We start from the raw sequence: 144,179 nt of genomic DNA on the forward strand, positions 1-144,179 counted from the left end.
ATTATTATTATTATTATTATTATTATTATGCTATTCTGACAGGGTTACCCCAGCCACTCTGAGCAATTTCCAACATATATAGAAACACAACAAAACATTAAATTTTTAAAAATGTTCCCTATACAGGGCTGCCTTCAGATGTCTTCTAAAGGCTGTATAGTTACTTATCTCCTTCACTTGGGGGTCGCATAACTCTATACCAGGCATAGGCAAATTCCAGCCCTCCAGATGTTTCAGGCTACAATTCCCATCGTCCCTGACCACTGGTTCTGTTAGCTATGGATGATGGGAATTGTAGTCCCAAACATCTGGAGGGCTGGAGTTTGCCTATGCCTGCTCTATACCCTCCAACATTTCTCTTATGAAAATAGAGAGATCCTAAGGAAAAGCGAGACATGCGGGGATCAAATCAGAAACCGGGATAACTTCTGTAAGCTCTTCCTGACAGTAAGAGCTGTTCGGCAGTGGAATTTGCTGCCAAGGAGTGTGGTGGAGTCTCCTTCTTTGGAGATCTTTAAGCAGAGGCTTGACAACCATATGTCAGGAGTGCTCTGATGGTGTTTCCTGCTTGGCAGGGGGTTGGACTCGATGGCCCTTGTGGTCTCTTCCAACTCTATGATTCTATGATTCTATGATTCTGTAAATCCAGGATTGTCCCTGGAAGGTAAGGACACTTGGAGGTTCTGCTCCCTCTCTTAGATTGTAAACCATTATTTTATATTGCTAACTGTGATATAAAGGCAGAAAATAAGGAAATACACAACTGCATAATTCACAAGATATCTGGATGGTCACATGCAGCAGCGTAAATAGAACGTTGGCTCCTTTTGAAAATTAGTGTAAAGCAGCGACAGTTAGTGTAGAGTCCTTCAAAAGTTGTGGACTAAAGTTCCCATCCTCCCTGGCTATGGTGGCTGGGGCAATGGGAGTTGTAGTTCAAAACATCAGGCGGGCATCTGGTGTAAAGCTTACTAGTGACCGCTACAAAGCCGGGACTTTATCTCAAACTTCTGATTCTTGCAAGTTGGTCCTAATATGATAGGTAAGGACATGTCGGGCAGAAATTCAACAGGTATAGATTGGCAAGTCTTCCCAGGACAATCTCCCCCTACTCCTGATGAGATATGTCAATCAGAGGCAGAGCTAACTGCTCTGGCACCCAGGGGCAGGGCCAGGGGGGGCGGGGCGAGCGTCCCAGGGTGGTGGCGCCCACAGTGAACATCCCAGGGGGCGAGCTGCCCAGGAGGGGTGGAGCGAGCTTCCCATGGTGGACTGCTTCCTGGGGGGAGGGAGCTGCGCCACATTGCCAGCAGCCATCCTCCCTTCCATCCTCCTTTTAACAGCTTGGGGGAGGCTCCCTCCCAGGAAGCAGCCTGGGAGTGGGGGGCAACGGCGTGCCACCCCCTTGTGACTCCCAAGCCTCCCCTGAGCTGTCAAAACAAAGGGGGAAGGGGGGAAGGCCGCTGGTAAGCTGCACAGCTCCGCCCCTTCCCCTGACGGCTCAGGGTAGGCTTGGGAGTTGCGGATGGACGGCATGCCAAATGTCACCCCCCTCAGTGATGACACCCGGGGCAGACCACCCCCCTGGTCCCCTTCCTCCACCCCTGAGCGGTGCTATTCCAGTCATGCTGCAGACTTGCCCTTGTGGAAGAGAACTTCTTTCTCTTCTCCCCTTCAACTCCCAGGCACTCTGGATCAGATTTTGGGGATGCACAGGGAGAAGAGATACAGTGGTGCCTCGCAAGACGAAAATAATCCGTTCTGTGATTCTCTTCGTCTAGCGGTTTTTTTGTCTTGCGAAGCAAGCCCATTGACGGATTAGCGGATTAGCGCTATTAGTGGCTATTAGCGGCTTTTAGCAGCGTATCAGCTTATCGGATCAGCTGATAAGCGGCTTAGCGGCTTAGAAAAAGGGGGGGAGGAAAAAAACCCCGCAGGAACTCGCAAGACATTTTTGTCTTGCGAAGCAAGCCCATAGGAGATTCGTTTTGCGAAGCACCTCCAAAACGGAAAACTCTTTCGTCTAGCGAGTTTTCCGTCTTGCGAGGCATTCGTCTTGCAGGGCACCACTGTAAAGGGAAAGCCACGTTGTGCAAGCAGAACAACTCTCTCACAGAACAAGATACAGCAGGGGAACTGGGGGTGGCATTCACCTGACCTCCCTGGTGCATAATAGGATGAGGAGGGGGCAAGGCAACAGCATGGTTGTTGCGGTGCAAATGCACTGGCAAGAGCACGGAATTGGTTCCGCTGGTGCTTTTGCACCAACTGACTTTGCTTCTTCCACCACTGATGTCAATTCATTTCACATCCCTTGCTTTTTGACATTAATCTGCTTACCTAATGGGACAGTTTAACAGGGGGCGTTTTGTGTGTTTTTTTGCTACTAGATATTATCATATTATAGGCAGCCACGCACAGCTGGTGACCTGCCAGCTACATATGGCAACCCATCAGGGGCTTGATAACCTCCTGTTTGTGTGGCCTGCCTGGGACTCCCAAAACAGAGGGGTAATGAAGCCCCTGGCAAGCGACACTGCATTTGGCAGGTGTGGTTCAGTCAGCTTGATGGATCACAGGTTGTGTAGGCCTGCTGTAAGACTTCCTAAATATGGATAGACGATGACTGGTTGCATTTCGTGGTGCTGGCTCTTCTTCAGTTATTGAGCTTGAGGTATATATGTGCACACTTGTGCATGGGGCAGAGAAAGTTGCTCTTTTATGGAGTTACACACCTTCCAACATTTCTCCGATGAAAATAGGGAAGTCCTATTCAGTAGTAGTAGGACGCTGGTGGCGCTGTGGTCTAAATCACTGAGCCTAGGAATTGCAGATCAAAAGGTCAGCGGTTCGAATCCCCATGACGGGGTGAGCTGCCGTTGCTCAGTCCCTGCTCCTGCCAACCTAGCAGTTCAAAAGCCCGTCAAAGTGCAAGTAGATAAATAGGTACCACTCCAGCGGGAAGGTAAACGGCATTTCTGTGCGCTGCTCTGGTTCACATGACCCAGAAGCTGTACGCCGGCTCCCTTGGCCAGTAAAGCGAGATGAGCGCCGCAACCCCAGAGTCGTTTGTGACTGGACCTAATGGTCAGGGGTCCCTTTACCTTTTTATTCAATAGTAGGAGTAGTAGGAGTAGTAGTAGTAGTAGTAATTTTACTATTTATACCGTGTCCATCTGACTGGGTTGCCCCAGCCACTCTGGGTGGCTTCCAACATATTTAAACATAACATTGAAAAACTTCCTTATGCAGTGGTACCTTGGTTTTCGAACATCTTGGAAGTCGAACAGTCTTCCGGAACAGATTACGTTCGAAAACCAAGGTACCACTATACAGGGCTGCCTTCAGATGGCTCAGGGGCCGCATCAATCCATACCCTCCAACATTTCTCTGACGAAAATAGGGACGTCCCATTCTACAATGATAATTTTACGATTTACACCCCACACATCTCACTGGACTGCCCCAGCCACTCTGGGCAGCTTCCAACATATATAAAAACATAATTAAACATTAAACATTTTTTTAAAAACCTTCCCTATACAGGATTGCCTTCAGATGGCTCGGGGGCTGGATAACTCCATAGCCTCCAAAATTTCTCCAATGAAAATAGGGACATCCTAAGGAAAAGCGGGACATTCCGGGATCGAATAAGAAACTGGGCTGGCTTCTCTAAATCAGGGATGTCCCTGGAAAAGAGGGACACTTTGGGGGTTTGGGACCAAAAAATGAGCTCCAAAGATTGTTCCTACATTAGAACGATGCCCCCCAATTCTTCTGCCTCCCTTATGGTGCCTATTGTTAAATTCCAGTGGTTTTCTAAATAGCAATTGTAATCTCTCCAAAGGAAAACCTAAAATTGGCTGCTTGTAGAGCATTGGGTTACATTGAAGCCTAGCAGCTGTTCAGTTCACTTGTCTCCTCCTGCATGGCTGAAAAGTTGATCTTGAAGACTGATGTCTAATGGGAAAAAGAATATATTGCTTGCAGTTTCCCAAAACACCGCGGAATTCTCATCTGTCGCTGGTTTCAAATTCTCATTGCAATAAAAGAGAGGGCAGACCTCTCTTCTTACTAATATAGGACTCTTAGGTTGTTGTGTTGCTGGAGATGTCTCTCTCTGTGTGTGTGTGTGTGTGTATACACACACTGCACAGAAATTTTGCAATGTGGAAAGTTTTCAGGGATTCACTCCCTCTCCCCAAACCAGGGAGAAAATACACAGAAAAATGTTGTTTTTTTAAAAAAAGTTTGCTACAAGGTTATATTACAATTCACTAAGAGATGGGTTGTATTTCTCATTCTCTATTTTTTAAAAACAACAAAACAACACTATTCTTACTGTTTTGTTTGTTATTATGTTAAGCACTTTTGTGTGATTATACCACCTTGTGATCCTCGCATGAAGGCCAGTATAAAAATCTAATAGTAATAAAAGAATTCAATGAATTTATTCATGTATGCGACTACAGTGGCAAGAATGTTATTTGTCCAAAAATGGAAAGAAGCAGAAGTCCCAGCAAAGGAAGAATGGATACAAAAACTTATGGAATATGCAGAAATGGTGAAACTTACCGGAAAAATAAGAAATCAAGGCAACAAACTTTTTATTAAAAAATGGAAATAGTTTATTGAATATGTACAAATAAATTGTAAACAGATAAGGACATTGGCAGGATTGTTGCAATAACTCGCAGTTCCATAAGGGTAAATAATTAAAGTAGATGAATAAAAGAATAAGTTAATTTAGAATATGCAGGAAATGATATATATATATATATAAATTTAAGGAACCGCAGAAAGAGGAGGAAGTAAGTCGAGTTTCGAAATGTTAAAATGACTGTGAAACTATTGAAATGTATATAACTGAAAATTGCAAAATTAAAATTAAAATTGAACAACACAAATTAAAATATGACAAGAATGTGCAGTACACATGTCACCCCAGACTGAACTTAGCATGCTACCTGCCCTCAAAGCCTGTTTCTTTCTAAAAGCCTTTTCCTGGCCTAGATATAAGTGATGGCAAAAGCTTTCACTGCTAAATTTCTTTTGTGTTGGCTGATGTTCATGGGTGCAAAGCCAGGGGGCGGGAGCAGAAAATGGCTACCCTACTGTTTTAAAAAAGAACTAATTGTATGTGCCGGCTCGTGAGGCTGGCCACTCCTGCTCTTGCTTTCTCTGTGGAATTTGCATAGGGCTATTTTGTTATAGTCTTGGTGAAAACATCCAGGCCAGTGAGCTACAGCCCGATAATTTATACCTGACACATTAAGCAGCATTCGGCTTTCAGCCTTATTCTAACAATGCTCTCTGAGTGAATAATTGCCCTCTAACTCACACCCTGGAGTATCTTGTTGCTCGTACATCAAGTTCCTATCTAATTGTGGCAGTAAACAGACATGATTTTCTGCACAAGAGAAAATAAGGGACAAACGTATCAAAATACATAATCATAAAATTGTAGAGCTCGAAGGGACCTTGAGGGTCATCTAATTCAATTTCTTGAAACGCGGGGATCTCAACTAAAGCATCCTTGACAGGTGGCTGCTTAAAAACCTACAATGAAGGAGAAACCACCATCTTCTGAAGGAGTCTGTTCGTGTCAGAAAGTTCCTCCTGATGTTTAGTTGGAATCTCCTTTCTTGAAGCCACTGGTTTGGATCCTACCCTCCGGAACAGGAGGAAACAAGCTTGCTCCATCCTCCATGTGACAACCCTTGAGATATTTGAAGATGGCTATCATATCTCCTTTTGAATTATGGTACTAGAGGAGACTCTTGAAAGTCCCATGGACTGCAAGAAGATCAAACCTATCCATTCTGAAGGAAATCAGCCCTGAGTGCTCACTGGAAGGACAGATTCTGAAGCTGAGACTCCAATACTTTGGCCCCCTCATGAGAAGAGAAGACTCCCTGGAAAATACCCTGATGTTGGGAAGGATGGAGGGCACAAGGAGAAGGGGACGACAGAGGACGAGATGGTTGGACAGTGTTCTCGAAGCTACCAGCATGAGTTTGACCAAACTGCGGGAGACAGTGGAAGACAGGAGTGCCTGGCGTGCTCTGGTCCATGGGGTCACGAAGAGTCGGACATGACTAAACGACTAAACAACAACAAATCATACCTCCTCTCAGTCTCCTCTTTTCCAAGCTAAACATATCCAACACCTTCAAGTGTTCCTCATAAGGCTTGGTTTCCAGACCTTTTCTCATCTTGGTCACCCTCCTCAACACACATTCCAGCTTGTCAACATCCTTCTTAAATTGTGGCACCCAGAACTGGACACAGTAATCTAGCTGTGGTTTGACCAATGCAGAACAGAACAGGACTATTCCTGTTTGGTTTGACCCTGCCTTCTACCAACCTTGTCCAGACTGGGGCCGTCCAGATGCTTTGAACTACAACTCCCATCAACCCTGTCCACCTTGCCCAGTGATCAGGGATGGTAAGAGTTGTAGTTCAAAGTATCTTGAGGGCTCCAGAGTGGAAAAGGTTGGTAGAAGGCAGGATCAAACCAAATTTCTCTCCCATGCATTAGGTCTTACTGGCCCCCACTATCTGTAAAAGATGAACCCATTATTATTTTTTAGAGGCTGAAAGTTTGAAGAGCTTTCAGAATCCCACCCCCACCCCTTTTTCTTCATTTTTTGGAAACCTTTTTTTTCTTTTCTTTTTAAGAATTATCTCCTCTCTCCAGTACTCCTCCTGCTAGGAACAAGGACAAAGTTGCCTCCCAATTAAATGCTAATCTTGAGTCTCAGTGATTGATTTTAATGCTTCCGTGAACAACACATGCAGTGCTTCCAAGTCTGGATAAAAAATGGAAAGGGCTATCATTAATCCTCAAGCCTCGGTATGTAATTCAAACGCTATTTAAAATTGATAAATTCCTTTAGCTGCACAGCTTTTCATGGGAAGTTTTATCCAGAGAGCCCTCGCCTGCATGAGTGCCGCCTAGTTTTTATTTATTTCTGAAATATACAAACCGTGGCCAGTTGGGCCTTGACTGGGATTGCTTAACCCACTAGCGGTTCCAGGAAATAAGAAGATGGAAGGTCAGTGTTGGAGCGCAAACCTTGAATGCAAAAGGTCCCAGGTTAAATCACAAGCATCTCCTGGTAGGTCTAGGAATGTTCCCTGCTTGAAAGTCTGCAATGCAGCTGACAATTAGAGACAACTTATTTACTTATTTAGTTCCTGGGTTTGTATAGGTAAAGGACCCCTGGATGGTTAAGTCCCGTCAAAGACGCCTATGGGGTGCAGCGCTCATCTTGCTTTTCAGACCGAGGGAGCCAGCGTTTTCCCACAGAAAGCTTTCCCGGTCATGTGGTCAGCATGACTTAACTGCTTCTGGTGCAACGGAACACCGTGACAGAAACCAGAGCGCATGGAAATGCTGTTTATCTTCCCACTGCAGTGGTACCTATTTATCTATTTGCACTGGCGTGCTTTCGAACTGCTAGGTTGGCAGGAGCTGGGACAGAGCAATGGGAGCTCAACCTGTCAGGGGTATTCGAACCACTGACCTTCTGAGAGGCAAGCCCAAGAGGCTTAGTGGTTTAGACCACAGCGCCCCCGGCGTATATAGACACTTCCTAACCAGAGTCCTCTGGGTGGTTCAAAAAAGAAAGCAACCCCCCCCCCAAAACCCCTATTAACCTACAGCAGGGGTGAGGAACATTTCTCATCTGAGGGCAACAGTCTCTTCTGAAGGTCACAGGCCCATGGATGGCAGAGCTGGGCGATATCTCTTTTCCAACATTGTAATATACCGCTGGCTAAACTTCGCAATATGGTGGTATATTATAAAAGAAGGCAGGGAGGAAGAAAGTAGTTGCTGGCCACTGAGACAATTAGTGTCACTGTGCGCACTTCCTGCCTCTTCCTGTTGAGGCCAAGAGGGCGGCACTACTCTGGGTGGAGTGCATCAGCCAGGGCACTGCATGGCAGGGTACCGTAGAGCTGCTGACCCTGTCCCTGTGAGGCATGGGGTGAAGCTTCCTCCTTCTCCAGCACCTGGCACACAGAGGAAGGAACCACGGCTCTGCTTGGCACAGGGCAAAGCCCCTGCCCCTCCAGCACCTGGCGTTTGGAGGAAGGATCACCAGCTTCCTGATGGTGAAATTGTTCTCTCTCAGGCATACGTTTAGAAATTTGGGGCCATGTATGGGGCACTGATCGGCAGAGGGTAGCACAAATTCCATTTATGCATCCACTTCTAGTCCTCCTGAGTTCAAAGCAGCTGGAGGCTTAAAAATTGGAAATGAAGCATTGTCCAGACCCATTAGATATTATTCAAAGTTTACTTTCAGAACTTTCTTCAAAAAACAAAACAAAAGCATCAACGATACATCCAAAATACCCATGCAATGCCTTGTGCTGTCCAGCAAGGCTCAGTATCTTAGAAAGAAAATAAACTTATAATGACAAACATAGTGCTCTCTCTCTCTCTCTCTCTCTCTCTCTCTCTCTCTCTCTCTCTCTCTCTCTCTCCTCCCCCCCTTTCTCAGGCTCCATTGGCTCCTTCCCAACCCCTTTAGATTGGAGCTGTTTTCCTGGAGAGCTTCATTTACATCCTCCTTCCAGGAAGTTTGGATGGCGAATTTGCAATTCATTACTTCTCACATGATCTAAGGTTAAACACTCATGTGTTAGCTGCTAGAAAACAACCATCTGTTAATTATCAAACAGATAAAACTCAGAGAGAGCTCTCCTTGCTGTTCTTTAGCTTCAGTGGAATCTTCCGTTAAATCTTCATTTCAGTATGAATTAAACCAATTATACTCAACAACTAGCCTATTGACCCTGAGCAGGGATCTGTATCAAGACCTTCCAAGCTGAAGACCAACACTATTAAGAACATAAGAGCTAATCTCACAGTGGCTAACCAGATAACTATAGGAAGCCTATAAGTAGTTCTCAGCACCACACTAATATAAGGGGTTCTGCTGCAGCACACACCAGGATTTGTGGATTTGGCTGGGGAATCTATTTCCAAAGCGCATGATGTTCCCTCCTCATGATCCTTATGAACAGGAGTTGAGAGGTTCTTAGTGTTTCCTGCACTTGTATAAAGGTCATAATTTACTAAGGGAAGCCGCTTGGTTACCCCGCATTATAAACAGAGTGGTTATAAACTAGCCCTGTGGAAAGATTGGTGACTGCACTGTAGCGTTAATGTACGTTCTCATAACAGTGTAGTAAATAACTCATTTCATCACGGCAGCTCGGAGGGCCCACAAAGAGGGGCATTTGAATGTTCCCTAGATTATTCCTAACTCTTGTATATTGGACAATAAAAGAAATTGCTTTCCTGTGTTTCTTCTTCCCGCCCCTTGTGTGTACCTGCTTGCAAAACCATCTCATACATAATGAAGTGCAATAAAACGCAGAGCCTAATGGCTGTTTTGCCTTTACCCCAATGTGTAAATAGCAGCAGAAACCCATTACTCACAATGTAGCCTTCAAACAACAATCTGAGCTCGACAAACTTTAAATAATTTGAAGGGACGCTGGAAACGGATGTTTCCTTGGAGCATCTTTTAGGAGGCTCATCAAACAACTCTCCCCCTGCCCCCCCCCAGCTCAAACACCAAGAGAAATTGATGGTTTCCCTTAAAGGTAAAGCTGCTCTGATTTGAAATGGCATATAAGGAAGCTGTTCTGTGCTTTCTTTTGGAAAACACCCTGTAATTTCACAATTCCCATAGAGGCATTGATTTATTTGCTTGGACCAATTTGTGCTGATCCGTTAAGTGATGCTTAAACGGCAAATGCAATAAATGTTATAGCTGAACCTTGATTGCGTACATTTCCTGGATCATATCCAGATCCCTGTTGCCTTATATAAAAAGTCCCTTGATTTATCAGCATCTAAGCTGGTATCTCGTCTGAAAAGTGAAGTATAAATAGTATGTCTATAGTATGGTATGATTATTGGAATGGTTCTGAATGCCCTCTAAGACATTGAAGGAAGGATACTGGAGAGTTTGAGGTCATTTGTGCAAAAACAGTTCTTCTGGTTTCTAAGTCACCTCCCCCCACCTCCCCAATTTCAAGCATTTATGTGCTCTGCTACCACTGCAAGACCTAAAGCAGTAATAAAAACAATGGACACAAAACAAAACTCAGGTCTTGGTTTCCTTTTTAAAACAGCAACAGATGCTGTTTGCATACATGTGCACAACACTGCAAAACAGCATCAAAGCAGCAGCGTTTGAAAATAAAATTGGCACAAATGATTCCTGACATCAGCTGACTGTGTAAGGTGAAAGTGACCCCACAAAACAGCCTCTATTCCAGCATTGGGTACTTCAACTGAAGCTGCAGTAACTGCAGGGATAAGATCACTCCAAAGTTGAGCATAAGCGATCCCATGCCATGGCACACACACCTCATTTGAATGGCAATGCCCAACAACTTTGGGAGAGCGCGGCTGTTATATCTGACCTACGGAGACTGACACTGGTTCTCCAGGGTTTTATAAAGGTAAAGGGACCCCTGACCATTAAGTCCATTCGTGAACAACTCTGGGATTGCGGCGCTCATCTCGCTTTACTGGCCGAGGGAGCCGGCATTTGTCCACAGAAAGTTTTTTCTGGGTCATGTGGCCAGCATGACTAAGCCGCTTCTGGTGAAACCAGAGCAGTGCACAGAAATGCTATTTACCTTCCCGCTGGAGCGGTATCTATTTATCTACTTGCACTTTGACATGCTATCGAACTGCTAGGTTGGCAGGAGCTGGGACTGAGCAACGGGAGCTCACCCCGTCACGGGGATTCGAACCGCCGACCTTCTGATCGGCAAGCCCACGGCTCAGTGGTTTATTTCACAGCCCTACCAGAAGATGCTGAGCCTGGCTAGCTCAGCTGCTTAGAGCGTAGTGCTAATAATACCAAGGTTGCAGGTTCGATCCCCATATGGGACAGCTGCATATCCCTGCATTGCAAGGGGTTGGACTAGATGATTCTCAGGGTCCCTTTCAACTCTACAATTCTATGATTGCAGGATTCTAAAACTGCACTTGGCTCCTTCTGCATGTGAGCTATGAACTCCACCACTAAGCTACAGCCCTTCTGTAAGTTTGATTCATTTCAGATAAACCAATGAGGAGTATATAGCTTGAGCAGAGATGGAAACTCCTTCCAAAAGCAGCAACAGGAAGCGAAGCAACCAATGCTCTTGCCATGGAGTCAAGAGTGAAAGGCAGTCTACCAATTAAAAGTAAGTGACAAAGGATTAATTGTGTGCTACATTAGCCCCCCTTCGCCAATATTTATAGCATTTCAAATTATTAGCTTTTTAATTAACACTGAAAGATCCGAAAGCACCTAATTGTATTCCACAGTAATTACAGTAACAAATGACGGGCGCAGAAATTAAATTTTAGTTGCTCTAATATTTCTATTTAAGGATGTGCAAACACAGTAGATGGCCTGCTATTAAATGTCCCAACTGTGATGTTTTTCAACTGAATGGGAAGGAGGCATGTTCATGGCATGCCGTTAAGTGTTCGCGCATTCATCTGGGTTTGCGCCGCGAGAGCAGATGGTGTGCCAAAAGCATTACAAAGAGAACACAAGTCCGTTTGCAAAAAAGAGAAGAGGAAAAAAGCAGCTCCCTTCAACACTAATATGTTTACTGAATTATTTAGCACGTACACATTAGACTTTGGTATTGTATTAGGGCTCGAAAGGCAAAGAGCCAAGTTTTCTCTGCTGTTTACGAGAGAAGATAGAAAAGGTGGCCTCATTGCCTTTGAATTCCTGGTGTCACATCTTTGGCGTTCAGACAGCAAAATTCAAGGACACATTTATTCAGCCATTTTGTGCTGGCACCCACACCGCTTTTATCAACATGTGAGCAGCTCTTTTGTTTAACCACAAAAATAAAATGGGAGCAGGGGAACTGAATTGTTAGGAACTGGGAAATGTGGAAATGTTTTGGAACAAGTCAGGCCTGTACAAAAGGGACAGGCTTCACTCAAATCAGGATGGAACCATATCATTGGTGCTTAAAGAAATGGTGGCAGAGCAACTTGTAAACTGACAGGAGCTGAGAACATCCAGTTTGGAACAAATTGTTCCCCAGGGATAAAGGGGAGGGGTGATGTTTAAGACACAATACATTTGCCAAAAGAACGTGGGTTGGAATAACAATGTGGAGGTAGAGATGTCATAATTGTGGTAGAAACCCCCCCCCCAAGGACAGTCAAATCACCTACCCCAGATAAGATATGGGTGGTGCTGTGGTCTAAACCACTGAGCCTCTTGGGCTTGCAATTTCGAAGGTCGGCGCTTCGAATCCCCATGATGAGGTGAGCTCCCATTGCTCTGTCCCAGCTCCTGCCAACCTAGCAGTTCAAAAGCACACCAGTGCAAGTAGATAAATAGGTAACACTGTGGAGGGAAGGTAAACAGCATTTCCATGTGCTCTGGCTTCCATCATATTGTCCTGTTGTGCCAGAAACGGTTTAGTCATGCTGGCCACATGACCCAGAAAGCTGTTTGTGGACAAATGCCAGCTCCCTTGGGCTGAAAGTGAGATGAGTGCCACAACCCCATAGTCACCTTTGACGGGACTTAACCATCCAGGGGTCCTTTACCTTACCTTTACCCAGATAAGTATATCCATGAAGACTATGTGTTAACATGAACATGTGTGAGAGAGTGCTTTGATTTTCTGAACTGTGTTCTAAGTGTGATGTTCTTATATTTTTCCTCCATGTATGAAGCTTGCTAGTTTGTGTTCGAGACTGACATTTGCAAAATAGAAAGACCAACTATGTGCTCTTCAGTCTGGTTGCCCATGTACAGTGGTACCTCGGGTTACATACGCTTCAGGTTACATACACTTTAGGTTACAGACTCCGCTAACCCAGAAATAGTACTGAGGCATCTGATCAAAGCCTGTATTTTAAAATGAGCTTAAAGATATATTTGCAAATGTTTGTATGTTTCATGCCAGGCAGAAACCAGCTGGCTAAGTACTTTGGCAGTTGTTTATCTTTCTGCTCTCCTGGACAAGGGCCCCCTGATTTATAGCAGTAGCAGGAGACAAGTTTCTCAAAGTTGTAAAAGGGAATTACAGGCTGGGAGCAAAGGTTATACTGACCCTACATATTACAGAATACAATCAAGCTGCAAAAACACTAATTAAGAGTTGGTAAATAGTAAGATTTATTGTTTAACAGAAAATAATACCATGTGCCTCCCATCAGATTCTAGCCATATTTTCCCAAGGTTTAAGGTATCCTGAGAAAGTTAAAGGGCAATAAATTTTGGGAAGGGCTAATGGGAAAAGCAGCTGGCTGGGAAAGGAGGGTGTGAACTGAAGAGGCTTCTTTGCAGCTATTTATTTTACTGAGTTCTTTTTTACTTTGCAAAGGCCTTTTCTTCTAAAAAACTATCTATGTTATGTATGAGATTTATTGGCTTAATGTAATTATGCAAAGGATTTAGAAAGTAAGAAATGTTAGGTTCTTATGTTAGATTCTTATTTCATTGATGGTGTGTGAGAATGTGAACCCAAGATCTCTGTTTAGATAGAATTTAATACCATGAGCCATTTGTTTTATCCATTTGTTTTGGAATGCAGGGGCAACAGGGGCAAAAGGTGATCTGGTAATTAAGCTGCCTTGTCGAGGCAAATGTAAGATATATGGCTACTTGTCTGCCATTTATGGATAGAAGGAAATTTAGCTCTTTGTCTCCCATAAAAGGTAATAGGAAATGGGTGTATCTTTTATGATTGGTTCTAGCAAACAGCCAATAGGAATTTCAACCAGGCTGATTGGACAGAGGCAGCCAAAGGAGGAGCAAGGGGGATGGGCTGAGGAAATATAAGTGCTGGCCATCAGGGCTGGAGTGGGCAGAGCTTTAGTAACCATATACCACTGTGCCTATCATTTATTTGTCTGACAAATAAATTATTATTTTAATTTCTCTATTGCTGCGTTGAATATTTCATTCCAGCTAAGCGTTAACCACAAGCAGGGTGCTACAGTACCTCGGGTTAAGAACTTTGCTTCAGGATAAGAACAGAAATCGTGCTCTGGCGGTGCAGCGGCAGCAGGAGGCCCCATTAGCTAAAGTGGTGCTTCAGGTTAAGAACAGTTTCAGGTTAAGAACGGACCTCCGGAACGAATTAAGTACTTAACCCGAGGTACCACTTTACAAACTGTTTTCCAGGGGGACATCATTATATTTTCAATGAGCATGCGAAGTCTTGCTTCCCATGCTATCATCGGTTGCGCAATATTAACAAAGGGCTTCGAGAAATCCCAAACATTCACGATTAAATGTGCTCCAAACCAGTGGTTTACACCTGCTGCTTCCTTTAGCATAGAATAGTCTGCAAAGATCAAGGCACCATTTCTCTGACATTTCCCTGACTGTTAATTTCCACATTATACTCGAGCTTTCACATGACATAAAAGCCACTTCAAGAAAACTAATGGAACGTAGTGCCTGCTCAGCACTCATTTCTAGGTTATTTGATTCCAGAAGAATTCTGTTTCAACCCCCTTAACACAGAAAATTGCAGGGAAAAAGCAGGGATCAGTGCTGCTACACACACATTCTTTATTACAGTCCAAAGATCCACAAAAAACAGTTTCGAAAGCAAATTACAGCAGGAATACAGGGAAAACAATCCAAGGCAATCACTATGCTTTATCCCAGGGGTAGGCAACCTAAGGCCCATGGGCCGGATGCGGCCCAATCACCTTCTCAATCTGGCCCATGGACGGTCCGGGATTCAGCATGTTTTTACATGAGTAGAATGTGCCCTTTTATTTAAAATGCATCTCTGGGTTATTTGTGGGGCATAGGAATTTGTTCATTCCCCCCATATATATATATATAGTCTGGCCCACCACATGGTCTGAGGGATGGTGGACCGGCCCACAGCTGAAAAAGGTTGCTAACCCCTGCTTTATCCAGCGCATGTTGATTTCTAATTCTTATTACCTCTGAGAGAATGTTTGCCACGGCCAGGGCAATATCATTTGTCTTATCTTCGAGAAGATACTTGAGATAGGAGGTTTCAGAATTTCCAGGTAAATAAGGGTTTAATGACTTGATCCCTGGCTTTATGGAGCCCACAGTGTGGTAAGATATGTTTCATACAACCGACAGCCTGAGAACATAAGCAGAGTCTATTTTGATAAGGTATCTGATAAGGCTACTGCTTTGTGAATGGGAAACATACCTCGCTAATCTATCTATAAATTGATTGCATTATTGAAGGCTTTACCCTACTCGCAAGATGCGTTTCCAGAATATGAAGGGGGAAAGATCTATACTCACGGTGTAAACGGCAGGACAGATTTGCCAGCGCTGTAATTATTGTTAGCCTGGAAGCAGGGGTTCATATTGCCATTTTGCAGTAAGGAGGTTTATAGAACCAATGTAATCTGGAGACATTGCATGATGGAAGTGCAGCTTATAAGGAATCAGGTGGGGATATCAATAGAGGTAAAGTGCTCTATTAATATTTCACTACCAAATAATCCATACTGAGATATATAGTCTTAATATATAGAAAGGTTTAAGAATTACATCATGCACAGTATAGCGTTACTTCAGTGCAAAATTCATCTTATTAAGTGCAACCTTTGAGGTGACCCTACACATCCTATAGTTTATTGGTATCGATAAAAACTGCCAGTGGCAACTCCTTTCCCACTGGGACTTCCTCGCAACTAACATACAATGAGCTGGAGGGCAAAAGTTGATCAGCATCTTTTAAGTCAAGTGTGTGTGTGTGCATGTGTGTGTAAAACCAGCAACAGTACAACAACATAAATTTCTACTTCATGGTAAAAACAAAAAAGGGGAGGGAGTGTAAGAGCCAATGGGGTGATGGTGAGAATTTTACTTCCCCTCCACACCTCTTTTTTTATTATAAAATGTTTATTGAATTTTCACAAATTATAAAAACACACACAATACACAATACGAACATACACACACAAAAACAAACAAACATGTATAATTTGAAATCTTTTCCCCCCCCTTAAACCTTATTTCACCGACTTCCCCATACCTCCCCTTTCTGCATTCCAATTTCCAAATTTCTTTCAGCAAATCCTCCCCTTAATTTTATCCAATTATTTTCTTTTCTTTTCTTTTACGTCTCCAAGAGGGTCTACTGTAACAGTTCCCAAATATATTTCGAAAACTTAACAGTCCAGTAATTAAGTATCTTTCAAAAGCTTAACAGTCCAATAATTAAGTATCTTTCACAAAGTCTTAACAAAGTGACAGTTCTCTATCCGGCTTCCCTATTTAGGCAGTCCGTTCCCAGGGCTTTGAAACAGCGGATAAATTTTTTCCAGTAACTCCTTTTCGTGCAGGTATCAAAAGTCCACCTTCCTCCCCCTCTGCTCCTGCATGCAAGAGAGGGATTTCAATTCTAATGTCAAGTTTACTTGTTTTCCGAATAGTACTTCTCAGATAACAGCTTTGCACTTTCTTTGCTTTGAACTTTCTGCAGTCCGGAAAGGCAGACTTCCTTATTTTATGCCTTCCCGTTTCTGGCCAAATCATCTTTAAAGTAACTTTAAATTCCAATAGATCTTTAAGTCCTACTCACGGGTAGTTCTTTTCAGTCCAAATTTCAGGAAGGAATCCCCCTCCACACCTCTTAAGGCATATGAAATGAGAGACGAGAAAAGAGAGACAAGGGAAAGATGTCCCTGTTAATTCTCCTCCACCGCTCAGCAGCTTTAGAGACCATCAAGCATGGTCTCCTAGAGCAACTGTCCAAGCCAGGGGTGGGTGGCACCACTTTGCAGTGCTTCTGGTCCTACTTGGATGGTTGTTCCCAGAAGGTGTTGCTTGGGGAATGCTTTTCAGCCCTGTGGAACCTTCAATGTGGGGTTCCGCAGGACTCAATCCGATTCCCTATGTTGTTTAACATCTACATGAAACTGCTGGGTGGGGTTATCTGGGGGTTTGGAGTATGTTGTCCGCAGTATGCTGATAACACTCAGCTCTATTTCTCCTTTACGTCTGCAGGTGAGGCAGTGGAAGTGCTGCACGAGTGTCTTGCCTCATTAATGGACTCGATGACAGCCAACAAACTGAAGCTTAATCCAGATAAGACAGAGGCTGTTAGTGGGTGGTTCCTTAGACCGGATGGGTAGGAGATCGCCTGGTCTTGATAGGGTTACACTTTCTCTGAAGGAACAGGTCCATAGCTTGAGGGTACTCCTGGATCAGGTGATCTCAGTGGCCCGGAGTGCCTTCTATCAGCTTCGGCTGGTGGCTCAGTTACACCCCTATCTAGACACGAATAGCCTAACTACTGTTGTCTATGCTCTGGTTAGATTACTGCAATGCATTATATATAGTGCTACCTCTGAAGACGGTTCGGAAATTTCAGCTGGTGCAGAATTCAGTGGTCAGCTTGCTGACCAGAGGTTTGACCATATTAGAGCAATCCTGGTCTGACTGCACTGGCTACCACTTAGTTTCTGGGCCCAATTCAAAGTGCTGGTTTTGACCTATCAAGCCTTAAATGGCTCAGGACCGCAATACCTCAAGGACTGCCTCTTTCCATCATGAACCTACCCGGACCCTGAGATCACCTTCTGTGGCCCTCCTTCGTGTGCCTCCTCCACAAGAGGTCTGGAGGTGGCAACACAAGAACAGTCCTTCTCTGCGGTGGCTCCCTGTCTGTGGAATGCTCTCCCCAGGAAAGTTCGCCTGGCGCCTTCATTATACACCTTTAGGTGCCAGGCAAAAAAGTTCCTTTTTAACCAAGCCTTTGATTTGATTGACATCCTATGCCCTTTTAAAATGTGTTCTTTTTGGGGGGGTATTGGTTTGGTTGTTGTTTCATTTTGAATATGTATTTTGTGGTTTTATATTTTGATTTTATTCTGTGAACTGCCCTGAGACCTCCGGGTATAGTTCAGTTTATAAATTCAATAAATAAAATAAATATGAAATGCCCTTTCTTAAGCAAGGAGTTTGATTCGTGAATTATCTGTTTCTCTCCATGTCGTCCTTCTTTTAAAACCTCCCCAAACCCTATTTTGTAATTGATATGCATGCTAATATGAGCTATATAATCCATTGTATTAAGAATCACTATCTGGCAGCATAATTAGATATTCTGATAAAAGCTTGCCAAATTAGCCTCAAATACTTATTAGCTTGGCTGGAGAGTTAGATCCAGTAAAATTATCTATTATTCTCCCATTCCTTCTGCAACTGGGAGAGGGAAAGTTGTCAGGTGATTACGGTAGTCTTTTTTATTATGCTTTCTGATAAGGAATATCATTCAATTGACCCCTTTTCTACGCAAGCTCCATAAATGGCACTTGACATTGCATAAATGGAATTGAAGTCTTTCCTATGCAGGATTTTTTCTTCTTTTTTGAAAAAGCTTATTAATTGGAAAGTGGATTAACACCGTACATACATGTCAAACATATTTCTGCCTATATCTAGAAACTTGACTATAATTATCCTGAAGATCAGGGTGGGGGAGATCAGCTAATTTTCGTCTTAGAAGTTTAGACTTGATGTATTTTAAAAATGTTACCTAAAGCAGTAAAAAGGTAAAGGTAAAGGACCCCTGGATGGTTAAGTCCAGTCAATGGTGACTATGGGGTATAGCGCTCATCTTGCTTTTCAGGCCGAAGGAGCCAGCGTGTGTCCACAGACAGCTTTCCGGGTTATGTGGCCAGCATGACTAAACTGCTTCTGGTGCAATGGGACACTGTGAAGGAAGCCAGAGCACACGGAAATTCTGTTTATCTTACCACTGCAGCAGTACCTATATATCTACTTGCACTGGTGTGCTTTCGAACTGCTAGGTTGTCAGGAGCTGGGACAGAGCAATGGGAGCTCATCATGTCGCTGGGTTTTGAACTGCCTACCTTCTGATCAGCAAGCCCAAGAGGTTCAGTGGTTTAGACCACAGCGCCAGCTGTGTCCCTATAAGCGATAGCAGCGTAACAGGAAGCAATGCCTACCAAAATGCCCTCCAGAACAGCACAGATCTCTGCCAGCCCTGGGCATTACAATGCATGTGGCAGTGGATTTTCCAATAAATCTTTTCTGCTACCCTGGCCCATAAGTTATCATTAGAGTTATTCTGTTAAACATTGGTTACAAGCCAGTCTAAGACAGGCATAGCCTATGAGTTAAGAAATGACTTAAGAGATGGCCGTGAATCCTTGATCACTTCCAGACATCCTTTTCATAGTGAATTTGTGCTCATGCTTGTACCGGGGCATCTATGAGTGATCTGATTTCAATACTGTTTCTCCCTACAAAAGCTTTGGGGTGGGCGTACTGCTTCATTTCCAGTCAGTGCTTGTTCCATGACAGCCCAGTGAAAGTTGTTTTCTATAGTTTTTTTACACCAATAATGTTTGGATGCATGAGGGTTTTCTTGTTTTTTGTTTTCCTTTTTTTTAAAAAAGTATGTAATGGCGTGACCAGGCGGCAACAGCCCCAGCCCCCAGGGATCATAAGGAAGGAATAAAGACTCTGACAACGTTATATGGAATTAAAATTAGGCCACAACTTTATTAAACTTCTGAATGTAGGAAGAACTTGGTTTAGGCCTTGGGCATGTATCCCTCCCAGCCCCCCAGCCAGGGGGAACTGGGGCTCATCAGGGAAAATGGGATATGGGGGTGCTCTGCAAGATGTAAGTGTATCAGGCAGCCAAGTCCATATCCCCGCACGCAGGGTAGTTCACTGATGACCTTTCAGTGTATGGCCAGTGACACCCATAAGAGGGGGACACCTTTAAGAGGGGGACCCTGGATTCACCACCGCAGGAGGGTGAATCACCACTTCAAACCCCACCCCACCCCCATATAGGGAAGGAAAAAACTAAAGGATTCTACTCAAGGCCATAACAGCCACCCGAGACCACGAACTCGCAGTCTTGTCACCAAGACCACCTACATCTGGAAAAGCAGTCAACTTACCTCCAGCCACTCCATCAGGCCATGTCTGATGTCGCACAACATGAGCTCACTCACAGGGTTGGGAAGATGCATGCCATCATGTCTGAAAAGATCAGGCCTTCTAACTTCAATTTCGAGGTGCTTCGGCACACCACCTTTGAGATGCAAAATCGCTACACGGATGGCCCTGTTAATCTTTCTCACTGCATAGTTCAGTCTGGAAGGTTTGAACGCACCACGCCAGTGAAAACGCGAAAGGAGTTCAGACAAGGGGATATATGGATGCACGGCGTGAAGTCATTCCAAATCTGCAATTGCCGATTTTATCAGCACAAAGCCCTTCCGCGCCACCAGGCCAGTCTCTTCCAAGTGAAACAGCACAGCGTCAGGAAGACCTCGCAACGCAAATTCCTGACATAAACTTGGTAACAGGGCATCCCATTACATACCACGGTGGCCAAACCAGGTTATGTGAATCTCTGGCTGTAGTCCCAAGTGTTCGCCCAAATGACTGGTGGAAGCTTGAGCAGCTGCCCAATGCACGAGACTGTGGAAGAAAATCCAAACCCTCTTGGCACCTGTAGAAAACATAATTAAACAGAATTAGTCACAGTTCACTGACCTAGTCGAATGTACCCTTTATATCCCGCAGAACACCATCACCCCACCTCCATAATACGCTCATGGGACAGACCACTCACTGCTGCTGAAGTTGCAGCACCAATGCAAAAAGAATGACTGGCAAACCAAGCCGGATTGCTTCCATATGCCAAAATGGCTTTACACAGCACTCCTGAGAACTGGTGATGAGTCAAAGGGTGGCCGGATGCATGAACAATGAACTGGCCTGGCCCCTCAGGGCAGACTCTCATAAATTTATGTGTTTCAGCCACAGGGCAAAGTCCAGGCTGCGAGGAAGGGGCCAAAAGTAAAGAGGTGCCCTTGCGCAGCTGATCAGTCTTGGACGCACGTACCCTGAGTTGTAAATTGTGATCCAAAAAACTTAAATCTGCAACTGCTAAGCCTTCCACACACTCACCAATCCTGAGCGCCCCAAGAAGGCCAGCGAGAAAGCCACACGAAAATGCTTTGTCTCAAAGCTGGACCAACAAATCTCGGGGGAAATATCCCATAACTGCTGTAAAATTTCTAAGGTCACCAGCTTTCTCAAATCGGGGATAGACGGATGTGATCGACGCCAACCAACAAATAACTTCCATACATGAAAGTTGTCGCAAGGATCAGGGTGCCATAAACAATTACAGAAATAAGAGATCGCAGCTTTATGAAGGCTCATGGTCTTAAGGGCCATGCCCTTTTGTTTTAAATATTTTAATACATCAGATTCCGAAGGGGGACATCTATAACTGGGGCAGAACCTGGATCTAAACCTATTGAAATAAGACAATGCAATAGTATAAGCCTTTAAAGTGTAGGGCGCAAGGGCTCCCAATTCTCCCTTAGTGACTACGCTTGTCCAAGTTCCCACATATCCTCGGGAAGGTCTCTGGTAGTTGGGCCGCTTCAGGAGCCAGGTCGCGAAAACGCTCCATCTGACCATTATTAAGATCTGGTCAACTCAGTGGAAAAGGATATATTACCCTTAAGGCATCCCAGCACAAAAAGCCAGAGCGCACGTATCACCCTTTCTGATTTTTCTGATACATACCAATGATACATACAACTGCCTGATTGTCAGACCAAAAAACAAACCCTTGTGTTCTTGAAACGATGACCCCAGATGCAAAGTGCAACTAAACTGGGAAAAAAATCAAGAAAGGTCAGATCATCGCCAAAGGTGGCACACCAACAACCTGTGAAATAAACACCAAAGCCACAAGGACCAGAGGCATCTGAATGCACCTGTAGCTCATCGCCAGGTTGAAGCACTTCCTGCGATCCGTGCAAGGTGGCTTCTTTCGTGGCTTCTTATTTGAAATATACTCGGAGTCGAGAGTGGATTTCATGCTCTTTATTCAGCTCATAGTGGTGAGGAGGAATGGAAGTTCCCCCACAATATCTGCTTTATATACATTATTTACACAATGGGCTGCACGTGATTGGCTCATTCCGGGATTCTCCTGTAGGCCAATCAGGTTGTGGATTCACTTCCACCTGGAGCTGGATTGGGTGGCTCCTGCAGACCAATCATACTGCTGCATTGTTCTAGGACCAATCAGACTGCTGCATTTTGGATCCTATTGTTCTAGGACCAATCAGACTGCTGCATTTTGGATCCTATTCAACTCAGTACATAACATTATTCATAGTGATGTGAGGCATCTCTGGAACAGATTTCTGGTTAGGGGGGTTGGTAAACGACCAAAAGGGGGCTGGCCCCACCTCCCAGCAAGAAACTTGATTACTGAGGCTGGATGTGAACCTCCAAAAATTAACACTGAGAGGCAAGCCAGCTCCCATTTGCCAGTAAGCTCCCTAGGAACTGTAGCACCATGAATGATCCTGCAAAGGGAACCCACATTATATGTGCACTAAACATGGTGAGGCATAAATAAAAGAGAGAAACAGAACCCGTGCAGAAGGGGAAATAAAGGGGGACAACCCCAAAACTGTATACAAGTTTGCTATTGTACTTCACCAGATCTTAACCTATTACAATATTTGTAAGAATGGATTCCGAATATCATTTGTCCATGGCAAGTCTGAGTTTATATGCAAGTTGTTCATATGCTGCAAGTTTGTATAAATCTTCAATCCAATCACAGAAGGGAGCCATATTTTTATTTTTCCAGTTCATCAGTATCAGTCTTTTTGCTGTGGTGAGGGCAAGGAGAGTCCACTCGTATTGTCCTTTTGTAAGGGTCCATGTGTTGGGTATATAATTCAAGAGGATATTTTGCTCTGTATATGTATAGTTGATCTGTACAGTTCTGTTGATGGTTTCGGTTACCTACTGCTAAAAATCTTTAAAGGTAGGACAATGAAAAAAATTATGTTTTAGAGAAGCATTATCCGTATTGCAACTCCAACAGATATCTTAGATAACCCCTTTCTAAACAAACATAATGGGTAAAGTATATTCTAAATCTAAATATTATATTTTGTTGTATGAGCCTCAATTTAAGGTCCAGAGATGGGTGAGGTTGCTGGGATGGAGGTGTTTTGCTTTTGTTGCACATTCATTTAAGAGTACCTCTTTAGGTTGCAGCAATGCAGTGACACTGGGGAAGAATTTCAGAACGCCTAATAAATCGGGATGATATGTGAATGCTCTGTTATCGATTCACCACTAATGCAATTTTATTGTGTCAATGACATGTTGTAGTATACACCTGAAAAAAAGAGGGGAGGGAATAAAGTCTGGACAGGCCTTTTGCCTCCATCACAAACTCAGCTTTTGTTCTGCACTCTAATGATAATAACTCTGTATCACTCTGCAGGGCTAATGTAAAGATTATTGGGATAATGTAGGCAAGGACCTCAATATTATCCATCTATTTTGTTAAATCACACCCCTCTCCCCTTTTATATTAGTGGTCTAAGAGCACCTGTCTGTAATCATAATTGGTGCTGCTTTTAGGTTCTGCTCTTGAATTTAAAAGGTTGGATAGGGTGAAAAATTTCCACGTTCCCTTTTAAATCTCCAAGAAAGAAAATGTGCTTCCAGATGGGGACTTAATATTGCAAACATTGAGATACCAGGAACTGGTAATTGGCAAGAGGTTGTGTGTGTGTGTGTTTTAACATACTCGGAGGGGTAAATCTATATTAAAAGGTGGGGAGGGGGAATACAGGCTAACATCATGTGGATACTGAGGGGGGGGGGCACTGGCATGCATGGAAAGCATGCATCCGACAATAAATATCATTTTTTAAAATATTTGTTCCTGTTCTCCTGTGCCCATTCGCAAATACGCTGATTTTCTTTGCCTCCCCCTTTTAATTTTGATAATGCTAATTAAGTCATGACTTCAGAAGGAATAAAGAAAGAGGAAGGAGCAAGAGAGCGCTGGCAGACTCTCTCACGTTTCTGCTGCCACCTTGGCATCCAGCGGTAAAGGAAGCTGAGCAGTCTTGGCCTCTGCATGCAATTTGCAGATGGTAACATTAAGACCTGTTTGTTCTCAAGCTGCACGTCAAGCAGGTAATGTGTCTGAGAAATTCTCTTCAGTGTGGCTCAAAAGAAAGAGGGGAAAGGGGCTGTGAATTTATTCTGTCAGCTCTGTTTGTGTATGTTTTCTGGTGCTAAGCTCCTAAGGAGTGAAAGAGAATTTCAAAGAGCAATTCCTGGGTAGTGGTGCTTAGGGAACAACACTGATGTGCAGATGTTTTGCTTAGGCCTGTATACCAGCAACTCACAAGGCTAACCAGGGTAGGGGCAAATAGCCGCGGAAGATGCAGGCAATACTTTCATTTCTGATCTTGGTTCCAGGTCAGGTGAACCTAGATTGAATTGATTGGGTTTATCAATCCCATATTTGCATTCCACTTGAATTCTTCAAGGCTCACAGCTAGCAAGTGTAGAGGTTCCTTATAGCCACGCAATTCTACGATATGAGCACTGAAGCTTCAGTTCTGATTGCAAAAATTTGGAGAAGCATAAGGTGGCTGATAGATCCATACGGTCGACATTTCAGGAGGGCCAATCAGGACCCCACTATCACCATCCTGCTGCCCCCCTCACCTGCTGGCTTGCTGGCACCACCTGTCCACTCACCTGCTAACTGCTGCCATCTGGCTTCCAGAAGTACACCACTGCGGTCCTCCTTGTGCGGGTGTGGCAATGGGCAACAGAAGACTGATCGGCAGGTTCTGGGCAGCAAGAGAAGGTGCAGAGCCAATAGAGTGCAGAAGCAAGAGATGCATGTCTTTAAGTCCCCGTTGGCTGAAATCCCAGGACATCCCAGGATGGGATCAGGAGCCAGGGTGGTTCCTGTAATTCTGGGATGTCCCAGTTAAAACAGGACAGTTGTGCGGTATGTAGATCATAAAGGAAATTAATTGGACATAATACATTGGGAATGTTTCCTGTACATATTTCTCATTGGAGATGATCGTGATGATGATAAATAGCAGACTTTTAATAATAATAGAAAAATTATATGTTTAGTATCCTTTGTGACTTGACCTGCATCTTCCCTTTGTTATTAAGCCTGTGCCTGCTCTATTGTTCACATTTATGAAGTCAGAATCCTGTTTCTCAACAATTCTTCTTCTTCTTCTTCTTCTTCTTCTTCTTCTTCTTCTTCTTCTTCTTCTTCTTCTTCTTCTATTCTTTTACTTCAAGCTCATTTTTTAAAAAGAGCACTGGGAACTGTAGACTTAGACCTCTCTGCGTATAGTGTTTTGTACTTTGACTAGCACACTGTTATTCTGAACGCTCCATTGTCCTGTTCAGTGTTTGCTCGAGTATGCACATACTTTCCAACCATAAAAGTAGATCATCTCTCAAACTTGCCAGGGAGTTAATTTGAACCCGAGTCACCTTGGTGCCAGACCAGTGTTTTCATTTGCTTGCTTACAAATATGGTATCTGCAGTTGCTAAGCTGCTGAATGAGCATCATCCAGCCATGGGTGGCTGATATACTATGATGTCATAATGAGCCTGGGCAGATAGAGATGTCACAGAGGTGCTGAGTAGTCTAGGTGAGTAGTCTAGGATTAGAGAGAAGAGGGGCTGTATCTCAGAAGATGAAGAAGATCCCAGATTCCCAGATTCATTTTCTGTCATCTTCAGGTAAGGCTAAGAAACACCTCTACGTTAAGACACCTCACCCACCAATATTTATCCGATGAAAATAGAGATGTCCCCTCCAACAGTTCTCTGATGAAAATAGGCATGTCCTATTTCAAAGAGTGAAAATTTGTATTTTGTAATTTTGTATCTTTTTCGTTTTTTGTATTTTTCTAAACTTTTCTATTGATAAAACCTAATAAAATATTATAAAAAAAAACCAAGAGTGAAAATTTGTTGCCATATTTCAAAAAGTGAAAAATCCGGACACAAAAGTTGTTGAGCTTTTTTGGGCAAAACTTCAAAAACACAAACAAACATGAAGTTTTGAGTTATTCTTAAGGAAAATCTAGACTTCCCAGACATTTCAGTCAGTGATTTCTGCCTGGACATTGTTTCCAACTGCCATATGTCCAGGAAATTCAGAACATATGCCAGCCCTACCATACCCGCCAACAGTTCTCCAATGAAAATAGGGACATCCTACCTTCCCATCCAACGTTTCTCTGTTGAAAATACGGACGTCCTAAAGAAAAGCTGGGTGGCTTCTGTAAATCCAGGATCATCCATGGAAAATAGGGACACTTGGAGGGCTTGGACACTGTCATCAGTGTAGACAATACTAAGCAAAGATCTGGCTCAGTATGAGGCAGCGTCATGGAGGTTCTTGAGAAGGACCTGGGAGAAGTAGCACCATGAGTACCAAACTCACTGAAATCAGGGCCACACCTAAGTCTGCATACATAGGACTGGATAACTTTTGTGAAGTTATACATTCCCACTTAGAATTATTATTAATAATAATAATACCCCGCCCATCTGGCTGGGATTCCCCAGCCACTCTGGGTGGCTCCCAACAGAATATTAAAAACATAAAACATCACACATTAAAAACTTCCCTAAACAGGTCTGCCTTCAGATGTCTTCTAAAAGTCAGAGAGTTGTTTATTTCCTTGGCATCTGGTGGGAGGGCATTCCACAGGCAGGCACCACTTCCAAGAAGGCCCTCTGCCTGGTTCCCTGTAACCTCACTTCTCGCAGTTAGGGAACTGCCAGAAGGCCTTTGGAGCTGGATACAGGGCTACCTTCAGATTTCTTTTAAAAGTTGTGTAGTTCTTTTTGAATCTGATGGGAGGGTGTTCCACAAGAAGGGTGCCACTACCGAGAAGGCCCTCTGCCTGGTTCCCTGTAGCTTTACTTCACGCAGTGAGGGAACCGCCAGAAGGCCCTCGGAGCTGGACCTCAGTCTCTGGGCTGAATGATGGCAGTGGAGACGCTCCTTCAGGCTATGCTTAGGGTGGTTAGTAGTTGCATTGAGTGGGAGGAGAAAGATGCTGGAGGTACCTTGGAGGTGGTTTGTATACAAGGGAGGTTGCACAAGAGGAAGAGAGAGGCACGGACATGGGGGTGAAGGTGAAAACGGGGTGCAAAGTGGAATTGCCGAATAAAAGACTTCAACTTCAACAATGTCCTTGCTCAAGCCTCACTTCCACAGAATCTGGGACTCTAACCCATAAGCAAAGGGCAATGGCGGGGTAAAGTACATAATACGAATGGGAGACAAGTGATGCATATCCTAAATCATCAAAATGACTCTGGTGAATGTGCTTATACCATATGCTGCAACAGAAAGAAACAGATTGGGCATCCAAACACTGCAGATGAGGGGGCAGAAATGGCCGTTATTGTCCCTTAGAAACTCAGTAAAATGAAGGATATCTGCCACTGATATATAAAAAGTAACTCCTGTAATTACATAGCATGATCCTTGAGGTATCAAAAGCTTTATGGCTGTTTAAAAAGAAGGTCCATTCCAGAGATGTATTGCATGCCCTCAGAAATTTCAGACACTATTAATTCCAACCACTGTAGGGAAGGCACTGCAGCGATGTTTAGCTCGTAACTCAGAAGTTTTATTTTGACTCTAAAGTTACTGAAAAGTTAAGGATCAAGGTTAACAGACTCAAAATTTAATCTACTCGAAGAACATGGTTGGTGTGGGTTGGGGGAGGGGATGATTGCAAGGAAACAAAAACACCAACTTGACCCAAAATGAAGTCAGTAACCGCACCATCCGGATTCTAAAGACAACATCTGGGGCCCTTGATTTCTCTTGTATCTATGCGTACAAGGAATGTGATTGTACTGTTTTGCTAAAATTTGATTTTAGTGCTCCAATCCACTCCTGGCAGCAGCCTTTTGATTACTGCTCTTATGAATGTGTTGCTCTTTTGTAAGCTGCCTGGGGCATTTTGTCAATGTAAAAGCTGAGGTAAACATTCATTCATTTTTATTTTTATTATTAAATTTATAATTCCTCCCAAAGGAGCCCAGGGAAGCAATGAACAAGGGATAAAATAATAATAAAAATATTCAAAATATGATTTTCAATTTATAAATAATAAAAAGTCAGTCTTTCCCCCATTTCCTTCCATTTTGGCTTTTACAAAAACAAGAATGGGAGGTTTGTTATTATGATTCAGATATGTCCCATAAATTTGTGGGGATTCTTAGGGTGGCAAATTCTGTAAATCTGAACACATTGCACCCCACCATGGGCCTTGCTCCTAATGCAACCTTGACCATGCAGTATCAAATCAGGGCATTTTTTGCTGCCCTTACATTTTCCTCGTATCACTGTCTGTGGCAGCCATTGACACTGAATGGTTTACTCATGGGTGTTGGTGAGATGGGAGCTAATCCTGTCCCCTTGTGTCTGGGGCTCAGTTTCATGGCATAGGACAACGTTCTTTGACCTGATGCTCTCTGGATGTGATGGACTACAACTCCCATAAGCCATGACCATGGCCCCTGTGTCATGGAATTCTATTCAGTATTGATCTAGAGCAGAACTCCAATGTATAGTTAGCATTGTAAAAACTTAAACACGTTGCAGGATTCCCAAAAATAAACCAGAAGCAATTAATATTTCATCCAGCAGAGCTTTACTACTCCTGAAGGCAAGTGAGCATAATGGTCACAAATCCAATATATTCAGGATTGGCACTGTCCATAAGAAATCCAGTTGCAGCAGACTTAACTTAAACCTACAATAACTTATAATAAGACCAACCCTTAACACTATATACAAAACACCACACCAGAAGGAAAGAGATAGAAAGAGAAAGTGAAACCGAGGCTGTTCCTGGCCTATTATTATAGTCAGCATGACCTTGAAGAAGAGATAACAGAACCAGTTTAAACCAACTGTCCTCAGCTTCTCTAAAGGAATAACCCAAACATCATGAACCTTCTGCTTGTTTCTTTCACACAGAGAAGCTTCCAGAACCCTCTTGAATTAATTAGAATAGGAAAGATCTCTACACATCCAGTGGCGTATCGTGGGGGGTGCACGGGGGGCCGGCCGCACCGGGCGCAACATCTGGGGGTTAGGGTTAGGGGGCGCAAATCCACGGGTTAGGGGGCGCAAATTACTTGCCTTGCCCCGGGTGCTGACAACCCACGCTACGCCACTGTACACATCAGATCAATGCTTTCTGCACCAAGAAATGCAAACTGACACCCTGATGACCAGGGCAGATGGGAATTGGAGTCCAAAATATCTGAAGGATAACTGGTTGGGGAAGTCTGGCACAATGTGTGGCATTCAGCTAAGTTTTTCCAAGAGTTGAACCACTGAAACAAATGAGCATGACTAAGTTTGATCCATTAATCTCACTGGGTCTATCTACTCTGAATAAAATTTACTTGACTACCACTCAGGGGATTCCCCCCTCCAGCCAACTTTCAAATTATCTTGTCCTACAGAGTGTAGTCTCAGCCTTTGGTTGCTTTGGGTTTTATTTTTGGGTCCTGTTAGAATGACCAAAGAGATGGCTAAACCCCAGAAATGGGTGTTTCCTATATGTGAATCAAAAATAACTTTAAAATGGTGCCCAACAGAGGTACAAAACTTCAGTCTTATAATTGGGCAAACATCATGACATGCAAAACCGGCATTAGGAGCAGTAAAAATTAATGGCCTAATTCTTCACTGTCTGGATAAAAACAGCAAACAGTCATTTTTTGAGTGGGTAGATATAAGCGAGTGAAATGGAAATAAAGCTGTTAGTTAACAGCAAGAACTGATCTCAGAGTCAATTGGTTTCCTAGTGCTATACGATTCCAAAATAAGCGCTTCCTATAATGAGCTAAAAAGATAAACACCCAGCAATCTGCACAAATGTACAGTATACTCTGAAGATATTAATTTGCCTCAGGACCCAGACAATCACATATAGGTAATTAACATAATGCATTGTTGCAATGGGCTCAGGAAGAAGTGTGAGGCTTTTGAAGAGAGGCCTTCAAACTGGAATCATTTGCAAACTTAAATTTGCATGGAGGAAATAATACCACAAGCAAAATGTTGAAGGCAGATATTCAGGGAGCCTGTTGTCACAATGCAGACACTATATAATGTGCCCAATTAGTTTCAGCTAGTTGTTTTATTGTGAAGCGCATTTTCAGATGGGAATGTTAATCCGGTATTCTGGCAGCCATTGCCAATTCCATGAAAGCCTTTACATCCACGGATAGCATTCTGTTCCTCATTTGGTCTGTTTCCCTTGTAGGCTTTCCCCAATTCTATTCTGTCGTAATTAGAAGACATGTAAAACCCTATCTATAATTGGTTGGGATCTCCCTAAAGAGAAAATAAAATACAGAACTGAAACAAGGAGATCTTGAGAACACATTTCTCCCAAGATGCATAAAAATGGAATGTGGATTTGCAGTCATACTAACTTCAAGTTTGTTTATCATATAAAACAAGGATGAATTAAACCCTGGCAAGGATGAATTGAACCCTGTTCAAGTAACATAATGAATCCTTTCAACCTCAGCTCTAACAGAAAGGCCAGGGCAAAGGCAAATGCAAAAGCAAAGGCCCGGCCCAAGGCAAAGGCGAAGGCCCTGGCCAGGGTAATGGCAAAGGAATAGGCGAAGGCCCGGGCCCAGGCCAAGGTGAAGGCCTGAGCCATTTTAAAGCCAAAGCCAAAGGCCCGGGTCATGGCAAAGGCAAAGGCAAAGGCAAGGGCCAGGGTGGCGGCAAAGGAATAGGCAAAGGCCTGGGCCAGGGCCAGGGCCAAGGCAAAGGCAAAGGCAAAGGCTCGGGCCAGGGCAAAGGCAAATGCCCAGGCTAGGGCGAAGGCGAAGGTGAAGGCCCGGGCCAGGGTGATGGCAAATGTTAAATGTTCGGAAAAAGTCAGAAGCCCAAGTCAGTATAAGTTCCTCAACTACATTTATTCAACATTGTCAGTTATAATGGCTCACTCATAGGAAGACAAAACCCGAACTCACAGGACTACACAATAAAAGCCCCAACATGAACTGACTGTTGACAGTTGAAAGTGCATGCGCTTACTTGGCATTAGAACATTCGTCTACCAACGCTTATATAATTGGTTAGAATGTGCCTTGTAACATAAAAAGTGTTAAACCCAATACATAACACTCCTCCCCCCCAACTTCCTAACAAAAGGAACAAACATAGTCATCAAGGTGTGCCAGCCTTTTCTGCTCTTGCTGGGACCGTCACGGTTCCTGTGCCCAAGTGGGTGACCCAGGAGGTTCCTCCGGTACCCGTGGTCTGAGTGGGGCGGTCAGCGAGGCCGGCTCCGAGGGGGTCACTGCCAATGGAGCCACTGAGGATTCCAGCCTGAAGTTGCCCTGCTGGGGTAATTCAATCACCGGCAACCCGTCTGGTTCCCACCCCGGCCTGGGCACAGAATCTCCCGAAATACCCATTTCTCTGTCCTCTGGTTCTGCTTGGAGTTCCGTGTTCGGAGGTGTCCTGGCTCTGATCTGGTCAAGGTGTCTCTTCCAAACCAGTCCCCCCTCCAAACCTTCCTTGTAGGAAGCCGGAGCTGTACAGTGGGCAATGATACCTGGGACCCAACCCTGTCTGGGTCCATAGTTTCGGACGTACACAGTGTCCCCAGGGGAGAACCCTCTTGGAGCCCCCTACACCACAGCGGATGGCCGTTGCTCAAGAGCCCAGTCAGGGTGCATACGATCAAGGAGGGTAGTGAGCCTCCTCCCCATAAGTAACTCTGCTTGGGGTGATGTGTTGGGCCAATAAGAACTCTGCTGGCCAGAGAGTCCAATCTCTATGCACTATGCACCTAAGCACATCTTTGGTAGTATGAACCATGCGTCCAGCTTGGCCGTTAGTGGCTGGGTGAAAAGGAGCGGAAAAAATGCGGTGGATTCCATTCTTGGTTACAAATTCTTTGAATTCTGCTGAAGTAAAAGCGGCCCCATTATCACTAACCAGTGTGTCTGGCAAGCCATGTGTCGTGAATACCTTCCTGAGCGTGTTTATAGTCGCTCTAGCGGACACAGTTGAGGTCGGCACCACCTCGAGCCACTTGGACTGAGTTGTTTAGTCGTTTATGAGGAGATTTCACCCCTCCCATACCCAAGAATCTCCTGACCATCTCCTGATGGTCTCTGCTGACTCCACAGAGAGAAGGAGGCGTGTCCTGCCTATCTACTTATTCTGCCCTGTGTGTGTGAGAGAGAGTCAGTCAGTCAGTCAGTGTATCGGAGAGAGTGAGAGTGTTAGAGATCCTAGAGATAAGATTGCTGCTAAGAGCAGCTGCAGACTCTCGGTGTAGCATTGATTTATGCTTAGAATATTTAGCTCTGTATATAGTTTTGTATCATAGTTGTAGTTATAGAATAAAAGGAAGATATTCTACAGAGCTGCTCTCCGAGTGGTTTATACTCTGCAAGACTCTGCAAAACTCTGCTGCGCAACGACTGTAGTATTGAGACAGTGAATCCGGTGCTCTCAGCTCTAAGCTGTGAGTCCACAGCACTGTGACCTGTTCCTGCGAGAAGGAGGTCTCTGGCGGTGCTACCCAGCTCGCCCAGCCCAGTCGGGGTTGAGGTGCATGAGTCCAGTTGGTGCACTGGCTCTAGGGCGATGCTGACATCGGTTGTGGGCCCAGTCGTTGTTCCAGTCGTCTGACCTGGCGTTGTTCCAGTCATCCTAGTCGTCCCAGTCGTCCCAGTCGCCAGAGGTTTCTGTTGCTGATTGCCGGACGGTGGAACGGATGCCGAATGCTGGACTGATTTGCGGTGCCCAGAAGCAGAGCTGTTTTGGAGCAGAGTATTCAAGCTGCCGCTGTTGCTGTTGCTGCTGCTTGATTTATGGAGGTATGTTGCTGACTCCCAAAGGAAGAAGATAGCATCCCCGTTTGCCTGTTAATTGCGCTCAGTGGGAGAGAGAGTGGCTGAAGGAGTCAAGGCTTTATCTGTGTTGCACGAGGGAAGTGTCTTGCGCTAAGTAATAGCAGACATGGCCTGTGCACATTCTCCGCACATTCTCCTCACGCCTGAAACCTATGGAGTTTGGCAAGTAAAGATGAAAGCGCTTTTACAGAGGGAAAAGCTATTTCACACGATAGAAGATGACCCTCCAGATAAGGATGATGATGATTGGGCTGAATGGCATGCTGCAGATATGAAAGCCCGAGGGACAATTGTTTTGAGTGTTTCAGACCACTTGCTGGTGAACTTAGAGGGTCAAGAGACTGCACAAGCTGTTTGGCATAACTTGAGAGATATGCATCTGAGGCAGAATGCTGGTTCCAGTGTGATTTTCTTTAAAAAGCTGTGCAGGCTGCAGTTGGAGAAAGGTGGTGATTTGCCTAGCCATCTGTCTCAATTAAAGCGTCTCAGACAGGACCTTGTTCAGCGAGACCTGGCTATTTCAGAGGCTGTATTTGCAATGCTGATGATCAATAGCCTAGATGAGTCTTATGATGGAGTAGCTGCCCAAATTTCCACAATGCCTTCTGACCGGCTAACAGAAGATTATGTGTCTAGCGTGCTCCTGAATGAGTGGGATCGCAGACAGGCTGTTAGAGAAAGCTGGGAAAATTGTGCTGTTAAAAATGTGCTTGAAAATGTGCCTGAGTCTTCAGCAGGGGAAAGTGAAAGTGAAACTGCTGCTGTTAAAGCTTTGAAATTGAAGCGGTGCTTTTCGTGTGGAGCACAAGGCCATTTGAGTTTCCAGTGCAAGAAGTCTTCAAAGAAGAAGGGAAACTTCAGAGGCAGAGGGGGAGGAGGAAGAAATCCCCAAGCACCTGCTACTTCAAAGGCCTTGATCTCTCGCTGTTCCAGTCAATGTGGGCGGAGTTTCTTCGTGGTCGACTCTGGCTGTTCAAACCACATGGCCAAAGATAAGAATCTCTTTGTTCAGCTTGAGAAGCAAGAGAAAGAAATTCACCAAGCAGATGGGACAGTTCTCACGAGTGTGGCTCAGGGAACTGTGTTCTTAAAGAGCCTGAATGCAACTATTAAGAATGTCCTGTATGCACCTGATATTCAGGACAATTTGTTGAGTGTTTCCCAGCTTGATCGTCAAGGGTTTAAGGTGGTGTTTGCTAAATCTCGCTGTGAAATTCTTAGAGATGGCAAGCTCATTTTGTATGCAAAATGTGTAAATGGACTGTACCAATTGCCTTTTGTTTCAGGTACAGGCACTGCAGAAGCAACTGAGAAAGAGTGTTGCAATTTGTCTGTAGATAAGAATGAGAAGTTGCATGACCAATGTATTCATCATTACCATCGCATTTATGCTCATTTGAATTTCCAGGCTGTGGCAAAAATGCCTGATATGGTTCAGGGTATGAAGTTGAAAGAATGTCCCTACCACATGAAATGTGTTTCTTGTGCTGAGAGTAAGGCAAGGCAAGTTCCCAAAGGTACAGAGTCTGTATGTGAAATGGAGAAATGGACTCCAAAAATGATGTTTAAAGATGAACAAGGGAGATATCTGGCTGTGGAGATACAAGTACATGGAGAAAAATTCTTAGTTGTTGGAATTTATGCACCAAATGAAGGCAAATCTGACTTCTTTAAGAGACTTCATGAAACCTTGACGGACTATTTGGATTACAATATGATAATCATGGGAGACATGAATGGCGTGGTCTCCACTAATATGGACAAGGCACAAAGACTAACAGTCACTAAAGAAGGGAGACTCCCTAAGACTTTTTTCGAAATGACAGAAAATATGGACTTGATAGACATTTGGAGAACAAGGAACCCTCTGGAGAGAGAGGGAACCTTTTTCTCCCAAGCAATGATGACCTGGACCAGAATTGACCAAATCTGGGTTACTAGTGGACTGGCTCCAAAGATTAAGAAAGTGGAAATCTGCCCAAAAACTTGCTCCGACCATAACGCCGTGAAGATGGAGATGAAACCCACAATAACTGGTCAATTTAGATGGAGAATGAATGACACCCTCTTTCGAGACAGGGAGATCCTTATGAAGGCCCAAAAAACTTTAAAAGACTATTTTGAAATAAATTTGAGGACTGATGTCGAGAAAAGAGTGATCTGGGATACAAGTAAAGCGGTTATGAGAGGATTTTTGATTCAACAAAACTCAATAAAGAGGAAAAAACAAAATGAGAAAAAAGAGAAGATCTTGGAAATGATAAAGGAAGGAGAGAGGAAATTAAGAACAAAACCAAAGTCTCAGGACATTTTAAGAGAGATCAAGTTATATCAAACCCAATATATGGAATTGATGAACCAAGAGATTGAATGGAAGATAAAACAAATGAAGCAAAAAACTTTTGAATCAGCAAATAAATGTGGTAAACTTTTGGCATGGCAATTGAAGAAAAGGCAGAAACTAAATACAGTTACAAGTCTAGAGGTGGATGGAAAGAACATATCTAAACCCAATGAAATTAGAAATTGCTTTTTAAGTTATTTCAAAAAACTCTATACTCAAGGCCCGCAAAATGAAGAAGATATAGACAAATTCCTTGGAAGATATGGATTACAAAACATCTCTCAGCAAAGTAAGATGGACTTGAACCAGAGAATCTCAGAACAAGAGATAGAGGCTGCCATTCAGAATATGCAACTGGGCAAATCTCCGGGACCAGATGGATTGACTTCTAGATACTACAAATCGCTGAAGGAATGGTTGATTCAACCATTAAGAGAAGTTTGTAATGAGATCCTTGAAGGAAAAAGGGCACCTGAATCGTGGAAAGAGGCATATATTTCACTCATACCAAAGTCAGAGACTGAAAAGACCCAACTCAAGAACTACCGCCCAATATCTTTGCTCAACGTGGATTACAAAATTTTTGCAGACATTTTGGCAAAAAGACTCAAAAGAGTTTTGATGGAGATGATTCATAAGGACCAAGCAGGCTTTCTCCCTAATAGACACCTGGCGGACAATGTAAGGAATGTTATAGACATTCTGGAAAAGCTAGAGGTGAATATAAACACTAAAGCAGTATTGATATTTGTGGACGCGGAGAAAGCCTTTGACAATATTTCTTGGAGTTTTATGAAGAAGAATCTGCATAGGATGGGGGTAGGTCGGGGTTTTGAGAATGGTATGGCTGCAATATATTCTGAACAAAAGGCCAAACTGATTGTAAATAATGTGGTGACTGAGGAGCTTAAGATAGAAAAAGGAACACGACAGGGGTGCCCGATTTCCCCATTACTCTTTATTACAGTTCTGGAGGTCTTGCTGAATATGATAAGAAATGACCAGCAGGTTAAAGGTGTGCAGGTCGGAGCCAAACATTACAAGTTAAGAGCGTTCGCAGATGACTTAGTATTGACTTTGCAAGAGCCAAACACTAGTACGAAAAAGGTATTAGAAATAATACAACAGTTTGGCCAGGTAGCTGGATTTAAGTTGAACAAGCTAAAAACCAAAGTTTTAGGGAAAAACCTAACAGATATGGAAAAGGAGAAATTTCAAGAGGAAACAGGTTTGACTGTGGTCAAAAAGGTCAAATATCTAGGGGTTTATCTAACATCCAAGAATCAGAATTTGTATAAGGACAACTATGAGAAATGTTGGTCAGAAATTAAAAAAGACTTAGAAATATGGTCAAATTTGAAACTGTCAATGTTAGGCCGAATTGCAGTAATTAAAATGAATGTATTGCCTAGAATGCTATTTTTGTTTCAGACCTTGCAGATTATTGACAAGATGGAATGTTTTAAGAGGTGGCATAAAGATATTTCGAAATTTGTCTGGCAGGGCAAAAAGCCCCGAATTAAATTTAAAATACTGACAGATGCTAAAGAAAGAGGGGGTTTTGCCCTGCCGGACCTAAAATTGTATTATGAGGCAGCAGCTTTTTGCTGGCTCAAAGAATGGATGCTCCTCGAGAATACAGACATCTTGGATCTGGAAGGTTTCAATAACGCTTTTGGTTGGCATGCATATCTTTGGTATGATAAAGTTAACAGTGCCTTCAAAAATCACATTGTCAGAAAAGCATTGTTTAATGTTTGGATAAGATATAAAGATCTATTGGAAAATAAAACCCCTAGATGGGTGTCACCAGTGGAGGCTAATGCTGTGAAAAAACTCAATATGGAGGTCGGATGGCCGAAGTATTGGGAAATCTTAGAACAGGATGGAGATAAGTTCAAATTACAAAGCCAGGAGAAATTGAAACATAAAGTGGAAAATTGGTTTCAATACCGTCAAATAATGGAATTTTTTAAACAGGACAGGAAAGTCGGCTTCCAGTTGGAAAAATCAAAATTAGAAACCGAATTGTTAGAACCTACCACTAAGAATTTATCTAGAATGTATAACTTGTTGCTGAAGTGGAATACAGAGGAGGAAACAGTCAAATCAGCCATGATTAAGTGGGCACAGGATGTTGGTCATAACATTATGTCAGATGACTGGGAATGGTTATGGAACACCGGTATCAAATTTACGGCATGTAATGCCTTAAAGGAAAACATTATGAAAATGGTATACAGGTGGTACATGACCCCAGTCAAGCTGGCAAAAATTTATCATTTGCCCGATAACAAATGTTGGAAATGCAAAGAGACTGAAGGTACCTTCTACCACCTTTGGTGGACATGCCCGAAGATTAAGGCTTTCTGGGAAATGATCTATAATGAAATGAAAAAGGTACTTAAATGTACTTTTTCTAAAAAACCAGAGGCCTTTCTCTTGGGCATTGTCGGCCAATTGGTGCCAAAGAAGGACAGAGCTTTTTTCATGTATGCTACAACAGCAGCAAGAATACTCATCGCAAAGTATTGGAAGACACAAGATCTACCCACTCTGGAAGAATGGCAGATGAAAGTGATGGACTACATGACATTGGCAGAGATGACAGGCAGAATCCGTGATCAAGGAAAAGAGGCAGCGGAAGAAGAATGGAGAAAATTCAAAAGATATCTTAAGGACTATTATAAACTTAAGGAATGTTAGAGTGTTTTGGTTCTTAGGAACAAAGGGATACAGTGACATAAGGTTAGAATATAGAGATGACTAAGATGATTAAGGTTGGAAAGTAACAATTGGGAGTTGCTATAAAATCATGGACATTGGGATGCAGAAAGGGGGGGTATGGGGAAGTCTTAGAAAAGAGGTTTATGAAAATATGTTATGAAATTATACGTGTATGTTTGTTTTCTTAAGTGTTTGTTTGTTTGTTAAAAATTTCGTAAAACCAATAAAAATTTTATAAAAAAAAAAAAAAACAAAGGTACAGAGTCTGGGAGAGAGGCCAAGAAACCATATGAAATCATTCATGCAGACTTAGTGGGGCCTCTAGCGCTCTCTAGAGGCAATTCAAGGTTTTTCATGGTTCTGATAGACTCCTATTCGAAATATGTTTGGGTCTATATGCTGCAGAAAAAGTCTGAAGCCTTTACCAAGTTTCGCCAGTTTTGTAAATGGCTCAGAAATGTACATAATGAGAATGTACGTTTTCTTTTCACAGACAAGGGTGGAGAGTTTTGTTCAGAAGAGTTTGAGAGTTTTCTTTCTGTTTTTTTTTATAGAAATTTTTTATTGCGTTTCTTTCCATAGGTTAACAGATTAGTTTACATAGCAACATGCAAGAAACATTTTTTTTATATATATATAAAGAAGAGTAAGAAAAAAAAAGAAAAACAGAAGTTAGATATCAACAATTCACTTTCTTTTGGACCTCCTCACATCCTCTCGACATTGCATTCATTATTCTAGCCAATTCAGCAATTTGTTATCTTGTTTCACATCTTATTGTACCTTTAAATTTATTATGTTGCCAATTTCAGAAGTTTGTAATTTAGTTTCAAAACTTTTAATAAACATAATATTTTGTTTCTAATTTGTCTCATTTTTCCGTCATTATTTACTTTATCATTTACTTAAATAAATTGCAGAAGCATAACGTTTCTTAGTCGTGCAAAATCTTAACATTCAAACAGCTGAGAGTTTTCTTTCTGAACAGGGCATTGAGCATAGGACCGCCACGCCCAGATCACCCTGGCAGAATGGTTTATGTGAGAGAGTAATCCAGACCCTGCAGCAAGGAATCAGAATGCTGTTACATGATTCGGGGCTACCCAATCCCTATTGGGCCGAAGCTCTTTCGTTTTTCTGTCATGTGTATAACAGGAGGTACCAGTCTAGTGTAAATTGCACCCCATATGAGATGCTTCACGGAAGAAAGCCATGTGTAAAGCATTTTAAAATTTTTGGTTCGGAGGTTTGGGTACACACCTCGCAGGGTGACAAACTGAGCAAGCGTGGAGAACATGGTATTTTCCTAGGATATGAGAAAGGGTCTTATCGTGTTCTGATCACAGACACGAAAACCATAAGGCTGACCAGGAGTATTGATGACAATCCACAATGGGACAGAGTTGGCGTTTTTCAGTGCCATCCCATTTGTGATGATGGTGCAAAAGGGGCAAAGAAAGTTAAGAGGGAGGCAAGTGTTGTTGATGGTGATAATCCTGATGCCAATGTAGTTCCAGATGATGGCACAGATTATCAGAGCCCAAAAGCCTCAGGTGAGTCTGACGCTGACTCAGACTTAGCAGCTTCATATACTTTAGCTCCCCATTCTCCTAAAGAGGAGGAAGCACCAGAACAAGAGGATCAAAGAGTTCTGCGCAGGTCCGAGAGAACAACCAAGGGTGTACCACCAAAAAGGTTTTCTGAAGAGTTTGCAAAGACTGCGGTCACGAGCAACTCTGGTGGGTTTTTTAAACCAGGCATGAAGTGTGCTGAGAGTAGCAGCACAAAACGCTTTATTTATTTCCTTACCTGATATTTGAAGGAAAGCGTGTATTTGAGTTCTGAAAAGTGGTTTGTCCAAATCTGCGTAATTAGAGATGTCAATTTGCATTTGAGAGGAAGAAATGTGTGTAAAGATTTTTCTAGAAGCTGCTTATTCAATGGTATTGTAAAAGTGTTATATGCCGGGAAAAGAGATACCTGCAAATATGTTAACCAAGGTTGTAAGCAGAGAACAACTTTTGGAGTGTATGTGTAAATTGCAGTTATGTAAAAGATTCTTGAAATGGTCGGATGAAATGGGGGAGGATGAGGAGATTTCACCCCTCCCATACCCAAGAATCTCCTGACCATCTCCTGATGGTCTCTGCTGACTCCACAGAGAGAAGGAGGCGTGTCCTGCCTATCTACTTATTCTGCCCAGCAACATCTCTCTGTGTGTGAGAGAGAGAGTCAGTCAGTCAGTCAGTGTATCGGAGAGAGTGAGAGTGTTAGAGATCCTAGAGATAAGATTGCTGCTAAGAGCAGCTGCAGACTCTCAGTGTAGCATTGATTTATGCTTAGAATATTTAGCTCTGTATATAGTTTTGTATCATAGTTGTAGTTATAGAATAAAAGGAAGATATTCTACAGAGCTGCTCTCTGAGTGGTTTATACTCTGCAAGACTCTGCAAAACTCTGCTGCGCAACGACTGTAGTATTGAGACAGTGAATCCGGTGCTCTCAGCTCTAAGCTGTGAGTCCACAGCACTGTGACCTGTTCCTGCGAGAAGGAGGTCTCTGGCGGTGCTACCCAGCTCGCCCAGCCCAGTCGGGGTTGAGGTGCATGAGTCCAGTTGGTGCACTGGCTCTAGGGCGATGCTGACAGTTTAGTCGTGTCCGACTCTTTGTGACCCCAGGGACCAGAGCACTCCAGGCACTCTTGTCTTCCACTGCCTCCCGCAGTTTGGTCAAACTCATGCTGGTAGCTTCGAGAACACTATCCAACCATCTCATCCTCTGTCATCCCCTTCTCCTTGTGCTCTCCATCTTTCCCAACATCATGGTCTTTTCCAGGGAGTCTTCTCTTCTCATGAGGTGGCCAAAGTATTGGAGTCTCAGCTTCAGGATCTGTCCTTCCAGTGAGCACTCAGGGCTGATTTCCTTAAGAATGGATTGGTTTGATCTTCTTGCAGTCCATGGGACTCTCAAGAGTCTCCTCCAGCACCATAATTCAAAAGCATCAATTCTTTGGCGATCAGCCTTCTTTATGGCCCAGCTCTCACTTCCATACATCACTACTGGGAAAACCATAGCTTTAACTATACGGACCTTGGACTGAGAGTCAACCGCTATTAGGAAGTGTTGGCCCTGAAAAGGCCCTGTGAAATCCACGTGCACCCGGGACCATGGGGACTGTGTGGACTCCCAGGACTGTACTGGTCCTTGGGTGGATCCGGTCGGGAGACCTGGCAGGGCTCACGTTTCACCCAGCCCTCTATCTCCGCATCTATGCCTGGCCACCACAGATAGCTACAGGCCAATGACTTCATCCAGATGATCCCCGTGTGAGACACCTGCAGCCCTTCTAAGCCTTTTTTTCTTAACGGGACGGACGGACTATAACATGGCTACCCCATAACAGGCATCCTTGGTGAGTAGACAGCTTGTCCTTGCAGGCTGTGTAGAATGAAATTTCTGGACCCGGCTTCCTGGGCCACCCCCTCCCCACCCAGTCCAAGACAATAGCCTATCCTTTGTGGTTGCGGCGGCAATGTCCTTCACATGCAAGGGCTGGTCCGGTAAGTCTTCCAGCTGCAGGATCTGGTGGGCAGGAGTAGGGTCATGGCTGCTCTCCGACAGCGGCTAGCAGCTGAGTGCATCTGCCTGACCCATGGCTTTCCTGGGTCAGTGCTGTAGCGAGTATTGGTAATCGGCCAGGAAAATGGACCAGCGCAATACTCGTGGCGAAAGCATCTGGGGTGTCTGGCGGTCAGGTGCAGAGAGTCCCAGGAGTGGCTTGTGGTCGGTAACAATAATGAAAGGCCGACCATAAAGGAAGTCATGGATGTGCTACTGACAGTGCTGGGAAGTTCCGCCATCACTCTACTAGAAGGTCTGATGGCACACAGGGACATAGAGGCATGCACTTTCAATGAGCTGACACAGCCAACTAAGAACCACCGCCTCTACGACATTGTTCTCAGAGAACAACAATCGCAAGTGTCAGCGAGTGAATACATCACAGCACTCCAGGCGATTGCGATGTATTTCTGATTTGCTGACATAGAGGAACGACTTCTTGAAAGTCGTATGCAAGATGGTATCACGATGATGGAAGCAATGAATATGGCCACGGTCTTTGAGAAGGATAACACTTATGAGGCGGCCCACAGCCCACATACCGAAAGGAGAACTCACCGCATCCAGGGAGACTGGTCATCTTCTGTAGATTCACACAATGAGGATGTCCACCGAGCTTCAGACTGATCTGACCGACACCACCTCAGCCTTACCTGAAGATGACAGAAAATGAATCTGGGATCTTCTTCATCTCCTGAGATACAGCCCCTCTTCTCTCTAATCCTAGACTACTTACCTAGACTACTCAGCACCTCTGTGACATCTCTGTCTGCCAAGGCTCATTGTGACATCATAGTATATCAGCCGCCCATGGCTGGATGATGCTCATTCAGCAGCTTAGCAACTGCAGATACCATATTTGTAAGCAAGCAAATGAAAACACTGCTCTGGCACCAGGGTGACTCGGGTTCAAATTAATTCCCAGTTAAGTGTGAGCGATGTGCTACTTTTATGGTTGGAAAGTACCTGTAAACACTGAACAGGACAATGGAGCGTTCAGAATAACAGTATGCTAGTCAAAGTACAAAACACTATACGCAGACAGGTCTAAGTCTACAGTTCCCAGGGCTTTTTTAAAAAAAATGAGCTTGAAGTAAAAGAATACAAGAATAATCATAATAATCATTGCTGAGAAACAGGATTCTGACTTCATAAATGTGAACAATAGAGCAGGCACAGGCTTAATAACAAAGGAAAGATGCAGGTCAAGTCACAAAGGATACTAAACATATAAATTTTCTATTATTATTAAAAGTCTACTATTTATCATCATCACAATCATCTCCAATGAGAAATATGTACAGGAAACATTCCCAATGTATTATGTCCAATTAATTTCCTTTATGATCTACATACCGCACAAGTGTCCTGTCTTAACTGGGACATCCCAGAATTACAGGAACCACCCTGGCTCCTGATCCCATCCTGGGATGTCCTGGGATTTCAGCCAACGGGGACTTAAAGACATGCATCTCTTGCTTCTGCACTCTATTGGCTTTGCACCTTCTCTAGCTGCCCAGAACCTGCTGGTCAGTCTTCTGTTGCCCATTGCCACACCGACACAAGGAGGGCCGCAGTGGTGTACTTCTGGAAGCCAGATGGCAGCAGTTAGCAGGTGAGTGGACAGGTGGTGTCAGCAAGCCAGCAGATGGGGGGGGCAGCAGGATGGTGATAGTGGAGTCCTGATTGGCCCTCCTGAAATGTCGACCGTATGGATCTATCAGCCACCTTATGCTTCTCCAGATTTTTGGAATCGGAACTGAAGCTGCAGTGTTCACCATCATAGAATTGTGTGGCTATAAGGAACCTCTACACTTGCTAGCTGTGAGCCTTGAAGAATTCAAGTGGAATGCAAATATGGGATTGATAAACCCAATCAATTCAATCTAGGTTCACCTGACCTGGAACCCAGATCTGAACTGAAAGTATTGCCTGCATCTTCCGTGGCTATTTGCCCCTACCCTGGTTAGCCTTGTGAGTTGCTGGTATACAGGCCTAAGCAAAACATCTGCACATCAGTGTTGTTCCCTAAGCACCACTACCCAGGAATTGCTCTTTGAAATTCTCTTTCACGCCTTAGGAGCTTAGCACCAGAAAACATACACAAACAGAGCTGACAGAATAAATTCACAGCCCCTTTCCCCTCTTTCTTTTGAGCAACGCTGAAGAGAATTTCTCAGACACATTACCTGCTTGACGTGCAGCTTGAGAACAAACAGATCTTAATGTTACCATCTGCAAATTGCATGCAGAGGCCAAGACTGTTCAGCTTCCTTTACCGCTGGATGCCAAGGTGGCAGCAGAAACGTGAGAGATTCTGCCAGTGCTCTTTTGCTCCTTCCTCTTTCTTTATTCCTTCTGAAGTCATGACTTAATTAGCGTCATCAAGAAAAGGAAGAAAGGGAGGCAAAGAAAATCAGCGTATTTGCGAATGGGCACAGGAGAACAGGAACAAATATTTTAAAAAATGAGATTTATTGTCAGATGCATGCTTTCCATGCATGCAAGTCCCCGCCCCCCCCGCATCCACATGATGTTAGCCTGTATTCCCCCTCCCCACCTTTTAATATAGATCTACCCCTCCGAGTATGTTAAAACACACACACACACACAACCTCTTGCCAATTACCAGTTCCTGGTATCTCAATGTTTGCAATACTAAGTCCCCATCTGGAAGCACATTTTCTTTCTTGGAGATTTAAAAGGGAACGTGGAATTTTTTCACCCTATCCAACCTTTTAAATTCAAGAGCAGAAACTAAAAGCAGCACCAATTATGATTACAGACAGGTGCTCTTAGACCACTAATATTAAACGGGGGATGGATGTGATTTAAGAAAATAGATGGGTAATATTGAGGTCCTCGCCTACATTATCCCAACAATCTTTACATTAGCCCTGCAGAGTGATACAGAGTTATTATCCCTAGAGTGCAGAACAAAAGCTGAGTTTGTGATGGAGGCAAAAGGCCTGTCCAGACTTTATTCCCTCCCCACTTTTTTTCAGGTGTATACTACAACATGTCATTGACACAATAAAATTGCATTAGCGGTGGATTGATAACAGAGCATTCACATATCATCCCGATTTATTAGGCGTTCTGAAATTCTTCCCCAGTGTCACTCCATTGCTGCAACCTAAAGAGGTACACTTAAACGAATGTGCAACAAAAGCAAGACAGCTCCATCCCAGCAACCTCACCCATCTCTGGACCTTAAATTGAGGCTCATACAACAAAATATAATATTTAGATTTAGAATATACTGTACCCCGTTATGTTTGTTTAGAAAGGGGTTATCCCTATTGCATATTCCCTTGTAAGCTTGATGATACAATGATATTATTAACCCAGTAATCGTTTTTTAAAAATAATAATTTTTATTTAATTTTATAAGCATAAAGTTATAATAATACCAAGTACATATCCATATTTAGAGATTTCTCTGAATCTCCAGACTTCCCACCATCCCCTCCAGGGGTCTTATTGTTAATGTTTTCAACTGCATATTATTTCATGAGCCATATTTTGCATCTCTCCATATTGTCCATACTGATTGTTACATCACAAGTGTTATTAAAATCCTGCTAATGTTTTCATCTGCTTACAGTGGTCTCCTAAATAAATTATTCCCCCCCCCCATTTTTTTCCCCTTCTTTGTTCCTGAGTTTTCCAGTCAGTTTTGCCATCTCGGCATAGTCCATCAGCTGAGTTTGCCAGTCCTCTCTGCTAGGGACTTTGTCTTCTTTGGTTTGGCAGTGAAAACAGAAGGGTTTTTATCCTAGGCTAAGAAATCAGGCCTGGACGCCTTAAATTGCGGAACATCTTTTTTTGAAAAAATCCTTAACCAGAATTTTACAAAAAATCTGACGTTATGCGATTCACTAAAAAATGGTGCCAAACTGTTGCAAATGCTCCCCTGAAAGGTTTGGTAGTGAAAACAGATGGCTTTTTATCCTAGGCTTAGAAATCTGGCCTCGATGCCTTACCATGCAGAAAATCTTTTTTTGAAAAAATCCCTAACACGCGGGGAAAGATTTTTTTTTTTAAAAAAAGAAACGTTCTGCAATTCACTCATAAATGGTGCCAAATTGTTGCAAATGCTCCCCTGAAAGGTTTGGTGGTGAAAACAGAAGGGTTCCTATCCTAGGCTAAGAAATCAGGCCTCGACGCCTTAAGCTGCTGAATTATTATTTTTTGAAATAATCCCTAACGGGGTCAGAATTTCACAAAAAAATCTGACGTTGTGCAATTCACTCAAAAATGGTGCCACACTGTTGCAAATGCTCCCCTGAAAGTCTGGTGGTGAAAACAGAAGGGTTTTTATCATAGGTCAAACAATCAGCCCTCGAAGCCTTAACCTGCAGAAAAACTTTTTTTTGAAAAAATCCCTAAGCCGCGCAGTCACAAGTGCAGCAAAAATCTGACGTTCTCCGATTCACTCAAGCTGGTTGGAACCGGTCTAGACTGGTTCAGACCCGTTGGAACTGGTTGAGGCTGGTTGGAACCGGTCCAAGCTGGTTGGAACCGTTCTAGACCGGTTGGAACCGGTCCAAGCTGGTTGAAACCGGTTCAGGCCGGTTGGAACCGGTTGGTTCTAGTTTGAACCGGTCTAGACCGGTTGGAACCGGTCCAAGCTGGTTGAAACCGGTTCAGACTGGTTGGAACCGGTTGAATCCACTTAGAACCGGTTCAGACCGGTTGGAACCGGTCCAAGCTGGTTGGAACCGGTCTAGACTGGTTGGAACCGGTTGAATCCAGTTTGAACCGGTTTAGACCAGTTGGAACCGGTCCAAGCTGGTTGGAACCAGTCTAAACCAGTTGGAACCGGTTCAGACTGGTTGGAACCGGTTGAATCCAGTTAGAACCGATTCAGACCAGTTGGAACCAGTTCAGACCAATTTTTAACCAGTCCAAGAGGGCTGGAACCAGTCTTGACCAGTTGAAACTGTTTCAGACCGGTTGGAACTGGTTCAGTCTGGTTGGAACCATTTGAATCCAGTTAGAACCGGTTCAGACTGGTTGGAACCGCTCCAAGCTAGTTGAAACCGGTTCAGGCCGGTTGGAACCGGTTGAATCCAGTTGGAACTGGTTTAGACCAGTTGGAACCGGTCCAAGCTGGTTGAAACCGGTTCAGACTGGTCCAAGCTGGTTGGAACCAGTCTAAACCGGTTGGAACCAGTCCAAGCTGGTTGAAACCGGTTCAGACCGGTTGGAACCGCTTGGATCCAGTTAGAAATGGTTCAGACCAGTTGGAAGCGGTCCAAGCTGGTTGAAACCGGTTCAGGCCGGTTGGAACCGGTTGAATCCAGTTTGAACTGGTTTAGACCAGTTGGAACCGGTCCAAGATGGATGAAACCGGTTCAGACCGGTCCAAGAAGGCTGGAACCAGTCTAGACCGGTTGGAACTGGTTCAGACCTGTTGGAACCGGTTCAGACCGGTTGGAACCGGTTGAATCCAGTTAGAACCGGTTCAGACCGGTTGGAACCGGTCCAAGCTGGTTGAAACCGGTTCAGACTGGTTGGAACCGGTTGAATCCAGTTAGAAGCAGTTTGGACCAGTTGGAACCGGATTCAACCAGTTGGAACCGGTTCAGACCCGTTGGAACCGGTTGAAGCAGGTTTTAATTGGTCGAAGCTGGTTGGAACTGGTCTAGACCGATTGGAACTGGTTCAGACGGTTGGAACCAGTTTGAACCGGTTCAGATGGGTTGGAACCAGTCCAAGCTGGTTGAAACCGATTCAGACCGGTTGGAACCAGTTGAATCCAGTTTGAACCAGTTTAGACCAGTTGGAACCGGTCCAATCTGGTTGGAACCAGTCTAAACCGGTTGGAACTGGTTCAGACCGGTTGGAACTGGTTGAATCCAGTTAGAACCAGTTCAGACCGGTTGGAATAGGTTCAGAACGGTTTGGACTGGTCCAAGAGGGCTGGAACCAGTCTAGACCGGCTGGAACTGGTTCAGACTGGTTAGAACTGTTAGAACTGGTTGAAACTGGTTTGAAGCAGTCCAAGCTGCTTGGAACTGGTCTAGACTGGTTAGAACTGGTTCAGACCGGTTGGAACCGGTTGAAGCCAGTTTGAACTGGTTTAGACCAGTTGGAACCGGTCCAAGCTAGTTGGAACCGGTCCAAGCTTGTTGGAACCGGTCCAAGCTGGTTGGAACTGGTCTAGACTGGTTGGAACTGGTTCAGACCGTTTGGAACCAGTCGAAGCCGGTTTAAACCGGTCCAAGCTGGTTGGAACTGGTCTAGACTGGTTGGAATGGCTCCAAGCTAGTTGGAACCGGTCCAGACTGGTTTTTATCCGGTTGAAGCCAGTTTGAACCGTTCCAAGCTGGTTGGAACCAGTCTAGACCGGTTGGAACTGGTTCAGACCGGTTGGAACTGGTTCAGACCGGTTTTATCCAGTTGAAGCCAGTTTGAAGCGGCCCATGCTGGTTAGAACTGGTCCAGACCTGTTGCAACTGGTTCAGACTGGTCTGAACTGGTTCAAGCCGGTTTGAACCGCTCCAAGCTGCTTGGAACCGGTCTCGACCGGTTGGAACCAGTTCAGACCAGTTTGAACTGGTCGAAGACAGTTGGAACCGGTTTGACTGGTTTGAACCCGCTGAAGCCAGTTTGAACTGGTCCAAGCTGGTTGGAACCGTTCTAGACCGGTTGGAACTGTTTCATACCGGTTGGAACCGGTTCAGACAGGTTGGAACCGGTTGAATCCAGTTTGAACTAGTTCAGACCAGTTGGAACCGGTCCAGACTGGTTTGAACTGGTTGAAGCCAGTTTGAACCGGTCCAAGCTGGTTGGAACCGGTCTAGACCGGTTGGAACTGGTTCAGACCGTCTCTGGGATAGTAGCATCTGTATTGTTGCATACATAAAAAGTCTTTCCTTCTCTTTTGGGACGTTGGTACCTACAATTCCTAATAAGAAAGCTTCTGGTATGTGTGTGTGTGTGTGTGTGTGTGTGTGTGTGCGCGCGCGCGCATGTGTGTGTGTGTGTTACTCAGTAATCTTGCTGTTGTGTCATCTTAATCTAGGGGAAAGCTGTAGCTCAGTGATAGAACATTTCCTTCCATGCAGATGGTCCCAGTTCCAATCCTCGGAGAGCCTCTGCCTCTCATCTGGGACAACACCGAGTTAGATAGAGAAATGGTCTCACTCAGTACAAAACTTCCTGTTTAGGGAAGTTTTTAATGTTTAATGCTGTATTGTGTTTTTAATATTCAATTGGGAGCCTCCCAAGGTGGCTGGGGAAACCCAGCCAGATGGGTGGGGTAATAATAATAATAATAATAATAATAATAATAATAATAATAATAATAATAATAATAATAATAATAATAATATGTTGTTGTTGTTGTTGGTGGTGTTGTTGTTGTTGTTGTTGTTGTTGTTGTTGTTGTACTCCCCACCTTAGATTCAATTCCAGGTCCAGTTTCTTCATTACAGCCTTGCAAAATACCAGTAACCTTTCAGATTTCTTTGTCAAACTTTTGTTTACAACAAAGCTTGCAGAAGATTTGAGAAGAATGTGGAAACTGTCCATGCTGGGATCATTTCTTATGAAGCTGAGCACCATTGTCTCGTTCTTCCTTCAAATTCCTGTCTGTTTGTCATACCCACCTTTTCGTCTTTGTTTCCTGTAAGCACAATACTTTACAGACAGCATGTTCACCCTATGGCAAAACAGCAGTATGTCATGCGATGCTCTTCTGGCAGTGCTTTTCATCGGTTTTCTTGTTTCTGACAAATATGGCTTTAATCTGCTGGGTAGCTTCTCGATTGTTAGCTGCTGAGAATGCGTCTGACGGCAGGGATTTGCAAGCGGTGGTCTAGAATGCATCCCCTTTCTAGGACTGTTAAGGTGGGGTTTCCTCATTTCCGGGCGTCAGAGAAACATGTTGAAAGGTGGAATATGATAGAACTGCGAAAACATACACCGGGTCTGATTTGTAACATTGCAACTTTTTCCCTAGGTTTTCCCTAGGTTTCATTTCAATGTATTCTAATAAGTCAATTATTGTCCTTGTATTATTCTTGTCCCAGCAGGAAGCCAGCATAATCTCTGTTTATTATTCTATTTAGGAAAATTTTGCAATCCATTTGCTAGTATTCTGGCAAAGATTTTATAATCTGAATTTAGTAATGAAATTGGTCTATAATTTTTTGTATTTTTCAGACCTGTGCCTTGTTTTGGGATTAATGTTATTAATGCATCCTTCCATGAAGCTGAAATTTTTCCATCTTCTGTTATATTGTTCATTTTTTTTTTCAAGAGAGGAAGTATAACTTCTTCATTTTTTTTGTAACAATTTATAGTAATCCCATCTGGACCTGGTGATTTGCCGTTTTTCATATTTCTTATTACTTGAGCAATTTCTTCTATTTCTATGTCAGAATCTAAATGTCTATATTCTTCTATAATTGGCGGTAATTTATTTTGTCGTAAATACTCTTTTATTTTAATTCCATCTTTATGCTCTTTTTTATATAACTTCATATAATAACACTGGTCAACAACAAATTTGTTGTCTGCGTTTTTTCAGTTGATTTAGGACGAATCTGATGCGCTGAATCCAAAAATCACATTGGTTTTGCTCAATCAGGTCAAGTTTTTGAGCTATGGCCACATGTCATTTTTTTACGTTTTTGTTCACATGTACGCTTGTGTGGAGCATTTTAGAAGAAGTTGGTGGGGATAAAATGCCATGTCGAATAATTGTTTTGATTGGAAATGATTATTTTAATGACAAGAAGTATTCAGGTCCAATAGTTCTGGGTGATTATGTCGAAAAGGGATCAGTTTGAAGTCATAAAACCTCGAAATGCAATGTGAGGCTGTTCTGCTGCAGCTGTGCTCAAGTTGTAACCCTGATGCACATATGTGCCCCCTTCCCATTTGGGAGGAGTTCAACCAGTAGATATCCCTGTGGGATAAAGGTAGAAGATAAAGGACCCCTGGATGGTTATGTCCAGTCAACGGTGACTATGGGGTTGCGGCGCTTATCTTGCTTTTAGACTGAGGGAGCCGATGTTTGTCCACAGACAGTTTTCCGGCTCATGTGGCCAACATGACTAAACTGCTTCTGGCATAACGAGACACTGATGAAAGCCAGAGCGCATTGAAACACCATTTAACTTCCCTCTGCAGCGGTACCTGTTTATCTACTTGCACTGGCATGCTTTTGAACTGCTAGGTTGGCAGGAGTTGGGACAGTAATGGGAGCTCACTCCATTGTGGGGATTTGAACTGCCAACCTTCCAATCGGCAAGCCCAAGAGACTCAGTTAAACCACAACGCAACCCACGTGGGATAAGGGCAACTCTTACATTTGTGACAAATTTTGCTACTGCATTACAATCCTGACTCTGCTATAAAATCATTTGTTTCCAATAACGTGCAGCAGGAGATAGTTGTTTTTTTCAAAGGTGGGGGAACCAAGAACAAGAGGGAAACCCTAATCAGAAGTAGCACAAAATCCTGATTAAGCTTTTTTAAAGAACAAAGTTTGTGTTAACCCCGGCAGGGCAAAAGAAAGTCCCAGTGGAGTAAATACAAAATCATTAGTCTGAACCACTTTTAATTTCTGCTTGGGATTTTCTGGCAGAGTGGTGTGGTTAATTAAACTGATTTCACATTTTTATCTCCTGTTACTAATAAAAGGCTTTCAGGAGGAGAAGTGCAACTGTGTTCCTGACCTGTTACCTTTAAAAGAGAAAAACCTACTAAAGAGGTACATTTTATGCTGACCACACTTGACTTAGCAATAAGCCTCCTCAACACGTTTCACAGTAAATTCCACCTTTCCACATAGATTCCTGCCATGTGGAATGTCTTTAAAATCATATTTACATTTGATCAAGGGACAGCTAGTGAAATATATACTACTTACGCTTAAGAATGCAAAAAATGGCCAAAAGAGTCAAATGGTCTCAAATGCCTGGACAGCTACCATTCACTGGGAGCAATGAGAACTACATTTCCATAGTTATCTGCATCAATGTGCCACCACATTGAAGACCTCAGTCTCCATCTGTGGGAAATTAGTAGTCAAATATCTAACAATTACTAAGTCTACGGGCAGAGCTTTATTTCTAGATTTGCAAGTGTCCCTATATTCCAGGGGCAGTCCCAGATTTACAGAAGCCGTCTTGGTTTCTGATTTGATCCCAGAATGTCCCGATTTTCCTTAGGACATCCCTAGTTTCATCCGAGAAGTGTTGGTGGGTATGCAATAGATTGCTGCAGCCTCTATCTCCCTCAGCTTTCTTCTTCACCATGTCTTAGATGCAGATGGATGTCTGTCTGTGCTGACCCTGAGAACAGACTCCATTTTTGTAATCAACTTTGCCTTTTGAAAGGGACGCAGGTGGCACTGTGGGTTAAACCACAGAGCCTAGGACTTGCCGATCAGAAGGTTGACGGGTCGAATTCCCACAATGGGGTGAGCTCCCATTGCTCAGTCCCTGCTCCTACCAACCTAGCAGTTTGAAAGCACGTCAAAGTGCAAGTAGATAAATAGGTACTGCTCCAGCAGGAAGGTAAACGGCCTTTCCGTGTGCTGCTCTGGTTTGCCAGAAGCGGCTTAGTCATGCTGGCCACATGACCCGGAAGTTGTACGCCGGCTTCCTCGGCCCGTAAAGTGAGATGAGTGCCACAACCCCAGAGTCGGCCGTGACTAGACCTAATGGGCAGAGGACCATTAGGTGTAGGTAGTCCAACCCAAAAGACCCAGAGTCAATTTATTTAGGAGTGGCTGTACTGCTGCCCCTTTCAAGGCAACAGTGACCATCACTTTATGCAGCAACATATTGACCACACATCCTTGGTTATAAAGGAAGTATTGTTCTCATACTAGATAATAGTCTCAAATCTGTTCTGTCTCTGTTTATCTTCATGCATTTTTTTTCTGTGTTCTGTCTAGAAATCTGATTTCCCAGAGGAACTTTTGATTACACATGACTTTGGTGCCATGGATGGAGGCCTAGCAAAATGAATCCATTGTGCAATATTTTGGAACCAAAGAGGGGTGGAAATCACTATGCAGATACCTCTGATTGACAGGCGGGGATTAGCTTAAAGGGTCCCCCACAAAAGCACATTCCCATTAAAGCTGCACGTGTTATCTTTTTTTTTGTAAGTGATAGAAAATAATCTGTTTTTGAACACTTTTTTTTTTTCTTCATTGACTTTAATTAAGCTTCACCCAGGTTAAGGAATATCACAAACTCCTTAAACAACAGCCAGATAATGATTTGCTTGGCAGGCCTCCTAGTCATGTTCCATTCTTCTGTCCACTGTTGAAGTTAGAAATGTTTGAGTGACATGCCTAATTCGATTAGGCCAACTTAATAGAAAAGAATCAATTTGTTTAATCATACACACCCACTTTTGGATACAGAAGTTCTGTATAAAATTTAGCTGCCCTATCAAGGAAGGTGCAAATGTGTATGTCGAGGTAATTTATCCTTTGGCAAGAATATAATTTGGTGAAGTGTGCTGACCATTTACAAAAATAACCAGTTTGTGCCCCCCAAAGATTATACCCTCTCAGATTTCTTTTCTTTTCCCCCCTTTCCCCCCGTATTTTATTTTATTATTTTGACAACATAACAATCAAAGATAAATAAGAATAAAAATGTGCACCCCACCACCGAGACCATTCCATTATAACTATCCAACCTCCCAAATTTTCAACAACTCTTGTGATGGTTTGACCCCTTTTGTTTTAACAGTACAAATTCTACAAACACCTTCCATATCTCCTCAAAATCATTTCTCCTGCATATTCCCCATCTTACCTTAATGGAACATGTTAACTTATCATTAATAGCTATATCCCACACCTCTTTATACCATTCTTCTATTTTATATTCTACTTGCCCCTTCCACTTCCTAGCTAATTCATGCAGCTGTCAATAAATTTGTGATCAAGTCCTTCCTAGCCTGCGAACCTTCCACCCCATTGTAAATTGATAATAATGCTACCTCTGGAATTTCGGTCAGCTTTAACCCAGTAATTTCTGTTATCTCCTTAAATTGTTGTTGTTGTCGTTTAGTTGTGTCCGACTCTTCGTGACCCCATGGACCAGAGCACGCCAGGCACTCCAGTCTTCCACTGCCTCCCGCAGTTTGGTCAAACTCATGCTGGTAGCTTCGAGAACACTGTCTAACCATCTCGTCCTCTGTCGTCCCCTTCTCCTTGTGCCCTCCATCTTTCCCAACATCAGGGTCTTTTCCAGGGAGTCTTCTCTTCTCATGAGGTGGCCAAAGTATTGGAGCCTCAGCTTCAGGATCTGTCCTTCCAGTGAGCACTCAGGGCTGATTTCCTTAAGAATGGAGAGGTTTGATCTTCTTGCAGTCCACGGGACTCTCAAGAGTCTCCTCCAGCACCATAATTCAAAAACATCAATTCTTCGGCAATCAGCCTTCTTTATGGTCCAGCTCTCACTTCCATACATCACTACTGGATCTCCTTAAATACCCTTTGCCCAAAAATTTGTGCATATTTACACCCCCACCACATGTGAACATAATTCCCTGTTTCTTGGCATCCTCTCTTCTCAGATTTCTTAATGACCATTTATCCCTTTGAACTGTAAACTACAAAGTCTACAACCTTCACCAACCTGGTGTTGTCCAGATATTTTGAACTACAATTCCCATCAGCCTCAGCCAGCACATTATACCTCTATGCATGTGGAGGACACATGGCCTGGGGAAGGCTGATCTAGATCTGATAAAGATCCAGTGCTGTTTTTCTAGAAAAAGAGGTGCTGGAGCTCACCATGAACTTATCCCTTATTCTCTTAGAACTGTCCACTTGAGAGGTGCCGGAACTGAGCTTCCATGAGCTCCAGATGAAATAAAGCTCTGTAAAGACCCATAGTTCAAGGAATCACTGCTGCATGTTGGGTGAAAGCTAGGCTGGATCTAGACAAGTCAAAGAAGCAATTCAGTTAAACGTGTTGTAAACTCGTACAGGGAAATCCGGTAGGGAAATCCGGGACTCCACAGAGCCATCTGGTGTCACAGTGTTATATCGCATATACAACGCATATAAATCTCTTTTTCTTTACCAACCTAGCTGAGTCCCTAGTTTCTAGAGACATTCTCAATGTCACTTGATTGGGAGTTTTCCTGGAATGGAACAATATGATGAATTAGTTCAACTAATTAGTTTGGACTACTCAACAATTAGTTTGGACTACTCATAGAGTCATAGAACTGTAGCGTTGGAAGGGCCCCCAATAGGTTGGTGGAACCTCCAGAGTAGATTTTTGGGGGGTGTAAGATGAGAATAAAGGAAGTCCCATCAGAGGATCAGAGTTCCACTTCCACAGCATTAGATGCAGCCCATTGTTTTGACTGATTTATGTAAACAGCTTTGAGTTCCCTTTGTGACTGAAAATGTAATATAAAGACTTTAAACAAATAAATACTACCTTGAGAGAAGCTAGAAACAATCTAATGGAGACTGGCAGGCTGCTTAAGAAATCCTGGGCTGAGCAATTGAAGGGAGTAATGTTGTGTGTGAATTCACCAGACCCTGGATGAAACAGAACCCCTCTAGTGGTGGTGGAGAGTCATATCTCCAGTTTGAGTGACAAGCCTTATTTAGTCTGACCAAATCCCACACTGGTCAGGACTTTACGTTCTTTTAAGAGCTCTGAGGCAAAGGGTAAGAACTGCTACACCAAGTCAGGCTAGTGATTGATGGTGGCAGACACAGAGGTTGATGGACTCTGACTCCTACCAAGCATTTATCACTGTACAAAAAAAGAGCCAGCAACAAATAAAATGAGGAGCGGACACCCAGTTTGGAACACAGCGTTCCTTGGGACTGAAGCAACCAGGACTGCAGAACACACAGGTGTCATGAATTACTGGAGCAAGTGTGGCATTTGAGGAATAGAGATAAAGGGCTCGTTCGTGTTTTCAAAAAAAATAAAAGAAAAATTAGCCTGCGTTGATTTGCTCAAGGGAGAAAAAATACCACACTCTGCACACTGAATTGTCAAATGTGAAAAATTTAATGCTTCTGGCTTCACAAACATGCAGCACTCTAATGGAAATGTCAGAGCATTGTTTGCATGGGGGGTGAGAAAGAAACAATCACAGTTCTGTATTCCCACCAGCTCCAGTTCTCCATGGGCTGATTCACACTTTTATAGTCATGTTTACCCTGGTGCTTCCTACAAGGGATACATAAAGTGCAAAAAGGAAACATGAGTATCTGAATGCTTGCGGACATGCTCGAGAAAGCTGTGAGTGGCCCCGGCTCTCTGGCAGACGTCTACCGGATGTCTAGAGCAATGCATCTTCATTTTGCACAGAACTGCACATTGTTACAACTTGCAAGTACCGCATTCCATTGTCATGTGTGAGCCGGTCATCCTTCGCTGGTGACACCACGGGCATTTTGCAGAAACTCGAAACAGATAGCTCAGGATATTTCAGAAATCATGAAGGGAAAAAAGCAAACATTCCTTTGAATAAAACTAGTAACATTTTTCGAAAGCCATAGGGAAACATATTGTGAAACTATTCAATTGACTTATTGTCAGGTCTTTACTAGTGGGACGCAGGTGGCGCTGTGGTCTAACCCAATGAGCCTCTTGGGCTTGCTGATCGGAAGGTTGCTGGTTGGAATCCCCACGACGGTGGTGAGCTCCTGCTGTTCTGCCCCAGCTTCTGCCAACCTAGCAGTTTGAAAGCACACCAGTAAAAGTAGATAAATAGCTACTGCTGCAGTGGGAAGGTTAACGGTGTTTCCATGCGCTCTGGTTTCCGTCACGGGTTCCGTTGCACCAGAATAATAATAATAATAATAATAATTTATTATTTGTACCCCGCCCATCTGGCTGGGTTTCCCCAGCCACTCTGGGCGGCTTCCACAGAAACCAAAAAACACTAAAATATCATACATTAAAAGCTTCCCTGAATAGGGCCGCCTTAAGATGTTTTCTGAATGTCAGGTAGTTGTCCATCACCTTGACATCCGATGGGAGGGCATTCCACAGGGCGGGCGCCACCACCGAAAAGGCCCTCTGCCTGGTTCCCTGTAGCTTCGCTTCTCGCAATGAGGGAACCGCCAGAAGGCCCTCGGCGCTGGACCTCAGTGTCCGGGCAGAACGATGGGGGTGGAGACGCTCCTTCAGGTATACTGGGCCGAAGCCGTTTAGGGCTTTAAAGGTCAGCACCAACACTTTGAATTGTGCTCGGAAACGTACTGGGAGCCAATGTAGGTCTTTCAAGACCGGTGTTATGTGGTCTCGGCGGCCGCCCCCAGTCACCAGTCTAGCTGCCGCATTCTGGATTAGTTGTAGTTTCCGAGTCACCTTCAAAGGTAGCCCCACGTAGAGCGCATTGCAGTAGTCCAAGCGGGAGATAACTAGAGCATGCACCACTCTGGCCAGACAGTCAGCGGGCAGGTAGGGTCTCAGCCTGCGTACCAGGTGGAGTTGGTAGACAGCTGCCTTGGATACAGAATTGACCTGCGCCTCCATGGACAGCTGTGAGTCCAAAATGACTCCCAGGCTACGCACCTGGTCCTTCAGGGGCACAGTTACCCCATTCAGGACCAGGGAGTTCTCCACACCAGCCCGCCCCCTGTCCCCCAAAAACAGTACTTCTGTCTTGTCAGGATTCAACTTCAATCCATTAGCCGCCATCCATCCTCCAACCGCCTCCAGGCACTCACACAGGACCTTCACCGCCTTCACTGGTTCTGATTTGAAAGAAAGGTAGAGCTGGGTATCATCTGCATATTGATGGACACCCAGTCCAAACCCCCTGATGATCTCTCCCAGCGGCTTCATATAGATGTTAAAAAGCATGGGGGAGAGGACGGAACCCTGAGGCACCCCACAAGTGAGGGCCCAAGGGTCTGAACACTCATCCCCCACCACCACTTTCTGAACACGGCCCAGGAGAAAGGAGCGAAACCACTGTATAACAGTGCCCCCAGCTCCCAACCCCTCTAGACGGTCCAGAAGGATGTTATGGTCGATTGTATCAAAGGCCGCTGAGAGATCCAGCAGAACTAGGAAACAACTCTCACCTTTGTCCCTAGCTCGCCGGAGATCATCAACCAGTGCGACCAAGGCAGTTTCAGTCCCATGATGAGGCCTGAACCCTGATTGGAAGGGATCCAAATGGTCCGCATCCTCCAGGCGTGCCTGGAGTTGTTCAGCAACCACACGCTCAATCACCTTGCCCAAGAATGGAAGATTTGAAACTGGGCGATAGTTGGCCATACTGGCCGGGTCTAAAGATGGTTTTTTAAGAAGCGGTTTAATGACCGCCTCTTTCAGCGGATCTGGGAATGTTCCCTCACAGAGGGAAGCATTCACCACCCCGCAGAGCCCATCGCCCAGCCCTTCCCGGCTAGCTTTTATAAGCCAGGATGGGCAAGGATCAAGGAGACAGGTGGTTGGTTTCACTCGTCCAAGCAGCCTGTCCACATCCTCGGGGGTAACGGATTGAAATTGATTCCATGCAACTTGACCAGACAGGGCTCTAGCACTCTCCCGCCCCAGCCCTGCTCCCACGGTGGTGTCTAGCTCCTTCCGAATATGAGTGATTTTATCTGCAAAAAACTTTGCAAAATCGTTGCAGGAGATCTTGGGGTCTTTACAAGGCCCCGATGGTAAAGGTGGTTCCGTTAAATTGCGGACCACCTGAAAGAGTCTCCTGCTACTATTTTCTGCAGATGCAATAGAGGCGGCGAAGAAAGTCTTCTTTGCCGTCGCTATCGCCACTTGGTAGGCTCGACGTTGAGCTCTAACCTGTGTCCGGTCAGATTCGGAGTGAGTTTTCTGCCACCGACGCTCTAGCCGTCTCAGCGATTGTTTCATCGCCCTCAGCTCTGAAGAAAACCACGGGGCTGTCCGGGCTCCATGCAATCGGAGAGGGCGCTTCGGAGCCAGACAGTCGATAGCCCTGGTTAACTCCGCATTCCAGCGGGCCACCAGGGAATCAGCTGAAAGGCCATCAACACGGGATAAAGCATCCCCTACCACTCTCTGGAAACCATTTGGATCCATTAAGTGGCGGGGGCGGACCATCCGAATTGGTCCCACCTCCCTGCAGAGGGGAAGGGTCGCGGAGAAGTCCAGTTGCACCAGGAAGTGATCTGACCATGGCACTTCTTTGGTTTCATTTTTACTTAGTGTCAGATCACCCACGTCGCTAGAGGTGAATACCAGGTCTAAGGCATGTCCATGACTATGAGTTGGGCCCAACTTATTCAGGGACAGCCCCATGGAGGCCATGCTTTCCACGAAGTCCCGAGCGGCCCCTTGTAAGGTCGTGTCGGCGTGGATGTTAAAATCCCCTAGGACAACCAAACTAGGTGTCTCCAGGAGAACATCCGCCACGACCTGAAGCAGCTCGGACAGGGAATCCTTGGTGCAGCGGGGAGGTCGGTACACCAAAAGGAATCCTGTACTGCCCCTATTGCCCAACTTCCAGAACATGCACTCAGAAAACTGGGTCTTCCCAGTAGGACGCCTGGTGCAGACTAATGACTTCCTAAAAATCACTGCAACCCCCCCTCCCCGCCCACATGACCTGGGTTGCTGTGCGTAAGAGAAACCTGGTGGGCAAGCGGCAGCAAGGACGGGCCCATCTGTCTCATTCAACCAGGTCTCTGTCACACAAGCCAGGTCAAATCCTCCATCCACAATCAGGTCGTGGATGGCAGTGGTTTTATTCACTATTGACCTGGCATTACACAGCAACACCTTCAGGTTATGTGGGTTTCCCCTGTTGATTCCAGTATCCATCTGGTCAAGGCCAGACCCGGAGGCAGGGATAGTCTTCAAACAACGACTAAACCTGCCTCCTCGGTAATGACATGGTCTGGTCTTAGCGTAACTCCGCCTCCTGCCCATGATCACCGAGATCGGATGTCCCAGTGCTCCCCCCCCTGTGGAACTTGTCCCAGCCATCGTGTTGGCTGGGGCCTCACTCCCAGGCAGCCCTGATCCCACCCCTTAAAAACAAAACACAAACTATACAGAACCAATAAAACAACAGAAAACAAAAACAGAACAATTACACTAAAATTAATCCCCAACCAAATATCCATTACACCCACCCACCCCCAGCAAGAGAAAAAAGGAAAAAAAGAAATACAAATTTAAATTGCCACTGACTGCTTGAGAAGCGGTTTAGTCATGCTGGCCACATGACCCAGAAAGCTGTCTGTGGACAAACGCTGGCTCCCTTGCTTTGAAAAGTGAGATGAGCGCCGCACCCCATAGTCACCTTTGACTGGAGTTAACCATCCAGGGGTCCTTTACCTTTACTTTTTTACTAGGGCTGTTCGAGCGCTTTGTCCAAATCCCAAATACAGGAAGGTGTATTCGGACCAAAGCACAGTTCCTCCCAGGTGATGCCCCTCCAAGGTTATCTGGGGGGGGGTTAACCCCTTACATGTAATCTAAGACAGACATCCCACCTCCAGATTGATAGAAAAAAAATATAAACAATACCGTGTAAAGCCAGGAGAAGGGGGAGAGCTGGAATTTGCTTATTGAGAGCTGTAGCTTCCAATCCAGGGCAAGAATCTCACCAAACACTCTCCGATCATAGACCCTCCAAATATCCCTATTTTCCAGAGAAAGTCCCATATTTTCAGAAGCTTTCCCAGTTTCTGATTTGATCCTGGAATGTCCTGCTTTTCCTTAGGACGTCCCAATTTGCATCAAAGAAATGTTGGAGGGTATGGAGTTATCTGATCCTGGAGCCATCTGAAGGCATTCCTGTATAGAGAAGGGGTTTTTTATGTTTAATGGTTTGTATTGTGTTTTTATATATGTTGGAAATTGCCCAGAGTGGTTGGGGCAACCCAGTCAGATGAGTGGGGTATGAAAAGTAAAATCATCATCATCATCATCATCATCATCATCATCATCATCATCATCATGTAATATGACGTCCCTATTTTCATCAGGGAAATGTTGGAGAATATGTGATCACAGTGCTTGTTTTGGTGAAGATTTGAAAGGATATGCTCTGCTTTCACTGCCTCACTCATGTAAGTTCTGCTTTGAGAATGTTAGAAATTGTTTGTTGTTGGCATTTGGGTGGCATTTAGTTCAGCTTGTCTTTAATCCTTCAATACTCTGCCCGCTCTTATTTTCCGTCCTGTCACAGGTTTTCAGTACAGGATTCATCTCCTTTGGGGGGTGGTGTGTGGAGTTCTTCCTAGATCATAAGCTAATTCTTCTCATGCCCAAGAGTGCTAGATTTAACATTTTTATTTTTATTTTTGACCTATATTTGCAGATGCATTGGCTAAAGCTCCTCAATTTAAAGCCTTGTTTTTTAACAACAACAACAACCACAACCCTTGCAGAAAATGTGAGCTATGGATGCCCACTTGATCCTTTGAAATGTCTTCCTGGCAGTTTATGTCCAGGTTTCTCACACAAAATGGCATTCTACCAGCTTCAAAACTGGTACGCCAATACACTAATGCATGTATCCTAGCAAAGGTTGAGAAAGCAAAGGCAGATTATACACAGCTGTAGCCACCATATGGCCTGCATTAAAAAATCACTCCTTTGAGAATGCTAAATCAATATAGGGCCAACTGTTCCTTCTTGTTCAGCCACTGCATAGGTCTAGAGCCCATATATATGAAAATAGAACTTTTGCCTGTTCCAAAAAGGCTGGTGTTGCATAATAGTTACCTGCTTAAAATGTGAAGGACAGAAGTCAAATCTCAGCTTAGCCAGCGACTTACAAGGTGGTTTTAGTCATTTCACTATCATTTGGCCCTACCACCTCTGTCTTTAATAAGGGGAGTATGTGTTGCAGATATTAAATATCTCACAGTTTGAAGCTACTGGAAGCATAAGAACTGACTCCTTTGGAAATTCAACATTGTCTAGGCCTGTGGAAACCTCATTCAAATTTTACTAGCAGAGCTTTCTTCATAACAGATCTAAAACATCAAGTGTACATCTGCTGTCCAGCACAGGCTCAGCATCTTACAAAATATGAAATGATCCAATCAGACCTATAAGCAGAGATCTCTGTCTCTCGAGCCTGCTTTGGGGAGCCATTATCTCATGCTTGTCATGTTCGGAGGAAGACTAACAACCACCACCCTTTCAAGATGGCGAATTTGCAACTCAGTGCCTTCATCACATGATTAAAGGTTCACTCTCAGTTTATCAACAGGTAATCATTAACTAGTTACAGATTAGAGTCCTTTAGAAAAACTCTTGTGGACCCCCACCCCCCAGTATTAGACCAGAAGTCTAAAGGGTTGTATTCTATGAAGTTTAACTTAAGAGTAGACCCATTGAAGTTAATGGACCTAACTGAAGTCATTTTCTACTCTAAGTAAAACTTAGTTGAATGTCACCCAAAAACCTTAGAAAAGCTATTCATCAAAATAAGTCTAATTTTCAGGAAAGTCAGAAAAGGGGACAGCCCACTGTGTGTATGAGCTGAAGATAAGTAGGCAAGTTAAAAAATGTAATTTTTGCACTCAAACTGAAGACTTGCATCAACTGAGCTTTTAAGTCTGTCAAACAGACCAGTTGAAAATAGTTGCAGACAGATCCTAGTGCAGTGAAATGAAGGGATTCATTAAGCCCAATTGGGTTCAGTGAGTTGATCTTGGTTCCCATTGAAATTAATGGACTTTAATCGTGATGACTAGCTTGTCTCATTTCTACAGGGTGTTACGTTTAGCTCATTTGCTATGAATCCAGCTTACAGCACTGTATTCTCTAAAAGAATTCTGGTTCAATAGGGCATACTCTGAGGTTATGTGGGTACATGACTGAAGGCCTATGCATTTATTCTAGCTCAGAAATCTTACCCTGTGGGATTTCTTTCTTTCTTTCTTTCTTTCTTTCTTTCTTTCTTTCTTTCTTTCTTTCTTTCTTTCTTTCTCTTTCTTCCACTCACCACATTATACTAGCAATGCTCCTACATTTTGTCCATTTGCTCACCTATTCCAACATTTAACTGCTTTTCCTGTGTAACGGTATTTGCATGGGCATCACATTGCATAAACTACAAGTTTGGCATTGCATACAGGACAATCTCGGAGGACAGGTTCCTTTCCCATCCACAGGGTTAACAAATAGTTTTAATTTCTTGCAAGGAGTGCAATATGAGTTCAATGACCAAAAGGAAAATTATCCTTAGGGCAGCTTGAGCATGGAAGTACCAACAGCATTTATAATTCATAGCACATGTCCTAGAGATATCATTTCTCACCACCCAATCACTTGATATTTGTCTCATCCATTTTATATTATTTTCAATCGCATATTCTAATATTGATGAGATTTGGGTTTGTAATACTTTCATCTTATGTATTGCATCCTTATTTGTTGGTTCTTTAGCTATTATTTTTCATTTAGCGATATCTCTTTTCTTATTTGTTCTAATTTTTCTTCTTGTATTCTTTTAGATCTCACGTTTGCTGTATATAAAATCCTCTTATAAAGATTTTTCTCGTGTCCCATTAAATTCTAATGTCAGTGTCTTGTATTTTTTTATTTAAAAAAATTCTTTTAGTGCTTTTTGTGCTTTGTTTACTATCTCTTCATTGTTAAATAAATTATTGTTCAGTCTACACCTTTTGTTTATCTTCCCTTTATTCCTTAATTCCAAAACTATTGCATTATGATCTGTTAATATTTTTGGCTGGATCTTTACTTTGTGTATTTTAATTATGTTGTGTATTTTAATTTTATTGTGCATTTTAATTATTAAATTATTAAATTATTTGTTTTAAAATTATTTGCAATTATTAAATTATTTGTTATCCATATACCATCAATTCTTCCAGCTGATTGTTTAGCTACTGAAAAATATGTATACTGATTCCTGTTTGGATTATTATATCTCCATGTATCCCTTAAATTTAAGTTTTCTGCCATTTGGAAAAATGATTGCAGCAGTCTCCCTTTCCTAGATTTCCTGACTCTTTCTGTTCTGCCCTAGCTCCACTGAAGCAACCCCGTTTAGCTCGCCCATTAGGATGATCTCATCCTGCATGTAATCTAATAATCTCTCCTCTACTTCTTTAAAGTACTTTGTTTTGTTACCATTTGGTGCGTAGATTCCCACAACTTCTATTTGTTCCCTTCCTCTTGTTATCTTTACTCCTAGTATTCTGTCTTCTTCATCTTTAAAGACCTGTTTAGTCTCTAATTTGGGATTTATATAAATAACAATTCCTCTTTTCTTTTTTATATCTAAAGAGGTAAATTCTTGACCTAATCTCTTGTTTGTTAGTACTCTCTCATGTTTTCTGGCTACATGGGTTTCTTGCAGGCAGATGATATCCCAAATCTTTTTAAAAAAACACACACGTTTTGTTTCTTTTTAATTTATTATTGAGCCCATTAACATTTCACGAGATCATCTTCAAATCCATTACACTTTATTTATATTTATCTAACCCCCTGTTATCTTTAGAGTTACAACAACAATCAAACAAACTAAACAACAATCCAATGTATTATGCTGTGATGTCTTAACTCCAATGGTGTTCGTGAATTTCTTTTATTGTCTTCACTAGTTTTCTTGTGGTTTTTCTACTCCTTCTTTGGATTTGATTTGATATCCCGCTTTATCACTACCCGAAGGAGTCTCAAAGCGGCTAACATTCTCCTTTCCCTTTCCTTCCCCACAACAAACGCTCTGTGAGGTGAGTGGGGCTGAGAGACTTCAGAGAAGTGTAGCTAGCCCAAGGTCACCCAGCAGCTGCATGTGGAGGAGCGGAGACACGAACCCGGTTCACCAGATTATGAGTCTGCCGCTCTTAACCACTACACCACACAGGCTCTCCTCTCTTTCTGATGATGTTTCTCCCAGTTCTTTTTTGTACCTCCTCCGAAATTTTTCTGCTTCATCTATCATTCTTAAGGTTCTCCTTTTTTCTTTGTAGGTAAATGTAATTCCCTCCGGGAATTCCCATCGAAATCTTATTGAGTTTCTGTTCAGTGTGTCTGTTAATGGTCTGCAGTTCTGTCTGTTTTGCAATAATCTTTTTGGCACCTCCTTGAATACTTTGATGTTTTCGTCATCTATTATTAATTTACATTGTCGTCTTTTTAGTAAAAAATTGTCCTTTCCCTTTGCCTTTGCCATGGTGTGGGCCTTTGCCTTTGCCTTTGCCGTGACCCGGTCCTTCACCTTTGCCTTTGCCTCCGCTTTGGCCTGGGCCGTCGCCTTTGCCTTCTCTCTGGCCCGGGTCTTTGCTGTTGCATGCACCCTGGCCCAGGCCTTTGCCTTTGCTTTGGCCCGGGCCTTCGCTTTTGCTTCCGCCCTGGCCTGGGCCTTTGCCTTTGTCCTGACCCAGGCCTTCACTTTTGCCTTTGCCCTGATCTGGGCCTTTGTTGTGGCCTGGGCCTTTGCCTATGCGTTCACGATAGCCCAGGCCTTTGACTTCATCTTCGCCTGGGCCTGGCCTTTGCCTTTGCCTTTGCCCAAGCATTCGCCTTTGTCTTTCCCTTTGCCATGGCCCAGGTCTTCGACTTAGCCCTGGCCCGAGCCTTTGCCTTCACTTTCACTTTTACTGTCCATGACTCCCGAGCCTCCCCCGATCTCCTGCCCCCTTTCCTCTTTGTTTTGACTGATCGGGGGAGGCTTGGGAGTCACGGACGGGTGTTCATAGCCCAGGAGGGGTGGAAGGCATGCAGTTTCTCTCTGCCAGGCAAGGTGCATAGCCCTTCTTTCACACTCTGTGAAACATAAATGCACAGAGTTTTTTTTAAAAATGTGGGCAATGGCACACCACCCACAACTCCTGAGCCTCCCCCCGATCAGTCAAAACAAAGGGGGCAGGGAGCAGGAGATCTGTACCGATGGACACCCCTGGTTCCCCTTCAGCAGTGGCAGTCAGCAGCCCGGAGACAGCCTGGTAGCGCAGTTGGCTCTGGCTCGCTTCAGGAACTGCTCACTGCTCACGGCCGTGGTGCTTGCCATTTTTCCTCTCCAGAAGTCCCCATATGATGGGTTGCACACAAGACACATCATATGGGGGCTTCCAGAGAGGTAAAATGGCAGTCGCCATAGCAGCGGGCAGCTCCTGAAGCCAGCCAGAGGAAACTGTGCTATCACGCTGGCTCCGGGCTGCTGAGGCTGCTGCTGCCACATTTTCTGGGAACAGATCTGCAAATCTGGGGACATTCCGGGGACGGAATTTGTCTGGGAACAGATTTGCAAATCCGGGGACTGTCCCCGGGAACCGGGGACGTCTGGTAACCCTAGGCAAACCCCACCTTAACAGTCCCAGAAGGGGAATGCATTCTAGACCACCGCTTGCAAATCCCTGCCGTCAGACGCATTCTCAGCAGGAAGCAATTGAAAAGCAACCTAGCAGATTAAAACCATATTTGTCAGAAACAAGAAAACTGATGAAAAGCACTGCCCGAAGAGCATTGCATGACATACTGCTGTTTTGCCATAGGGTGAACATGCTGTCTGTAAAGTATCGTGCTTACGGGAAACACAGACAAAAAGGTGGGTATGACAAACAGACAGGAATTTGAAGGAAGAACGAGACAATGGTGCTCAGCTTCATAAGAAATGATCCGAGCATGGACAGTTTCCACATTCTTCTCAAATCTTCTGCAAGCTTTGTTGTAAACAAAAGTTTGACAAAGAAATCTGAAAGGTTACTGGGATTTTGCAAGGCTGTAATGAAGAAACTGGACCTGGAATTGAATCTAAGGTGGGAAGCAAAACATAAAAAACTGCTTTGTACTGAGTCAGACCATTGCTCCACTGAGAGACAGAAGCTCTCCAGGGATTAAAACTGGGACCATCTGCATGGAAGGAAGATGTTCCATAAATCAGCCCCTAGATTAGGATGGGGAAACAGTAAGATTACTGGGTAACACACACACACACACACACACACACACACACACCAGAAGCTTTCTTATTAGGAATTGTAGGTACCAACATCCCAAAGGAGCAGAAAATAGCCACAAAGATGCTACTAGCCTAGAGATGGAAATAAGACAAAGTCTCTAGCAGAGAGGAATGGCAAACCAAGCTGATGGACTATGCCGAGATGGCAAAACTGACTGGAAAACTCAGGAACCAAGAAGGCAAAAGCTTCAAGAAAGAATGGGGGGGGGATAATTTATTTAGGAGACCATTGTAAGCAGATGAAAACATTAGCAGGATTTTAATAGCACTTGTGATGTAACAATCACTATGGACAATATGGAGAGATACAGAATATGGCTCATGAAATAATATGCAGTTGAAAATGTTAACAATAAGACCCTTGGAGGGGATGGTGGGAAGTCTGGAGATTCAGAGAAATCTCAAATATGGATATGTACTTGGTATTATTATAACTTTATGCTTGCAAAATCAAATAAAAATTATTATTTTTTTTAAAGATTACTGGGTAAATAATATCATTGTATCATCAAGCTTACAGTGGAAAGCTATAATTATTATTGTTTTTATAAATATGTATTTTTAGTTGTGGAAAATAGATATTACATGTACAGCTTGTTATGCAATAAAGGAACATTGTATGAAAATGAGATATAGATGGTAAAAAGAGATGGTTAAGTTGTTTCTGTATGCTACTAGCACAGCCAGAATGCTATATGCACACAAGTGGAAAAAAGAAGTCCCAGCCAAGGAAGAATGGATTTTAAATTAATGGACTATGCAGAGATGGTGAAGTCGACAACAAAAAGAAGAGATAAAAAAGGGAAACTTTGTCGAAGAGTGGAGGTTCTCTTCAGACTATTTGACAAAAAAATTATAGTCAATAACACGGAAGAGAAGGAGAATAAATAAATGATTGTAATATGTTATAATACAATAGAAAATAAATGGCCCTTATGGTAAAAGATAAAGGAATACAACAGGAATATCATGGATGTAAGGATGGGATGTCAAAAGGTAAGAAATTATTATGCTGAAAGTGAATTGAATAATGTCAAGTTTTGTGTTACACACACCTGATCTGTAATTTGAAGCACCATATTAAACAACTCTGCCATGTTATGTCAGGAACACCCTCGAGTTATTATGCCAGTGGCACAATCTTCCGTACAAGTGTTTAATGAAAAATATGTGCTGGTTTTTGTGTGTTTTCAGTGGCCATAGTAACACGACAGGCAACAGGAGGAAGAACTTCAGTCATTTGTTATTAGAGACTTCTGCTAATTATAATTCTGTCAGCCCAAGGCAAGCCTTAAGGCAGTACCAAATTGGTTTGGTTTCTGGAGGCGACCACAGCATGAACCACAAAAATCATACATCTACTGTTTCATTCAGAATATTTTTTTCTTGTTTTCCTCTTCTAAAAACTAGGTGCATCTTATGGTCACGTGCGTCTTATGGAGCAAAAAATAGGGTAGTTCCTGTCAGCACTGCCTCAGGTCCTAGCTCACAGAGGACCAACGCCAGTTGCTCTTTATAAACAAAAGTCTTTATTGTGGTTCATTGTTGGTTTGACATCCGTGGCGCGCAGCGCTACGTCTGAGTCCTTAGACCGGCGAAGCTCCGTCTGACTCAATGTGCCTATTAGAATTGAGTCATAGAATTGCAGAGTTGGAAGGAACCACAGAGGTCATCTAGCCCAACCCCCTGCCATGCAGGAATCTTTTGCTCAACACGGGGCTTGAACCCATGAACTTGAGATTAAGAGTCTCGTGTTTTACCAGCTGAGCTATTCCAATCTCCTCCCCGCCCCTACACCAGTTCAAGACCCGAGCTTTGCTCCACCTTTTCCTCTCCTCCTTTTGCTCCTTTCTCCTCCGGGTCCTCCTGCCCTCTGGGGTTACCTCTTTCCTACTCTCTTCGGAGGTGGATTCTTCTGACTCCTCCCCACCCTTCCGGCGGGCTTTAGGACCTGGCTCCCAATCCGGGTTTTCTGCTGGCCCGCGCGCCTCCACATTTGAACTTGGCGCGCGCGCCCAGCCGCCTACTTTCCTCCTAACGGCTACACTGCTCCCCTCACTGCTTTCTCCTTCAGGGAGGCTGGCCGGACCTGCTCTTCCCTCCGCCCCTCCACTCTCTGACGGAGGCGTGGTCAGTCCAGCCTCACTCTCTCCTCCTGCAGGAGGCTCTTGTTTTAACCCTTGGGATTCTCCCCCCCCGCTACGCTCTGGTGGGGAAGCTACCCCTGATTTCCAGCTGCCGTTTGGAGACTCCCCACTGGCCCCCCTTGCCCTGCCTCTGGGGGCCCCCTTCTGGGAATCCTCTGATTCGCTGGATAGACTCATGGAATCTCTCTGATCACTGGCATACCCTCCTGAACTCCCCTCAGATTGTTCCCCTTCGCTCTCCATCTCCTCCTTCCCCTGTGGCTCAGCCCCTGAGCCCATGACAGTTCCATATGTTTGATTGTTTGATTATTTGATTGTTGTTAGCCGCCCTGAGCCCGGCTTCGGCTGGGGAGGGCGGGATATAAATAAAATGTATTATTATTATTATTATTATTATTATTATTATTTTCATTTTTAGAACCTAAAAAGAGCTCTACTGGATTAAACCAAGGGCCTTTGGGGTCCACCTTCAACTCTCTGGGAATAAGACCAAAGGTCTGCAGCTTTAGTTGATACTGAAAAATCACAGTACAGTGGAACCTCGGGTTTTAAGGCGGGGATCCATTCCGGAGGCCCCGCCTCAACCTGAAAACGACACAGGACAAAGTGTCGCTTCTGTGCAGGTGCGCAGAGTGGTTTTGCGCTTCTGCACATGTGCAAAGCGCAATTTAGCACTTCTGCGCATGCGTGAGCGGCAAACCCGGAAGTAATCCACTCCGGTACTTCCGGGTTTGCCGCGGACGTTTGCCGTGATGAACGCTAGAGGAGGCGGACGTTCGCAGGGGTTTTACTGTATGTATGAAGATGATTTGAGGTTTACTTTTCACCCGTGAAAAGTATGCAATCCAAAGTCCTGATCTTGTGGCCTCTTATCCAGTTTTGTGCAATATCTCTATTAGACATTTCTTTTTTTATTTGGGGGAGAAGACCTTTGGCAAGCCATCTAGCACTCAGCTCCAGAGGCAAATGTGTCAGAAAGTTAACGACGTTCAATCTACGCTTATTGCAGATTGACCTTAACTGCTGCCAAGACTCTGTCATGTGATGGCAATATAGCCATTGTTGCTAAGCTCCCTATTATTAATCTTTCTAATGGAAAATGAAGAGGGCAGAATTTACTGTAGATACTTTGAGCAAATAAAGCCAAAAGGAAGTGATTGTGAGAAGACTTGGCAATCTCTGCCCTGTTTACAATTCAGGGGAAAGGGCCTACTTTGGGTACTTACTTACTTTTTCTTTCTTTTTCAAAATAATTTTTATTTGGTTTTACAGATTTATAAATATAATCATACCACAACAAATCCACAGTTCAAAGATTCCTCCTTCCCCTCCATGGGTTCTATTGTTACCCTTTTTCTACTGCATCTTATTTCAATAGTCCAAGGGTTTTTTGGTAACTCCATTATGTCCATAGTTCTTATTAGAAGTGATATTGCTGCCCTGCTAGTGTTTTCAACTGCTTACAGTGGTCTTCTACATAAATTATAATCCCCCCCCCCATTCCTTATTAAAGTTTTGGTCATCCTAGTTTCTGAGCTTTCCGGTCATTTTTGCCATTTCAGCATAGTCAATCAACTTAATTTGCCATACTTCTCTGGTAGGGACTTTAAATTCTTTCCATCTCCGCTTTGGGTACTTACTTTCAGTTTACTACTGAGCACAGTCTAGAGAAGTTATTTGTCCCTTAATTTCAGGGACTTTCTGGCATCTTCTTTACTTTAGCACTTAGGCATCACACACTAATTCACAATCATTTAAGTTTGGTGGGGAGGGAGGTGAACTTTGTGTCACAATGAACACAAGCAATTCCATCAGGTGGAGGAAGACCAGAGTCACAATTCTGTAGTTCTGAAGAAATGGGCACTGCACTCCCTAAATGGTTTGCATGTGTGAATGGACCATCAGGAGCTCATTCAGATTATGGATGAGTGAAGCTATCCATTTCAGTTTCTCTCCATTTCTCATTTTACCCCAATCTTCGCTTTGCCCTAGTTCCTCATCCAATTGTCAATTTTTCTTTTAAAAGTTTGCATGGAAATGCAGACTCATTTTAATGTACAGCTCTGCAAATGGTACACATTTCTGCATGCAATTTTTTGCAAAAAATTTTGCAAGCTGTTTCCCCCCCAACATATTGCATTTTGACACCATTAGATATATTCTTATATGCATTTTCCCCTAAATTACACCTTGTGCACATTTTGTGGCTGGAGATCCACATCAAAAATTCTGAAGATGGACAATTTTAAAAAAAGCAGCTGTTTTTGGGTGCATGCACTGGTTTGGGAAGTCTGGATAGGGCAGGTTTTCATTAAAACACAAACCATACTGAGGACAGTGTGTGCCAGTGTGATCTGTCTGAAGTGAAACAGAGAGAGGAGGATTCCTAAACAATAATAGGGAGAAATATAGTGCAGGAACTTTCTATAAGGGATTAAGTGAATAGGCATGAGATTATAAATATATTCATCTCAGTCAAATGTTTATGAAAGTAAAATTCTTTTTAATATAAATAGTCTGAACATTGCATATCATACACACACACACCCCACACCCCACACCAATCATCAGCTGCCCATTTGTTCTGGATTTGGTTATTTATTTGAATCTATCTATCATCTATCTATCTATCTATCTATCTATCTATCCATCTATGGGACGCGGGTGGTGCTGTGGGTTAAACCACAGAGCCTAGGACTTGCTGATCAGAAGGTCGGCGGTTCGAATCCCTGCGATGGGGTGAGCTCCTGTTGCTTGGTCCCTGCCCCTGCCAACCTAGCAGTTCGAAAGCACCTAAAAGTGCAAGTAAATAAATAGGTACCGCTCTGATGGGAAGGTAAACGGCGTTTCTGTGCTCTGCTCTGGTTCGCTAGAAGCAGCTTAGTCATGCTGGCCACATGACCCGGAAGCTGTAAACTGGCTCCCTTGGCCAATACAATGAGATGAGCGCCGCAACCCCAGAGTCGGTCACGACTGGACCTAATGGTCAGGGGTCGCTTTACCTTTACCTTTTATCTATCTATCAGAGTGCTTGAAACCACTTTCCTAGACAACCACACAGGTTCTGCTCAGGTGAGGTTTTGCCTTGGACTTTCTTACCTTGATCTTTAGGTATCTTTAACTTAATAGAGGTTTTAGTCTTACAGCAATTTTTCTCATACCCGCCAGTTGAAAGTGAAAGGCGATTCCACAAAGGGAACCTGGTTCTTTTTAAGAATTAAGCTTGATATCCATGACTTACTCAACAAAATGATTCCGTTGTAAATGTGGAACAAGAAACCCTAAAGCAACTTTGAATTTCTCTGTCCCCTCAGGATATTCTTGCCACAGTGAGATTTACTCCCAGTGTTTGAAGTGAATTGAAATCTTGGGCAGGAGTCAGGAGAAAATGTGGGAGCTCTACAGGCAGGATTGATGCCTGATCTTTACATGGAAAGAACTCAATCTCTGTCTAAATTGTTGAAAAGACTCATATCTCCTGAGAAGCCTGCCGGTTTGGAAGAAAGGGGGCCATGAACACCTGTTTTTATTCCTCCTTGCATAGGTTAGATGATTAGATAGATAGATGATAGATAAAAAAGGTAAAGGTAAAGGACCCCTGGACCCCTGGTTTAGACCACAGTGCCACCCACATCCCAATAGATGATAGACAGACAGAGAGACAGACAGATAGATATAGACAGATGAACTTTGAAAAGATTTCTTTTAAAGAAGAAAATGCTAGACCAAGGAACTCAAGCAGCCTTTTAATAATAATAATAATAATAATAATAATAATAATAATAATAATAATAATTTATATCTCGCCCTCCCCAGCCGAAGCCGGGCTCAGGGCGGCTAACAACAATAAAATAATACAACATTCTAAAATCATTTCATTAAAATTAATTCAACTCAAATTGATGGCAACTCATAAACTTATGGAAACATTTTACAGTGAGATGGCACATCCACTATACAGTGGTACCTCAGGTTAAGAACTTAATTCGTTCTGGAGGTCCGTTCTTAACCTGAAACTGTTCCTAACCTGAGGTACCACTCTAGCTAACGGGGCCTCCCACTGCCACTGCGCTGCCGCCAAATGATTTCTGTTCTCATCCTGAAGCAAAGTTCTTAACCTGAGGTACTATTTCTGGGTTAGCGGAGTCTGTAACCTGAAGTGTCTGTAATCTGAAGTGTCTGTAACCCGAGGTACCACTGTATTCATATGCTCTGACTCACAGACTCTTTCAGAGGTCTCCAGTGGATATCCTGTTACCTGAGATCCTCAAACAGAGATGCCAGATAGAGAAGCCCTTTGAATGCAAAAAGTATCCACTCCCTTGATGGGCCATAGAATCAAAGAGTTGGAAAGAACCCTGAGCATCATCTAGTGCAGGCTTCCTCAACCTCGGCCCTCCAGGTGTTTTGAGACTACAATTCCCATCATCTCTGACCACTGGTCCTGCTAGCTAGGGATCATGGGAGTTGTAGGCCAAAAATATCTGGAAGGCCGAGGTTGAGGAAGCCTGATCTAGTGCAACGTATGCAACTGTCCCCATACAGGGATCAAACCCGCAACCTTGTTGCTATCAGCACCATGCTCTAACCAACTGAGTTATCCAGTGCTGATATCGAGTCATTCCATTATCACTCATTTCCAGTTTGAATAGGGTAGGACGAGATTCTCAGGAAGGGGATCCAACTTCAGGAGACTATTCTCAGGATCAAGGAACACTTAAGATTGATGTACATATAGTTTGTCCCATTTTTTTGTCTTCTTTTACAAAATGCCACTGCAGAGACTGCAAACTAAAGCAGCAGATTGGCACATGCATGCAGTGTATTTATCTCTCTCCACATACCGGTACTTTCCTCCCTTGTGCCATTCTTTTTGCTAAAATGTCAGATTTTCAGGCAGAGGTTGTTCCTATCCCCTGTGCCACCTAATTCTTTTTTAAACTGAATGTGCCAGACATGAAACTAGGATATTCTGCATAGAAAAGCTTAAGTATTACCACTGAGCTACAGCCCTTCCCAGTTATCTGAAGATCTCTGCATTCCACCAGTGTGATTATGGATATTGCTGGGTTGAGGGATCCCCCCCAAAAGTAATGGTGGGTACAAGTTCAAAACATTTGAGAGAGATTGATACAAAGCGTCAGATTTTTTTCTGTTTTTCATTCATTCAACACCTCTCCAAACCACTTAATCCATCGTTCTGCCCGGACACTGAGGTCCAGCGCCGAGGGCCTTCTGGTGGTTCCCTCGCTGCGAGAAGCCAAGTTACAGGGCCTTCTCGGTAGTGGCACCTGCCCTGTGGAACGCCCTCCCACCAGATGTCAAAGAGAAAAATAACTACCAAACTTTTAGAAGACTTCTAAAGGCAGCCCTGTTTAGGGAAGCTTTTAATGTTTAATAGGTTATTGTATTTTAGTGTTTCGTTGGAAGCTGCCCAGAGTGGCTGGGGAAACCCAGCCAGATGGGCGGGGTATAAATAAATTATTATTATTATTATTATTATTATTATTATTATTATTATTATTATTCCATTAATCTCTAAACATTGTGCAAAATACAACATTTTTAAAAAGCATAAAAACAGAAATACGACATAAAAAACAGCAAAACAGTATTATAAAAGAGGAATTCAGTAATAATAGGGTTGGTACAAGAAGGTGCTGGGAGTGGTCCAAATGTGCAAACTGAATAGTACATTTTATTTATGGCAGAGGAAAGGACATTCCACAATGCAAGGGGAAATTCCTATTTTTGAGTCGTTGCACTCCTTAGGATGCAGTGCCACAAGTCAAATTTCCCCAGATGATTGTTGTTTCTCTACAATTGATGCTCAATAGATTTAGCTGACCGAGACACTCTCGTGTTATAGTGGCATGCGTAATGGCTGATCTGGAATTTACTAGTCACTCAGTTATTGGTCTCTCTGGCAGCGATATTTGAAATATGTTTCCCACCTCCACTTTGATAGGCAACATATATTTTGGTTTTGTGTGTGTGTTTGCCTTCAAGAAATGCTCAGTTAGCTTGTCTATGAGGAGTAAGTTAGCATGTTGAAAGAAAGCCACTTCAGTCAGTGCGACAGGGGAGTTTAAGGCCCCCAGCAAGTTTTGAAAAACTCATCGAAACGGAATATTCTAGATGCTTGAATGGAGTGTTGAGAATGTTCTCCTGTTGTGTTTGAGGACGTTGAAGTGTTGACTACTCATTTCCGGTGGCTGCGGTACATTTTGTTAACGTGTCAAATTGACAAGGTACACTGTGCCAACACAAGATGTTTCGTTGTCCAATACATTCATCGGCGTTGCATTAACCAAGTGGAAGCTTGATTTAATTCAAGTTGGGAAAGAATTATATAGCATGAAATTTCCAGGACAGAATCAATTAGATAACATGAAATCTGGAAGAACGTTGAGTCTCGGCAGCGGAAGAGGGTCATGCACAACTAATCAGTTGCTGGATATACATTGGGAAGATCTGGTACTATGCTGACCCTGAATTATCTCACAAAGATAAGAGTTTTTAGCTCTTTCTTTTCACATTTTTTAGTGCTTATTTGCAGGAGACTCGTAAAGATGTTGTTTTGCTCATAAAGATATTGCTCTCCTTTTGGGAAAATAAAAGTGCGGAAAGTGTAGGGCTGAATGAAGGAATTCTTTGTTATATGCACTCCCTCTCCTCGAAGCAAAAATAGCACTCCAGAGGTCCAACACCACCAACTCCAAACTCAGAGAGAATAAAAATAACGGGTAAGTAGTAGTGATAGTACCTAAAGAGAACAAGGTTAGCTATTTGGCACAGGCCACAGCTTTGTGGCACTACAGTGCACATGGGAGCATGTTGTATATGGATTCTCTGGCAGATTTTATCGAAACAGCACTGGACACAGTGGCATAGCATGTGTTGCCAGTTCCCGGGGCTGCATGGAGTGGGGTTAGAGGGAGGGAAATGGGTGGAGTATGCATATGCATTCATCTGCAGCTGCAGAGATAGGAAAAGAAGAGTCATTATGTGGTCTGGAGAGGTCACTTCCTGGGTTTGCACGGAGAAGCCGTTTTCAATGGAGCCCAGCAACAGAAGCACAAAGTTTTGTTGAGATGGCACCAGCTGTTGAAATGTTTCGCCCCTAACTGCCCCTGTGCCCCCCTTGCTATGCCACCGACTGGACACCAAATAAATGTGACTCATGTGCAAGCATGGAAGTAATTTGAATTCTGACTCCCAATCAGATCTGAGCTCAGATAGATTCTGGAAACTGTACAGCTGCCAGGAAAACATTGATTAGATGCAAGGGGGGGGGAAATCCGCTTTCAGTATCTTCATTATTTCAGTTTTAGATTTGAAATGTCAATGTTTCAGATTTGCAAAGCGCTAAAGTGGTGCATATCAAGGGTGGATGAAGTCAGAGTGGAGTTCAGAATGCCAAGAATCCATGTGAGCTGTGACAAATTGTTGCTGCAACTCCACCTTGACCTCTAAGTGATGTTCCTCCTAATGCAGAGAATGCCATGGATGAGCCATGTTTTGACATGCAAGCCACAGTAATATTTCACAGCACACTAACAAAAAGCCACATCTACTAAACTCAGGTGCAGACCTGCTCTGGGGGTGGGTGTCAAGGAAAAACTGTATTGGTGCACAGATTTTTCTCGTGCCTCTGAAGCCAGCAAAATACAAAACGTACAGAGCTGATTAGGAAAATGGCAGCTTTGGAAAGACTGTTAAGCTGCTATAAAGTGCAAGTGAGTTCCTCTTGATCCTCTTTATTTAACTTGCACAAGACAAAGCACCAGGACAGAAACCTGCCCAGAAGCTATGCCACCAGATCTATAAGCGCTGCTGACCAGTTCCACATTTGCAGGGACTGAATTGACATTGTTGCTCAATGTCAAGGAATTCTTCAAAGGCACAGTAAGAAGCACTCTCTTCAGCCAATATACAGAGGGAGCGGGGGGAATCCTATCTGAAATGGAGTCTGGGCTCAATGTCAGAGAGCTACATTAGTCAATAATATGTTCCCTTCTGTTATGGCACGCGAAAAATTCCTACCTAATATAAGTCAAGCTGAAGGGAAACATTTTTGCTTCCATAGAGCAGATTCCCAAGCTGGGGCTGATCATGGAAGCTGTGGTCCAAAACAATTGGAGGGCACTAAGTTGGCAAATGTTGCTGTAAAGCCGTAACACTTGGTTCTGTCTTTTGTACTTTAGGCTGGCCAGGTGTGTAGCAGTACCTGGTCCTTGTAGGAAATAATCTGTAATGAAAGCATAACTCTGGAAAGCAAAATTGCATTCTGCAGAATGAATGGGGAACGGGGAGGTGGGAGTCTGCTCTTGATATAGCCATTTGGCTGCAATTTTCTGGCTCCCATTCATATGCTGCAGTTAATGGCGTAGTTGATGGATTTGCAGAAAGAATGATGGGCTGCCTGAAGACAAAGGGCTTCAGAGGTCTTCCCTACAATCTATTTTGCCCTTAAGGAATCATGCCATCTTCCATCAAGTGGGGAGGGGGAGACTCAGGTTGCCACTGGATTCAGCAAGTGTGTGTGTCTGTGTGTGTGTGTGTAGCAGCAGCTAAGGTTTTGTACTTTCTGGACCTTTAATCTCACCTCACCCTGTCCCACCACTTCCCACCAGTTTACCTCACCCCGTCGCAGGGATTTGAATCGTCAACCTTCTGATCGGCAAGCCCTAGGCTCAGTGGTTCAGAGCACAGCACCACCCGCGTCCCATTGACTCCATATATATATATATATATATATATATATATATATATATATATATATAGACATATATTGACTCCAATATAGTCATCTAAATAAGTGAAAGTAATTTATCAGCTCACAATTATTATAATTATCATTGCTGGACTATCCAGTCAAACATAATTATGAAACACTGAGTTGTGAATGGGAGAGGAAGCTGCCTTATACAGAGTCAGACCATTGGTCTATCTAGAGCAGTACTGTCTACACTGATTGGCAGCCTCTCTCTAGGATTTCAGACAAGGGCTATTCCTAGCTGTACCTGGAGACCTGGGGTGAGGTAAACCGCCACGCCCCTCGCGGGTGGTGCCATGCCCCCTGGGCGATTCGAATCCCTGCGACGGGGTGAGGTAATCCGGTGGGAAGGTAAACAGCGTTTCTGTAAGCTGCTCTGGTTTTGCCAGAAGCGGCTTAGTTATGCTGGCCACATAACACAGAAAAACTGTCTGCGGACAAACGTCGGCTCCCTCGGCCAGTAAAGCAAGATGAGCGCTGCAACCCCAGAGTCATTCACAACTGGACTTAATGGCCAGAGGTCTTTTACCTTTACCTTTTTATTGGAGTCAATACTGAACATTATATGTTTGCATTGTTTTAAACTATAACTTTGTGTGAAATTGACGAGGTTAGGGGTTTTTATAACTATCGGAGATGATTAATGCAAACACATTTTTCATGTGTTCATTTCATCAAAAACATATGTGTAAAAGAGAGCGGGGATATATTAAACATGTTCCTTTAAGTGGTAAAATATACTGGGGGGGGGATACTGTATGTTAACAGAATAATTTGATCACGTTCGCAGTTAAGACCTGACATTTTATTCTGAGCCCTGAATACCAAAATCATTTTGTTATCTTGGCAAGCAATTTCAATGCGGTTCTCTTGTTGATCACGATTGGCTCAGATCATGGCTATAGAGAGACCATAATATAATAACCATTCAGAATTAAGACAGCTGTTTGAACGTCTATAGGCACACAAACTGATACCCCCTACAAATGAACAAAAATGAATGAAAAAGGTCATTTTGCATTTTTTAAAAAAGAAATTTAAGCATAATCCCTCTCTCGTGAATCATTTACTAATTTCATGGTGGCATTTCAAATCTGTTTTTGAAAAGGAAAACAAAGATAATTTGGCAATAAAAATGTTTTAATCTGATAACTGAGTATGTGGCATTCTTTTTAATTTCCACATACACTGTAATTACTGTGCATATGAATAGCGCACAAGATGCAGCTGAATTAATCATTTCTAGAGCATAGTAAATGAAAACATTGACTAGAGTACAAACCATAAATAGTCTAAACACTAATGATACTTGCCTCCAATTTTGTCAGTGGCTCAGAGGTGAATGGATGGAAAGCATTGAGCGGGAGGTTTTGTGAAGAGATACAAACCTCCGCCTGTGGCACTATTCATGTGTTACTCATGTAGCACATGTCCATGTTGGCAGCAGAGCCAGCATTGGGTCTTTTGTGACAACCATGTGTTGGCCATGACTGTCTGCAGAGATATCCAGATATGTCATTGTTGACATGCAGAGGGCCGGGAGGCCAGCTGGCAAGCCCTAGCTGTGCTATTCCCTTCCATCGGCCTGTACTCTGACGTAAATCAGTGACCCAGACTTCAAAAGCCAGGGCACGCTATTAGCAGAGTGTACTGTGCACACAGAATAGGCGTGAGGCTTGTGAAGTCATTCTACAGCTACATATTAGGTAAAGGGATCCCTGACCATGAGGTCCAGTCGTTGCCGACTCTGGGGTTACGGCACTCATCTCGCTTTATTGGCAGAGGGAGCCGGCGTACAGCTTCCGGGTCATGTGGCCAGCATGACTAAGCCGCTTCTGGCGAACCAGAGCAGCGCACGGAAACACAGTTTACCTTCCCGCCGGAGCGGTACCTATTTATCTACTTGCACTTTGATGTGCTTTCGAACTGCTAGGTTGGCAGGAGCAGGGACCGAGCAATGGGAACTCACCCCGTCACGGGGTTTCGAACTGCCAACCTTCTGATCAGCAAGTCCTAGGCTCTGTGGTTTAAACCACAGCGCCACCCGCGTCACAGCTACATATTATTAAACATAAATCAGGACAAAGAAACATGTTGAATCTCTCTCTCATGTCGTTTCAGAGAGAACAGCAAAAGCAAAAGCTATACACAAAATACTGTCCTGGAATGTAAACAGACATGTGACACACAACAATCTCATGCCTGTTCCTTAAGGTGGAATAGAAATGTCAACAGTCATCACTTATTTGTGTGAATGGGATGCACACAACCAGGGCACACACACAGTTGCTGTCATGAGTCCCATGGAAGGGGTGGTCACCATTTGAGGAGGAATGGGTCAGCTTGAGGAATTGGATCAGGAGGATCTAGGGGAGGAGCCCTGGTAGGTTAGAGGTTCTGGATTCTAAACCCTCAGAGATGTCTGGTTCTGGGGAAGTTTCCGTTGGAATAGTAAATGGAGACCCCCACTTGGGTGCCAGGTCAAACATACTGTTGGAAGGACCCCCTCTGATGGTCCCTTGAGCATGGACACTCCAGCAGCCCCAACCAAAACAGCATATTCAGCATCCCCCCCCCCCATCACCAACTCCACTCTGCTCACCCACCCAGGTCTCAGCGATGAAGACCAGGTAGGTCTTTTCATCCATAATCAGATCATGGATGAGGGAGGTCTTACTCAGAGCCAACTTGGCATTCAGCAACAGCAGCCACAGACTTAAAGGTGGCTGATAGGACTGTTAGGATCTTAAAAGGGAGCAGGCTTTGTGAGTCACAGAGTCTGCATATTTCCTGTTAACAGGATGTTTATGTTTTCTGTTGCTTTCGTTTCTCTCTCTCAGTGCCTCAACACTGAAGAAGGCAGTCATGTTTTTCTCTGTTCTGACTAACGCAGAATAAACTTATGAAAAATGCTCTCCTGCGTGCATCTTTTGCTGTGCATTAGCTGCTGATAAGAGCATGCATCAGTTCCAGAATGTGGCAAGCTATTTCTGGAGCTCGTGCCGCTAATTGCTGATACTGCGTGTCTACAGGAGATCGATGGACGTCCGGAGGCGACGTGGGGCCATGATGGAATTTGTCTCCCTGGCAGTATCCCAACAAGGACAACCACAATTTCCCAACCCCACACCATACCTCCCCTTGCCTTGAACCACGGCAACTGGGGTTGCCCTTGCTCTTCCCGGGCACATCCTGCACCCCTTTATTTAAAAACAACAAATTTTAAAATACACGAGTAAAAAGCAGTTAAAATCAATTTAAAACATTTTTAACAGGGCAATAAAAATAGCAACAGAACCTACCCCCAAACAAACCCCCCTAAACAATATCTTCACCCATGTGTCTGTTCAGCCAACTTAGCTACCACACTCCAATGTCAGGTGGAAAAAGGCCTGCCAGGCAGGGAGCAGGTTTTCCAGGACTCACAGTCAAGATGGTCTGTCCTGTTGGCACCATCTCCTGCTGGTGAAACCCTCCAATGTCTGCTTTATGTGAGCAGCGATGCAGGGGGTCTCCACTCCCTTGACTCAGCTTACCTGACCAACAGAGGGTAAATTCATCAGAGAGAAGAGTGACAGTTTAACTTTACCCAATTGCCATTATTTGGCATGTTCAGCTTTGGAAAACGTGCTCACATAGACAAAGAATAATTGGAAGTTTACATGAAATTAGAAAACTAATCATGAATAGATGAGGGAAAGTTCTGCCATATCCCTTTCCAATGTTAAGCCCTTGGCAAAAAAATGCCTGCGCTTGACAGCCATTGAGTGGGAAATATATATTATTTGCTTAAAGATTTATCATTTGATTTTTAGAGCCCAGTGTAGGATTAATGCTTACTCAGAACTTATTCCAAGTGCTTTGGGTCTAGAAATTGAGCTGTAAATCTCAAAGGAAATTTCGAGTACTTTCTCAAGCTGAATGGATCATAAATACTGGGGAGGGGAGAAGCAACCTATTTTCCAGTAATTTCACTTAAAGCTACAATGGACAAAATTGCTAGGAAACTCAACTTCATGGAGTACTCCTGGCTGCCTTCCACTCACAATTTAAGCAGATAGTACACGTATGCAAAATGGTTCAGACATAGCTATATCATGAGTTTTCACTGATACGTTCAGGATTTCAATGCCTCATGTCATTCCTCCATATTCATACTACCTGCCTATGCATTAGAGCAGCAGGGATGGTTTGGAATTGCCCTCATTGTGTTTGGTACAGGAGCATCTTTTTGTCTCCAAGACCAAGCTGTGAAAAACCAACTTTCCAGCATGGCAACATAAATTACAGACTGTGGTAGTGACGTCTTGGCCACTTCTTAGGACATCCTCAACATACCTGCTTCCACATCCCCAAGGCAGCATTGCAACCTTTTAAAATATGTTTCTTTCTTTATAAGCTGAAGAAAGGAAGAATCAGCCCACCTGAAGCATGAATGCAAAGGGAAGAAAGAGTAACCGTTGAATCACAATTTGACTTGCTGGTTTGCAGAGCAAGGTGTGAGGCTGGGAACACACTGTAGCTGAAGGGCTGTGGTATGAGTATATACGGTGGTTCGAATCCCCGTGACGGGGTGAGCTCCCATTGCTCTGTCCCAGCTCCTGCCAACCTAGCAGTTCAAAAGCATGCCAGTGCAAGTAGATAAATAGGTACTGCTGTGGCAGGAAGGTAAATGGTGTTTCCATGTGCTCTGGCTTCTGTCACAGTGTTCTGTTGCTCCAGAAGCGGTTTAGTCATGCTGGTCACATGATCAGCTGCCACCTGGAAACCTGCATCCCCACCGTGGAAGGACGTGTGGATCCAGAATTGGCCTCCACAGTCACTTACGGACTCACTGTTAAAACCATGTTCATGGAAGACAATCTTACTCAGCTACAAGCGATCACCAAAGAAGAAGAAAAAGGAGAAGATTCAGGAAAGAATATCAGTCAACAGGAGAGCTCCCGGCACAGTTTGGAACCATAGAAAAACAGGATTCCACAATCAAGGACTCTCCCCCTATCCCAGGCAGTCTCTCTGGAACATGTGATGAGGATGGGGTGGGTGAAGGTAGCACATGCATGCACACACTCTTCCTTCCTTATGAATGCCTGAATGGGACTCATGATTTCTCAAGATGTAGACCAGGGGTCAGCAAGGTTTACCGGCCATGGGCCGAATCACTCCCACGGAGATAATCCATGGGCCAGACTGGCACAGCGTGATGCCAGAAATCGCGTCTGCGCATGTCCATGACGCCACAAAACACTTCTGCGCATGCCCAGACACTGAAAATCGCACCTGGACAGAAGCAATTTCTGGCATCTGGACATGCGCAGACGCGATTTCTGGTATCTGCACATGCGCAGATGCCATTTCCGTCGCCACTCGGCGAGTCCCAGCGCTGCGCTGGTTTAGCGCAGTGTGTGGGGGACTTGCCAAGCAGGCGGCTTGGTTTGGGGGTGGCTCGTGGGTCTGTAAAACGGTCTTTGAGGGCCGCATCCAGCCCATGGGCCACACGTTGCCGACCCCTGATATAGATGAAGGAATTGCAACAATGGGCAGCAAAATAATGCAGGTGCTCCACAGGTGATTATGGGCGCAGGTTCTGTTAGCGGTTGTCTGAGGGCACCACTTCCAGGGAATCCTCAGAAGGAAGAAAAAAGCTTGGGTATCAGCCCTTTCATGTCGTGGTAAGGGCAGTACCGTTGTTCAAGCAAAGCTCCTTTTATTTCACACCCAAAACTCCATCTTGCATTAAATCACGTTTACAGCAGCAAAACGTTACCATTCCCATAATCGCTTTTAAGAGCAAACGTGCGTGGCTCTCTTTCAATATTTCAGTCACTCGGCGAGGACAAAAATAGAATTAGAGTTTGTGATAACACAATTAGTGTCAGGAAGCAGTGTAGCAGAGCTGAATCCGTCTCACTTTGAGTCGTGTGTCACCCTTGGATTATAGCATCGCCCTTAAAACAGCAGGTGCTCAAAGAAACGGGTGCTCAAAAACATGGGGAGCACAAAGACGTCACTCCCCTCTTTTATGTCAGCTGCAAATTTATTGCAGAAATAGTGCTGCTCTCACACACACATATCTTTTTTTTTGGGGGGGGGACATGACACCATCGGCATCAAAACGTCAGCCTATATTTTAAATTTACTCTGTGCCACAGCTGTGCTCCCTAAGATCCCAGATAAGCTACTGTTTGGGCTTAGATACCCTTCTAATATCAGAACCCACCAAGTGGTTCATTTTCCCTTTCTACAGCGCTAATGGATATTTTGCAGTGCAGGGTTCCCTTCCCCCTCCACTGTACTTCTTCCTTTTTCTCACCTGGCTCGCCATTGGGCAGGTGGTGCTGTGGTCTAAACCACTGAGCCTCTTGGGCTTGCCAATCAGAAGATTGGCGATTCGAATCCCTGCAACGGGGTGAGCTCCCATTGCTCGGTCCCAGCTCCTGCCAACCTAGCAGTTCGAAAGCACATCAAAGTGCAAGTAGATAAATAGGTACCACTCCGGTGGGAAGGTAAACAGCGTTTCCATGCACTGCTCTGGTTTCGCCAGAAGTGGCTTAGTCATGCTAGCCACATGACCCGGAAAAACTGTCTGTGGACAAATGCCGGCTCCCTCAGCCTGAAAGTGAGATGAGCACCACAACTCCATAGTCGCCTTTGACTGGACTTAACTGTCCTGGGGCCCTTAACTTTTTTTTTTACCTTTACTTACCTATTCCCAATCCTTACCCTTCCCTCAACATTGACCTCTCCTTCCAACCCAACTCCTTTCTTTCCTAGTTTCCCTGGTTTATTTACCTTGCCCGGCAGCCTGCTCGTGATCTGTAAAACCTTCAAATCCCATCTGTCTTCTCCCTCTCTATATATATCTCTGGGACCCCTTTCCATTGCTTTTTGCATCTTGCCTAAGGATGGGTGAATTTGTTAATTTTGGTTTCTCCTTGTCCCCCCCCCCCGTTAAGTTCCTACATATGCATTTTAAAAAGTCTTCATGAAAATTCACCAGTTTAGTGAATGTATCTCCTAATACCCACATATTTTTATGTAATCTTCATCCACATTATCCCAAAGCACTTCCTTCCAACATAATGCCTGCTTGTGTCCAACCCCAGAGATGGCAGTAAGCCATAAAATTCTGTCCAGTTGTTTCACCTTCACAGGCCAGGCCTTGCTCCTTGGAGAGGGGTCACTGCAAGTGAGTCTGCAACTCCTCTTGCACACTTCCGGAGATTTATTTTTTTTAAGTGACGGAGGAGGGCAGGGAGGAATGATTATGAGGAGGGACAAAAACACGCAGCCCAAATACATTCATTCAAGCTTTGTCCACTGGTGTAGATGACAAGTGGTGGGATAGAGATGAATACCCATAGCTGAAAAGAACAGGAATGTATGGAACTGAAGGTGCCAAACCCAGAATAACTGGATCTTAATTCCTCGTCTGCCATATGAGTCCCCCACCCCCTGAAAGCACCCTATATCTCTGCTTGCGAACTGTGGCTCTGCTTCAAACATCCTTATTTTTCAGGGGGATTTATAACATTTATTGAATTTTAGGTGCGGGATCTTTTAATGTTACCCTGCACTGCTGACGATTACTTGGCAAGATATAGTATTGACTTCTCCACCTATCATCATCTTGTTGAGACGTTAGATCAATGGAAAAGGCATTGTAGACCAGACAGAGTCAGGATGAAATGCATAGATTGTCTGTGGGATTCCCTCCCCCCCAAGTTTTTAAAATTTTATTTTGAGCATTGAATTCTCTGTCTAAGGATTTGCTTCTTAGAGGTGAAAAACACTCTAGGGACTCTTGGTACACTGTTTAGTGGCAAATATTCAGCCTCTTGCTACTTACCAAAGGAATCCCTTTTTCTGGCCCCTTGCCTAGCAAATACCTTTGGGGCTCTTTCAGAGATGCCTTTTAAAAAGAAAAAGAAAAAAAATGATGTTGGTGTGAATCCATATCTCATGAAGTTCAGCTGAGAGCCATGGCTCATGAGCAACAGTTAGAGTGCTGGACTAGGAGTGGGGAGACTCAAGTTCAAACCCCCACTAAGCTGTAAAACTCACTAGTGTGAAGCCAGTGTGGTATAGTGGTTAAGAGCGGTAGACTCGTAATCTGGTGAACCAGGTTCAATTCCCCGCTCCTCCACATGCAGCTGCTGGGTGACCTTGGGCTAGTCACACTTCTCTGAAGTCTCTCAGCCTCACTCACCTCACAGAGTGTTTGTTGTGGGGGAGGAAGGGAAAGGGGAATGTTAGCCACTTTGAGACTCCTTCGGGTAGTGATAAAGTGGGATATCAAATCCAAACTCCTCCTCCTCTTCCTCTTCTTCTTCTTCTTCTTCTTCTTCTTCTTCTTCTTCTTCTTCACTAGGTGTCAGGGACTGGGTAGAGGAGGAATGGTGGAGACCGCCTCCCCATCGTGACCCTTCCAGGGAGAAGGGAGAGGAAGACAGTATAGATTGAGAACAGGGGTTTGAGGGAGGTCAGAGCTCAGAGGCGGATGAGGGGGAAAGTTGGGAAAAAATGGGAGAGGAGGAGGCAGAGCTGGAACAGCAGCTGGCTGACCCTGTATCATTAGAAAGCATCCTAGACCCTCCATCTCCCAGAACCCGGCCAGCCTTAAAAGCAGGAGAGCAAAGATCTCAAAGACAAAGGGCATGTACCGCTGCTGCAAGAGTTCTTATAGCAAAGAACTGGAAGGGAGACAAAATACCCACAATAATAGATTGGCAAATCAAACTTATTGAATTTGTTGAATTAGCCAAAATGACAGCAGCTATCAGAGGTCAAACAAATCAAAATTTAATAAAGGAATGGAGTTGCGTGAATGAATATATGAAAAAACACTGCTCCAGTACAGAAATATTGATATGTAAAGAACAGAGTTTGCGTGGGCAGGCGGAGTCCCCAGATCCTGCACGGTCCCCCCGTCATGTGGAATAACGACTCAAGACAATGTGCTATGGGATTAAATTGGCCACAACTTTATTAAATTTCAAATGTGGGTAGACCTTGGCTCAGGCATTGGGCGTTCTCCCTCCCCGGTCCCCAGCCGGGGACCTAGGGAGCATCAGGGTTATCCAGTGTGTGTGGGGGGGATGGGCCGGCTCTGGAGAACATATGTTCAAGCAGAGACGGCCGCCCCCGTAACGCCGCCGCCGCAGGAGAGAGCAATGACGACCTTTCGGTGTACGGCCAAAGCCTCCCTTCAGAAAACCCCTTTAACGGGGAACCCTGGTATCGCCGCCGCAAGAGGAAGATGGACAAAAGGATTCCGCCCAAGGCCTGATACCGCCAAAGTTGTGACGTTTTGCTACGGGAAAGGCAAAACCTGCCAATGCAGGGAAATTCCTTTCCGGCCCTTTAACAGCGACCTTAACGTAGCAGCGCCCGCATACCTGTGAAGAAAAGTTAACCTGCAAAACCTGTGAAGAAAAGTTAACCTGCAAAATAAGACATTAACTGAGGGTGGGTAGGGTGGGAGAAGCTCTGGAGCAAAGTGAGGATTCCTAGGTAGGATCCTCCCTCTATTGTGTGGGCAGGTAATCCCTCCCCTACCTGGCCTGGCCTCCTTGGCAACGCTTCCCCCAGGTGGGATTGGACAACTGACTGAGGTAGGCGGAGACCTCCAGGTATCCCACCTGAGGGAAGGCAAAGTCAAGCCTATGCTGTTGGGGCCGCTCCAGACCCAGGGGCTGCACGCACCCACGCAAAGGGTGCCCCCCGTTTTAAGCGGGGAGCGGTCATTGTAAGGGGAAAAGGTTACAAATACAAGTAAAATCGGAATATTTGTCAAATACAATATAACAACACAATTGTAAAGATAAGTTATAGAATTAGGGTCAAGCAACGATGGAAGGAAGTCAGATTTTAACTCACATTTCGAGTTATGTCAAACCGATGGTGGTGGGGTGTGTGTGAAGTGGTGGGATGCTTTGTGTTACTAACATGTTGTTGTTGTTGCTGTTGTTGTTTAGTCGTTTAGTCGTATCCGACTCTTCGTGACCCCATGGACCAGAGCACGCCAGGCACTCCTGTCTTCCACTGCCTCCCGCGGTTTGGTCAAACTCATGCTGGTAGCTTCGAAACACTATCCAACCATCTTCTTTCCCAACATCAGGGTCTTTTCCAGGGAGTCTTCTCGTCTTATGAGGTGGCCAAAGTATTGGAGCCTCAGCTTCATGATCTGTCCTTCCAGTGAGCAATCAGGGCTGATTTCCTTAAGAATGGATAGGTCTAATCTTCTTGCAGTCCATGGGACTCTCAAGAGTCTCCTCCAGCACCATAATTCAAAAGCATCAATTCTTCGCCGAACAGCCTTCTTTATGGTCCAGCTCTCACTTCCATACATCACTACTGGGAAAACCATAGCTTTAACTATACGGACCTTTGTTGGCAAGGTGATGTCTCTGCTTTTTAAGATGCTGTCTAGGTTTGTCATTGCTTTTCTCCCAAGAAGCAGGCGTCTTTTAATTTCGTGGCTGCTGTCACCATCTGCAGTGATCATGGAGCCCAAGAAAGTAAAATCTCTCATTGCCTCCATTTCTTCCCCTTCTATTTGCCAAGAGGTGATGGGACCAGTGGCCATGATCTTCGTTTTTTTGATGTTGAGCTTCAGACCATATTTTGCGCTCTCCTCTTTCACCCTCAATAAAAGGTTACTAACATGTACATATGTGTAAACCTTTCTTTCTTTCTGTTATTTTGTAGAGATAAAAACTTCAATAATAAGAAAAAGACAAAGGGCACGTAGCAGCACCCATAGAAGTGATGAATGAGGAAGTGGGAGAGACAGGCGGTGGAGATTCACCCGGGACAACGCCATTGTCCAAGAGGCTGGGTTCTTTAGCCTCTCTCTGTAAATACTGAATAGAAAAAGAACGGAAAGAAATCTTCCCTTGTCTTTATACTTTCCTGGGCAACAGCCATGAGTCTCTGACAGCATCCCAAAATGGAATCCTGTGACACTGATCCAACCTCCATTGTACAGCACTCCCTACTGTTGCATCTCTATTTTGCAGGAAAAAGTCGAACACATGCCATGTTTGTGCAGTTGAAGTGGATTATACAGGAAAAATGCCCTTCTCTTCTTCCATCCTGCCCCGCACTCTCGTTTTCATGGGTCATCAGCTGTGATTTTCTCTCTCTTAGCTGCTAGACTGTGTTATGACATGCACATTGTGTGTGAGCATGTCCCAAGAACCAACGCGCAACTTCCTGCGTGTCATGACTTTAGACATACAGAGCCCCACCCTGACTCTCGTTCTGTTAAATGGCTCTTTTAATGGGCTCTTCTCATTCCTTGTTTCAGAGCTAGGAAGCCCAGCTCATCAATGTGTCTTTGTTTTAATTGCACCTAGTTTTCCTCTTCCTTCCTGATGCAACAGCAGGCTGCAGGGCTGACACCAGACTTTAAAGGTCTTCAGTATGGCTTGGCTGATGAATCCCTGCCACTTAAAGGCTGTTTCTGCTGGTCCATCCCTCTCCTAATGTGTGTGTGTGTGTGTGTGTGTGTGTGTGTGTGTGTGTGTGTGTTTCGCAGCTTCTCTGCCACTTCCCTTTAGCACCTGTGCCAAGGAGAGTCTTCCAGACCCTCCAAGTGTCCCTATTTTCCAGGGACAGTCTTGAATTTATCACAGCTGTTCTGGTTTCTAATTTGATCCCAGAATGTCCTGCTTTCCCTTAATGTGTCCCTATTTTCATCAGATAAATGTTGAAGGGCATGGAGTTATGTGACCCCCAAGCCAAGGAGATAAGTAACTGTACAACCTTTAAAAGGCATCTGAAGGCAGCCCTGTATAGGGAAGTTTTTTTTAATCTTTAATGTTTTATTATGTTTTGATATATGTTGGAAGCTGCCCAGAGTAACTGGCTCAACCCAGTCAGATGGGCAGGGTGCAAATAGGATGGAATATGCACAGGTTGCGGACTTAACATATAGAAAAAGAGAACAAGAAGAACATATGTTTAAAGAAAATTAGAAAATGTTTGTTGATTATATGGGGGGGATTGTATACATTTAAAAACACTGGCAGCATTAAGATAAATCCAACAGTATAAATAAGTTTTGATGGATGTAATAATGGAATAATGAATGGTTCAGTTCATGTAAAATATGAAGAGATTTATGTTATGCAAAATGAACCACGGAAAGAGAAGAATGGAAGTCACAGATACCGGTACCGTATTTTGCGCCCCATAGGACGCTCCGGCCCATAGGACGCACCTAGTTTTTTTTGGGGGGGGGAATAAAGGGAAAAAAAATTATTTCCCCCCCAGGTGTGGGGCTGGAAGAACCAGGTTGAGGAACAGTGGGAAGGCACGCTCTGCCTCCCCGCTGTCCCCCGAGCTTGTGGGGCTGGCGATGGGGAGAAGTGCGCTGATCCCGGGACTGCAGGCAGCTCTGCGCGGCCATCGGGAGTGGGGCGAGGCTTCGCCCCCGGCTCCCGATGGCCGCGCAGAGCTGCGCTGATCCCGGGACTGCAGGCAGCTCTGCGCCGCCATCCGGAGCGGGGCGGGACTTAGCGCCCCGCTCCCGATGGCCGCGCAGAGCTGCGCTGATCCCGGGACTGCAGGCAGCTCTGCGCCGCGGGGGGGGGGGACTTCGCGCCCGGCTCCCGGTGGCCGCGCAGAGCTGCGCTGAGCCGGGGACTGCAGGCAGCTCTGCGCAACCCTCGGAGCCGGTCTCCTGAGGGTTGCGCAGAGCTTCCTGAAGCCTGGAGAGTGAGAGGGGTCGGTGCGCACCGACCCCTCTCGCTCTCCAGGCTTCAGCGGAAGCCTGCATTCGCCCCATAGGACGCACACACATTTCCCCTTCATTTTTGGAGGGGAAAAAGTGCATCCTATAGGGCGAAAAATATGGTACTTTAAGGGTCTTTAAATGAATATTCTAAAATGTAAAACAGAAAATTTAAAAAAAATTATAGGGGGAAATCTTTTCTCAGAGCCAAGGCAAGGTAGGGCAGTGGTTGCAGATGCCTGGCTGGCTTCCACAAATGGGAACCAGGGCCTAGGAGCAAATGTATGGGTGGCAGTTCAGACTGGCGAGTGACCCTATTGGCTCCTGTGACCTTCAGCCAGTGTCCAACCTTTCTGACTGCTTGTGCTGGTCTTCCGACTCGCCTTGATTTATTCATATTCTTATCAAATGGCAAATAGGATCCCCGAGACTGCTTCCCCTACAGCAGAGCTACTCTTATCCTCCACATCTTGACTATATATCATACAGCATTGCTTTTTTCAAAGGTCAAAATTCAATTGGAGAATGCTTTGTCTGGATCAGCCTTTAGGTCTGGGAGACATTAAAGCGTCGAGTTTAACATAAAAACACATTGCCTTGCATTAGGACGCATGTAAGCTTCAAAGGCTTGAGGAACTATCTTCAAAGGACTCAAGGCTTTGGCTTTTAAAATATTCCTTTTAATCCCATCGTATCCCTCCAAATCTCCCACCCTCAACCTGGTGCACTGCAGAAACATTTAATTATCACAAGGCATCTGCTGCGAGATTGGTGACTGCAGAGGCCCAACTGTCTCCTGGCTAACAACATCTTCTGCTGACAACAGAAACAAATCTGAATATGAGACAGTTTTATCGATCAATGAGTAAGGCCACATTCACACCTTTCAAGCAGTATCATACCACTTTAAACAGCCATAGCTTTCCCCAAAGAATTTTGGGAGTTATAATTTGTTAAGGGGGTTGAGAGTTCTCAGGAGATGATTTTAAGCAGAGGTTGGATGGCCACCAGTCATGGTTACTTTAGCTGAGATTCCTACATTGCAGGCAGTTGCTAGGGTTACCATATTTCAAGAGGTAAAAATACGGACACACAAAGTTGTTGAGCTTCCCTCCCCTACAATCGTCCAATAAATAAGTACCGTATTTTTTGCTCTATAAGACTCACTTTTTCCCCTCATAAAAAGTAAGGGGAAATGTGTGTGCATCTTATGGAGCGAATGCAGGCTGCGCAGCTATCCCAGAAGCCAGAACAGCAAGAGGGATTGCTGCTTTCACTGCACAGCGATCCCTCTTGCTGTTCTGGCTTCTTAGATTCAGAATATTTTTTTTCTTGTTTTCCTCCTCAAAAAACTAGGTGCGTCTTGTGGTCTGGTATGTCTTATAGAGCGAAAAATATGGTAGTTCCTTTTGGGGGGGCAAATACCCGCTCATCCACCAGCTACTGACTGTGCCAGCTCACGCGCGCACACACACAAACACATTAAACAAAAATAAGTCCCCAAACCTGGACAATTGCTATGCATTGTAGAACTCCCCCTGGATTGGCATGTAGGCCCCCCAAAAGAGGACATGTCCTGGATTTCCCAGACGTATGGCAATCTTAGGTTGGACTAACCCTCAGCATCCCTTCTAACTCTACAATTCTCTGATTCGATGATTCTATGAAGTACAATTCCCAGAGTTCCTTGGGAGCCAGAGGGATTGATTATTAAGCCACTCTGAGAACTATATTTCTGTGAGGGGAATAGGGACCTTTAAAAAATCTAGTTTTCAACAATAAGTAAATACATAAGCAGAGGAAGAGAACATGATAATACAGTTGCACCCCATTATTATACTCAGAAAAGAATCGCACACCAAGTACAGTGGTACCTTGGGTTACGAACTTAATTCATTCTGGAGTTCCGTCCTTAACCCAAAACCATTCTTAACCTGAGGCAAGCTTTCGCTAATGGGGCCTCCCGCTGCTACTGCACTGCCACTGCACGATTTCTGTTCTTATCCTGAGGTAAAGTTCTTAACCTGAGGTACTACTTCCGGGTTAGCAGAGTTTGTAACCTGAAGTGTTTGTAATCCAATGCATTTGTAACCCGAGGTACCACTGTAATTGAAAGAAAACTAAATGTCTCTCTTCCCTCCTTGGAACAGATGCCTTCAAAAAACTCTCAGACCCGTTAACAAACTACAGCTCCCAGAATTCTTGGGGGGACTGTTTAAAGTGGTATTATGGCGCTTTAAATGTATGGTGCGAATACGGTCATAGTCCAATGGCTGTTTGGAATCACAGTGGCACTCTCCTATTGGCTCCCTCTGCAACCTCTCCCTGTGTAGATCCCACAAAGGCTTAGGTTACCGTATTTTTCATCCCATAGGGTGCTCCATCCCATAGAACGCACCTAGTTTTTTTGGGGGGAAATAAAGGGGGGGAATTTCCTTTATCCCCCCCCAAACCAGGTCGGGGAAACCAAACCAGGTTGGGGAATAGCGGGATGGCGGCACTGCCCCTCCCCGCTGTCCCCCGAGCTTGGGGGCTGGCCGATGTATGCCCGAAGTGCGGGGCGCTCTGCTTCAACGTGCCCTGCGCTCCGTGCAGCAGGCTGCTATCCGCAGCCTAGGGAGCCCTGCGGGAACTCCCACAGGGCTCCCCAGGCTGCGGATGTCTGCCCGGTGCGCGGGGCGCTCTGCTTCAGGGCGCCCCGCGCACCGGACGGCAGGCTGCTATCCGCAGCCTAGGGCAGTGTTTCCCAACCTTTTTTGGGCAAAGGCACACTTGTTTCATGAAAAAAATCTCGAGGCACACCACCATGCCAGATGGGGAAAGGTCACTTTTTAACTTATTCACTTTTTGAATAATAAGAATTATACGTCATGGGGGGGGCAGGATTTTAGAGATGTTTAGGTGGGGCATGGCCCAAAAAAAGGTTGGGAACCACTGTTCTAGAGCAAGTAAGAAAGCTACCCCAGAGGGGGAAGGGTGGATTGAAAAAGTGGAATGAGGACAAGAGCCTATTCTTGCCAGGCTGCTGCTACACCCACTGGTCTTCCAATTGATCCAAATTGGGTCGCAGTGCCAAGTGCAACCGTGCAAACTATATGGCCAAAGATTTAAGAAGCTGGTCCCCCAAGTGCAATGTGTTTGGGTTCAATGTGGAAAAAGTTGACAACGGCGGGTCTGCACTTGGAGGGCAGGAGCTCTCCAAGGTTTCCAAGGCAGGGATCGACGCCGGGAACTGATGTGCCTGGGATCCTTTTCGTGCAAAAACACACCTACACTCTGCCCGCTGAGTCACGACGCGGAAGCCTCTGCGGTTGTTTGATGCTTGTTCAGCATTTGGCGGTCATTCTGGGGGGTTGGGGGGTGTCTGGAAGAGGGGCAGCCCCCCGCCAAGCCCCTTGAGGCCCCGTCTCGGCTGCCCCTCACCTCCTTCCCACGGCTCCCGGGGCTCCTTCCAGAGAACAGGAAGGCCCGCGACCTGGGGCGTGTGTATCCCCCCCCCAGTCTCGGGCGCCTTCCTCACCCGTTCAGCGGGGGTCCCAGGGGCTCGCAGGCATCGGTTTCCCCCTCCGGGACGAGGCGCAGGACTCCCGCCAGGTCCGCCCGGCACTCCCAGGAGCAGGCGGCCGGCGGGCGCAAAGGGGCCTCCAGTGGCGGGAGCTTTTGCGAGGCCAGCTACCACCGCCAGGCTGCTGCCGCTCGCCATGGCAAGCAGGAAGCCCCCCGGGCTCTGGGCACCGAGAGGATGCTACGCGGCGGGACCATACGCGGGCAGCGGAGAAGAAGAAGGGCGGCGGGAGAGGGGCGGTTCTCGAGGGGGGAACTCAGCTTCCCAAGATTGCGGGGCTCACCGGACGGTTCTTCCCCGCAGGAACTTCCGCCCTTCTGCAGCTTCAACCGTAGACGTATTAGCATATGATAGGATGAAAGCTGGCCATAGAGAAAAGGCGAAGTTTGGCTGTCCGCAGCCTGGATTCCCGGGTTTCTTTCGACGTTACAGCCCCGTGACGTCAGCGCCACGCAGGCAGCCAGACGGCGAGAGCCCCGCGCTGGGCGGCCTCTCCTCGCCGCCGCCGCCCCGCCTCTCGCCGCCCGACTCGCCCGCCTCCCTCCCACGGCACACCAGGCAACGTCTGGCGGCACACTAGTGTGCCGCGGAACACCGGTTGGGAAACACTGGCCTAGGGAGCCCTGCAGGAACTCTTGTGGGCTCCCGAGGCTTGCTGATAGCTTCCTGAAGCCTGGAGAGCGAGAGGGGTCGGTGCGCACCGACCCCTCTCGCACTCCAAGCTTCAGTGAAAGCCTGTATTCGCCCCATAGGACGCACACAGATTTCCCCTTCATTTTTGGAGGGGAAAAAGTGCGTCCTATAGGGCGAAAAATACGGTAATCAAAATATTTAAGGTCAACAATTTTCTCTGCCGGTGAAAACATAATTATACAACGGCAATGCCACAGTTGCCCACAAAGAGATAAATGCACAGGTAATTTGTTTAGCACGTGATCAATGTCATATTCCCTGGGAGTCCCGAGAGAAAATTAACACAATTATTGCAGATTTTGTAATCAGCCAGCCAAACCATGCATCCAATCCACCAGGGTTTTGGATTATTCGGTTTGCCAGAAGCTTTAGTCCCGAATCAACAAGACAACCACAGCAAATGACAAAGTTGTGACCTGCAGTTAAAGAGAACAATGCTTTGCCACCGCAATACAAATATAACAGATAATACTGGATATACTAGAACTGATTTCTCACCCTCTTGCTAATTAACCATGCATAAATGCAATTTCAATTCTCCTTCGAGATGGAGGTAAGAGCTCAGAAATATTATTCAGCTCCCCAACCCAGCCAAACAAGTTTCAACTCCGTCTTTCCGATTCAGTATGACTGGTGGAAAGTGGGCAGCACTGAGAAGCTGGCAATAGCATCACTGCTGCATATTGGGGTGGGAAGAGGGAGAGATTTTTTATATATAATTTTAAAAGTTAACTATGGAAAGGTCCTAACTCTTACATATGGTGTAACAGGTAGACAGACGATAAGTCCCTGGTGAATTTCTAGTGGACCACTTTGAACCTAGTTGCTGGGATTTTAGGAAAGAATGTTGGTAGACCTCATTCTGAGACAGCTTGTCTCTTAGTTCTTAAGCAAGAATGCTTATTCAGGGTTTCTTAGTACCGAGTAGTAGTCTTTTAAAAGTTAAGAGATCCAAAGAATGTACAATTATAGTTGGCCTGTGCTGTGATCCTGAGTATGCCCTCTGACTTCCCAAGTTTAAAATGTAACATTGAACCATAGATTTTTGTTGGTTTTTAGAAAGCTGATCATACAAGACTCAGGTTGGCTCACTCCTGCCGTGCTGATCAAGATTCATCTTTCGGTTGTTTAATATCACACTTCAGGTGCCATGTTTTGATACACTTAATTAAGCAAATGGCACACTTTGCTAATTAAGTACGCCTTGATTGAGCCGTAGGTATGTTGTGCTTACAGCTCCATTCGCTTTTCTGACTTGCTTGCACACCTTTTCTGATCTAGTCAAAGGTAACAAAGTAAACAGGAGCACTGGTTCAGCTGGAGATGTGTCAACTGAATGCCGCTGTGAGTTTTACTGAGTCGCAAAGCGTTGATAAAATTGCACACGCTTTTACTGGTTGCTCCATTTATCCTTTGCTAATTGGGGTGCATAATTTAGCAAAGAGGTTTACACACTCCGCTAATGGTGCGTCGTACAGATTTTGTTTGATACATTATGCTAAAGAGGGAGGTTTACTACCTGCTGAGCATTTAGATGCATGGTAGACAACACAATTCTATAGTTATCATCTGAGTCAATAAGAGCTGATAGCTGTGCAAGCCATTGCAATGGCAAGCTCATTATCCTTCCATTAGTTGGTGCATTGACGAAAGTAAACCAAAGCAGTTACTTGACCGTAGGATGCTTCCAAGGGGGAAAAAGAAGCAGAAGCAGAAATTGAGGCGATAATGTTGGAAAGATGCCCTGTCCAAGCACTCATTAGATATTATTCAGAGCAGCCTACCAGTTCCGGTAGCTCACTCTCTGTTGTCTCCTCTGATGACTAGTGATTTTGCAGGTCATTAAGCATATGATATTATGCACACCTACCTAGACTAAGTCCAAATAGGTATTCATGAAAGAACCAGATCTTATGAGTAGACATGCACACAAACTCTAAACACTTCACGACGCAAATTATTGGGTGAATTGCACAGAAAGAAATGCCACTCAAAGGCTGCATACCCAATTAAACTGCACCATCTGATTCATATAATGCACCCCCAATTTAATGCATTTAGCCTCAAGCAGCTATTGAAAGCCACTGTTTCTACACTTCAATTTCTCTAAAGCTTGCTAGTACAGAAGGGGAAAAAATACAGTAATCTAAACTAGACATTGCAGTAATCTAGGGCTTTCCAACAGGTCATTCGGAACCTACTGGTCGATCGCGGGGCGCCCCTGGTCGATCCTGGTTGATTGTGTAATCCTAAGCGATCGCGGGTAGATCACTTCCAGGTTTTCTTATAGTGGGAGTAGATCATAGTCCTTTGGGAGTTGGACATGCCTGCAGTAATCTAACCTAGAGGTTACCAGAGCACCACATACGTCAGAAATTAGGATATCTTTGTCCAGGTAGGAGTATGGCTGGGCCACCAGCCAAAGTTGATGGAAGGCGATCTGCACCACCAAGGCCACTTACCCATCAAGTGACACAATGTATCCAAGCTACATACCTACTCCTTTAGAGAGAGCATAAACCCACCAAGAGAGGAAATCTCTCATCCACCCAGGCAACCACCCACTAACAGTGCCTCAATCTTATCTGGATTGAGCTTCAGTTTATTGGCTCTTATCCCATCCATTACTGAAGCAGTCCAGCAATCCAGCACACCCACAATCCTGCAGATGTAAAAGAGAAGTAGAGCTGGGCATATTGCTGACAGCCTATTCCAAATCTGCGGCTGACCAGCATTGACATTATTACTCTGGTGCTCCAGATGAGAACCTGAACCTGAGACGGCACCTAAGGGCACCTGGAGATCTCACAGCAGAGGTGAAATCTGAACCCAGTTCTTCCTGATGCATACCGTATTTTTTGCTCCATAAGACACACTTTTTTCCTCCTAAAAAGTAACGGGAAATGTCTGTGTGTCTTATGGAGCGAATGTCTGGTTGATCGCTGGCTCCCTTTCCGGCCCTGGCCCCTTGCCCAGGCCTCCATTGTTGTATGTTCTGCAGACGGAGGCTGTTTGTTTCCCCAGCGACACGTGACTGGCGGATTAGATTATCTGTCTGGAAACTGTAGAAATGGCTCCCTTTCCTTTCCTAAAGAAGCTGCAGAACTGTGAGTTGAACCCCATAAAAACAGTATTTTTTCCCTTTGCAAAGCTCAACAACTTTGAGCTGATCCTCAAAAAAGGGGCTTTTCCCCTTTGCAAAAGTAGCTGCACAACTTTGAGCTGATCCCCCCCCCCCAAAATGGGGCTTTCCCCCTTTCCTCCTCTAGAAACTAGGTGTGTCTTATGGTCAGGTGCGTCTTACGGAGCAAAAATACGGTAGCTCTATCAATTAGCCTCCAGTCTAAATTTGTACAATTCCATGAACATCAGTGAGGCTGTTACATACAGTTCCTAGAATGCCTATGCTCATCCCATTCCACCAGTGCATGGTCCTTAACTTAATTTTACCATCAGAAAATGAACTGCATTTTCACTTCGTTCATTTGAAAGCCCTATTTTTAAGCTTTCTGTCGACGACTCTCAAAAGGCTCATTGGTCTTAATAATTCACATGCGAAGCTGTAAACTAATGGGCCCCTAATCTGGAAAAAGCCACTTCTAAAAGGCCAACTGGTCGACTATTTCTAGGAATCTCTCCTTCCACTCGATCCGTCATGAAGTTCAGGAATACACAGAGCACTGGTGCACCCCCTGGTTCCTTGTGGCATTGGAAACATTAATAATACAAAACACAATGGCACTCCATAATGACTGTGTCTGAACTTTAATGATGCGTCCTGTCAATCTCAGTCTTGGGGACATTAATAAGTCTGTCTGTTACATGGCATTCATCACCAGAGTGGGCTTGTCGCAGAGAATAACAGGTAGCTGTTTTTCAATCGGGTAACTCATCGCAAATGTTCCTCTCCATTATTGCTTGACATTTAAAGAGAACAGGGTGAAAGTGTCGGCTTTCAGCAACATGTCCCAAACATAACCTCAAGTTTGTCATGCAGAGAACTCAGGATCCTATTCCAAAGGAGCCCGGATTTTATCTCTCAAACCTATGCATCCAACACAGGGGCAAGGAACCTGTGACCCTCCAGATATTGTTGACCTCATGGCTCAAACACCATGTGTTTCCCTTCCTCCAACACCCCCACCCTCTACTTTGTATAACATCTTGCCTGATGAAGAGTTATGGAGATCTCAAAAGCTTGCCATAGCTTTGAGACATTTTGGTTGGTCCTGATGATGCTATTACCCCACTGTGACTGTATCCCACTATGGTCAGTGATTTTTACATCCGACAGGTAAATGTGCAATAGGATGCAGTTGTGGGAAATGAATCAGTTCAAATAATGATGATGATCATAATAATTATTATATATTAGGATATAATTATTATATCCTAATAACTGGATTTGTAAGGGGAGCATCAATCACATTTAAGGCGCCTAAGAACATGCAATTTAATTAATTTTATCTTGTCAGCATACTTCTTGCGCTAAAGTTGAACAAATCATTGCTGATCCAGTGTTCTGTTTTTCCCCCACTTTTCAATTTCTCTCCTTTGCACGAAACAGCTGAGCCTCACTCAAGATGATAAAATGTCGTAGCAATAAAATAGATAATGCTGTAGTTAATGCATGCAGAGATAAACGCAATCAATGTTAGTAGAAAGTCTGCCACACAAAGATTATGTATATTAATGTTTTTACAAGTGGTCTAGGACAATAATTCAATTTATGAAATTTAAATCGTATGCATATTCACATGCCATTGCTAATGTGATATCTTCTGGCATTGCAATGTAATTCCTTTAATGGTGTTTGCTTAACAAGTGAAGATGTCAAGGGTTGCTAAAAAGCTGGTATTTGTCGTATTCGGATTTGTGTTTACCAGGTCAGTGCAGTGCACAGAGTACTGATGATGTGGATTGTAATCATATCAAAAGGATGCTCTTCTATCCACAAGAGATGCTTGTGAAATCCTGCCCCTCTGAATTTTCACACAGCTTTTCCAGTTCAGAATTACTGGGTCCCTACACCAGGGCCGGATTTAGGTTTGATGAGGCCCTAAGCTACTGAAGGTAATGGGGCCCTTTATATGTCCAGCTGTCCTTTGTCAACAACAAATTGTCACTGTTTTTTGTGTTGAATATATGCTATATGGTAATTTGTGGACCTAATAGGTATCTAAAGCCATTTGCAAATGTTGCCATGCAACTAGTCCATGCAGATATATACAGGCACTCTATATATAGAAATGAGTAAACCAGTGATATTTTAGGGAACAGGCTAGCAGGCAGGGCCCATTACTTACATCATAGGAGCCTACACAACAGAAAACACTGTTGCTGTATGTAAAGGTAAAGGTAAAGGTAAAGGGACCCCTGACAGTTAAGTTCAGTCACGGACGACTCTGGGGTTGCGGTGCTCATCTCGCTTTACTAGCCGAGGGAGCTGGTGTTTTGTCCGCAGACAGCTTCTGGATCATGTGGCCAGCATGACTAAGCCGCTTCTGGCAAACCAGAGCAGGCATGGGAATGCCGTTTACCTTCCCACTGGAGTGGTATCTATTTGATGTGCCTTCGAACTGCTAGGTGGGGCAGAAGCAGGGACCGAGCAATGGGAGCTCACCCCATCGCGGGGATTCGAACCGCCGACCTTCTGATCGGCAAGCCCTAGGCTCTGTGGTTTAGACCACAGCGCCACCCACGTCCTGTTGCTGTATGCAGTTTTTATTTTATTTGTTTTTTATCTTATATTTTGAAAATGTACATCCAGGTTTTTTTTCCTTTAATTTTTTTTGGGCCCCCCAGGAGAGTGGGGCTCTAAACTGTGGCTTGTTTAGCTTATACGTAACTCTGGCACTGCCATACAAACAACAACAACAACTTCATGCACCATGTATCCATCAGCCTCTTGGTTGGGATTTCCAAATGTCTTTAAAAATGCTGTATTTGTGCAGCTTCCAACTTGCTTCCAGCATTCTGCTCCTTCCTTTCAATCATGGAGTAACAGGGGCTCTCGTGCAAATGAACAGAAAGCACAGAAAGCTGCAGCAAGTGAATTTTCCCCTTCCAAAATTAATTACAGAAGTTTCTCGTGAACAACAGGAAGACTGGCAGGGTCTCTCTTTTGGGATTCTAGCCAGAGGCCCCAGTCCAGCAACAGACAGCAAAATTTGGAAAATTGTGATTTTTGCAAGATGGGAGTGTTTTGGTCGGTTCACTGTTTCAGAAAGAGTGGGTTTGATAAGTTCCACTTTAAATGTGAACTGAATCCGATTTTCTCTGCCATCTCTGTTTGTGAATGGGGCAGGACCCTCCCTTGCATGAGGATCTTCATCCTGACCCATTGGAGAACCATTCCCAAATACATCAGAATAATGGAGAATCTGATTTTGCAAAAACACGGACCCTGATTCAAGAAAGTACTGCTAAATAGGATTCCTTTTTAAATAAACAGAGCAACTGAGTGCCCTTAAACATTTAATCTGATCCATGTTGTTATTCTTCTTCCACAAGCCGGTGCTGTGAGTGAAAGTACCAGTGAGTGAGAAGAGAGTTCATACAGTCCCTGTTTTATGGCATTCTTGATATAATTTACTTGGAAGCTACTTCACTGACATAGTGGGAACCATAAATATGGATGATTGTGTTCATCTCAAATGCTAAGAGAAAGATGAAATATGATGGCATCTTTGCCGGTGAGGCAGCTTAATATCTTAGAAACTTTCCCCTCTGCTGTCAAAATACATCGCCATAAGAAAGAACAGTAAGTTTTTGGCGTAGGGTCATAATATGACAGCCGTGTAAAGTGGCAGAGCTCCGCTGAGTTCTGGAGATAATACTAAATGAAAAGTTCATCATCACAAGGAAGAATCATAGAATAGAGTTGGTAGGGACTCCAGGGATCAGGAATCCTGCCCACAGCTATCTCTGGATGGGCTCGAACCACCAACCTGCTGGTTAACAGCCAGACGCACTGACCCATTGTAGCAAGGGAGCCTTCTAGCAACGTGTTTTCAGCAGGGCATTTATGCATCTACGGGTGGGTCTTGTTCATGCTCTAAGAATGTTAAGGTCTCAAATATAGAATAAATATTCATAAATGCACACAATTCTAAATATATGAACCATGTGTCTGAAATAGTATGGAAGAGCAATCCTGAAGCCATTTTGACTTTCCCAATGACCTCAAATATTCCTCTGCAGTAAGGGAGGCAAATGGGGAAAACCTCCATTGTCTTTTCGCTTATAAATCCTGTCTTAAGGGTGTCTTTGTGTATGAATAGGGTGAGCCTGTGACCTGGATTCAGGAACTAAAGTATTAACCATCACAAAAGAATGGCCAGGCTGCCCAGGTAATGCAACAGTGAGCATTATCAGGTATCCTGGCAGGCAGGATTTCTGCTGTAGACCGCCTCCTTCTGTGGTGTATGGATGATGTTTTTTGGGGGGTGGTCTTGGGCTACAGGGCAGGCAATTTCAAAAGTCTGTGTAAGGGCTTGTGCACCATTGTTCAGGGTTCTCCTCCCTCCTGCGTGTGGTGAGTGGGGACCCTGTGGCAACAGTTCCTTGAATAAAGATCAGGCTTACTGGTCGCTTTGCTTCTCAATATACTCTGGTTGGCCTCTGTTATTTTCTCCTACTGATAGAGAACACACTTAAGGACTCTATACAGGCTCAGGAATATCCCATAAGGGAAAGGGAGCAGTTTTTCTTATAACATCAATTTTGCTGCTGCTCTGCATTCAATATCGCTGAACTTTGCAGGATCAATGGCAATGTGCAAACTGTCACATAGGCCAGCAGAAGGAGGGAGGGAACACCTGTTAGGACCTGTTCAGACACAGACACTCTTTAGAGTTTGTTTGGATATCTGACACTAGGGAGTGCAACAGGAGAACATTAGGAGTTAATCTGCCCACCCCCAGAGCAATCATTTAAGCATCCTAATTCTGTTTAATTAGCTGGCTTCTGTAATAAGGGTTTCATTGCTCTGTTTAAGCAAGCTGTAATTGTGAAAAGCTGTAATTGTAAAATAAGTCTGTTTGTTTTTGGGGTTTTTTTTAACCTACAGACAATCAGAAGGCTAAGTGTTTGTTTTCCCTCCAAACTGACATATGTCCTCTTATCAACATTATTGTGTCGCTGTGACAAAGTGGTCAGCTGAGACTCACCATTACAGGTGCAAGTTGATCACTCAGAGAACTGCTGTGGGAAAACAACAGTCCAAGATAATACTGAGTTTGTCCCATGATGAGACACTTGGGATGCAACTAGATGAGGCTGTAAAGGATCCTAGATGGGATTTATTTTTCAAAGTAGTTCCAGAGAGTCCTGATTTGCTTCACAGATAAACTCTTGAGGAAGGGGAGTCTTAAAAACTTGAGCGCAATTTCAATCCACTCTTTTGCTAGAGCTACTAAGTTGGTCTGCAGGGGGAAGCAAAAAGGTATAATATGGAGCAGGAGTCATTGGAAAGAGTAAACCCTCCTTCTCCAGCTCCATGGTTCTAATCTAAATTAGGACTCCCCTCCCTTCATGGCTGCATCTAGATGTGCATCCCCTCTCCAGAACCATAAGTTGTTATGCACAACTAGTTGCATGCAGCTGGATAGTTGAGTTTTAGTACGCTGCATGAGAGTGCATGGCTATTCAAGAGCCCGCAGTGGCCAACCCATAGTTTATTCCCACTGTCAACCTGTACACAACCACTTCTTTGCATGGCGCCAGTGAGACAAAGTCAGTGTAAGCCGTAGTTGCCAGCACTGTGCTGTCATCTAAATTAATTGGCTATTAGCAAAGGGTCAAAAGCAACATTTCCCATTAGCAACATCCATGGGGCAAATTACGTGTTATGCTTCTTCTCATTAGCATGTTGTATTTTATTTTATTTATACATCTAGCTCACTACTGTGTACACCAGGGTTTCCCAAACTTGGGTCTCTAGTTGTTGAAGGAACGTCTCCATCCCCGTCCTTCATCCCAGACACTGAGGTCCAGCTCCGAGGTCCTTCTGGCAGTTCCCTCACTGCAAGAAGTGAGGTTACAGGAAACCAGGCAGAGGGCCTTCTTGGTAGTGGTGCCCGCCCTGTGGAACCCTTCAGATGTCAAGGAAATAATCAACTATCTGACTTTTAGAAGACATCTAAAGGCAGCCCTGTTTAGGGAAGTTTTTAATGTTTGAAGTTGTATTCTGTTTTTAATGTTCTGCTGAAAGCTACCCAGAGTGGCTGGGGAAACCCAGCCAGATGGGTGGGGTATAAATAAGAAATTGTTGTTGTTGTTGTTGGACTACAAATCCCATCATCCCAAGCTATCAGGACCAGTGGTCAGGGATGATGGGAATTGTAGTCCAAAAACTGGAGACTCAAGTTTGAGAAACTCTGGCCTGCATCAGATATGTTCTGTAAAATGAGAAAAATCTGAAAATAAAATTTAGAGAGAGAGAGAAACTCTGGTCTACCCTAATTAGCTGCAACTACCCAGGGGTTCAGCATGGGGTCTGGGTCTTTCCCACACCTACCTGGAGATGTTTCAGAGGTGCTTCAGAGCTTGCTAGATTGCAGGAGGAGTCAACCTATATCAGCCAACTTCACTATTTGGAACAACTTCCCAAAGGGCAGCTGTGTCCATCTGTTGCAGGAAAACAGCAACAAAGAGTCTTGTGGCACCTTAAAGACTAACAGATTTATTGTGGCATAAACCTTCAGGGATTAGAGTCCACTTCATCAGTTATCACCACTGTTATCCTCAGTTGTCAGATATTGTTTTCATTCGGCCCCCGGCCTCCTACAACCATGTATATATGTGCCTGCCAACTGAGGATAACACTCTATGCAGCTGATGAAGTGTGCTCTGGTCTACGAAAGCTTACACCGTAACACAAACATCCGTCTTCAAGGTGCCTCAAAACTCTTTGCTGCCTTTGCCACTTGGTGCAAGCGAAGCTGCTCCTAGCAGGTGAAACAAGCAACCCACTGACTAGCTGAACTGATTTAAAAGGCTCTGCAACAGAGTGCTTGAAAATAAGCCTTGTAATTCAGGTGGCTTGGTCCCTGGGAGTAGGGGGGGGGGCTGCCGGAACAATGGCCCCGTGTGTGTTTTTTTTAGGGGGCGCTGTGCCTTTGGCTCCTCCATACCACCCTGCCAGCCCTGTGCCACTTTGGGAGGCGGGCATCTGATCTGAATCATTCACCAGGTGGCTCTTTGTGAGGCTGGGTTTGAAGGGCGCATGGCTGTTGTGTCCTTCTGGCTGTTTTGTCCTCCTCACCCTGCCTACAGGCATTGGGGGGGACCTGCCTGTCAAGGGCTGCATTGGCTGGCTGGGCTCCCCCTGTGTGGTTGTACAGGCAGCACTGTGCCACTTGGCTCCAGTGCGAAGGTCACCCCACTAGCATCAGTTGCAAAGGCTGGGCTGGTGCAACAGGCTCTGTTCATCCTCTACATCCCATTCCCCCCCCCCCCCGGTATGCTTGCACGCCCCAGGCACCAGCAAACCACGCTATGCTACTGGCTTGGGCAAACAATAGATGGGTGATTTTGCCTTTTAACTTTTGTTTGTCTCTCATTTCTCTGTTCCACAACACAGTGCTTGAAAATAAGCCTTGTGATTCAGGATGGCTTGGCCAAATGATAGATGGGAAATTATGCCCCATATCTCCAGTTTATCCCTCCCTTCTCTGCATGATGACATCTGGGGACCCAGGTAGGCTGTGCAGAGTAGTGGCTCAAAAACTGAGGCTGCAACCCTAGTTCCCACTTTCCCAGGGGTGAGCCCCAGTGCATTCAACAGGACTCACTTCTGAGAGGACATGGTGAGGGTTGCACTGTAAGCTGGAAATCATTAAGACCCGAGTTCAAGTTTTGCCTCTGCTCGTTACTTACTTGGTGGCCTTTGGAAAGCTGCTCCCTCCTGCTTCATTTTTCTCACCTGCAACATGGGAGAATTGTAAGAATCTAGTTGTTACAAAGACTTTGAATGCTTTGACCACTTGAAAACACTATACAAATGTTAGTATCATCATAATAAATCAACATATTTCTCTTGCTCCCAGTAAGGAGTCAGATCACTCTAGAGTTCTTTCTTTCTTTCTTTCTTTCTTTCTTTCTTTCTTTCTTTCTTTCTTTCTTTCTTTCTTTCTTGCCATTCTTGCCATACAGTAACTGTTTGTCAGGCACAATAAGGTGAGGAGCCGTCTAGCTGTTCATCTGTCAGCCTCTCTCTCTCTTTCAGACATGCTATTTTAGTCTGCCCAGAAAGCTGAAGGGAACTGTCACCCGTAAGGATTACAGATTTTTCTCAGGTCATGGACCTGCCTTGCTTAACAGGAGAGGGAGCTTTTGGACTGTCAAAAAAATCAAGCTTCGGGAACACGGAGGATGCTGCATTTAGAGGTCCAGACCTGACAAAGCCTCTGGACTCGAGAAACCCTGGTTTTTTAAGCAGTCTGAGAAGTTTATTCATTCCACTTACATTGTAACGAGGACAGATAGCATTTCTGCTTAACCGATCCCTGCATCCTCGTATGCAGAACAGATAGGCTTCAGTTCCCAGCTTGCCTTCCTGTTGCTATTCTTGCTGACCTTTTGTACTGGATGTGTTTTAGCTGCTTTCCCACCATTTACTTTTTCATTTTAAATTCCTCCTATCTCCAGGAAACACGTTTCTGGAAACAACACTGGTGAAATAAAAAAAAATTAAAGTGAAGGCTTCCCTCCACAGCACAGTTAACCTGTCCAAATTCAGGTCAGAAATGGGTAGTAGTTGTCATAGAATTGTAAAGTTGGAAGGGACTCTAAGAGTCATGTAGTTCAACCGCCTGTGATGCAGGAATCTCAGCTCAAGTATCTTTTGTCCTTTGGAACCTTATGTTTTTATCTACAGTGGGTTATCTCCAGCTAAGTCATTGCAGAAGTGGAACAACTCCTGGCCTCGCAATATATATTGCATATCTATCTATCTATCTATCTATCTATCTATCTATCTATCTATCTATCTATCATCTATCTATCTATCATCTATCTATTTATCATCTATCTATCTATCTATCTATCTATCTATCTATCATCTATCATCTATCATCTATCTATCATCTATCTATCATCTATCTATCATCTATCATCTATCTATCTACCTATTGCGTGGCTATTCCCTCCCCCCCCCCAACAGGTGGAATAAATGAAGACAACGGACACAGAGTTTTAGGTTAATGGGCAAAAATGGCCACAACTTTATTGATTACAGGAAAGAAGGGTATTGGCTTTAGGCATTGGCCCCTAACCGACTATCTGGTCTAACCGGGAAGGGTTAAACACCAACAGGGGGAGCCACCCAAGATGCGTATCCCTAGGCGCTCCCCGAGGGGTTACCGCTCGGGGGGGCGCTTTAGGCCCTAGCCTCCGTAGGTTTCGGACGAGGCGTCGCCCCTCAGAGTCCTTTAACGAACTACCCTTCAAGCATTGGGGGAGGTGATGGCGTTCCTCCCCCCCAACCTCATCTGCATGACAATACCCCGGCCAATGCCTACCGCCAAAACCGAGGGAGTTGTGACAATTTGCTACGAGGTAGGCGAAAAAACCAAGTGGCTCACAAAACCAGCCAATTAGCCAAATGGAAAAACTCCTACCAGGCCCCTTGCGGCGACCAGCCGAAGCCCATAGCAAGGTCAGTGGCAAAACCTAAAGGGCGGGTGGGTGGGAAACCGCGTCGTCTCCAGGGTAAAAAGGGGCGAGCCAAGGGCTGCCCCGACCTTAAGTGGCCTTACTAAGGCCCGCCCCTGCCGCCAGCCGATTGGCTGGCACCACAGGGGATGCTAATTGGGGGAATCCCTGCCTCCCGCGAGGCTGGCGCCAGCCTCGCGAGAGCGAGTGTGTGCGGGGTCGTGATCCCGCAACCCCCCCTCCTCCTGACGATCGGAAGGGGCATTATCTATCTATCATCTATCTATCTATCTAATCTATCTATCTATCTATCTATCATCTATCTATCTATCTATCTATCATCTGTCTATCTACCTATCATCTATCTATCTATCATCTATCTATTTATCATCTATCTATCTATCTATCTATCTATCATCTATCTATCTATCTATCTATCATCTATCATCTATCATCTATCATCTATCATCTATCATCTATCATCTATCTATCATCTATCTATCATCTATCTATCATCTATCATCTATCTATCTACCTATTGCGTGGCTATTCCCTCCCCCCCCCCAACAGGTGGAATAAATGAAGACAACGGACACAGAGTTTTAGGTTAATGGGCAAAAATGGCCACAACTTTATTGATTACAGGAAAGAAGGGTATTGGCTTTAGGCATTGGCCCCTAACCGACTATCTGGTCTAACCGGGAAGGGTTAAACACCAACAGGGGGAGCCACCCAAGATGCGTATCCCTAGGCGCTCCCCGAGGGGTTACCGCTCGGGGGGGCGCTTTAGGCCCTAGCCTCCGTAGGTTTCGGACGAGGCGTCGCCCCTCAGAGTCCTTTAACGAACTACCCTTCAAGCATTGGGGGAGGTGATGGCGTTCCTCCCCCCCAACCTCATCTGCATGACAATACCCCGGCCAATGCCTACCGCCAAAACCGAGGGAGTTGTGACAATTTGCTACGAGGTAGGCGAAAAAACCAAGTGGCTCACAAAACCAGCCAATTAGCCAAATGGAAAAACTCCTACCAGGCCCCTTGCGGCGACCAGCCGAAGCCCATAGCAAGGTCAGTGGCAAAACCTAAAGGGCGGGTGGGTGGGAAACCGCGTCGTCTCCAGGGTAAAAAGGGGCGAGCCAAGGGCTGCCCCGACCTTAAGTGGCCTTACTAAGGCCCGCCCCTGCCGCCAGCCGATTGGCTGGCACCACAGGGGATGCTAATTGGGGGAATCCCTGCCTCCCGCGAGGCTGGCGCCAGCCTCGCGAGAGCGAGTGTGGGCGGGGTCGTGATCCCGCAACCCCCCCTCCTCCTGACGATCGGAAGGGGCATTATCTATCTATCATCTATCTATCTATCTATCTATCTATCTATCATCTATCTATCTATCTATCTATCATCTATCTATCTATCTACCTATTATCTATCTATCTATCATCTATCTATCTATCTATCTATCTATCTATCTATCTATCATCTACCTATTATCTATCTATCTATCTATCTATCTATCTATCTATCTATCTATCATCTATCTATCTATCTATCTATCTATCATCTATCTATCTATCTATCATCTGTCTATCTACCTATCATCTATCTATCTATCATCTATCTATTTATCATCTATCTATCTATCTATCTATCTATCCTCTATCTATCTATCTATCTATCTATATCTATCTATCTATCTATCATCTATCTATTATCTATCATCTATCTATCTATCTATCTATCTATCTATCTATCTATCTATCATCTATCTATCTATCATCAATCAATCAATCAATCAATTTACACTGAACTGAGTGGGACTTACTTCCAAATCTACAGGTATAGGACCAGCCTCTTAAAGTTTTTGCAGGAAGTCTGTTTCAAGTTTACATTTCTATCATTTCTATCCCATGAACATATCCCGCACCACCACAGAGGGAGAGAGAGAGAAACGACTGCTGGGATTTTCTGCCTCTCCTTCCACTGCTGCCTGCTACCCGTTGCAAATATTCCTGAGGGTTCTGCCACTGTCCTGAAGGTTTTGACTACCCATGCACACCTGTCAAAATGGCACTGTTCTGCAAATCAACACTGAACATTGGTGCAGAGGTTAAAACAACCTTCATGGCTTTTCACTCTCCTTTGCAGGTTGAGAAGCCGAACCCCTCCCATCCTCCACCATGATTCTTCAAAGGTGATGACACTGGGCAAAGATTGCCTTTTGGGTGGAGCCTACACGTATCTGAGCAACTGGGCAACTAGCTCTGTTGCATGTCAAAGCCCTGTAACCACCTTGTTCCCTAGGTACAAATAACTAGGCAACACACAGTATATTGGTTTGGGATAAAATGCCTCAACTTTATTGGTTACAGTGGTGAAGTTTTGGCTGTAGGTATTGGGGTAAGCAACTGAGTGTATCACAGCAGCCCGTCTGCTGGTAGTGTTATTAAGGGTAAAGCCAGCCGGGAGGGATGCCCCATGTCATGGCATGTCCAAAGTCTGTTTTGGGGGCCTAACCCAGCCCCTGTGGCAGTTTATTTATTGGGGTAACCACTTTGGATGTTCACTTCATCAAATCTGGCCCTCTTTGAAAAAAGTTTGGGCACCCCTGCCCTAAAACCTATGTCAAATCGGGGTGTCCTCCAAGTGGTCTCCGTTGGGCATTGGACAGGAGCCACTCCTCCCAAATCCTTTTAACAGGATACCCTTACCTGTTGAGGAGCAAGTGGAGGCTACAACACTCCCTACAACCAAGTTTGCATTTTGCAGAGTGACTGGGGAAACCCAGCCAGATGGGTGGGGCATTATTATTATTATTATTATTATTATTATTATTATTATTATTATTATTGCATGGGGTGAGTTCCAACTTTCTGTGTTTGCTTGCCCAAACATAAATCAAAAGAGCAGAGACCAAAATTCAAATAGTAGCACCTCTCTGTGGCCTGGATTTTAAGTTGGGTTGTGTCCCCAGTTGTGGAGATGTTTGCATTTCAAGGGCATCTGGAAGGACATTAGGCTGAGGATTGACACCCAGGAGCACCGCTGATGTGGACAAAGTTTTGCTCACCAGTTCCCCTTACTGGGTCTGAGTCACATCGTCGTTCCTTGTACCCCCGTTTTCCCATCGCTGTGGCCAATCCATACCACAATAGAAACACCCGAAACATTAAGCGCTTTGATTTTCAGTCAGAGAAATTATTCATACTCTTGGCATATCAAATGCAATTTTATGCATGAGGCTTAAGCGTTTTGTAGCTGCAAGCGCACACTCTTGACTATACTCTTTGCTCTTCTTACTTTCCTCCTTCCAAAGGAGTAGCGATAACCTTACCGCTTTCTGGGTGGGGTCCCTCTGGACTTGTTGCAGTGAGGAGAGTGAGTCTTTGATCGTAATAATAAAATATTACAGGAAGGAGATAGACCCACTGAGAGATGGGGCTCCATGAGGGGCGTCATGCCTAAAAGTGCCCTTCAAAAACATGGAGCTGACACTTGAAATAACTGTGTCCTCTTTTTAGAGTTCCTCTGCAAATCGACAAAAGAGCTGGATGCTTTACAACGGACAAAAAAGTGGGGTTGCAAAAAGCAAGCCTCTCTGCCTTCAGTTCTCTTGTCTCCGTCTCCGTCTCTCTCTCTCAAAAGTACCCTCCGTTTTCTTAAGAAAGGAATGAAACAAGAAGAAGATGTGGAGGCTGTATTGATCGCACCTTTCCATGGCAGCCTGGTAGCTAACAAGTATCAATAGGAATGGCATTCTCGCTTGCGTTTTATTGTTACCCAATGAATTCAAACCCAAAGGGTGTCCTCCAATAAAAAAAGAAATGGCCTTGCTTGCCACTGGTCATATTTCTGACTAACAGCTTGCCAGGGTTCTCCCAGTACAGGAAGCCTATAAATCAGGCTTTTTACTGTTTCATTATTCATAAATTTATCTCCATTGAAACTTTGCTATCTCCCAGTAGTGATTTCCTTTTGTATGCATGCAAGTCCAGAGCTTTCATTTTTCATTTCCAATACTGATTACATGTTATTTGGGATGACAGGGCCAGTGCTTCTTTAAAGTCCATATAATTTAGAGATCTGTAACCGGGACTATACAAACAGCCTCAGGCTCCTGGATGCTGCATCTTACCCAACGTTAAGGACAAATGGTTAATATATCAAGTTTATTAGGTGAGTTGAATAAATCGCAGAGCAATCCCAGCTATATAGATGGGAACAACCCAGCACATATCAACAGCGACAGGGAGGGGAGATGGAACTAAATGTGTGCAGACAGAGCACGGCTGCTGAAAAATGGTTTTCTCCCAGACACCGGGAACTAAACCTTATTTCAAAGGAATTTGTGCAACTCTGTTGACTAACTGTTGCCCTTTAATAGCTCACCAACCTTTCATGTTCAACAGCCTGTCTGCCCAAATGCACGCTGTGGTCTAGAGAGCACGGCAATTCAATTCCAACGTGCTCCCTAGGAACTGAAACAGGGGGGGGGTGTTTTGAGTGATCTGGGGGTGCGGGGCTAAGAAGTAAGATCCTTCAGCCTAGGTGAAGGAAGATGCAGGCTTCATGGCAGCATGGAAATCAATAAAAAAAATCTTTCACAATCATGACCGTTTCATTAGATTGATCTTACGTTTTAATTAAAGTTAGTTGTGGTTATATCTCTAGCGGTCTGCTGTAGTCATGCAGAACTCTGTTAACGAATTTCTCAAATGCAGTGTGATCATTTCCACTTTGTTTTCTTGAATCCACTGGTTCCAGTCCATCATTTGATTTGATGCATTTATTTGTTCATTTGTGTGATCAGGCAAATGACAACTTTTTTTCAGAGCACGTAGTTCTATTCAGTGATGCAGAAGACCGCTGAACTATAGTTGCTGCATTTGGAAGAAATGAATTGCTACTTCTTTGATCCTAGAGTTGTTGCGTGTTTGCAAGAGATAAATTTCTGATTCTTTGATCCCAGGAGCCACTTATTTCAGGTTGAAATAATTTTAAAAACAGCAACAGCAGCATAATATGAAAGCACGGCATCTGACAGGCCGATGTCGGCAGTGGTGGATGATACCTCAAACCTCTGCTAGAACACACAGTGAACATCTTAACTAAGCACGCAGGTATGTATGTACAAAACAAACACACACCCATACTGCTTCAGAGGAGCGGGTGGTGATGTGGTCTAAACCACTGAGCCTCTTGGGCTTGCCAATCAGAAGGCTGTCGGTTCAAATCTGCCCAACGAGATGAGCTCCCGTTGCTCTGTCCCAGCTCCTGTCAACCTAGCAGTTTGAAAGCATGCCAGTGAAAGGAGATAAATAGGTACTACTGCGGCGGGAAGGTAAACAGCATTTTTGTGCTCTCTGGTTTCCATCACAGTGTTCCGTTGTGCCAGAAGCAGTTTAGTCCTGCTGGCTGCATGACCCAGAGAGCTGTCTGTAGACAAACGCCGGCTCCCTCGACCTGAAAGCAAAATGAGCACCACAACCCCATAGTTGCCTTTGACTGGACTTAACTGTCCTTTACCTTTGGAGTATATACCCCAATTCATGTCGGCAGATGAATTTCATTTCTCAGTATGTTTTATACATCCTTCTATAGACCTGTTGAAAATTTCATTTCACCTCATTTCATTTTGTTATTAAATTCATATCCTACTTTCCTCCCAAAGCGGCCCAGGGCTAGCAGAATCTGAGAACAGCACCCTTTCCACTTGTGAGTTCAAGCAACTGGTATTCAAAAGTTTGCTGCTTCCATGGATGTAGTACTCAGCCATCACGACTAGTAGCCATTGATAATATCCTTATCTTCCATAGAGTGGTTAATGTTGGGGATTCCCTTTCACCTCCTTGGTGCTTGCAAGTACTCATTCATCTATTACTGGATCTCCTACATCTTCTTCATCCTGCACTGGCCTGGTGTTGTGACCAAACTAGCATCTACTACAGATTGCTTATTTAGCTTATCTAAACAGCAATCTGTAGCAAATGCTAGCTTCCCCTCAGATAAAGCAGTACAGAGCTGGCGAAAACAAAAATAAATAAATAAATGCCCATTTGGCTGTTAATTATGGTCACTTAATTCACTGAAATTGTAAATGCTTGTATGCATCACCATGTGTTTAAATTTGATTGGTTGGTAACTGAATTATAGACAGTTCTCTAGTAGTTCTCATGTGATTGGCTAGCGTCAGTCATATGGGAGGTATCTAGTGAAGGAGAGACTCCATTTTATGTGACGCAAGATGATGGTGTTTTCAAATCCACTGTGAACACTGCTAAGCTGACCTTGTCAAGCTGTAGAACCTTTGCTCCAAGACCTGCTCTGGTTGCCAATTTGATATTGGGCCAGGTTCAACTTGTTATTATTAGCATACAAATAATTTGCAACCAGTTTACCCACACTCGCCACCGCTACAGTTTTAAGGACGCTGGTGTTGCTGCAGGAAATGTTAAAACTGTTTTAATATACTTTAAAGTGTTTTAAAGGGGTTTTTACTTTTTACTTTGTTGTACCACCGTGAACGGTGGTTTTTATTGATGTATTTTTATTTTGTTCCGTTTTATTTTGGTTTGGGGTTGGATATTGAGTGGGGTGGGGATTTGTTTTGTTTGGTACAATTGTTTTTGGTTTGATTTGTTTTTCTATTTTGTAAATGGAGGTTGGTTTGAGGCTTGGGATTGCTACCGTAGTGGGGCGAGAGAGGTATGGCGGTGGGGGCAGATGTCATAGGCGAAGGGGATCGAGATACGGATATGCTCGTACCCCTTCCAATCTGCGCCCCATCCCGAGGGACGAAGGTAGGGTGAGCAAGGATTACTCACCTCCGTCACTGGTGTTGTGCAATGCCAGGTCTATAGGCAACAAAACCCCCACCCTGCGAGACTTTTTCACCTCGCAGGGGGTTGACCTGGCTTGTGTGACGGAGACCTGGGTGCGCGAAGGGGAAACTGTTACCTTACGAGAGATGGCGCCCCCGGGTTTCTCCGCCCTCCACCAGTCGCGGACTGTGGGCCGGGGGGGCATTATTAATCCGGGAAGATTGTTCTTTCAGGGCTCTACCATCGCCATCGATCCCTGGCATTGAATGTGTTGGCCTAGTGTGGGGCTCTGAGGTGAGCTTGGCTGTCTGGCTGGTGTACCGGCCACCTAGCGCACCAGCAGCCACCCTGTCAGGCCTGCTGGAGGCGGTGGCCGGCTGGGCCTTGGAGTTCCCTAACCTATTGGTATTGGGGGACTTCAACATCCATGCTGATGCCACTCCCTCCTCACAGGCTCTGGACCTGGTGTCTTCCATGGCGACACTAGGGCTCTCCCAGTTTGTTTCGGGCCCCACACATCAAGCAGGCCACACGCTGGATTTGATGTTTGGCGTCGGTATAGATGTGATCATGTCTCCTTCGATGAAGGTGCCATGGTCTGATCACTACGCTCTGAAAGCCAGGATTGATTTTCCACCCCCACCCTGCTTAGGTGGTGAGCCAATTTGGGCTCGACCGCAGAGGCTGGTGGACCCTGATAAATTCCGTCAGGCCTTGTGGGACCTTGCTCCCCCTGGTGACTCATTGACTGAGCTTGTTGAGGGCTGGAATATCCAGCTTCTAGCAGCCATCAATGAGATCGCACCGAGGCGCCCTCTGTGACCCCGCAGAAACCGGGCTCCCTGGTTTACCGAGGAGCTTCGGAAAATGAAGCGAGACCTCAGACGGCTAGAGCGAGTATGGCGGGGTGCCCGTGACGGAGCCTCAAGAACATCTTATAGGGTTTTAATGAAAACCTACGAGATGGCAGTGAAGGCCGCTAAGAAGTCCTACTTCTCGGCCTCCATTGCCTCCGCTAGCTCTCGCCCGGCGCAATTATTTAGTATAATTAGGTCTTTAACGTCCCTTGAAGGACAGCCAAATTTAAATAACAATTTGACACACAGCTGTGAGGCATTTGCGAGCTTTTTTGCGGAGAAGGTCCTGTTGCTCTGCCATGACCTCCCTGCCAATTTGGATACAATAAAGGAACTGGAGGCCCCTCGACTGTCCTCGGGTCCAGTCTTTGACCACTTTGACCGGATATCCCCAGCCGATGTGGACAGACTCCTCCGAGCTGGAAAGCCCACCACCTGTCCTCTTGACCCATGCCTGTCTTGGCTGATTAGAGCGTGTCCAGACGAGGTGCGGGCCCCCCTGGGTGATATCATCAATTTGTCCCTTGGCACCGGGATATTCCCAGGGGAACTGAAGGAGGCAGTGGTGCGCCCGCTCTTAAAGAAAACATCATTAGATCCCTTAGATCTATCCAATTACCGCCCGGTTTCGAATCTTCCATTCCTGGGTAAGGTGATTGAGAGAGCGGTTGCTGAACAGCTTGGTAGGTTTCTGGATGAAACATCGGCTCTCGATCCATTCCAGTCCAGCTTCCGTGCTGGTCATGGGACCGAGACAGCTCTGGTCGCCCTAACAGATGATCTCTGCAGGCAGCTGGATCGAGGCGGGTCGGGGCTGCTGATTCTTCTAGACCTGTCAGCAGCCTTCGACATGGTCAATCACTAACTCCTGGACCACCGCCTTGCCGACGTGGGGACCCAGGGCACAGTCCTTCAATGGCTGCACTTGTTTCTCTCTGGTTGGGGACAGAGGGTGGCACTTGGGGGGGAATTGTCATCGCGCCACTCCTTGGTGTGTGGAGTGCCTCAGGGTACGATTCTCTCCCTGATGCTTTTTAACATCTTTATGCGCCCCCTCGCCCAGCTTGTCCGGAGTTTTGGGCTGGGTTGCCATCAGTATGCCGATGACACCCAACTCTATCTGTTGATGGATGGCCACCCTGACTCGGCCCCAGACACACTGACCAGATGTCTGGAAGTTGTGGCTGGATGGTTACGTGGGAGCCAGTTGAAGTTAAATCCTTCGAAGACAGAGGTCCTCTGGCTGGGATGGGGCGATATGGGATTGAGGGGGCAACTCCCATCTCTTGCGGGGGTGCAATTAGTGCCAGCATCGTCCGTTAAGAGTTTGGGTGTAATCTTCGATACCTCCCTCTCTATGGAGGCGCAGATTACAGCTATAACAAAGGTAGCATTTTTTCATCTCAGCCAAGCTAAGCAGTTGGCTCCTTATCTCTCTCGCCCTGACGTAGCCACTGTGATCCACGCGACGGTCACCTCCAGACTGAATTATTGTAACTCGCTCTATGTGGGGCTGCCCTTGAGACTGACCCAGAAACTCCAGCGGGTGCAGAATGCCGCGGCGAGACTCCTTGTGGGGTCTTCACTGCGAGATCATATTCATCCGGTACTATACCAGCTGCACTGGCTCCCGGTGGAGTACAGGATCAGGTTTAAGGTGCTGGTTTTAACCTTTAAAGCCCTATACGGCCTAGGACCCTCGTACCTACGGGACCGCCTCTCCTGGTATGTCCCACAGAGAAATTTACGGTCTGCAAATAAAAACATCCTGAAGATCCCAGGCCACAGAGAGGTTAGGCTGGCCTCAACTAGAGCCAGGGCTTTCTCGGCCGCAGCTCCAATCTGATGGAACGCTCTGTCACAGGAGACTAGGGCCCTGCGGGACCTGACATCTTTCCACAGGGCCTGCAAGACAGAGCTGTTCCACCAGGCCTTTGGTCAGGGCACAGCCTGACCCCCTCCTCTGGCAATCTGCACAGAATTTTGCTTAATGGTTGCCATCAATTTGATTTTAATTAATTTTATAACGAATGTTTTTAGAATGTTGGATTATTTTGATTGTTGTTAGCCGCCCTGAGCCCATCTTCAGCTGGGGAGGGCGGGATATAAATAAAAATTTATTATTAGTAGTAGTATTACCTGTGAGATCGCCTTACCATCCATATATGCCTACTCAACCACTGGAGTGCTGCTACAGATGCACTTGTAAGAAATTGAGATTTTTCACCTACAATCCGGAACTTCCTGCCGATTTACATTAGGCAGGTGCCTTCATGGTACACTTTTCACCACCTGCTAAAAACATTCTTGTTCAGGCAAACCTATCCAGAATTGTAGAGTGATTAGTAGAGTGATTAGAAAATTATGTGAGTAATTGCCAGCTGATTATCCCAATCTCATCTCTATCCTCTTGCCATTTTGCGACTGGTTCTGCCCCTGCATGAATTTGTGCCTGTAGTAATTTTTATTCAAGTGAGCCCCGGAAGATAAAGTTTAAGAACCCTTGCATATTTGTGCCACAGATGAGCAAGCTGAACCACGGCAGATTGTACTGTGTCTCCTTGTCACTTGGACCCTGCACAAATTGTGATGAAGACACGGCCTTTATCACCCTTGTTTTCATTTGAAGCAATTTGTCCGGCAGGCTATTTGGATATAGATGTTGCTAACAAAGGATGCCAATTTCAAACTGGAATCCCTTTTCCTGTTACCTTAATGCTTAAATTGCTAAACCTGAGCTCTTCATTGCAAGTATTATTGAACAATATGCACTGCAAGCCTTAAGGGGGGGGGGGAGGAACAGCATCGTCTACTTATGTTCCCGAAGCCAATAGAGATCTGATCTCCAGAATGAAAAGGGAAAGAAAAATGGTGTATTCATCAGTTTAAAGCCCCGATGAAATATTCTGCAATTGGAGAATATCATTTCAAGTAAAATATCTTTCTTTCTTTTTTTACTAGAAATAACTCTGTTCCTTATCAGGGAAGTGTGATCCAATGGTGCTGATATGTGTTCTTGCACTGGGGGCAGAATAGGAGATAGGCATGGTAGGTTTTCTGCTTTTGCAGGACAAAAAGAGGCCTAGCTTAAGAAGAAAAGTTGGACCTGAGGTTCTTCCATGATCCTGAGAGTCTGAGACCATTTGCAGAGGGAAAATCCTCCCACGGAATTTAATGAGATGACAGTGATGTAAACAACAACATCCCAAATAAGTTTCTCTCTCTTTCTTTCTTGTTTTTTAAAAAATTATTTATACTTTTCAGGTTTATACATTTCGCTGATTTTACAATCATTTTGATATTTCAAAACTTTACTTCTTTCCCCCACTTTCTGCGGTACCTTAAATTTATTTTCAATACATTCTGCATATCCAAATTAACTTAATTTGCTCATTTATTCATCTGCTTTAAATATACAGTGGTACCTCGGTTTACGAAGTTAATCCATTCTGGAAGTCCGTTCTTAAACCAAAGCCGTTCTTAAACCAAGGCGCGCTTTCCCTAATGAGGCCTCCTGCCGCTGGTGCCCTTCAACCATTTGGCTTCCATTCGTAGACTGAGGTAAAGTTTGCTAACTGGAACACTACTTCCGATTTTGCGGAGTTTGTATACCGAATAGTTCGTAAACAGGGCTGTTCTTAAACCGAGGTACCGCTGTATACTCTTATGAAATTGCAGGTTATTACAATAATCCTGCCAATGTTCTTAGCTATTTGCAATTTATCTGTAAAAATTCAATAAACCATTTCCAATCTTTTATAAAAAAAAGTTGTTATCTTGATTTCTTATTCTTCTAGTAAGTTTCGCCATTTTTGCATATTCCATAAGATTTTTGTATCCATTCTTCCTTTGCTGGGACTTCTGCTTCTTCCCATTTTGGTGCAAGTAACATTCTAGCCTCTGTAGTAACATACATGAATAGGTTTCTATACAGTTTATGTAGTTCTGTCCCTATAATTCCCAAGTAAGATGCTAAATGCATTGCTCTCATATTTCAGTCATCTCAAAGCACGGCAGGTTTTTCCCCCTCCCAGCCACTCCACCACCAGAACCAAGACTAAGAAAAGAGGCTTTTGCAGGCTTTGACTTAGCAATAACCTTCCTCCTTCAAGTTGCCAAGTGTTGTGTCATCCTGTTTTTCAACAGCCTGTGACAGTTGTGAGACAGAAAGGCTGAAAGGTTTTGTTGAAAGGAAGAAAAGCAACACCTGCCTAAGCATGGAAGTGCCTGGATGAATGAATAAACACATGTACAGAACCTGTCCAAGGAGCCCTGCATTCAAAAAGGCATCATTTCCATTGCAAACACTTGGCTTGTTTTTCAGGGGCTCTCAAGGGTACGTGATGTTAGAATTCCTGCTCCATGATTGCAGTCGTGGGGTTTTTGTCTATCACATGACGGTATATGTCTCTACCAGGGTCCTACTTGAGTGTAGGCTGAGCTCCTGACACATAGTACCGGCACCTCTCTCTTTTGTTGTTAAAACAGTGTGGCACTTACTGAAGTGTAGGTGGGTTCCCATGAGGCAAGACACAGCAATAACAGCAAGAACCTTTATTGAACTACCAACTGGGAAACAGAGGCAAAGCAACTGCTTATATACACTTCTGAGAGCCTGGGCCACTCCCACTCCCAACGTGATTGGCTGTCTAAACTTCCAAACTGCAAATCACGACTCAGAGTTTAAGGGCCAATGGCATAGGCCCAAATCCTGAAATGTTCTGTGATTGTACAACATATATCAAATCAGAACACAGGAGCTCAGAATCCTTACTCCAGATTCAAGTTCAGGCAAACACAGACCACTGAATACATAAGACGTAATGTAACAACTTCATGGTGAGTACCAGAACTTATTTTCCTAAAAGAAAAAGAAAAAATGATCGTTTCATATTTTGTGTGGGGTGGTGTTGAGATGTATATAGGTTCATATAAAGTTGTACATTTTGAGAGCATCTATTATGCTGTATTTTTTTATTTCACACATCATAACTACTACAACAATGTTACTAGGGTTGCCATATTTCAAAAAGTAAAGACCAGGACACCCCCAAAATTGTTGAGCTATTTTTAAGAAAGCCCCAAAGATGTTGACTTGTCGATTGACTTCTCTAAGATCCAGGACAAAGTGCCGCCTTTCAGAAATTCCCCCCAGACATTCATTCCACTTTTGGAATTCTGGTAATGTCCGGGAAAATCCAGACGTATGGCAGCCCTAATGTTACCAACCCAGGACATACAAAAGAAAGAAAGAAAGAAAGAAAGAAAGAAAGAAAGAAAGAAAGAAAGAAAGAAAGAAAGAAAGAAAGAAAGGAAAAAGGCAAAAGCTTTCATTTGCAGGCCTAATGTCACCAGTGACAGCAAAGCGTGTTCTCCTTCATGGAGAGCACGTGTTGCGGTGGGGGCCACCAGCACACTCCAAAGTTGGGGGCGGGCTAACTGATCGTTGGCCACTGATGCGATTGGGGCTTCCCTTGTTGTTGGGAAGAAGTTAATGTTGCCATTTATTGATTGACAGCCAGAAATGCTAAAACTCCTTTCACGAGGCTAGGGCTTCCTCTTTTCGCCCGTGCATCGGATTGCCCCTCCCTCCCTCCCTCCCTAGAATAGGGTTGTTTGCTTTGACCTTCCTATGCCTGTCCTGGGGTCGTCTGCTTTGGAGCGGGGGCCTGGTAGGAATTTTGTCCATCTGGCTGATTGGCTGGGGCCATTTGGTTTTTGCCTACTGCGTAGCAAATCGTCACAACTTGTAAGGTTGCGGTTAGGCATTGGTTTATGGTTTGGTTGGTTGAGGGGCATGGATTGGCTGTGCCTGCCCCTCTAATGCTGCTGCTGCAAGGGATTCCGTTAAAGGAATTGGGGGCTAACTATTGCTTGTCCACTCTGTCAAGGGGGCTCGGGCCATAGCAATGAGCTCCTGGTTGCATTTGGGGTGAGGGCAGATTCCCTGCTCCGCGTAACCCCCAAGTGTATTCCCCCATTCTGACTTTTGCATTGTGCGGAAAGTCAGCCTGTCCCCCATGGTGGGGGCAGATAGTCGCAACCAATGCCTAAGCAACCACTCACAAATTTGTATTTTAATAAAGTTGTGGCCAAAATTATGCCAAAAACCTTAAACAAAAAATTCTGTGTGATGTGTGAGTTATTGGGGTGGACCTGGGGACCTCGACACGCAATTAGCACTGTTTATTAAGAGCATGTTACAGTGGTACCTCAGGTCAAGAACTTAATTCATTCCGGAGGTCCGTTCTTAACCTGAAACTGTTCTTAACCTGAAGCACCACTTTAGCTTATGGGGCCTCCCGCTGCTGCCGCATCTAAGTATACAATAGGCTTATCCACATGTAACACTGAACACAGGTACATTTGTCTCTACAAATGTCTGTAGCATTCGTACAATGAGTTCCACATTTTTATAACGCACGGATAATATTTTCCTCATCAAGGGAGTAAAACCCTCCTAGGAGCTGCCCAGCCACCAAGTTTGGCAGGTGGGCAAGCTCACAACATGCTAATCCCTGAAATCAAACTGCAAAGGCACAGACCTGCACTTTGCAAGTTTCAGTGCTCAGTTGGTCATTGTGGCTTTCAAAGTTCTGTCCACTAAGCAGCACAAACACTGCCAATCAGCTGACCAATAGGTTCAGTCCAGCCATGCCTTTACCTGCCCCACACTTGACGTCATATCCAACTTCAGGTGTAGGGGAGGTTGATGTGGCCTCCAATTGGGAAGGTTTGGTGGGACTTCCATGCGCTGGAGATTCCTCACCACTGCTTTAGGTTCTGAAATGTCTGGAGCCTACTCTCTGCTGGCTGTATCCTCAGCTCCTGCAGCTTGGAGAATTTTCATCTCTTGAGCCTTGACTCTCCGTCTTCTTGCTCTCTCCAACCCTATTTGTAGAATGTAGTAGAACATCCGCTATCATCCATCGCAGACTCAGGCATGCTTGTTTCTGATTCATCTGGCCATAGCATGATCTAAGTAGCCACAGCAAGTTACGCTCTGGCTCTGACTGTGGCAATCTGATTTGAGTTCAAATCACTCATAAGAGGATGTGGCTACTGGGATTTGAACCCCGGTCTCCTTGGTCCGAACAGAACCACATTCATATACGGGAACTCAAAAGTGACATTTTTTCTCCTCAAGAATGTGAGCTGGCTGCTTGCACTGCCTTTGTTCTTTAGTCATTTAGTCATGTCCCACTCTTTGTGATCCCATGGACCAGAGCACGCTAGGCACTCCTGTCTTCCACTGCCTCCTGCAGTTTGGTCAAACTCATGTTGGTAGCTTCGAAAACACTGTCCAACCATCTCGTCTTCTGTCGCCCCCTTCTCCTTGTGCCCTCCATTTTCCCCAGCATCAGGGTCTTTTCCAGGGAGTCTTCTCTTCTCATGAGGTGGCCAAAGTATTGGAGCCTCAGCTTCAGGATCTGTCCTTCCAGTCAGCACTCAGGGCTGATTTCCTTCAGAATGGATCGGTTTGATCTTCTTGCAGTCCATGGGATTCTCAAGAGTCTCCTCCAGCACCATAATTCAAAAGCATCAATTCTTCGGCGATCAGCCTTCTGTATGGTCCAGCTCTCAGTTCCATACATCACTACTGGGAAAACCATAATTTTAACTATACGGACCTTTGTCGGTAAGGTGATGTCTTTGCTTTGCCTACAATATATTTATTCGAGGGACCTGATCTGCAACCACCAGGAGCTGATACATGTGTGCTGGATTCATAACTTCTTAAACGCAACACAAGATCGAAGTTGCAATGTTTACTGCGCCCCATCGTACAAATTATTGATATATTTTGTCTTTCTGGTGTTCTTTTGCTTGTCTCCTGTGCTGTGTGTCAACAGCCTTAAATGCCGCTACATTAAAACACCCATTTGCAAAGTCCATAGCAGAAGTAGTCTTCTTCAGATTTACTCAACTAATTCCTGAAGGTAATATTCTTGGAAGTTGTTCTGTATGTGCTTTAAAATATTTTGATTGCATATTTCATTGATTCTCAGTATCTGAGAGACGCAAATGGATTCTGGTTAACTTTCTCTAACTCTCTCGGAATGGTCTCATAGGCGATTCTTCTATCTGCTCTTTTCCTATCCCTTTTGAATACTCCATTGATTTTCTGCAAGATCATCATATTGTTTAGCTGTTCTTTTGTCCTGCTGTACATGATGTTGCACACATTCCCTTATTGATTTTTCAACGGGGTATATTACTTTCAAAACATAAATGCCTCAAAATGGAAGGCAGGTGTGTTACTTGATTAAGAGAAACACTAACATCCCTCTTCCAGCAGCTCCTGTGCTAAATGGAGGTGGGGGGGGGGGAGAAGGGTGAGTCTGTGTAGCAGTAATCATAGCAGTAATAACACGAAGCTTTCCCCAGAAATCATCTTGCTTATGAGCATCACTTTACACAGTGCTCCCCCCCCCCAGAAAAATAGGCACCGGTACTCACCATGAAGTTGTTACAGTAAGTTAGGATTGCCATATGTCCTCTTTTTCCAGGATAGTGATGCGGGTGGCGCTGGGGTCTAAACCACTGAGCCTCTTGGGTTTGCTGATCGGAAGGTTGGCGGTTCGAATCCCTGCGGCGGGGTGAGCTCCCGTTGCTCTGTCCCAGCTCCTGCCAACCTAGCAGTTTGAAAGCACACCAGTGCAGGTACCTTTACCCGTGTCTTTATCTTTTTCCAGGATGTGTCCTCTTTCACATGGGTAGGTAAAATGAGAGTCGTCACAGAGATCCATAGTTAAAAGTAGAAGTCGGCAAGTGTGTCCTCCTTTTTGCTCTTCAAAATATGGCAAACCCTAAGTACCGTAAGTGCTTTTAAGAACAACAAAGAGGTGCCGGTACTGCATACCCTTGAGTACCTACTGGGGGAAAAGCACTGACTTTACTCAACAATGTGATACAAAGGGCTCAGAATGGGAGTCAATTATGTCTCTAGCACCTCCTAGAGGTCGAAACTCAGGAGCCAGGTATCAAATGCTTTATTTGGCCCAAATTCCATTTATTACTATTCTTAATCTGGACTTGTTCCCTAACCCACCTAATACTCATATGCTTCAGAGAACCACATGTCTACATCACTACTGCTGCTACTACTACTAATAATAATAATATTAATAATGTTATTTATTTAAACAACTTTAACAGTCATGTGGCCAGCATGACTAAACTGCTGCTGGTGCAACAGAACACTGTAACGGAAACCAGAGCGCACAGAAACGCTGTTTACCCTCCTGCCATAGTGGTACCTATTATTATTATTATTATTATTATTATTATTATTATTATTATTATATATATACCCCACCCATCTGGCTGGGTTTCCCAGCTACTCTGGGTGGCCTACAGCATATATAAAAACATAATAAACAATCAAACATTATAAACTTCCCAATTGAGGGCTGCCTTCAGATGTCTTCTCAAAAAGGAATCTAAAGAAACTTTCCCCAATAAATCCTACGGAAGAAAGTGACAGCTGCAAGGGTCATTTTTCTTTCTCTAATGCAAAAAATCTACATAGTTAGAAACAGTAATTATTATTTTTTACTCAACCCTGACAGTCACTGGAAATTAAAAGGTCATCGCAGATGATTGGCCCTATAATTAAATAGGCTGATCAAATGTACGCTAATGAACAGGAGCCTGAATTTATTTTACTGATGGCTCAAAATCATGCTACAGTGCAAGGGTAGCACTGGGAGTGTAAGGAATAATGTGCCCTTGATCTTATTTGCTTTGTAACAGCCTGATGGGCAGCGTGATACTGCCCAAAGTAGTATTCTCCTATGCCTAGGAATCAACTGTTTCCTGTTTCCTAAATACTTAAGAAGAGTTTCCAGGACCAAAAGCCTATGTAGTCCAATGTCTTGCTCTCACTGTGAGCAGCCATGGAATGTCCATAAACAATAAATGGGGAACCAGGGCCAGCCCAACACATTTTGGCACCTGGGGTGAATTATGAAATGGTCCCTGATCATTCCACCAGGCAAGCAGAAATGCTTCCACTGACTGAGCAATCTCCTTAGCTCTACATCGAATAGGGATGCGGGTGGCGATATGGTCTAAACCACTGAGCTACTTGGTCTTGCTGATCAGAAGTTTGGCAGTTCGAATCCCCGCAGCGGGGTGAGCTCCCATTGCTCTGTCTCAGCTCCTACCAACCTAGCAGTTTGAAAGCACACTAGTGCAAGTAGATAAATAGGTACCACTGTGGCGGGAAGGTAAACGGCATTTCCGTGCGCTCTGGTTTCTGTCACAGTGTCCTGTTGTGGTTTAGTCATGCTGGCCACAAGACCCAGAAAGCTGTCTGTGGAAAAACGCCAGCTCCCTTGGCCTGAAAGCGAGTTGAGCACCGTCCAGGGGTCCTTTACCTTTACCCTTTTTACATTGAATTCTTCCCTGAATTAAGAAATGAGAAATATATTTTTTAAATGATTTTTATTCTTTAATCATAAACTGGAAATGTAGGGAACTGAACTCAAGACTGGGAAAATGAAAAATCAAGAGAAACCAAAATTGGTTCATCCCTAGTTCAGAGGCATGCTGCTCTGACGCGGAAAGCAATATAGTCTTCATGATTAATAGTCATCAAAAGCCTCTCTCTTACATATTAAAGAAAGGAAAACATGGTTGCATTGATGCCAAAAGAAACACGGATCTTAGCAAGCTGCCTAGGGGAGCTCCCTCTGGTTTTTCATTTACACTCTCCCCACTGACCAGCTGACTCCGATCTGTGTTGCTTGTTTGCCCAAGGCTTAACTAAGGCAGATTAAGAATCCAAACGAACAGCAATTTAATATGCTTCTACATGAATGTTTCTGTTCGTTTGTGACTAGTTCCTTATGTATGATGAGCAGGCTCCATCCACACTCTGGGAAAGTGGCTTCACAAGACAAAAATAGAGGGGGAGGAGAAGCACAGAAGGGGCAAATGCTATTTCTAAGGAGTCACCTGTGTCCACATGTCAACAGATTTTTCTGAAACAAAAATAGCAGCATATGATGCATAGACACCTGGTCCTAAACCTATTCTAGACTGGATAGCTCCATTGGTTACAGCGTGGTGCTGATAATGCCAAGGTTGCAGGTTCGATTCCCATATAGGACAGCTGCATATTTGGGTTGGACTAGATGATCCTCAGAGTCCTTTCCAACACCAGGCCTGGGAGACCTACATTGGCTCCCAGTACGTTTCCGAGCACAATTCAAAGTGTTGGTGCAGACTTTTATTTTTTTTTTTTTTATATAGATTTTTTATTGCGTTTCTTTTCACAGGTTAACAAATTTGTTTACATGGCAACATACAAGAAACATTTTTTATATATATGTATATGAAGAAAAATAAATAAAGAAAAAAAATATTAAGAAACTTTCCTTAACATCCTTCAACAGTCCTTCAACTTTTGGACCTCCTCACATCCTCTCAGCATTGCATTCATTGTTCTAGCCAGTTCAGCAATTTGTTATCTTGTTTCTCATCTTATTATACCTTTAAATATATTATGTTACCAATTTCAAAAATTTGTAGTTTAATTTTAAGACTCTTAATAAACATAATATTTTGTTTCAAATATGTCTCGTTTTTTCCATCAATGCTTACTTTATCATTTGCTTAAAATAAAATGCAGAAGCATAATGTTTCTTAATCGTGCGCTATCTTAACATTCAAACAACTTATAATGTTTTTGCAAATAGTCCTTAAATTTTTTCCAGTCCTCCTCCATTGTTTCTTCGCTCAGATCTCGGATTCTGCCAGTCATTTCTGCCAACTCCATGTAGTCCATCAACTGCGTCTGCCAGTCCTCCAGTGTGGGTAAATCTGGTGTTTTCCAGAACTTAGCGATGAGAATCCTAGCTGCTGTGGTTGCATACATAAACAAGGTTCTGTCCTTCTTTGGCACCTTCCGGTCCACCATGCCCAGGAGAAAGGCCTCCGGTTTCTTAGAAAAGGTATATTTAAATACCTTTTTCAGCTCATTATGTATCATTTCCCAAAAGGCCTTTACTTTCGGGCAGGTCCACCAGAGGTGAAAGAATGTCCCTTCTGCCTCCTTGCATTTCCAACACTTATTATCAGAAAGATGATATATTTTAGCCAACTTGACTGGGGTCATGTACCACCGGTATACCATTTTCATAATGTTCTCTTTCAAGGCACTACATGCCGTGAATTTCATACCGGTGTTCCATAACCTTTCCCAGTCCTCAGACATAATGTTGTGTCCTACATCCTGTGCCCATTTAATCATAGCAGATTTAACTGTCTCATCCTGTGTGTTCCATTTAAGCAGCAAGTCATACATTCTTGAAAATACCTTAGTCCTTGGTTCTAGTAACTCCGTCTCCAGTTTCGATTTCTCCAACTGGAAACCCACTTTTTTATCCATTTTGAATACCTCTTGAATTTGAGCATAATGTAACCAATCTCGCACCTTACCTTTTAGTTTATCCTGGCTTTGGAGCTTCCAATTATCTCCAACTCTTTCAATCAATTCCCAATATTTTGGCCAATAGGCCTCCATATTGGGCCTTTTTTTAGAAATCTTAGCTTCCACAGGTGATAACCACCTCGGGGTCTTACTTTCTAATAGATCCTTATACTTCATCCAGACGGCAAAAATTGATTTTCTGACAATATGGTTTTTAAACAGTTTGTGAATCTTCGCCTTGTCATACCACAAATAAGCATGCCAACCATACACATTGTCAAACCCTTCCAGATCTAGGACATCGGTGTTTTCCAACAGAAACCAATCCTTCAACCAGCAGAAGGCTGCAGCTTCGTAGTACAACCTTAAATCCGGCAGGGCAAATCCCCCTCTGTCTTTTGAGTCGGTTAGTATTTTAAATTTTATTCGGGGCTTTTTGCCCTGCCAGACAAACTTAGAGATATCCTTCTGCCATTTTCCAAAGCATTCCATTCTGTCCACAACCTGAAGGGTTTGAAATAAAAATAACATTTTTGGCAAAACACACATCTTTATAGCTGCGATTCGGCCTGACAAGGTAAGTTTCAATCTTGACCATATATCCAAGTCTTTTTTGATTTCCAACCAACATTTTTCATAGTTATCTTTGAAAAGATTTAAATTTTTAGTGGACAAGGATACTCCCAGGTATTTCACTTTTTTAACCACACTTAACTCTGTCTCTTTCTGATACCCCTCTATCTCTGTAGGTGTCAGATTTTTAACCAAAACCTTAGTTTTTTGTTTGTTTAACTTAAATCCCGCCACCCGACCAAACTCCAGGATAAGTTCCAAAACTCTTTTTGTGCTAGATTCTGGCTCCTGTAATGTCAAGACTAAGTCATCTGCGAAAGCTTTCAGTTTGTATTGTTTCGCTCCGACCTCTATACCTTGCACCAACTGGTCCTCCCTAATCATATTCAGCAATACCTCCAAAACAGAAATAAATAGCAGAGGGGATAAAGGGCACCCCTGTCGTGTCCCTTTTTCAATTCGAAGTTCCTCCGATACCACATTGTTCACTATCAGTTTAGCTTTTTGTTCTGCATAAATTGCTTCTAATCCATTTTCAAACCCCCGTCCCACTCCCATCCCTTTCAAGTTCTTCTTCATAAACATCCAAGAAATGTTGTCAAATGCTTTCTCCGCATCAATAAAAATTAGAGCAGCCCTTGTATTTCTAATTCGCAACAGCTCCAATATATCAATAATGTTCCTGGAATTGTCCGACATGTGTCTACCAGGGAGAAAGCCTGCTTGGTCCTTGTGAATTACTTCATTTAATACATTTTTAAGTCTACTTGCTAAAATGTCTGCAAATATTTTGTAATCCACATTCAGGAGTGAGATGGGACGGTAGTTCTTAAGCTGAGTCTTTTCCCTTTCTGACTTGGGAATCAATGTGATGAATGCTTCTTTCCACGTTTCCGGTGCCTTTCTCCCCTCCATGATCTGGTTACAAACCTCCAACAACGGTTGTATCAAGAAGTCCTTCAAAGTTTTATAATATTTGGAGGTGAGTCCGTCCGGGCCTGGAGATTTGCCCAGCTGCATGTTTTGGATGGCACCTTCAATTTCCTGTTGAGTTATTTTGCTGTTAAGGATTGATCTTTTATCTTGGCTTATTTTAGGTAGTCCATTTGTTTCCAGAAATTGATCCATTTCCGATTCTTTCTGAGGCCCCTGTGCGTAGAGCTCTTTGAAATATCTATGGAAACACTTTCTTATTTCTTCTGGTTTCTGAACTATTTTTCCTTGAATCTCCAAATTTGTAACCGTATTTAACTTTTGTCTTTTTTTCAATTGCCAAGCCAACAACTTTCCACATTTATTTGCTGATTCAAACGATCTCTGCTTCATTTGTTTGATTTTCCACTCAATCTCTTGATTGATCAGTTTCGAATATTGTGCTTGATGAAATTTGATCTCTCTTAACACCTCTTTTGACTTTGGTTTAATTCTCAGCTTTTTCTCTCCTTCACTTATTTTCTCTAAAATTTTTTCTTTTTTTCCATTCCAATATTTTCTTTTTATCGAATTCTGTTGAATCAGAAACCCTCTCATTACAGCTTTACTTGCGTCCCAGATTGTTCTTTTCTCCACCGTAGTGTTCAAGTTTATTTCAAAGTAGTCCTTTAATGTTTTTTGGGCCTTCTTCACAATCTCTTGATCTCTTAACAAGGTGTCATTCATTCTCCATCTGAAGGATCCAGTTGGAAAAAGTCTCAGTTCCATTTTTAAGGCATTATGGTCGGAGCAGGTTTTTGGGCAGATTTCCACTTTTCTCGTTTTCGGAGCCAGCCCTCTAGATATCCAAATTTGGTCGATTCGTGTCCATGACAAGTGGGCCTCAGAATAGAAGGTTCCTTCTTTACCCAAGGGGTTCCTTGTCCTCCAAATGTCAATCAAGTCCATATTGTCTGTCATTTCAAAAAAGGTTTTAGGGAGTCTGCCGTCTGTTGTCAAGTTTTGATTTTGGGATTTGTCCATATTTGTAGACACCACCCCATTCATATCTCCCATCACAATGATATTAGCATAGTCCAGATAGTCCATCATTGTCTCATGCAGCTTCTTGTAGAATTCTGATTTTCCATCATTTGGCGCATAAATTCCTAATATCAAAATCTTCTCTCCTTGTGTTTGAATTTCAATTGCGAGAATTCTTCCATGATCATCTTTGAATAAAAATTTTGGCGACAGGTTCTCCTTTGCATAAATTACAACACCTCTTTTTTTAACTTTGTCTGATGAGATAAATTCTTGACCAAGTCTTTTATTGATTAATACTTTCCTGTGGAGCCTAGTCACATGTGTTTCTTGCAAACATATTACATCCAATTGTTCTTTTTTTAGGATATGAAATATCCTTCTCCTTTTTTCCGGAGAATTCCCGCCATTTATGTTCCAACTAAGTAGCTGCAGAGACATCCTGTTTTATTTAAAATGTTCTTAAGATGGGGTGTCTTCCTTTTTCTCAGATCCCGAGGGTGTAGGCGTTGGCCCACTTCCGGGCAGTATTGGTGCTGGTAAACCTGGAAGCCAATCCGCTCCTTTTTGGAGATCTTCTCCGTGGTCGTGAAGGAACTTTTGGTTATCTTCAGGTGTTCTTATTTTAACCTTCCTTTCTTTGTAGGTGAAGGATAATCCCTGTGGAAACTCCCACCTATAGGGAATTGCGTTGTGTCTCAGCAATTTTGCTAATTCTGTATAAGTGGCTCTAAGGTCCAGCAGTTGCCTCGGGATATCTCTGTAAATTTCCACCCTTTTGTCTTGTATTTCAATTGCTTTTTTGAAATGAAGGCCTAGGATCTTGTCTCTCTCTTCCTTTGTTCTTAAAATTATCAAACAGTCTCTGGATCTGTCTTTCCTTACCAGCCTTCCCAGTCTATATGCCGAGACTATCCTGAAATCTGTATCTTCCTTTAAACCCCAGAACTTCGAGAATTCCTGTGTTAAGTATCCAATCAAGTCTCCTTGCTCGAGTTCCGGGATGCCTCTCAATTTGATGTTGCTCTCACGGTTTTTCAGTTCCACCATTGACAGATAGACTTGTTGTTCACCCACCTGTTTGTGCAGGGGCCTAACTTCTCCTTTTATTTCTTCAACCTCTTTTTGTAGAACTCCCACTTTCTGGATTGCTTCTCCAGCTAATTCCCGATTTTCCGCTGTTGCTCCTTGCAATTTCTCTATGGCTTGCGTGTGCTGGGAAACTTGGTCAGTCAATTTTTGAATCGAGGAGGTTGCTTTATCTATCTTCACAGACTGGTCGTCCACCTTCTGGTTCAAACTTGATAATTGCTCCAATATTTGTTTTAATAGTGTGTCTGACCCACCTGCTGCCATATCTTCCTCAGTGGACTTCTCAATTGTTTCCCCTTGTTCTCTATGAGTCACCAGTACAGCTGGAACCGACGAACGGCGTCCTTGGGTCAGCGTTGTTTGCACAAATTGTCTTCTTTCCTTTTCTTTTTCCTTAGCCTCTTTAGTTTCCTTTGCTTTAGATGCTCTTGTTCTCCCTGCACCACTCATTACACATCTGTCAATGTTCAAGGTCAAATTGTCTGTTGTTCCATGGGAAAGGCAAATTCAGAAGTAAACAACCAGTGAGATGGAATTCAAAACAAAAGTCAGTTCCCAGGATTTTATAATCCAAAAGCCCTGTAGGGGGAGTACCACCAGGTTTCAAAGACAAAGAAGGAAGTAATCCGCCATTAAAGTTCCAAATTGTTTCAAAACAGTAGATTCATTAATCCAACAGTCCCTTCATAAGCTCAAAGTTTCCCAAAGCACCTTTTATAAATCAACAAAGTTTCATGAAAGGTGCTTGTAACAGTATCCCATTCAGTCTTTTCTGCTCAAATATAACAGTTACGTTTCAGCAAAGTTTTGCAACTGTTTCCGCAGTTTGACACAGTCTCTCTCTCTGGCAGCCCGACAATCTGGCTCTTTAAAAAAGACAGCCCAAAAGAGAAAAAAGATAGGAGGAAAGTCACCATTTACTACTTCTTTTAATCAATGTCCATTTCCACCTTCAGCTCAGTAAAATAAGCAGATCTTATAGCACGAAAAAGTTTAAGCTTCCCACAGTCCCGTTTCAAACGCTTCCGTTTTTAAAAGCTTTGCTTTGATCTTGTCAGCAATGTCGGAAGACGGACTTCCCTTTTCTCGTCTCCCGCTTTCAGCCAAATTTACCGAATTTCTTCTGCCAAATTTAAAACCCCTTTACTCACGGGTATGTTGCTTGCAGTTTAGTGTTGATTTTAGGAAGAAGGATCAGCGCTCATCTGTAACAGCCGCGCGGCTTCGCTTCCGCGGAAAGAGCGATGAACTCACAGCACCGCTACCCCTCCTTCACTCCGGGTCTCCTTACGGGGTCCCTTCTGTGTTTTCGGAGCAGCTTCTGGTGCCCGCCGAGTCCCACGGCCACGGGCTCCCTCTACCCGTGGTTTATCTTGATGGGTCGTCGCTATGCCGCAGCGAACGACCCTTTTCCGCGGAGCCCCTCTTCAGAGCTCGAAGAGGACCGCCATTACAGTTTCGCGCCGCCCCCGGAAGTGTTGGTGCAGACTTTTAAATCCCTACACGGCCTCAGCCCAGTATACTTGAAGGAACATCTCCACCCCCATCGTTCTGCCCAGACACAGAGGTCCAGCTCGGAGGGGCTTTTGGTGGTTCCATCACTGCGAGAAGTGAGGTTGCAGGGAACCCAGGCAGAGGGCCTTCTCGGTAGTGGCACCCACCCTGTGGAATGCCCTCCCATCAGATGTCAAGGAAATAAACAACTATCTGACTTTTAGAAGACATATGAATTTTTAATGTTTGATGTTTTATCGTGTTTTTAATATTCTGTTGGGAGCCGCCCAGAGTGCTTGGGGAAAACCAAGCCAGATGACGATGATTATGGTGATGATGTGATTAACTTTCAAGCAAGCATGCTTGGAATTACAGCCTTATCTCAAATTTCCAGTTTGTACGATTTGATCATGATTATTTTTCACGTGAAAAGTGCCTTTCTTTCAAAGAAGCCCAGGGATCCAAGCTGCTTGTCAGGAAGAGTGCTTGTTCCCCTTGGCTCCCTGCATTAGGATGCAGACGTTTACAAGCTATGACATACAAGCTGTGTGATTATTTGGTAATCTATCATGTAGGTGCTTGGGGACCCTGGAAGTCGTGTTGGAGGCCTTGTGAGGCCTCAGACAGCATTTCCAAGGCCTTGCAAGACCTCTGAGGCTCTGTGAGGCACCAGAAACCACGTTGGAAGCCCTGAGGTGTGGGTGCCCAGCATCCACAACAAATTTTTGGAAGGACCCTCTATAGTTGGTGCCAGAGAGTCAGTGTGGTGTAGTGGTTAAGAGCGGTGGACTCGTAATCTGGTGAACCGGGTTCGCGTCCCCACTCTTCCACATGCAGCTACTGGGTGACCTTGGGCTTCTCACAGTTCTCTGAAGTCTCTCAGCCTCATTCACCTCACAGCGTGTTTGTTTTGGGGGAGGAAGGGAAAAGGAGATTGTTAGCCACTTGGAGACTCCTTAGGGTAGTGATAAAGTGGGATATCAAATCCAAACTCCCTCCTCCTCCTCCTCCTCCTCCTCCTCCTCCTCCTCCTCCTCCTCCTCCTCCTCCTCCTCCTCCTCCTCCTCCTCTTCTTCTTCTTCTTCTTCTTCTTCTTCTTCTTCTTCTTCTTCTTCCTCCTCTGTGTTACACAGGCTTTAACTCTCCCATCATAGCACACCTGGAATAGGTAGAAATGATATGCTGGGAGCAGCATCTTTTTCTGACCAATAATTTAATAGTTTATTAGTTTCAGTGGGTCTACTTTTAGGAAAACTTAGTTGAATGCACCTCTCCCTCAATTGCTTTACGTGCACATACATGTAAAACACGCATCTGCAGCATGATGAGAAGTTTAAAAGGGCAGATCAGGTTACTGGACAGATTATCCCAATCTTTGCTTTCGTATTTGGAAACGTAGGCTGGGTCAGCTGAACCAATCTGTATTTTCTGGCTGTTTCTTCTTGGCTGGGGGGCTTCCTGGGGCTAGAAAACCTGAAATCCTCATCACTATTGCATGACATTTTGCTTAGTCATAATAAAACCGTTACCCACCTGGGCAGTGATTAGGATTCACTAATCCTAATTATATTATATAGATATTTCAATTTAAATGTTGTTCTTAACGTAGCAAGGGAAATCTACATAGAGATAAATGGGGCAGGAAGCTTTGCAGGTTACAAAGCAACAGATAAGAAGCTGATTCATAGACTACATAACAAGGCAAAGCATTTTATTTGCTTTATTATCACCACCATTGGTTGTATAGTTCACAAGATTTTATATGTACATCCAGCACATTATTTGTAAGAACAAACATGTTCCGCTGTGCAATGGGTTTTGTTTTGTTTAGTTGTTTGCCAGTAATATTAATTTAAAAGCTTCTCCCTTGACTCTTTCTACTGCATATGCTAGTTAGGAAGGTTTTCAGCCAACTAAAGGCATTTCAGTTGATATCTCATCTAAGATTCAACCAGTTAATTAACTGACTATGCTAGAATACATTTGCATATGACCAAAACCTCAGTATGGGTGCTTTCTTGACATACAGCTGTCTAACATAAGGTACAAGAAAGAAAGAAAGAAAGAAAGAAAGAAAGAAAGAAAGAAAGAAAGAAAGAAAGAAAGAAAGAAAGAAATGAATGCTACTGTTTGGTAGAAGGAAAGGCCACTGTTAATGTATTCTTTTTCTCCTCCATCACAATAGCAATGAAATCAAATCAAACTCAAAACAAAACAACCTTAATTCACAGTCGTCTGATTAAAATTGGTTTCCATTAAAAGAAACCTTTAGTTGATTAATCTACTGATTAAATGCTGAAGCCCTACTAATTAATGTGAGTCATTTGGGATGGTTTTATTGCAAGTTTTAATGATGGGTGTTTATTTTAATGTTTTAATGGGATTGTAGTACTGTGTGTTTTAATTCTGGGTGTTATATTTTAACCTTGGTGTAACTGGCTGTTAAACTTCTTAGAAGCCTGTTTCAGCATTAAGTGGTATATACATTAATAAATAAAATAATTTAATAATACGATAGCCTTACCTATCCCCAGAATAGAAGGAGATGAAATGTGGAAGATGAGTTTTGATAATGCAATCAGAAAAAGTAGGATTCCCACCCAAAAAATATATATAAAGTGGAACTATACAGAGATAAGCCATTCTCGCCCATCTTACTGTAGGTTTTGTTTCATTTCAAAAAATAAAATTTTATTTTACAATTTAAAAATAATAATAAATATATAATATAATGTAATGTAATGTAATTTTTTATGCCAATTGTAGAGCAATGGCCTAAAAATGGCAAGTCTTTGTAGGCCAAATACTTTTTCAATGAAGTCAACTAGGCTATTCTGTTGGGCATAAGTCCGTTCAGCCCTTCTGGTGCATTGCAGGACGGCAGAGGCTCCACCGGGGCCCCGATGAGGACACCATGCCTATCAGGAGCCAGAACCTAACCTGCACCCTGCTTTGTCGAATGGGGATGCAGGCTGGGTCCTGGGCTGTGCCAGGGGGTGGAGCCGACAGAGTGGGAATGCTTCCCTTGGGTCAGCCCCTTGGCCATTTAAGCAGCCTGCACCTGGGGCACTACCTGTTTTCTCCTTCGCCGTGTTTCCCCTCCCACCCATCCTCTGTTTAGGCTGATAAGCAAGGACTTTACTGTGGCTATGGTGGCTGCTGTTCTTTACGGGGCCAGGTAGGAATTTGTCCACCCAGTGGTTTTGCCTACCTCATAGCAATCGCCACAACTGGTTGGGCATTGGAGCAATCCTTTGTTTTGGACAGAGGGGAGGTTGTACTCTTCGTCTGCCCCTCCAAACGCTGGGGGATCCAGGGGGACTGGTCATGTCTGAGGCAGGGCCAGGGCTGAAGGTACTCCCCCAGACAGCGGTCCCTGAGGGGGTCACCCTATTTGATGTAAGTCTTAGGAACCCCTGCCTGAATTGATGTACACATCACTTCCGGTGGGCAGGCCGAAAGTATTTCAATTTCCCCATGCCCAAGCCAATCCTGTTTCATCTGAATTCAATAAAGTTGTGGCCTGTTTTCATCCAATCCAGTCTTAGTGGTCTCTTATTTATCTCGGTTGGAGATTGGGGAGCACAATGCCTGGACCTGTAAATACTCTCTTGTGTCTTCAAGGTCATCTTGAAGAGACTTCAGAAGTCCTCTTGAGTCCATAAGAACCTATTTGCCCTTAACGTGTCTTGATTGCACAAGTTATAAAGCTCAGATTAGTTTATAAAACAAGGAGAAGGAGAACAGAAGAAGGACATCTGATTGGGTAAGATGTGTGTGCCAAAGGAGATGGCCTCATTACCTTGCTTTCATGTCCATTTCCCTGTGACTCCTTTGTGTGAGCGGCTTATTAGCTTCTCCTTTTAAATACAGTGGTGCCTCACAAGACGAAATGAATCCGTTCCGCGAGTCTCTTCGTCTAGCGGTTTTTTTGTCTTGCGAAGCAACCCTATTAGCGGCTTAGCGGATTAGCGCTATTAGCGGTTTAGCGGCTATTAAAGGCTTAGTGGCTATTAAAGGCTTAGCGGATTAGCGGCTAAAAGGCTATTAGCGGCTTAGTGGCTTAGAAAAAGGGGGGGAGCAGAAAAAAATCGGAACACTCGCAAGACGTTTTCATCTTGCAAAGCAAGCCCATAGGGAAAATCGTCTTGTGAAGCAGCTCAAAAACAGAAAATCCTTTCGTCTAGTGGGTTTTCCGTCTTGCGAGGCATTCGTCTTCCGGGGCACCACTGTAAGTTCATTGTTAAAAGGGGGTGTGTTGTTACCTGGTAGCATCTGCAGACCAATCTGTTGTGATATGGCACAAAAACAGGGACCCATAAGAAAAAGTTGGCAACCCTCTGTGGTATATGGACGCTAGGTTTGCCAGCTTTCCATTGAGCCTGTGCAGCTGAGGGTTTAAATGCAGGAAAGAAATAGATCAGCTGGTGGAGCATGGCATTTGTCACCTGCTCATTGTCACCAAGCATGCTGCTATTGAAGGCAGAGCTGGGAAAGCCAGTGGAAAAGTTGGCGAGCCTAAGAGAAATTGAGGTCATTGTGGGAGAATGTGGGAGATGGTTAGGAGTTTTGCCCCATGGATTGTGGAGGTGCACAGATCATTTTTGGGGTGGAAGTTGTTGTTTAGTCATGTCCGACTCTTCGTGACCCCATGGACCAGAGCACGCCAGGCACTCCTGTCTTCCACTGCCTCCCGCAGTTTGGTCAGACTCATGCTGGTCGCTTCGAGAACACTGTCCAACCATCTTGTCCTCAGTTGTCCCCTTCTCCTTGTGCCCTCCATCTTTCCCAACATCAGGGTCTTTTCCAGGGACTCTTCTCGTCTCATGAGGTGGTCAAAGTATTGAAGCCTCAGCTTCAGGATCTGTCCTTCCAGTGAGCACTCAGGGCTGATTTCCTTAAGAATGGAGAGGTTTGATCTTCTTGCAGTCCATGGGGCTCTCAAGAGTCTCCTCCAGCACCATAATTCAAAAGCATCAATTCTTCGGCGATCAGCCTTCTTTATGGTCCAGCTCTCACTTCCATACATCATTACTGGGAAAACCATAGCTTTAACTATACGGACCTTTGTTGGCAAGGTGATGTATCTGCTTTTTAAGATGCTGTCTAGGTTTGTTATTGCTTGGGGTGGATAGGTCACAGTAATAAGGATACATACACCAGGGTTCTGGAAAACAAGCTTTATGAAAAACAGTTGGAGGAGCTGAGCACCGGTATGTTTAGCCTGGAAAAGAGGAGACTGACAGGAGATACGATAGCCATCTTCAGGTATCTCAAGGGCTGCCACATGAAAGATGGAGCAAGCTTGCTTTCTCTTGTCCTGCAGGGTAGGACCCAAACCAACAGCTTGAAATTGCAAGAAAGGAGATCCCTACTAAACATGAAGAAGAACTTTCTGACATGAAGAGCTGTTTGCCAGTGGAACGGTCTCCCTCAGGAGATTGTGAACTCTCCTTCCTTGGAGGTTTTTAAGCAGAGGTTGGATAGCCATCGGCCATGGATGTTTTAGCTGAGACTTTGTCTTCTTTCCATCTCTGGGCTAGTAACATCCGTGCGGCTGTCATTGCATACACGAAAAGTCTTTTCTGCTCCTTCTGCTTCCTATCCCTTTTCAGTCCCCATCAGGGCAGATGGTGTAGCAATGTGTGGTCTCTCTTCCCCTGCCCCTCCCTCTCTCACACACAGAGAGGACTCCAAAGACAGAGGAGTTTGGTTCCTGAGAGGCAAACTCTGAAGAATCTCCATAGGATTTTAAATCCCAAGGCTCACTCTGCTTCTCTGCTGGCCAGGAGTCTGGGGAAAGACAGAGAACAACAGATGTCCCTTCTTGCTGGTTCATTCAGTCAGGGAGATACAGCTTTCTATTAGTGACTTCCTTTATAGAACTGCTGCAATGATGAATACCAGAAACAGAGATTGGAAAGCACCTTATGTGTTAAAAATACTAAGTAAGCGATCAGACATCACCTTTTCACACACGTTTCGCCCTGCTGTGCATTTTGAAAATGAACCTCGGTTGAATCGCAGTGAAGAAGAGGTGAATGAAGGCTTTCATCTGAAAATGCCACAGAAATCCAAAGCTTTCAAAGCAAAAATCTGGGAGTTTTCTCTTCAAGTGAAACACTCTGAGCAATTTTGAGAGAAGACAGTTTTTATATTTTTATTTTGAAGGATGAGATTATTGAAATTCCTCTTTCTCAAAGAAGTTGCATACGTCCTAACCAGGCTCCATCCTGAGATATGCAAAATTGAATACATTAGTGTGACAAAAGAATCTGGTTTTTTTAGCATTGTTGTTGTTTAGTCGTTTAGTTGTGTCCGACTCTTCGTGACCCCATGGACCAGAGCACGCCAGGCACTCCTGTCTTCCACTGTCTCCCACAGTTTGGTCAAACTCATGCTGGTAGCTTCGAGAACACTGTCCAACCATCTCGTCCTCTGTCGTCCCCTTCTCCTTGTGCCCTCCATCTTTCCCAACATCAGGGTCTTTCCCAGGGAGTCTTCTCTTCTCATGAGGTGGCCAAAGTATTGGAGCCTCAGCTTCAGGATCTGTCCTTCCAGTGAGCACTCAGGGCTAATTTCCTTAAGAATGGATCGGTTTGATCTTCTTGCAGTCCGTTTGGCTGGAGTCTTCTCCAGCACCATAATTCAAAAGCATCAATTCTTTGGTGATCAGCCTTCTTTATGGTCCAGCTCTCACTTCCATACATCACTACTGGGAAAACCATGGCTTTAACTATACGGACCTTTGTCGGCAAGGTGATGTCTCTGCTTTTTAAGATGCTGTCTAGGTTTGCCATCGCCTTTCTCCCAAAGAGCAGGTGTCTTTTAATTTCGTGACTGCTGTCACCATCTGCAGTGATCATGGCACTACACACTCTTTATTTAGAAGAATCTGTTCTGCGTTACTTAGAATCATAGAATCATAGAGTTGGAAGAGACCACAAGGGCCATCGAGTCCAACCCCCTGCCAAGCAGGAAACACCATCAGAACACTCCTGACATATGGTTGTCAAGCCTCTGCTTAAAGACCTCCAAAGTAGGAGACTCCACCACACTCCTTGGCAGCAAATTCCACTGACGAACAGCTCTTACTGTCAGGAAGTTCTTCCTAATGTTTAGGTGGAATCTTCTTTCTTGTAGTTTGGATCCATTGCTCCTTGTCCGCTTCTCTGGAGCAGCAGAAAACAACCTTTCTCCCTCCTCTATGTGACATCCTTTTATATATTTGAACATGGCTATCATATCACCCCTTAACCTCCTCTTCTCCAGGCTAAACATGCCCATTCCTCATAAGGCATCGTTTCCAGGCCTTTGACCATTTTGGTTGCCCTCCTCTGGACACGTTCCAGTTTGTCAGTGTCCTTCTTGAACTGTGGTGCCCAGAACTGGACACAGTACTCCAGGTGAGGTCTGACCAGAGCAGAATACAGTGGCACTATTTTAAATCCCAAGGCTTGATTTATAACTGTCATGTCCTGAAAGCAATGTGAGCAGCTCTCTCCCTGAAGCCCCATTCTGACAGTTCAGTCATTCATCTTCCTCCATTAACTATCTGAAAGCAACATACCGACATTCTAATTGACATAATAGCAATTTTATGTTTGCTATTGATTAACACACTTACAAAAGGTCAACAAGTATTTTAAGCACTTTGCTGATACAGTACACACTCCAATTATCCCGAAGCATTCATAATTATTTTGTTAAATGTCAATTAAATGCAAGCGCCATTTCCTACCAGGCCGACACTGTGCGTAACAAAGAGTGCAACTTTGATAGTTGATTGATCGTGTACTTTTTCAGACAATTAGTCGGCAATTAAGCTGGCCTCACATTTGAAATGACAGCACACTGTGTTCAATTAAGCTAAAGGATATGATTTAAAACTGATAAATGAACACCCCCTAAGAACTATACCTAGTTGTGCTGGCCCAGAAGTCAGTGCTGAGAGATACTCTGCACAAAACCTATCATCTTCTTTAAGCACATCAACTTTGCCTAGTCTAGACTTGGACAACTTGTGACCCACAAGCAGGACACAACCCACTAGGCATGTCTTGTTCTCTGCCCAGTGTTTAATAAACCTCATCTTTCTCTGGGAACCAAATCCTACTTCATTAAGTATTTAATATAAGATCACCAAGTTATCAGACCCTCCAAGTGTCCCTATTTTCCAGGGGCTGTCCCAGATCTACAGAAGGCATCCCAGTTTCTGATTTGATCCTGCAATATCCCACTTTCCCTTTGTTGTTGTTGTTGTTGTTTAGTCGTTTAGTTGTGTCCAACTCTTCGTGACCCCATGGACCAGAGCACGCCAGGCACTCCTGTCTTCCACTGTCTCCTGCAGTTTGGTCAAACTCATGCTGGTCCCCTTCTCCTTGTGCCCTCCACCTTTCCCAACATCAGGGTCTTTTCCAGGGAGTCTTCTCCTCTCATGAGGTGGCCAAAGTATTGGAGCCTCAGCTTCACGATCTGTCCTTCCAGTGAGCACTCAGGGCTGACTTCCTTAAGAATGGATAGGTTTGATCTTCTTGCAGTCCATGGGACTCTCAAGAGTCTCCTCCAACATCATAATTCAAAAGCATTAATTCTTCGGTGATCAGCCTTCTTTATGGTCCAGCTCTTACTTCCATACATCACTACTGGGTAAACCATAGCTTTACGGTATCCCTATTTTCGTCAGATAAATGTTGGAGGGTATGAAATAGGGTGTCCCCAGGGCATTCCCCCCCCCACTGGAACTCATTGGAATTCAATTCCAGCACCTCTCAGGTGGGCGCTGTTGCCATTATAAGAGAACAAGGGAGCAGTTCATGGTAAGTTCCAGCACCTCTTTTTCTAGAAAAATAGCATTTGACATCCTTCAGAGACATGTTGGAGGGGACGTCTCTATTTTCATCAAAGAAATATTAGAGGATATGGAATAGGATGTCCCTATTCTCATCAAAGAAATGTTGGATGGTATGAGTTATTGTCAGGCTACTGCCAGCGACTCCCGGCCCAGGAACGTATAAGGAGATGTTTCTTACTGTCTGCTTTTTATTCAGTACTTACAGAGAGAGGTTATAGAACCCAGCCTCTTGGATAATGACGTTGTCACAAGTGAATCTCCACCCCCCCCCATCTCTCCCACTTCCTCATTCATCAATCTCATCATATCTCCTGTGGGTACTGCTAAGTGCCCTCTGCCTTTCAGCTTGATGCTCTCCTACTTTCAATGCTCGCTGGGTTCTGGGAGGGGGTGGGTCTGGAATGCTTTCTAAGACAATGTGTCACCCCCCTGGTGCTTCTTGTTCTTCCTCCTCCTCCTCCCCCATTATTTCCCAACTTTCCCCCTCATCTGCCTCTGAGCTGTGACCTCCCTCAAACCCCTGTTGTAATTCTGAACTGTCTTCTTCTTCTCTGGAAGGGTCAGGCTATGAAGGCAGTCTCCACCATTCCTCCTCTGCTCAGTCCCTGACAGTTATAAGATTATGAGTCGGTGTCACACCACACAGTGGCAGATCCGCTATGAAACAAATGAAGCTTAAGGTTCAGAACACCTAATTCCCAGAGCTGCCCAGAAGTCACTTCAGTCCACATTGCTTAATTATTATTTTTTTGGTCTCATAGACCGAATTTAAGTTGCACAATTCAAATTGATTAATACAGTGGTACCTCGGGTTAAGTACTTAATTCGTTCCAGAGGTCCGTTCTTTACCTGAAACTGTTCTTAACCTGAAGCACCACTTTAGCTAATGGGGCCTCCTGCTGCTGCCGTGCCACTGGAGCACGATTTCTGTTCTCATCCTGAAGCAAAGTTCTTAACCTGAGGTACTATTTCTGGGTTAGCGGAGTCTGTAACCTGAAGCATATGTAACCCGAGGTACCACTGTATTTTGTTGTATATATTTCAACAATCCCAAAGTTTTAGAGTCAGTAGCACAGGTGTTGTAAAGGCTGTTGTAATCAGCCCCACTGAAGAAGAGAACAGTGCTTATCCAGAATCATTGCTGGTTGCAAAGGGACCCCCATAACAGCCCAAACTTATTTATTTATTTATTTATTATTATTATTATTATTATTATTATTATTATTATTATTATTATTAATTTCACTAATTTTACAATCATTTTAACATTTCAAAACTTGACTTCCTTCCCCCTCTTTCTGCAGTTTCTTAAATTTATTTTTAATATTTTCTGCTTATCTGAATTAACTTAATTTCCTCATTTATGCAACTACTTTAAATATATACAGTGGTACCTCGGGTTAAGTACTTAATTCGTTCCAGAGGTCCATACTTAACCTGAAACTGTTCTTAACCTGAAGCACCACTTTAGCTAATGGGGCCTCCTGCTGCTGCTGTGCCACCGGAGCACGGTTTCTGTTCTCATCCTGAAGCAAAGTTCTTAACCCGAGGTACTATTTCTGGGTTAGCGAAGTCTGTAACCTGAAGCGTATGTAACCTGAAATGTATGTAACCCGAGGTACCACTGTACTCTTATCAAACTGCAGGTTATTACAATAATCCTGCCAATGCTCTTCTCTGTTTACAGTTTATTTGTAAATATTCAAGAAACCATTTCCATTCTTTTATAAACAAAATTGTTAACTTGATTTCTTATTTTTCCAGTACGTTTCACCATTTCTGCATATTCCATAAGCTTTTGTATCCATAACAGTCCAAGCTTCAGGGACCCAAAAATGTAGGTCTCCCCCACTGGTGTCACACCCAATAAATAAAAATATATCAAAGTCATGTGGATAGAGAGATGTTCCAACAGGTTATACAAAAGGTGGCTATTATTGCCCATGTAATTATTTATTTTACTTAACATGATTTATATATTGTTTAATAATAATTAATATAATATAATATAATATAATATAATATAATATAATATAATATAATATAATAATATAAACTCTGTAAGTGCAATTCCCTGATCTTCCTCCCCACTCCCCCCTCTGTTTCCCCAACCCCATAATGTCTATGACAGTAATGCCTGACACGAAATGTAATTTGGTAGACTCTATGAATTGAAAACAGAGACGTTACATGTACCTTTGTTAAATCTTTTGATAAAAACAATTTTTAAAGGAGAGATAACAGTGACAAGTGGAGATACTGTGCTTGTTTGCACCATCCTCTTCTTCTTCCATTGGGATTTCTCTGCAGATAGATTTTTCTCACTGGTTGGTGCATTTTCCAGTTATTGCATGTTGCTTTTCCACCTGCATTAATTGATCTTAAACGTTCATGATCTCTACCCACCCTTTGCTTCAAGGTGCTTTCAACCCATGCATGAAAAGTTTCAAACAAAATTTTTAAATATGTGAAATAAGCCTCTTAAGAAGTCAATGTTTTTCCTTCTTACAGGTGACTCAAAGTCCTGGACCACCCATCAATCACTCTGCACTATGAGCACAGAACAGTTGCACCCTAGAATGGGGTTTATATATATTGACAGAGCAAGGGGCATTATCATCACTAAACATTTGCAGCACCAGATGAAATAATCTGAGTACCTTACTGTGTATTGTTATGCTACCAGTGAGATCTGAAATGTCACATCAAGAAAAAACTCCACAGTTCATAAGTGTTAAAGGAGATAATCCTTGTTCTGGCATTTTGGCTATGTATTAAACTTGTCTCAGTAGGGTTGTGTTCGCTTATCTCACATTATGGTGCTCAGTTGCACCGTTTGCTTAGGAAGCAAGTATGTTCCTCCTTTCAGTTGCTTCTAAATTAAGCTTATGGCCCGACATTTTATGCCTTTTGGATGAGAATGTGTTCTTTTTTCCTCTTTGGGGGAAGATGTTTTGGGGGGTGTTGAGAAAGCCCACACCTTGCAGGTTGTTTGTATGTTTCAGTTTTAATATGTGCCTGGAGGCATATATTGGTTACTGCTCCATATGTACATTTATATGTAGGCTCGTTTTGAGAAC

At 44.2% G+C, this 144,179-nt stretch overlaps 1 long non-coding RNA gene across 3 annotated transcripts; it reads left to right on the forward strand.

Moving 5' to 3' along the window:
* The first annotated feature begins 25,193 nt into the window (after nt 1-25,193).
* Nucleotides 25,194-88,096, forward strand: LOC308580232. Of its 3 annotated transcripts, none has more exons than XR_014004724.1 (5): nt 25,194-25,638; nt 52,449-52,588; nt 60,486-60,569; nt 61,480-61,720; nt 88,082-88,096. It is a non-coding gene; the product is annotated as an uncharacterized lncRNA (long non-coding RNA). The 3 variants fall into 3 exon arrangements; XR_014004725.1 differs by lacking the exon at nt 88,082-88,096 and adding an exon at nt 71,907-71,921; XR_014004726.1 differs by lacking the exon at nt 88,082-88,096 and adding an exon at nt 62,970-63,028.
* The last annotated feature ends 56,083 nt before the right edge of the window (nt 88,097-144,179 follow it).

The sequence above is a fragment of the Podarcis bocagei genome, assembly GCF_964188305.1.
Source record: "Podarcis bocagei genome assembly, chromosome: 2".
NCBI lineage: Eukaryota > Metazoa > Chordata > Lepidosauria > Squamata > Lacertidae > Podarcis > Podarcis bocagei.